At 42.7% G+C, this 142,224-nt stretch overlaps 5 protein-coding genes and 10 non-coding genes across 34 annotated transcripts in view; 4 read left to right on the top strand and 11 right to left on the bottom strand.

Annotated features, from left to right (window-relative positions):
* Positions 1-20,500, top strand: part of CEP295 (centrosomal protein 295) — a gene marked incomplete in the record, with an annotated part of 55,392 nt that extends 34,892 nt beyond the window's left edge. Inside the window, 15 exon segments of the mRNA XM_034758975.1 lie at positions 876-1,044; positions 1,191-1,343; positions 3,418-3,636; positions 6,719-6,828; positions 7,871-8,015; positions 9,194-9,436; positions 10,225-10,379; positions 10,672-10,837; positions 12,555-13,234; positions 13,849-14,022; positions 15,780-15,900; positions 16,576-16,779; positions 17,548-17,647; positions 19,213-19,312; positions 20,432-20,500. Coding sequence (XP_034614866.1) covers positions 876-1,044; positions 1,191-1,343; positions 3,418-3,636; positions 6,719-6,828; positions 7,871-8,015; positions 9,194-9,436; positions 10,225-10,379; positions 10,672-10,837; positions 12,555-13,234; positions 13,849-14,022; positions 15,780-15,900; positions 16,576-16,779; positions 17,548-17,647; positions 19,213-19,312; positions 20,432-20,470 — 2,778 coding nt within the window.
* LOC117871405 lies at positions 7,534-7,616 on the top strand. The gene has a single exon (XR_004644214.1). It is a non-coding gene; the product is annotated as a small nucleolar RNA U2-19 (small nucleolar RNA).
* Positions 20,501-24,104: 3,604 nt separating the features above from the next.
* TAF1D (TATA-box binding protein associated factor, RNA polymerase I subunit D) lies at positions 24,105-52,362 on the bottom strand. Of its 15 annotated transcripts, XM_034758963.1 has the most exons (16): positions 52,322-52,362; positions 50,365-50,646; positions 46,509-46,953; positions 45,941-46,116; positions 44,156-44,210; positions 43,417-43,776; positions 42,283-42,358; positions 41,969-42,034; positions 38,335-38,394; positions 37,844-37,924; positions 35,606-35,663; positions 34,363-34,449; positions 33,141-33,207; positions 31,847-31,988; positions 28,931-29,024; positions 24,105-24,331 (listed from the first exon to the last, which is right to left on the bottom strand). In XM_034758963.1, the coding sequence occupies exons 2-6, from the start codon at positions 50,625-50,627 to the stop codon at positions 43,615-43,617; spliced, it is 1,101 nt and encodes a 366-aa protein (XP_034614854.1). In that variant the 5' UTR covers positions 50,628-50,646; positions 52,322-52,362; the 3' UTR covers positions 24,105-24,331; positions 28,931-29,024; positions 31,847-31,988; positions 33,141-33,207; positions 34,363-34,449; positions 35,606-35,663; positions 37,844-37,924; positions 38,335-38,394; positions 41,969-42,034; positions 42,283-42,358; positions 43,417-43,614. The 15 variants fall into 15 exon arrangements, with proteins under 15 accessions (XP_034614854.1, XP_034614853.1, XP_034614851.1 ...); XM_034758962.1 differs by lacking the exon at positions 52,322-52,362 and having other exon boundaries at positions 34,363-34,556; positions 37,777-37,924; positions 50,365-50,627; XM_034758960.1 differs by lacking the exon at positions 52,322-52,362 and having other exon boundaries at positions 37,777-37,924; positions 50,365-50,627.
* LOC117871460 lies at positions 28,750-28,880 on the bottom strand. Its single transcript, XR_004644254.1, has one exon. It is a non-coding gene; the product is annotated as a small nucleolar RNA SNORA25 (small nucleolar RNA).
* Positions 29,460-29,580, bottom strand: LOC117871462. The gene has a single exon (XR_004644256.1). It is a non-coding gene; the product is annotated as a small nucleolar RNA SNORA32 (small nucleolar RNA).
* LOC117871458 lies at positions 32,087-32,227 on the bottom strand. Its single transcript, XR_004644252.1, has one exon. It is a non-coding gene; the product is annotated as a small nucleolar RNA SNORA8 (small nucleolar RNA).
* On the bottom strand, positions 33,277-33,408 carry LOC117871403. The gene has a single exon (XR_004644212.1). It is a non-coding gene; the product is annotated as a small nucleolar RNA SNORA18 (small nucleolar RNA).
* LOC117871454 lies at positions 34,914-34,986 on the bottom strand. The gene has a single exon (XR_004644250.1). It is a non-coding gene; the product is annotated as a small nucleolar RNA Z40 (small nucleolar RNA).
* Positions 36,867-37,002, bottom strand: LOC117871461. Its single transcript, XR_004644255.1, has one exon. It is a non-coding gene; the product is annotated as a small nucleolar RNA SNORA1 (small nucleolar RNA).
* LOC117871459 lies at positions 38,079-38,218 on the bottom strand. The gene has a single exon (XR_004644253.1). It is a non-coding gene; the product is annotated as a small nucleolar RNA SNORA8 (small nucleolar RNA).
* Positions 39,014-39,139, bottom strand: LOC117871406. Its single transcript, XR_004644215.1, has one exon. It is a non-coding gene; the product is annotated as a small nucleolar RNA SNORA40 (small nucleolar RNA).
* On the bottom strand, positions 42,155-42,227 carry LOC117871414. The gene has a single exon (XR_004644223.1). It is a non-coding gene; the product is annotated as a small nucleolar RNA SNORD5 (small nucleolar RNA).
* Positions 52,363-53,582: 1,220 nt separating the features above from the next.
* Positions 53,583-83,125, top strand: C1H11orf54 (chromosome 1 C11orf54 homolog). 5 transcript variants are annotated; one of them, XM_034758957.1, is made up of 10 exons: positions 53,583-53,720; positions 61,091-61,236; positions 65,177-65,275; positions 66,423-66,496; positions 67,356-67,457; positions 69,352-69,528; positions 70,257-70,406; positions 72,502-72,618; positions 80,920-81,040; positions 82,059-82,197. In XM_034758957.1, the coding sequence occupies exons 2-9, from the start codon at positions 61,179-61,181 to the stop codon at positions 80,998-81,000; spliced, it is 858 nt and encodes a 285-aa protein (XP_034614848.1). In that variant the 5' UTR covers positions 53,583-53,720; positions 61,091-61,178; the 3' UTR covers positions 81,001-81,040; positions 82,059-82,197. The 5 variants fall into 5 exon arrangements, with proteins under 5 accessions (XP_034614848.1, XP_034614847.1, XP_034614849.1 ...); XM_034758956.1 differs by having other exon boundaries at positions 80,845-81,040; XM_034758958.1 differs by lacking the exon at positions 80,920-81,040 and adding an exon at positions 74,308-74,386 and having other exon boundaries at positions 82,059-82,178.
* Positions 83,126-85,120: 1,995 nt separating this feature from the next.
* MED17 (mediator complex subunit 17) lies at positions 85,121-102,479 on the top strand. Of its 2 annotated transcripts, XM_034758952.1 has the most exons (12): positions 85,228-85,465; positions 86,434-86,600; positions 87,256-87,475; positions 89,603-89,739; positions 89,838-89,922; positions 92,523-92,675; positions 93,612-93,742; positions 96,319-96,503; positions 97,294-97,431; positions 99,300-99,417; positions 100,913-101,072; positions 102,054-102,479. In XM_034758952.1, exons 1-12 carry the CDS (start codon positions 85,228-85,230, stop codon positions 102,257-102,259), a joined length of 1,938 nt encoding a protein of 645 aa, XP_034614843.1. In that variant the 3' UTR covers positions 102,260-102,479. The 2 variants fall into 2 exon arrangements, with proteins under 2 accessions (XP_034614844.1, XP_034614843.1); XM_034758953.1 differs by lacking the exon at positions 100,913-101,072 and having other exon boundaries at positions 85,121-85,465.
* A 5,885-nt stretch (positions 102,480-108,364) lies between these two features.
* VSTM5 (V-set and transmembrane domain containing 5) lies at positions 108,365-139,944 on the bottom strand. The gene is made up of 4 exons (XM_034758951.1): positions 139,588-139,944; positions 111,477-111,806; positions 111,248-111,385; positions 108,365-109,622 (listed from the first exon to the last, which is right to left on the bottom strand). The coding sequence occupies exons 1-4, from the start codon at positions 139,910-139,912 to the stop codon at positions 109,579-109,581; spliced, it is 837 nt and encodes a 278-aa protein (XP_034614842.1). The 5' UTR covers positions 139,913-139,944; the 3' UTR covers positions 108,365-109,578.
* Positions 139,945-142,224: the final 2,280 nt, after the last annotated feature.

The raw sequence follows: 142,224 nt of genomic DNA, 5'->3' as shown, positions 1-142,224 counted from the left end.
GATTTATTTTGAATTTATTTGAATTTACAGAATCAAGTTCATGTACTAAAAATTCCCAGGCTGCCTATTTTTTCCAGTATAAAACTTGTCCATAAAGTCACCGAAGGGATCTCTTTAGTTACCATTCTAAGATTAGAATTGGATGAAAATTTTTCAGTAGATAGTAAATTTGCTGAAAACCACAGGTTCAGGGTAACTAAAACTATTCAAGGTAGGATTGAATTCAGCTAATAGTTGATCGGAATAAAGAGTGATTTTTTTTTTTTTTTTTAATGAGCTGTTTTAACATTTCATTTTGAAACAACCCATTTTATTTAAGCAAGAAACCAAAATAATTCAGTTTTGGTTCAAAATGAACTCTTTTTTTTTTTCCCTACAAAAACTCAGTTATTTGCTCAGCTCTATCCAATATAGTCCACAATATCTTCAAGTTAAGCAAGTCTCTTTATAGATGCTGGCTATACAGAAACTCTTTTTTGCCTTATTTTATTTGAAGTGGTCTAGAACAGTAGGCATCATAAAGAATGACTTCACGCTGCTTTGGCTCTCTGCCTTTCATTTGTGCAGTTTTCAGAGAAGTAAAATCCCTGTCATTGGTAACTGAGAAGTAAGTAGAAATATTATTTCAGGACTTGATCCTGCAAGAAACAAAGTATTTTGGCCCAATTCAGCAAAACACTTAAACACAAAAGTAATTTAATTTTTAACAAGTACTCACATGCTTAGATATTTTGCGGGGTTGAGCTCTTAGAACCTTTCTCTTTTCATCTTCTGGAAAGTGCTGATGTATAGTGTATTTGGCACACATGAAAAAATAGAGGTTTAGTAAAATGGGTGTGAAAATTATTTTAGCCACTATTACTTCCTCTTTTAAGGTCACATACAGAGAGATGACAGAAACACCAAAGTCTGACCACTTCAATCTGATGACTTACCTTTTCAAAGATGCAGAAAATAAATCTCAAGAAGTTAATTGTGGTGATGTGAACAAATATGATGAAAATAGATTGCTTTCACAAAGCATCAGTCAAGCTGAGCAAATCGGTGAGGTCATATGTCATATTATAATGCTGCTATTCACTTTTTCAATTATAACTGGTTTATTTTTTCCCTTCTCTCAAATTGGATCTTCAAGTGCTTATAGTATGTTACGAATATGTAAATTGCAGAACATTGTTTTTATATTACAGAGCAGTCTCAAAGAATTCTGGGAAGAGAACAGAGATGGCGAACTTCAAAACCGCCTCTGGCTAAAATCAAGTTAGGGCTAGATTTGGAACAACATGAATTAAGTGTAATACCAGAGCTAGACACGCCAAGGAGTGGCAAAGTTTCTTTTGCAGGTAAAAAAAACAAAAAAACTTACTAGATGTTCTGGTTTGCTTGAAATATAATTCCTGAAGTAAGAAATGAGCATTTTTTCTTTGACTTTGAGGTGGTTAAGGGTGAAGCAGTGGTCTCAGCTGTAACTGTATTGAGGTTCAGGTATTTATTTTGTATTTATATAGCAACAGAAAGCATACTGTATTATTTACAGTTAACCGGTGCCTTTCTTGGAGAAGTTACTATCTAAATACAGGCTTACAAGGGAAATGGCATGGAATTTAATTTCAGGGGCTTGGTTATCCTGTTGGTTATTTGCATGTCCCACCCAGTGCAATATGGTTGAATGAACAGGCCCTGTATTTTTATATTAAGAGATTCCTTTCAGAATGAAGGTTAGTGACTTTAAAAATAAAATGTGGAATATCTAAAATCTTTCAACTGTTCATTTTTTGAGATTTCATCTGAAACATGCAGCTTCAGTGTAAGTGTTCCCTTATGAATTGCCTTTGAGGTAGTTTTGCTGCATAGAAATTGTTAGGCGCTGTACAGCAGTGGTGGGTTGCTAGAACATACATAGAATATGCAACAGCAACAAAATTAAGGGATGGTGTCAAATTGCCACAGAACTTCTAATAAGCTTGTTGTAAGGTTCATTTAAGAAATACTGTAATATAGTAACAATTAAGGGGAACATGTCAACTTACATTTTCAGACTGTAGGGTGAATACCTTCTATAGTTATAAGTAACACCCTAGAGGACTAATACTGAAAACAGGTGGATGAGGCTTTTTTTTAGACAATTAACAAAATTGTCCAAATCACAAGACTTTAGTGACAGGGGACTTCAACTACTCATACATCTGTTGGGAAAATAATAAGTCAGGGCACAGATTATCCAACAAATTCTTGGAATGCACTAGAGACAACTACAGAAGGCGAAGAAAGCAACTAGGGAAGAGACTAGTCTTGATTTGATTCTGACAAACGGGGGAACTAGTTCAGAATTTGAAGGTGAAAGGCAGCTTGGGTGAAAATGGAATCATTAACTCCTCATTTCATGATCAAGGAATGATAGGAGGGAAAACATCAGAATAAAGAAAATGGATTTTAAGAAGGCAGACTTCAGCAAACTCAGAGAATTGGTAGATAAGATCCCATGGGAAGCATGTCTAAGGGAAGTTGGCAGTATTTTAAAGAAACATTATTAAAGGCACAAGAGTGAACTATCCCAGTGAATAGGAAAGATAGGGAAACTACTGTGATTTAACCAGTAGATCATCAATGACCTCAAATGCAAAAGAGTCATACAAAAAGTGGAAACTAGGTCACATTATGGAGGCTGAAGTTAAAATAACACAAGCATGTAGGAACAAAATTAAAAGCAAGAAGACCACCAAGGACAGGGTAGGCCCATTCCTCAATGAGGACGGAAAGACCAGGAAACGCAGCAACGTATATTTTTTGTTTTGGTTTTCATCGAGAAAGTTAGCAGCATTGTATAATTAACATAGTGAACATCAGTGTAAATGGGGTCAGATCTGAGGCTAAAATAGGAAGAGAACAAGTTAAGAATGACTTAGCCATAGTCTACACTACAGAGAGAGCTGTCTTGCATTGACCAAATGTCGACCTAACTCTGTATGTGTCAGTGCTAGAATTTCATCCTCACTGATGTAACTCACCTGCTTTATGCCACTCATGGAGATGAAGTTATTGAGTCCATGTCGATGTAGTTAGGTCGACGCAGTGTCAGTGTAGACACTGGATTGCTTGCATCAATCAACTGTTGCTAGCTTAGGTCTTTCAAAACTAGGAAAACCTGGTTCTAAAACTACACAAATGGGCAGAGGGACTCAATAAATTAGTTTTAATTTTTTTTAATTGACTAGAGTTCAAGTTCACAGTATCGCTTATATTAAACCTAGAAATTAAATGCATTTTAGCAAGTGCTAAACATTTTAATTGAAATCGAACACTTTACAACTTCAGTACTGTATTTCTATAGTACAAAATGTACATTTCAACACAGCATGTCTTTTTATGAAACATTACCTCTTACCTCTAATAAATAAATAATTCTTTCAAATTTAGATAAGACAGATTCCGTTAGTGGAGAAGCTTCTCTCATTTCATCTGTGGAAGAGCTAGTGTCTGGCATGTGCAACAGTGAATCGGTTCATGAAGAAAGAGACTTATCCATAGCCAACTGCAAAGAACAAGGTTCTAGTGAGAACCCAAGATGCACTAACCAACTAAGTAGTTCATGGCATGAAAGACTGATGGTGGATGCTAGTAGTTCACATGAGCCAGGTGGGAGAATCCATCTTTTTTTAAGGTATATGTAGTTACTTTAACATTGTAAAATATACAGCTCTTTAACTATGTCTGGCCTGATTTGTTAGAGGATGTACAGTGGGTCTGTGTGTGTGTGTGTGTGTGTGTGTGTGTGTGTGTGTGAAAGAGAGAGAAGCTTGACTCTAATTTAAATGTAATACTCAGTTTTATAGATCGTATTTTAGGGAGTTTTCCTTGTATTTATTGTATGGTGACTTTCTCAAGGAACCGAACAACTTACCATACGGGAGGTAATTGTGGTCTTTGATGCTTTCATCCCTGTGGTTCTGGATTTCAGGACTGAGTTTGGTACTCCTGCCAACCATATATTTTCCTTTGACTAACTCTGGTTTTAATAAGATATTGACTAAAGACACTTTAAAAAAAAAATCTGAATGTGTTTAGGTTAGGCAATTTATAGATAGCTGTGTTGTATAGTATTTTGGCTTAAAATAGTAACTAGATTTTATATAAAAACACCTTAAATTTTCCAGCCTAAAGCGCCATTCCATGTTCATCTGCTCAGCCCCCAATCCCAATCCCCCTGCTAGCATTGTTTCAGGTGTGATTTTTACTTTCACACTGTTATCCCAGTCAGAGCTGCTAACCGAACATTGTTCCTTTTCTGATCCATTTTCATTTTGCCTAGCTATCCACTTTAATCCAAAATACCTGCCGGTAAAGGCATTATTGCAGGTTGGATTGTCACGTTCGTGTCAGTTTAGGAACCTAGCTTGAAACATGCCCCTTGACTTCGCCTTGAAGGGTTTGCCTCCCTGCTTGTCCCAGTCAATCTTGGGATTCTTTTTCATGTTTCTCATGGAGCAGCTTCTTGATTAGGGCTTTGTCTTAGAAATGTTTATCCAAATCCTTATTACTGGTTTACAACAACAGTACTTCGTGAATAAATAAGATGTATTCTAGCTTTAATTTTGCAAAAATACTTACATTCATTGCCACAGTGTAATAGCCAGCATATTAAAGTATAAGAATCCCTTACAGGATGCTGGAGGCTGTGGGAGACAATTGGTTTTTGAGTGGGTTAAACCAAGAAAACTAGTGCTTTTGCAGTTTCTGTTGCCATCCTCCAAATACTATGTTCTTAATAATACTACTGTAACTAAGCAATGAGATCAGGATAAACTTCTCTTTGCTAACTCCACGGAGATCAGCAATTCATTTGGCCTAGGATATGAAATTGTGATGTATTCATCCCTATGGTAATATCACAAGAATAAACATACATTAGTGCTATACACTAATACAATACATTTTTTCAATTATAGCATAGTTTTTTAATAAGCTAAAGTTAGAAGGCTATATTGGATCACCTGGTCTAACTTCCTGTATATCAGAGGCTGTTAAATTTCACCCCATCACTCCTGCATTGAGCCCAACAATTTGTGTTTGACTACAGCAGTGGTTCTCAACCTGCGGCAAATGTGACATCCTCAGGGCCATAGAGATCGCATTAGATGCGGCCCACGTAACACATTGTGGGACAAATACGTGGCCCACGATGGTAAATAGATTGAGAACCACGGGACTACAGCATAACTTGTGTTTAGCTAAAGCATGTCTTCCAGGAAGGCATCCTGTCTTAATCTGAAGACCTCAAGAGATGGAGACTCCATCACTTTCCTTGGTAGTTTGTTCCAGTGGCTAATTGCCCTCACTGTTAAAATTGTTTTTGCCTGGTTTCTAGTTTGAATCTGTCTGGCTTCAGCTTTGGTCTTTATTATGCCTTTCTACACTAGATTGAAGAATTCTTCAGCCCCTGGTATTTTCTCCTTGTGAAAGACACATACACTAATCAAAACATGTCTCACTCTTCTTTTTGATAAACTAAACAGTTTGAGCTCTGTCTCTCTGTAAGGCATTTTGAATAATGTTTGTGGCTCTTTTCTGCACCCTGTTCAATTTTTCAACATCTTGTTTAAAGTATTGTGCACAGTCTTTTGGTATCAGTCTTGCCAATGCCATATACACAGGTAAAATCACCTCCCTACTCCTACTTTCCTGCTTGCATTAGTCCTTTTTGCCACAGCATCGCACTGGGAACTCATTTTGAATTACTTGTCCACTCTGATCCCTAAATCCTTTTCAGAGTCCCTGCTTTTCAGAATATAGTCCTTCATTCTATAGATCTGGCCTGCATTCCTTGTTCCTAGATGTAGAACTCTGCATTTCACTGTATTAAATCACATTTTGTTTAAATGGGCCCACGTTACCAAACGATCCAGATCACTGTGTATTACTGCCCTTTCCTCATTATTTATCACTCCATCAATCTTCGTGTTATCTGCACCAGTCTGTGTTTCTGTTTCAAAGATTGAGAGGTAAGATCTGAGAGTCTGTTCTCTAGTTTGCCTCTAAGAGGGAGCTCTTGGCCTTCTAGGTCCGTGGTTCTCAACCTTTCCAGACTACTGTAGCTCTTTCAGGAGGCTAATTTGGCTTGCATACTCCCAAGTTTCACCTCACTTAAAAACTGCTGGCTTACATAATCAGACCTAATACGAAAGTGTCACACCACACGATTACTGAAAAATTGCTTCCTTTCTCATTTTTACCATGTAATTATAAAATAAAATGAGATTTTAGTTTGTACTGACTTCGCTAATGCTTTTTATATAGCCTGTTGTGAAACTAGGCAAATATCTAGATGAGTTGATGGATCTCTGCGTACCCCTATGGGTACACATACCCTTGGTTGAGAACCACTGTTCTAGGTAAGTTTTCTTTCTCTAACTTTTGATTGCATACTTCTCCCACTGATTAAGTTCTTCAGATAATATTTTGCAAAAAAAAGAGTGTATCCTTGGCATTTGTAAATTGTAGAAAAGCCAACTAAGGAGAAGCATTCTGTATTTACCAGTGCAATTGCTGTTCTTGGAAGTAATATAGTGGAGCAGATAGTCTTTTACAGGTGATAAAGGTAAACATGAACAGAAGTCAACAAGTTGTATAGGAACTGAGGTAGCAGGATTAAGTATGGTTGCCATCTAGTGTTCAGAATTTGGCAACGGACTTTTATCTGTTTCCTGTTTTTGATTTACAGCCAACCCCAATGATTCTGTTGTCATGGGTCAAGATTTACTAATTTATGCTGCTGACATTGGAAGGAGAGTAATTACAGATTCTGGGCCATCATTTAGACCTGATAGTACGGTTAGTTATATTGAAAATTAATATATCATGTCTTTTAAAATAACCATACTACTTAAATTCAGCTGACTGTTTTAGTATTTCCTAAACCTTTTTTATTAACTTGAAATATGAATTTGAAGGTGACCTGCAAAGTGTTTTGTTGGGGGCGGGGAGAGTTATTTTTACCATAATTTTGTTGCTTTATGATGTGTAAAACACACATGCCATTCTGCTTCTTTTTTCAGTAGAAATTCAGTCTTGTTTACCCTTTATTTCTTGCAAGTTTTCATAGACTACTAGAGAAGTGGTGTGACTATTATGAGTTTCTGAGCAACTGGTGGATAAAAGGGTTTTAAGTCATTTAAACCTGTTTTGTTAACACTTTAAAAAAGATAGCAGCAAAATCTTTGAAATATTCAAATATTTTGTCCTTTTCAGTTCAGGACTAAGAAAGCACTTATTCCAGCTTTCCTGGTCTTCTAAGGATTTGCCCAGTAAAAACAGGGGAGAGAACTTTGTATCCCTGATATTTTTACAATTTAAAACAAAGCAAAATTTCTAAAAAATAAAATAAACCTTTTCAGGCCCCATTTATATGACATAAAGAAGCAAAAAAGGGCACAAACCCAGCAATCTTCCTTTGCATGTCACCTATAAAATAAGCATGGAGGCTTTCCTATACTGCACTTCTGTTCCTCTGAGATCTGCTCTTTTAGTATTGAAGTGGATCTGTGATGAGAAATAGCCAAATCTGAGCACCAGTAGATCACCTGGTTTACATGGTGTATGATCTATATACAGTTCTGGGAAGCAATATAATGATTCCTGAGAATGTGGTTGTGTGCAGTGTGGGGGGGTTGTGTGCGGGGGAGGGGTGTGTGTGTGTATGTATGCATGCATGTGAGGAAATTTTTGTACTGAGCAATGATGAACCTTTATTTTGTCTGACTCTTCAAATAATGAAGGTTTCTACACTTGAACTGAGCTCAAAATTAAGTATTTGTATTTTAAATAATTTGTCTTGTCCATACGCAATACTATAGTCATATTTTCTTGACCCTAGGTAGCACTTTCTAAAGGATGGACAACCAGTTTTGCTCCACAGGCTTGTGCACGAGAGACGGCCTGTGATTATTTGTCTTCAACAACAATTTCCACTGGCAGTTTTTTAACCAGTGAAAAGTTGGACCTAAGCCCTGCTAACACTGGTAAATATTTTTTTTCTTATAAACTGGATTTTATTTACAATATTATAAAGGAAAATGAATCTAATACTTTGACATTACTGAGTTCTTCTGAAAGAAGATTGATGTGAAACTTGACTTAAGCCTTGTTAATGTTGTCCTCTGAAATAGAGCATAAATAAAATGTAATGCATGTTCTATGGTTGTAGTTTTATTTGACTTTCAAGTAAGCTAAACATATTAGCATGTTAACTACAACTACCGTAGTTTTGGCAAATGGCAACTGATGTTACAAGTACTGTTGTGTGAAATACCTCAGGTTTTTAAGTTGGCAAAATTGAAAAAAGAAAATAAACTATAAATTGTTGGGATTTTTTTTCTGAATAGCCATGTCTGAAATGTTTAATTAGCACATACAGTAAGTCTTCGCTCTACTACAACTATCTATGAGTTTCAGTATTGACTGTTTGTCTCAACAGTGATCACAAACTTCAGATGTTTTTTCATAGTATACACTTTGTAGCAAGCCTTAGAGGTATGGTTTTATCAGGTCTGATACAGAATTTTAATTCCTCGTTTTATATGTTCTTAATTTTCTGGGAAAATCTCATTTGGGGAAGAAATTCCATGGTCTTCAGTTAATGTGAATGTGAACGATATACGTCAGATATTTTCCTCAATATTCTAGATATGACAAGTTAGGAAACATAAAACATGCACATGGGTGTGACCAAGTTAGCATTATGACTAACTTTTCTTTACTCTTTTTGAATACACTCTTCTGATTAAAGATTTCTCAAATATTTAATAACGCTTTTACCTGTCATGTTATGTAAATTTTTTTAAATGGCAAACTAGCACTGCCCTACATAATGAGTGTTTAAGGATACATTAAAAAAATTGAGAGGCGCTCAGATGCTGCGGACCATATATGTACCTGAGAGAGAGGGTAAAGATCTTCATCCTTTGAAGTTGCTAAGCTCCATCGAGCATTATTTAATTAGGTATTGTCAATGTAGATTTACAGAAATTGCTGTTAAGTTTTGCATGGGAGAGAATTGTGATAGAAGACGTTTTTAAAAAAATCTTCAGTTTACATTGTTTCAGGGTTTATGCTGTCAAACAAAAGTTCATTTTCAGACAAGTTCACTAAAGTGGCTTATTTGCAAAACTGGGTGTCAGACTTATGGTTTATCTTCCAGAGTTGTCTTCAAATAGTGCTGAGGATAGGATATTGAGAGAAACAGCAAGCAGCCCTTGGGACTCTTCTGCATCTCCAACACCTACCACTGCTCAGCAGAGGCAAGAGAATTCTTCTGAAGTTTCTGAATTTCATCTGCCTGCAGAAGAGAATTTTATCTCTAATAGAAGTCAAATTCAGCAGATCATAGACAAATATACGAAAGATTTGAACTGGTTACCTGAAAACACTATATCTTTCCATGGTAATAACCTGTTTAGAATATGGAAACAATACAAGAACTAGAAGTATACTGTGAAAAGGAGTTTAACAAGATCATGCATTTAATCTGTATTCAAATTTTAATTATATTTTGTTAATCACTAGATAACATACATGTTGATGTTCCCTGTTCTGCTGATATTCTGCACCCTGTGGCCAAATGCCAAAAAGATCAGAGGCCCAATTATATAGGCAGTTGCATACGTGCGACTCCCATTGGCTTCAGAGGAAGTTGTACCTGTGCAGCTGGTAGGATAATTGGGTGGTTTCAAGATATTTTTTACCCTTGATTTATCTGTCTGTAGTGGAAAACACACACATGCACAGCTAACAGTAAATGCTAAATAAATATTAGTATTTTAAACCAAATCTGTTAAAGAAAATGAGATGTAATTTATATAGCATTTATTTATATACCCTTGACATTTTTGTTAATACTCTGTGCCTTCAAATTAGAAGACTGTGCATGAAAGTATGGTCATGAATTACTTCTTAGTATTTAGCTTCAGCATTTTAATTTGTCACTGTCCTGGAATACTTGAAAACAATTTTAGTTTTTACTTTGAGTTGACTCAGCACAACCTGTTGGGGTATTGTATACACATGCATAACTTCAGAGATACAGTGATGTAGATAGCCTGTTTTAACACAAAATACTTGCAAAAACTATTTATAAACTTTTTAAGTCTTATGCATTACATTTATAGCACCTGAGCTGTAGATGCCAGGTTTGCATTTTTTAAAAATAAATTTTCCACTTTTTTTTTAAAGCTCCAGCAGTTGGACTCGATTTTTCTGATATGGAAAGAAATTTCCCTAACTTTCAACGTCAGCTTTTTCAGCCTTTGGAACCAAGTCCTGACTTTGATATCTCATCATCCCTTTCTCAACATAGGATTTCTGAAGACAGCAAAGATTTTAGCAAGGTATTACACAAAGTTTTGAAATAAGGGAACTCATGCAATTTATGTAAGGTTACAATGTTGTGTGATTAGAAACTTAATCTTTTGACCTTTACAGAAAATATAATGGCAAGTTTGTGTTTTTAATCTAGAACTGACCAGTAGTTCACTTCACAATAATTTGCCTTTTGTGATAGAAATGGATCTGAAAGAAAAGTTTAAAAATTACTGTTGCAGTTTTTCTCTTGTATTATATTTGAGAATATTTAACCATGATCAATAACTAAACTCTTTGCCATGATTCTTCTGCCACTAGAGTTTCGCTTTCTCAATCCAAAGTCAAGACACATCTGTATTTCCTGAAGCCACAACCTCTAGCTTGAAAGCGAGAAGTTACAATCTGCATTCTTTTCTTAATACAAAGAAGCTAAACAATACTACATCACAAGCAGAGGAGTCAATTAAGGAAAATGTTACTCTGGGTATGGATCTGTTTTTAATGTCTAAACGTGAAGATTTATAGTTGTTTGGTCCCCTGCAGTTGTGTTCTCTTGAAGTTAGTGAGACACTGCTAGCTGTTCGTTATATACTCTTCTCTGCAATGTCATAGCTTAGCTCTTACTTTGTGCCCCCACTGCTATTGAACAAGACTGTGTCCACAGACCTGGTTCCTTAGCTTTTCTGCTGTTGGGTGACATTCCCAGGAATTACACAGTCCAGTTCTTTGTCTTCCCAATTATTGGTATACATTTCCTTTGAGAGCATATGTAATTTTAATATTCGGGCCACTCTGTAATGTATAGATACTGCTTATTTATTGATGGTGCTTTCAGCCAAAAGGAAAAAATATGCTGTTCACTTTCTAAAGCTGTGGGCACCGATTCTGTCAAACTCCCCTTGCTGTCTCTGGGTATTGCAGAGATCCAAATGCAGAATGTATGATGCTCAATATCTAGACATAATAGTGATTTAAGGATAGAGTTTAAATCTGTAATTTTAGCTTAAATCATTAATTTTTCTTAATCCTTGTAAATTCCCTCTCTCCAAAACCAATTATTTCATGTACTGAAAATACAAGAAATAAAACTGTGACATGCATTACTATGGGCACTTTTAAGATAGATCAAATTTTAGGTCTGTCATCTGAAGTCTTTTTTTAAGCGATGAGTAATCTCAAAGTATGAGTTGTTCCTGTGGACTTCAATTCTTTTGCTACTGCTGTTCACCATGGGATGATGCCTTAGTCAAGTAAAACTACAGATGTTTTGCTTGTGTTAAGGTTTGCAGGATTTGGCTATAGGGAAATATTTTGAAAGTTGTCTGCATATCACAAAGTCTATATTTGTGTATGACATGTGCCTGCTTATCAATGATTTCTTATCATTACCATATTTAGAGACATGTATATTTGGAAGAATGCTTATCTGCTAACTTCCAAATATTGTCCGTTTAAAAAAAACCCTAGAATCAAAACCTCTTATTAGATAGATATAATCCCATTGCTGTAGTATCTGAGTGCCTCCTAAGTATAACTTGTTTTGTATGTGTAGATCTTAAGGGAAATCCAAGTGAGAATAACCACCTGCTGTAATTGGCCTTTATAAGAAAGAACAGGCTGTGTTCTGATTTTTTTCTACTATTAATGTATACAGCACCAGTAATGATTTTGCTTTTGCTTCCTTTAGAGACGCTGTCAGAGAGGCGTTTGAAATGCTAAGGCTTTCTACCTGAGAATGGTTTCCAAGGGCCAAATTCTCTGCTTGGTGCAGCTCTATTGACTTCAGTGTAGTTGTGCCTGCTTACACCAGCAGAGAATATGGTCCTAAACATTAAAGAAAAAAAGACAAGTTACTATGTCAAGAAATATAAAGCTATTAGAGATTGTGTTTAAAAGAAGCTAAAATTATTTTGTGTAAAATAACTATTTTTAAATGAAGATACTTTCCTGATTAATACTCTGTTTTTTATTAGTTGGATATTTTGATATCTAGGAAGAATTTCATTCTAATTCACCAAATTGACATAAAAAACACCATCATATCTTAATAAATGTGAATGTACTGGAATTAAATTACTGTATTTAAAACATTGTTGCCTATTTTACTATGCTTTTCTTAAATGGATAAATAATTACTTTCTTTTTGTAAACTCTATTGTATGTATTTAGACTTTTCTGACAGTCTGACTTTTTTCAAGCAGGTTCTGAAGAATCTTTTCACCCTCTTCAGTTGGAATCTACCCTGAATGAGCACAGCCAGAGTACTGCACAACCAATAGGTCTTCACATTGTATTTGAACAAAATTCTAAAATTAAAAAATCAGAGAATGAGAACTACGTTTCACCTGTTGGAGACCAATATGAGGGGCTGGCGAGAAATATAGAGAATACTAATCTCCAGTCTTCAGTGGAAAACCTGCGGAGTCCAACGCTGAGTTCATCAGAAGAACTGGGTTCATTTTATCAGCTAACTACAACACAGATTACAGAAAATGAGACTCTCCTGACTGAACATTCAGTAAAAGAAGTTGCGGAACTGAGAAAAGAGAACTTGTGCTTTGAAGAATTACCTGTTGTGACACCAAATAAGCACAGGGAGCTTACTGAAACCCCAGTTCTTAGCAATGAAGCAAATAGGATTGTGGAAGGTGACCATTCACAGTGCAGTACAAATATATTGGAGGAAGAACAAAGCATTCTAGAAGTACAGATGTCCTCTAGAATGCCTAGAGCAGTAGACTCAGAAATCTACATCAACCCTTCACAAGCAACTAGACAACAAAATGGTGGTTTGCCAGAAATACCCCAAAACCAAAATTCTAATTTAGTGCTCACAATAAGTTCAGGGTCACATTCCTTACAAAGCCGTGTGCCAGTCTGGGTGAGTGAAATAAAGGTTTCACAAGGTAATTGTTAGTGAGTTAAATGCCATTCAGATTTCAACCAATTGCTCCAAGCTATTTTAGACCTTTTGTAATTGGAAAATTTAGCAAAGTTCACTTTACAGTTTTAGTTGGAAAACTTGTGTAATTTAATCTGAAATTATGCTGATTCTCGTCATTTTAGGTCTAGATTTTAATTGAGAAAAGGCTAGCAGTTATGGTAAAGGAAGATGAGTTAAAATGCTTAATTTAGGAAAACAACAAAGCTGTGTTATAAATGCTGTTCCGTTAAGGATCAAACAAAAGCTACTATTGTTTGCCAAGAATTAGCTTTCAGGCTGTGACTAGAATTCTGGTTTAGAGGAGGGGTGGAAGGGAGGTTTTGTACAATGGCAAATTAAATATTTAGGTTGGACTGAGCTCCTTTGGAGGAGTTCTAAGTACATCAATAAATGTGGGAAGAGCACTTTGCCTGAGGTATTTCTTTCACTGCCTGGGGCACATTTTCTTTATCTGTATGTTGAACAATTCTTTCCTTTGTAACAGGCTAACAAATGTTGCTGTTGCTAGAAATATTGATTTTTACCTTGATGTTGTCTTCTCTGTTTTCTAGGAGACAGAGTCAGGGCATGGGATTATGGAAGAACCTGAACTGACTCTGATAAGCTCAAATGACATCAGTGTTGCAGAATCAGACTCGGAACACATTAGCCAAGAGAAAAAAAGAAAAAATAAGTTGGATAGCCTGGCATATGCTGGCCAGTCTGAACTTAAAAGTTGTTCTGAGGTAAATCTTGATGATCTCTCATCATTTTGAGCCTGGTACTACTGATTTTTTGCTTTAGTAAGAATAAGAAGATACTTGGTAATTTTAAAGCATGTAATACAATATTGTAGATCACTAGCATGTTTTGGGTTCTCCAGATTTGCAAATATTTGAGCCATTTGGTGGTAATGCCATGTCTGGTGGGTTGGGCGGATGCAGAGAACTGAAATCTATTCTGCTTCCTTCACTCTGTCCTTTGCCTTACCCCAGTAGCTTAGTTGAGATGGAGTACTCCAAAGTTCACACTGTCAGAAGAACAGACATGTCCTGCTGTAGTTAGTAAGGCAGAGCAATAACTCATTCCTGGAAGACTCAATGGGAAAGGCAAAAATCTTATTACCTTACTAGAGAAAGGGCATCCAGGTATTGGATAGAGGCACACTTCAGAGCCATCTGCAGTTCTCAGAATAGACAGAAGAGGGTGGGCTCATTGCATTACTGCACTAGTCTTTTATTATAGTATCCTTTTGTGTCTTTTTTGCTCAAATTAAACTAATATTGTCCCCAACCCCCTAGGGTACTGAATGACTAAGTCAGTGGGTGTGAGTATGCTATTTAAGTTCTGACTGCAGGCTTTCTTATTCTAATGTAGGAAACTTGCCCCAGGGTATTTTGTAGTAGACTTTTAATAAGATTTCTGGAACTGAAATTCAGACAGTGTTTAGGGGTCTCTCTCTGTCCAATCCTCCCTTTTCCTGCTCAGTGGATAAACTGTAGCTTTTCCTCAGCGTTGCATGACTCAAGCTAGAGTAGCAACTGTTCCATCCTCAGGGTATTTCAACAGCTCTGGAAAGGTCCATGAGGATGCTAATGATAAAACTTTAAAATCAGGTTGTGAATCATTATTTCCTCATCTGAGGACTGCCAGTTTTCCAGGCATTTCCTTGGTTGGATTCTCTTTGACCTAGATCATTCTGTCCCTATTCAGATGCTCATATGTTGTCCACAAACGGTCCCTGACCAGTTCCAAACGCTACAGATAATGCCAGTTAGGATTAAACCATTCTGACAGTGGATGATCACAGGGTAATTTATTCAAAGAAGATACATTTTCTCAAGACTGTGTGGATGACTGTAATATAGTTGATGCCAGCCAGTGTTATGAAGGAACATGCTAACATAGCTGTTATCTTGGGAAGATGATCACATACATTCAAATGAATAATAATTCAATTGCAAGAGGGCATAGAGACAGTGAAGAGCTCCAAGGGCATGAAGGTGGCTTTTAAGAAGCAATTAGACCGTGGAGGAAATTGATACTAGATAGTTGGAGGCTGTTGTAAACATTGGGGCAGCATTGGGGAATAACATTTATCTGAGAATAGGAGAAGGAGACAGAACCCTGTGAGAGTTGATGTGGGAGCTAGAGATGGAACAGGAAGAAAAGCAATCAGATGTAAGTGGGGGCAAAACTGGGTCCTGAAGCAAAAATGAGAAGTTTGAACTTGATGGGGGAAAAGGGGCTTTACGGGTAAGGATCTGATTTTTTTGTTTTGTTTTAAGAGAAATTTTTATAAAATGGCTTTTAGTGCCAACAGCTCTTGCTGCTGTGTGCTAACTACATTTTTCTTGCATCTGTGCTAATGAAGAAAGATCTCATTCTGTTGGCTCCTTAATTGTTTGTTCCTTGACAACAATGGAGATGGATTAATATTACTTCACTAAAATGTGTAGCCTGTTCTAAGTACATTATACCAATCGATTCTTCTGTCTTGCAGCAGGGGAGAGACTTTTTACCTTTAGACCCAGAAGCAGATTACTCTGTTTTCACGCTTCCTGACTACTCTGCAATAGCTCAGAGTCCTAATGAGGATCAGTCTCCGTTACATCAGTCTGCAGGTACTCGTGTGTAACTTCAGTATGCTCATTAGAACTGAAACAGAGAATCTCCAGGCTTGCCGGGCCAACAGCTGACTGGTGCAGCAAGCCTGGAAGGGGGTGGGGGGGAGAAGCGGAGTGGCGGCGCACTCGGGAGGCGGAGGTGAGCTGGGGCGTGGAGCGGTTCCTCTCCATACCCCGATGTAACGCGGTCTCACCTATAACACGGTGAGATTTTTTTGGCTCCCGAGGACCGCGTTATATTGGGGTAGAGGTGTATTAATTTGTAAGATCCTCAGACCAAAGTTCTGAGGATCAGCATGGAGGGGTGCCTAGTACACTTTGGAGCATTCTTAAAATAAGAAGTACTCCTCTGACAAGCTAGATCTGCTTAGTGGTTTGAGAATGTCTGTCTGTAATGTGGACCCTATTGCTTACAGTATGTTTTAAGGTATTAAGATTTAGTAACATATATAGCAAATACAAAATGCTATATACGTGCACTCTAGCTTTAAAATAACTGTAGGAAGCTGTTTAGTAAATTTCCTAATTCTCTTCAAATCAAACCCTGGTACAATCCATGAAAACAGTAAAGCTCAGTTTTAGGACCATTATTTAAATTCATAGGATAATCAGCTGTAGTAACCTATCAGTGATAAAATCAAAAGTACTGAGACCTTCCTTCTTTCTTCACAGTCATGTTGCTAGAGTTCACTTCCACACCAGGTAGTTTACAAGAATCATTTTTAAGGAGAAAGAAAAACTTTATTCAGAAGTCCTCTAAAAGAGTGGAGGAAATAAAAAACAGAGAGAGATGTTCTGAAAAGCCTCAAGCTAAGCTGTTTCAAAGAGACAAGACTGAAAGATTTAACATGCCAAAGAAGGAGTCTCCTACTTCTGGTAAATTTCATTTGGAAATAGGCATTAGGCATATGGGATTCTTCTAGTAGTTATTCTATAAAGCAGGATAGATACTGCTACTTTTGGATCTTTGCTCTTGCAGATCAGAATATTCTGTAACAGGGGTTCTCAAACTTTCACTGCCTGGATCGCATCTTAAGAAAGAGCGGTTCAGAGATACCTCACCCTCTTTCATAATCCTAGGATCACCTCTTCATCTGCTTAGTTATATAAAATCCCTGGAAAAACAGTAATTGCTTACATAAAAAAGCAGTATTGAGAATGTAACACATTTTGAGCTTCTTTTAATGGGAATTAAAAGCTGGAAATAAAGAGCATAACTAGCACCATTATAATGGGCTAGCTCTCTGGCCCACTATAGACAATAGTCTAAAAACTGAGATCGCCTTACAACTTGCTGGTGTTTCTCTGTATGAGATAAGATCGTTACTATTGTCCTTGGCTGAGATTTGGAGATTTACTCTGAAAAGAAAAAATTCTGCCCCATGGAGTCCATTCTACCAGCCAGTTTCTTTTCAGATGTGTTTTCTCCAAAATAGGAAACTTGATTGTTTTTTGTTTCAGACCTTACTGCCTTTTGAGGCCAGTGTTCAGCTGCTGTCTGTAAAAGGTGTAAACTTGTCCTGGTAAAGATTATATAGTGGATACTTCTCCAGTTCACTTTGTTGTCACTGATCTGTATGAGCCCATTTTTGGATTGGCCTCAGTTGCATTTCTTTTTTAAAAAATATTTTGTTTAAAACAAAGGTGCAGTTGTCAGTCAGTTGAAGAAAGTGGGGGAAGTGAAAGTGTGCTCTCCAGAGGACAAAAGGTCTGCAGATGTTCAAATGCAGCAGCGCACTTTAAGGTATTGTGTGAATATAGAATATGGGAGAAATTAGACTAATTAAACTACTTTTGTTTCCGAAATAATACCTGTTGCAGTAAAATAGAGCCTTAATTTTAGCAATAGTTTCTGATCTCCCATTTATTTCAGCCCCTTAGACTTAAATTAGATGAGTATTTGTGGAGACTAATATTTTGTGCTTTTTGTTGGAAGTGCAAGGTAGGAAACTGGGGTAGGAAAGCAATTTTTCTCCACGTCAGATTGGCAGAGACCATGTTTTTAATTTTTTTTTTGGGGGGGGGAGGGGGGTTGCCTTACTCTGCAGTGTGGGGCATGGGTCACCTGCTGGTTTGAACTAGAGTAAATGGTGGCTTCTCTGTAACTTGAAGTGTTTACATCAAAATTTGAGGACTTCAGGAACTCAGCCAGGGGATATGGGCCTATTATAGGAGTGGGTGGGTGAGGTTCTGTGGCCTGCAATGGTGCAGTAGGTCTGACTAGATGATCGTGCTTATCTCATCTGGCCTTAAAATCTGAGTCTGAATCCACCCAATTCAGGCTTAATCATTTTCACCTTTATTTATAAAACTTCAGACATAGATGATAGATAAGATGAAATAGAGGCCCAAGTTACTGAATTCTGGCCTATCAGGAAGTTCTCCTGTATTTTGTGGTGATCATCGCCACTTCTGATCCCTGGTCTGGTCCGTCAGACTTATTTCTCCAGTTTGGTTCTACTAACCTTCACTTGCATATGTAATGTGGACAAGTATAAGAATCCATTAATTTAATTTTTATCCAGTCAGTATTAAGCATTGTCTTATGTAACCCCTACAATACACATGTGCAAGCTTCAATTTACACAACTTTTGCTGCTTATAGTTTCATGTCATCTTGTCCTTATTTTTCCCCACTAAAAGGCACTTATACAGGGTTGTATATTTATTACACGGATTAACTTTTCCTTTTATCAAAAATCTAATGGAACACATTCTATGAACAAAACATCACCTTTGTCCAGCCGGCAGTAGCATTATTTAAGCAGATCTATGTAAGGGGGGAACTGGCAAAACACTCATGCCAGGCAAAGCTAGGCTGAGACCTTGGCCTAAGTCTTGCTGCATCTAAACTCATTCGCTATCCATAATTATAAATTATGCTATATAAAAAGTTTTTTCACTCTTTAGTGAAAAGACTTTTGACATAGAGTTCCAAGCAAACAGTTTTTTCCCTTTTGATGACCTCAGTTTGAGTTGTTATAGCTGAAATAATTACTCATACCAGTGTGTTTACTATTTAAATTGAACTTCACGATTTTAGATCAGTAAAATGTTGGGAAAATTGCCAATCACATTCTGTCAAATGTCAAGGTGATAATATATAGTAAAACAAATATAAACCTCAAAACTCTGGGTAATAAACTTACTGGATATAAATACTAAGGATTTTTGGCATACTAGAGAAATAAACCAAAGTGGCATTTTTAATCGTTTCCAGTTTATTAACCCTGTATACGTAATACAAACACTTTTTAATTTTAAGTTGAGCCCTCATTAATAAGTATACACATTTTTACTGTTTGGCAGACTTTATAATCAACTAGCCGAAGTGAAAATCAGAAAGGAAGAGAAATCAAGACAAGAAACCTATGCTAAAAACAGAGAAAAGGCTAGAGAGTTTCAAAAGGTAACTGCATGTGGTACAGTATCTTAAACCCCTTGGCCCAGCATTTCTCTATTTTAATGCCTGTTGTTCTGCGCAGTTCTAATTCCACTTACCTGTCGGTGCAGTCCCTTTTTAATGAGACTGCTACCTACTTATTAAAAACTGGAGCTCATCTGAAGCAAAGGGGGGTGAGCCATTCTTGCAGTAATGATGAAATTCTACCACCCTATCTCATGGTGACAAATTACAGCCGCGTGACGTGTTTATGGGCTTTCAGCTACTAACTTGTAAATTATTTGACATACTAAAATTTTGCATTTTTCAGTGAAGACCAGGTTGAAAAATAGCAATAGAGAGCTATGGTCTCTAAGGTGTATCATTAAATTATGAACACTGGCCTCGGGCAAAATCAGTACTTGGTCCTGCTAGTGAGGGCAGGGGGCTGGACTTGATGATCTCTCGGGATCCCTTCCATGTCTCATCAGAAACAAAACTATCTAAACTTTTCCCTACAAATTAAATCTGATTTAGCATCATTATCTGATCCTGATTTTTCCCTCATATAACTGTTGGAAAGAGTGCATAGATAAAAACATCCAAAATTAGGAGTCAGTGTTTGAAATTTTGATGCCTCTATAGTCCAAGTGTTCCTCTTCTAGTTACTAAGAGGTTACACTAGTTGTTTTTGAAATGGAACTGCTCACTTGATTTAAACCAAACCCTAAGATCAGGATTTAAACTTCTGGCTGCTGTTTGCACACTATTCCATTCATTGCAACACATTTAGGGTTAGCCTGAGAAAATCCCTTCAGAGGGATGTAGTTAGAACATCCACTGCATGACTTTCTGGAATAGGAAGAAATGTAATAGTTACTGTGCCTGTTCTGTTATTTACATAGGGTTGCCTTGTGCCAAATACACTGATGTATTTGAACATACTGAATACCATTTTTTTGGAATATATCATTGTTTGCATAATCCAAGCTGCTGTTGTGGCAAGTGTTCAAATAGTACATTGAAGCTTAGCTAATGCCCTTCCTATAGAGCATTTAGCTATTCAGAACACTGCCAGCCTGTTATTTAGGAACTTCAAATCTAAATCAATCTGCTGGATATTCAAACATCTATTTTTACTTACAGAAAACATTGGAAAAACTACGAGCCAAAAAGACACATTGAACACTACATCCTTTAAGAGACTTCTGCCAATAAGAAGTGCTTGACTCCTTTCTCAGTTCAATCCAAGGAATGTATGAGAAGGCCAAAGTCACATTAAGCAATATCATTATGTAACTGTGAAGTACTGAGCTTTGATCTAGGTCAAAAAATCATAATTTAAATAATGTAGCAACTTAATTTATTCCCAAGATTTGAATGATCACCACCACCAACGCTTGCCTAATTACAGATTTGGTCTGCCAGTTTATACTCCATTTCTGCTTGTATTATGATTCAGATTATTGTACAAAGGCTTTTTTACATTGAGGATGGTCTGCATTTAAAAGTGAAGGGTCAGCTGAATCTTTTTAATAAAGTTTTGTAATGAAACCTGGGCTTTATGTGCAAGTGTCAATGTATTGGAAAATCAAAAGTTAAGAGGTAAAATATTCAAATTTGCCTAATTCCTATTAATTTAAAATGATGCAAACATCCTTTCAATGATACTTGTTTGTTTGTTTGTTTTTGAAGGTGCAAATGGTGGTTAGGCCTATTACTATTACTTTCAAAGAGAATTAAACCCCTGCCATTTTTATCTTTGAAAATTTCATCCTAGGCTCTGTAGTGCCTGTTGATTTTTTTTTTTTTTTTTTGAAAATTTTACCCAGTGCATTTTACTGAAACTCTTGAGTTCCTCTAAGATACAGGTGGTAAACTACCCTGGAAAGGCTTTAGAGAGTCGTACTTAACAACATGAAGTCTTTGAATGATTAAACAAAAGTAGTGAGGTGATTTTACCCTCTGTATACTACATTGGTGAGATGGATATTGGAGTAGTGTATCTAGTTCTAGTGTCAACATTTACAAATGTTAAAAATAGAGAAGCTGAAGAACATGCCTCAGGGTCTGTCTGTGCTACACTAAGTAGCATTAGTAGAACTTGAATTAGCAGCTGCTGGGTTTAACCTAGAGTTACAAATGTGTAGATCCAGGGTCTCAAAGTCCTGGCCTGTGGGCCATCTGGGGCCATAGAACCTCCCCACTGCAGCCTATGGAGGAGAGACATGTAGACATGCTGCTGCCAATGTCTGCTGCAGGTGCTATGCCTGCAACTCCCATTGGCTGGAGGAGAGGGATAGCGATACCATTATTAGTTGCTGGGCAGAGTCTTTTTCCCACAATGAATATAAACAAATCAAAATACTGAACACGGTTATCTGATGCACACACTGCTGCAATCCTGAAGATTTCAACTGCTCCATCGCTGAGGCCAAACAACAAACTGACAGAACTGAAGCATTGCCAGGTGTTGAGCAAACACTAAAAACACTTTGGAGGGTGAAAAGTTGTATGACAATTTTATTAAGAAATTTGAAATAAAAAGTACAATATAAATGGTTTTTTTCTGAACACCATCTTCAGTGACACTATTGGCCTGCTGGGAGGATTTGAGTTTGAGACCCTGGCTGTAGATGCTCAAGCAAACTATCATCTTGAGCTATTGAAGTCAGGACAGTGCTTTTCAGGAAGATATGCTTCAGCCAAACAAGCTATTGGTTCAGTATAGGCATAAGTGGGCGAAAACCAATATCTTCTACTAGACAGGTTGGAGTAGATGACCCATTTGGATGTTCTTGGTTTTAAAGAGATACCTTTTCTTAAATGCATTAACATTTTGAAGGTAAGTAGTACTTGATATTAGGTGAAGTTTATGGGCAAGGGAATATCAGCTGTGCTTAAGTATATTAGAGCTGAATTTAGACACCACTTCAAATAGTTATGAACCAACATGAAAAACTTAAATTGTTTTTGAGCAGGGGAGAAAGATATTCATATGGGATTATAGCAGTGGTTCTCAAACTTGTAGTGGTGCCTGTTCCCATAGCAAGCCTCTGTATATGACCCCTTATAAAAACCACATTTTCATATATATATTTAACACCCTTATAGCTGCTGGAGGAAAAGCAGGGTTTGGGGTGGAGGCTAACAGCTCAGGACCCTGTCATGTAATAACCCCAACCCCCAGTTTGAGAACCCCTGGATTATATGATAGTTCCAGAAGGGTGACTTGGACAGGGCCAGCTCTAGGTTTTTTGCCACCCCAAGCAAAAAAAATTTTGGCTGCACCCTCCTCCTGCCCTAGCCCTGGGTCACTGGTAACTTGCTCCTAGGGTGGGTTATTCAGCAGGAATTTTGGATTTGCAGAGAATACAGACAGGATTGGTTCCCATATGGTTACAGAACTGCAGTAAAGTGGAACAATTTTCAGCTTGTATGATTGGAGGATAGCTGGATGCATGTAAGACTGTCCTCCATAAATGAGGAAAAGTTGAGGTGCCTTTATTATTTTTGTTCCACTCTTTCTATGGGGAATTTGCCAATGCAGTATCATGGTCTTCCTTTTAAACAAATAAGGCAATGGCTGTTGAAAATAGCACTTCCAGTCCTAAAAACCACTGGGAAGCATTTCTTGGTCAATTTTATCCTACTTTTTCCTATAGCTGTGGATCCATGTATTTGATTTGGGAGAAATGAAGTAACAGCTGCCCAAATTGAGCTTGAGCACTCCTGAATTTTGAGGTGTTCAAATCTGGCTGGTAGATGCTAGATTCCCTTTCTGAATATTGCTAAATCTGGAAAGGAAGTCAATTTCTGCTTCCATGGCTCAGAAGTGGAAATCTTCCTACATGCCTGGTACTGTATCTAAAGCTGCTGAGGTCCTGTAGAGCCTCCCTCCCCATTTTAAATTCTATGGGGAGCCACCTCCCTCCCTTGCTAGGCTTCAGATAGAGAGGGGGACTGTCCATTTGGTCCACCCAATTCTTTCTTTGGGGGCTTCAAGGTGAGGTCATATAAGTATCCTTAATCCAGTCTGGGGATGTCTTTTGAAGGGGATATCTGGGCCAAAGCTGCCTATTCCTTGGGCATACTTATTCCCCATCATAGTGCCACCCTGTTCTAGCAGTGAGCTCTCCACTCACAGCAAGCTGCAGCATGAGGTTTTAGCTACCATACTCCCTCCCTTTCCTGTTGATAGTGGCCAAGGGAATGCTGGGAAATTTAGTTCTTTCCCTGCTCCAGGGCTGGCTCTATAGGCAGGGAGCTAACTAAGGAACTACAGCTCCCAGGCTGGATCCCTGCTGCCCCAAGCAGCTGCTTGCTTTGCTGGTGCCTAGAGCTGCCCCTGGACTTGGAACACATGTCTTGATTGGAGAAAACCAGTGAGTAAAAGGGAAACATGATCATGCAGCCTCTATTTTCAAGCTACTAAACATCCCCTTTGACAAGTTGCAATGTGGGATTCAAAACAAGGTATAGAGTAAAAAACTAAACTTTTTATGGAGAATGTAGCTGGTCTAGTTCAAACTATAATCCACACTACTCTTCCCCCAGCTAAGCAAGTTAATGCTTGACAGAATTCCACCCTTGCCAGCCACTACCTACAGACTCAAATCAACTTTAGTTCTTTAATTCAATACTAGACCAATAGTAAAAGGTGGTAACAAATAAGTCACGTACTTGATCACTTTAGAGGAGTCATTTCAGTGCATATAGCAGATTATAAAAAAAACTAGACTTTGTACATAGTATGGATTTATTGAATGACTGTCAAAGTTCTCAAATAACTTCTAGAAGCCCTGGAAAATACCTTCTGTATACAATTGAGTCAATCATGAAGCCAATGTAGCAGTTCACCCTGAAGTTTCCTGTTGATTTGAAGTTGACTCATTCCATTAAATCCTCCACAACAGATTTTTAAAAATACATGTGACAAGTTTAGGCTAAAGGATTCAATAATCAAGTTTACTACAGAAGCATCCAGTGAAGCAATGCAAACTCAACACTTTAAATTGTCCACAGCTTAGGGGGTGTCTCACTGACCTAAAAAAAAAAAAAATTAAGCATATATTCAGGTAACATTGCTGAACTTCTGGTGATTAAAATCAGTGTACACAATTAGTCTTGTCCACTATTAATAGATATTTAACCATGCAAGAAAACATTATGGTAACATGGCCATACCACTTCCTAAAATAAGCATTATACTGTTTATATTAGTCTGGGAGCATGCATAATTCCATGAGCTAGTTAATGATAAAGAGATAAGGGAGGCATTTGATTCCCATGTCTTACAGAATCATAATTTAAATGCTGTCACCCTCTGCAGTGTTGCAGCAGAGACTCACTGCCCTTCCAGCACCAGTGGTTGGTGGAAATAGTCATAAGTCATCAGAAACCAGACAAGTTGGGTATCATTTGAAAGCCCTTTCTCCCACTAACAATGGTGTCAAACATGAAAAATGAAAAGACATTTTCTTGAATACATAAAATCCAATTTTTTTTTTTTTAAAAGTTTCACAGGAATGTGAAACATGCAGCCCTTACAAAGTTAAATCGTGGCCCCTGACTGACAATCTGAGCATTAACTGATATAGTATCTGTAACTTAAAAAACAGTACTGTTAAGTATTGCATTGGCAAAGAAACAGTCCAATGGTACTGAGTACCAGCTTTGTTTATGCCAACAGTGTTGTAATGAGGCACTGGTTAAGACATCAGCTTTCAACCAGAAATTACTGGAATACATCAGCAAATGGTAAGCACAACACATACATTGTTATGTACATTGCATAAGTAATTTTTATTAAGTCCTTGTGTTTAACAAGGGCCTCCCTAGTGGTATTCAAAAATTCAGTTACTAGTTGGTACTGTCACCCCACTGATACCTAAAAATGATCAAAACTGAAATAAAAACCAATACTTTGTGGCAGTTCACTGATGTAAGAAGTGCACCCATAAACTGAATTTAAGGTTGGAGAGGAAATTGATCAGGAAAAAGTTGGAGATTCTGGGTCAAGTGCCAGGTGTGTCCAAGGCTCACTGTATACTAGGTCCCATGGCATGTGTGTCAAGAACACCAGCTGCTTCTGTTATAAACCAGAACCCTGAATTAAAAAAAGAAAATGAGTCCTTGTGGCACCTTAGTCTTTAAGGTGCCACAAGGACTCCCCATTGTTTTTGCTGATGCAGACTAACAGCTACCACTCCAGAACCCTGAAGGCATCTATTAAGCAGTTTCAACATGTGAGATGCTCATAAAGGCATTAACTGATTGAATTGGCCCGGTCAACACCGGTTTTCCCACTTGTGAGGTAACTCCCTTCTCTTCATGTGTCATGCCTGCATCTGTAACTTTCACTCCATGCATCTGAAGTGATTTTTTTTACCCACGAAAGCTTATGCCCAAATAAATGTCAGTCTTTAAAGTGCAACTGGATTAGTTTGTGTATACAGACTAACAGCTACCCTGATACTCTTAGCAAGAACATTGCATGGGAATTTAAGTGGGTGCATTGACCCTAAAAGACACCCACATATGACATCAAGTACTCTTAATGTAGCATATAATGTGTTGAGTTAAAAGGTAAAAACAAAACAATCAAATTTACTACTGCAAACAAAAAGATACAGTGCTCTCAAAAGGAAGAAAGCACTGCTAGCACCAGGAATATCAAGACAGTTTGCAACTGCTAATTTTTCCCCTTTAAATCTCCCCCCCACCCACCCCAAAAAGAAAGCATTCTGTCCTGTAATAGGTGGGAATTTGAGATCCCCAACTGATGCCAAACCTGGAAAAAAACTGTGACCCTACTTTAAGTGGTGCATCGGTGGTTGCAGTGACAGCAGCACCAGCAAGTATGACAGTAAGCAAGTAAAGCACCAGGCTGCCATTTTATCACAAAGGTTCATGTATGAGTGCCTGAATGAAACGCAGGTTTTCAACATACAATTGTGCAGCGTATGCATAATCTACCAGTACAAGTGGGTGTTGGTGTAACAATTCTTTCCAACATGTTTTAACGCACATGCACTGTGCTGTAAACAAGGGCAGTATTTTGTCAAGGTCCAAATTTCTTGATCAAGGAATAGTCAAGGCCCACACTCCAGAGAAAATAAAAACCTATAGGGATAATAAGTAATAGGGCTGTCAAGCAACTAAAAAATTAATTGCACTGTTAAACAATAGAATACCATTTATTTAAATATTTTTGGATCTTTTCTACATTTTCAAATATATTGATTTCAATTACAATTACAGAATGCAAAGTGTATATATAGTGCTCACTATTTTTGATTACAAGTATTTGTACTGTAAAAAACAAATAGTATTTCAATTCATCTCATACAAGTACTGTAGTGCAATCTATCATGAAAGAAACAAATGTAGAATGATGTACAAAAATAACTGCATTCAAAAACAAAACAATGTAGAATTTTCAAGCCTACAAGTCCACTCAGTCCTACTTCTTGTTCAGCCAATCGCTCAGAGAAACAAGTTTGTTTACATCTGCTGGAGATAATGCTGCCTGCTTCTTATTTACAATGTCACCTGAAAGCAAGAACAGGCATTTGCATGACACGGTTGTAGCTGGCATCGCAAGATATTTACATACTAGATGCGCTAAAGATTCCTATATCCCTTCATGCTTCAGCCACCATTCCAAGGGACATGTATCCATGTTGATGGGTTCTGCTCGATAACAGTCCAAAGCAGTGCAGACTGACGCACGTTCATTTTCATTATCTGAGTCAGATGCCACCAGCAGAAGGTTCTTTTTTGATGGTTTGGGTTCTGTAGTTTCTGCCTTGGAGTGTTGCTCTTTTAAGACTTTTGCAAGTATGCTCCACACCTTGTCCCTCAGATTTTGGAAGGCACTTCAGATTTTTAAACCTTGGGTCCAGTGCTGTAGTTATCTTTAGAAATCTCACATTGGTACCTTCTTTGCGTTTTGTCAAATCTGCAGTGAAAGTGTTCTTAAAATGAGCAACATGTGCTGGGTCATCATCCGAGACTTCTATAACATGAAATATATGACAGAATGAGGGTAAAATAGAACAGGGGACATAACATTCTCCAAAGGAATTCAGTCAAATTTAATTAATGCTTTTTTTTAAAATGAGTGTCATCGGCCTGGAAGCATGTCCTCTGGAATGGTGGCCAAAGGGGCATACGAATGTTTTAGCATATCTGGCATGTAAATACCTTGCAATGCCAGCTGCAAAAATGCCATGAAAATGCCTGTTCTCACATTCTGGTGACACTGATTTCAATTAGAACACAAAATACAATATATTTGAAAATGTAGAAAAACATCCAAAATATATAAATAGAATACTAATTTAATTGCATGTTAATAAATTTCAAACTGATTAATCACTATTAATTTGAGTTAATCACATGAGTTAACTGCGATTAAATCAACAGCCCTAGTAAGTAAATAAAAATATTTTGGGGTCCATTCAAAAGCAGGCAGGCCAAATCCAAATATTGACTAGCTCTGATTTAGAAGTTGACCAAATCACAGGTAGTGATGTCTGAAGAATGAATAAGGGGATATTATGAGCCTGAGTGGCTGCTATTTAACAAGGTTAATTCTGATATTGCAGCTTTACATAGCTGACCTTTCCTTGCTATTATATTTGAGGACATGGTTCTGGAGTTTTCCCCTCTTGACCTCACCCCCTTATCTTCTCCCTTCTTGAAGAAAGGATGGCTCAATCTGCATCCTGGATACAGCTTCCTCAGCAAAAACAAAAAAAGTCACACTACAGCTCCTATGTTGGAGGTAGGGTTAGTCAAGTTACAAGATGGTATGCTCTATCCCTTCCCCAGCCTATGGACGCTACCTCCATAGTGCTACACATCTGAGGTTCCCACAATCAGTGACTAGTGGATTAAAAATGAACATTCCCTGGGTTTGGTTCAAACTTCACCCTCATCTGCAAGTCTGCTTTTGCTTCATTAAAAGTATATGGTTTTGTTACCTAGAGCTGGCTTTTGGTTGATCAGCCATTTATGAATGGATGGCTGTTGGAAGTGAAGTATGTGAAGGTAAGGTAATACAAGTAAACTTCCAAGGTTTTTTGGTTCCATACACCACCTTTTTTTGGGTCTAGCGTTGGTCCTCAACTAGCAAGAGGAAATCTCCCAAAGACAAAAGGGCTTAGAAATTGTTACAATTGTTATGTTTTAAATGCCAATACTTAGGGCCAGACTGACTGAAGTGACACAAAGTATGGGACTCTGCATCAAGCCGCTTTCCATCATACATTAAATATTCGTTTAAACCATTTCTTCCAGTTCTGAGGTCAGAAGCTTGGTTGAAGAACTTAAAAATGTAACCTAAATTCTGAAGCCAGTGTAAGTTTTCCCATGAATTGGCACAGTGACACTGGATCTGTAATTTGGAGAGTTTAATGACATCCCTTTCTCTTACACTTGAAGAGCCTAGCTGCACTATGTCTATCTCCTCAGAAATAGGCCACATAGCACACTAAGTGCTCATGGCATCCTGCAGAGGATTTCAATATTAGGTCATCGCGTTAAGAGCTGCTGGTTTCAGCCATGCAAACCCTCTTTGAAATGACCTTTAGTAAGTGGCTGCTGTTGCTTATCAGAATTGCTAACCGGCATCCTTACCTTTGCAATACAGCTAGAAAGGTCTTTTCCATATCCATGTTTGTTCCTGGTCTTCGTTTGGGATTTGCGGTCAGTGATTTGTTAGCAATGGACACTAAGGGGTTAAAGTGAGAGTCAGATTTGGTTAGTATCAAGCGATAAATTACCAAGGTGAGTTGCCTGAAGACAAGCCAGGAAAAGAACTCTATTCAGAGACAGTTTAGCTAATATCAGTTTTCTTTAGTTATGTTTAAATGTAGGAGTCCTGTGATAAATTGCTCTTCAGTGAACCATCTGAGGAGCTTCAAACGAAATCAAATCAGATCTTTATTAGAAATATTCCATACAGTCAGATTTTTGCCTATAATCCTGATAAAGAATGTACAAAGTGCTAATTCTTCCATAGTTACTATTCTTAATTTTTAGACAGCTTTAGCTGAAATCTGGCTATACTGAACAGAACAAACTTATGTAAAAAGGTTCTCAGTGAGGATTTAAGCAAAAACAGACATGGTGACATGAAAGAGTGCTCTCTTTGATCCCTTACATTACTTGTTTCCAACAGATTTAGTGCTACTAAAGTAGCAATGCCAAAATCTAATGGAGTTACTTTATGGTCATGTCCACAGCACACCAGAAATGGTATTTCCTAGTATCCTTGGTAATGACCATTGATTGGGGTTTTAAGTAATACTTGAACACTAAAAACTTTAGTGGAAAAGGCCAGAGTTGTTATATGATGCAGATGGCAACTTAAAGCTCTAAAAATTAAGCTGAGCCAAGCTGTGTATCAAAACAGTTGTCCTAAAGCATTACTAGTGCTTATACCTCATAGTAGACATCAGTTTTAGCTTCACACAGCCTGGAACTTCAGGTTACTTTTTACCTTCAAAACTGTTTGAGGCACTAAATCAACACCCACACAAGGTACATATGTAAGAATTATCCTGATTTCAGATATGGGTCACAATTCAAAATTAAGTGATTATTTTGCCCAAGTCAAAAGTGTTATCACAATTCAAAATGAGGTTGTCTTTGAGGTTTAGACCACACTTCAGCAGTGTTTCTACTTTATTCTAGTACTGTCTGCTGCAGTTTCAGCATATCAGATGTTCTCAAAATCTCAATTGTATTTTGAATTATTTCATACTGTAATTATATACTGTGACAGGTTCAGTCACAGAGACCCCCTTGGGACTGTCACCTGACATGCTGAGATTACCTCTGAGCCCCTTTTCCCTGCCAGCTTGGGGCTCCAGAAACTGGTCTTGAGCCAGATACGCTAACTTGCTGCAACACAGACCCAGGTTCTGAACCACACCTCCAGAGCTGCAGACTTAACTGAAAACCGCTCAGCAAGTACTCCTCTCCAGCACCCAGCTCCCAATGGGATCCAAACCCCAAATAAATCCAGTTTACTTGGTATAAAGCTTATACAGGGTAAACTCAAATTGTCTGCCCTCTATAACACTGAGAGAAATATGCACAGCTGTTTGCTCCCCCAGGTCTTACTTACTTTTTATACTTAAACACACTTTTAAGTGGTTCCAAGTAATAACAGAAAGAACTAAGTAAGTTACCAAGCAAAATAGAGCAAAACATGCAAGTCTAAGCCTAATACATTAAGAAACTGAATACAGGTAAATCTCACCCTTAGAGATGTTCCAATAAGCTTTTCCCAGTCTAGAATCCTTCCTAGTCTGGGCCCAATCCTTTCCCCAGTACAGTCTATTAGTTCCAGCTTAGGTGGTACCTCTGGGCCCCCACCCCTCCTTGTAAATGGAAAAGTACCAGATTTAAGATGGGTTCCAGTTCAGGTGACATGATCATATCGCTGTAAGACAGGGGTCTCAAACATGTGGCCCACAGGGTTGTTTTCTGCAGCCTGCGAACTCCTCGTGGGCCCCCCCAGCCCTCCCCACAGCCTTTACCTAGAGCGGCTCCAGCCCGACATGCACCAGGGGAAGGGCAGGCTCCCTGCCTGCCCTGCCCCCTGCCGCTCTGGGAAGCAGCCAGAATACAGGGGACAGGGGGGGGGGGGAGAAGATAGATAAAAAACAGGGCTCTGTGTTGCTGTTGCTTCAGGCAGCACCCCCAGCAGCTCCCATTGGCCGCAGTTCCTCATTGCACGCCAATGGGAGCTGCTGGGGGTGCTGCCTGAAGCAACAGCAACACAGACCCCTGTGCCCCTCCTCCCCCAGGTTCCAGCCACTTACCAGAGTGGTGCGGGGACAGGCAGGCAGGCGGCCGGCCCTGCCCCTGGTGTGTGTCGGGCCGGAGCCCATCCCCCCGAGATCCCCTGCAGCCCAACCCCCTGCTGTACCCCACACACCCCTGATCCCCACACCCCAACTCCCTGCCCTGAGCCCCCACCATACCCCTCACCCCTCCTGCCCTCCCTGGGGGCAGGAAGGAGGCAGAGTTGGGGTGGGGATTTCAGGGAAGGGGTTGGAATGGGGGCAGGGCCTCATGGAAGGGGTGGAGTGGGGGGCGGGACCAAGGGTGGCAGGGGGAGGTGTCAGTAATGCAGCCCTTGGCCAATGTACTAGTCCTCATGTGGCCCTCATGGTCATTTGAATTTGAGACTCCTGCTGTAAGACCCTCATTCTTCTGAAAGTACACAGGAAGGCCTGCAGATAAACAAACCAACCATTTACAACCAACTGTCCTGGTCAACGGGAGCCCTCAAGATTCTAATCCACCATTAATGGCCCACACTTTGCATAATTACAATAGGACCTCAGAGTTATGCTTCATATTTCTAGTTTTAGATCCAAGAATGATACATACATACAAATAGGATGAACACACTCAGTAGATTATAAGCCTTGTAATGATACTTTACAAGAGATCTTGCATAAAGCATATTCCAGTTACATTATATTTACACTCATAAGCATATTTCCATAAATCATTATGTAGTACAATGTCACATACCTTCCAAATTGAAAGATGAATAAATGTTTCAGCTGTTGTAAGTATATTACCTGTCAAACAAGTTGGTGTCATGATATGGTCTTCCAAACAATTCTTTCATCATAATGAAATCTGATCTGTCTAGTAGTGTAGTGAAGTCCCTCTAAAAAGAATAAAGGAGTGAGTGCAACTCAGATAGTCTTCTACAGCTGGTCAATGGCAGACATACTATATGGATAAACTTCAGTCTTTATGGATTGAAGATGTGTCAACAGAAATACCAGGTTTAACAAGCACACAGCAGCATGAAAACCAACGATGCCAAATGCTGAATTACTGTAGCACTGGTTTTTGAGCATCCCATCAGAAGAACACTGTTGGATGCAGATACCTTGCAGTGCACAGTTAAAAAAGTGTTTGTAACAGCTTCCACCATCCTGAAGTATCAGCCCATTTTAAAGTTACATTTCTGTAAGTGTTGAATTAGAAGTTAAATGATCTAACAGTAATAAACTCAGAGCAAAATTCCATTTTGCAAGCTGTGAAGTAACCAGAAGCGTAAGGGGAGTCCTTATTTAATGAAGCTAGTAAAACTCAGTTTCTAGAATTCTAATAGAGATTTGTACTCCAGTTAATGCATTTTTTAAAACGGAACATTTAGCTAGTTTTAGACAAGACACTAATCTTCAGTGATTCTGTGGCAAGATCCCTGGATTCTTCAACACTGCAGCACAGTGAATTGGAATTTCTGCAGCAATTTCATTTTTTATTTAATGAAAATACATCTGTTATTTGACACTGATTTTATGCTGCCTCCACCCTGTTTTCAATGTGTTGTACATTTTTGTTCTGAGTGCTTACAGCACTTCAGAAGATGGGAGTTTGGCAACTGGAGAAGGGACAGGTGACTTGGCCCAGCCATGGAGAGTTCAGTTTGGGATACACAAATTCTGCTAAAGTTTACTAAATCCATTAATGTTGCTTTACTTTCATTTGGATTTCAGCATTAGCAGCCCAGCAAAATGAGTGAGATTCACACCTTAAAGCTATTGTTTCAAAACTGTCTACTGACATATATCTGTTTATACACAGTCAGGTCTTGACAACCATGAAGGTTAGAAACAATCTGTTAAAAAGAAAATGTAGTTTCTCCAGCAAAGGCTGGGTGAAGGATTGATTTCACAATTTCTGAAGCTGCAGAAACAGAACGAGATCCTAGTTTTAGTTTGTCACCCTTCAGCTTAAACAATGTGATTCAACAAGTTAATTACAATGAGAAGTCAAAGCACAGTGCAAGTCACTCACTAAATCTTACCCAGCAATTTGCCCATTTCCTTTTGTGACAAGATTCAGTCCATGTTGAGTGTTAACTAAGCTAGTGCCTACAGGACAGAAAATATATTGCTCAGTGTCCATCCAGAAGGAGTTAAATAGTTACACACACAATTAAAATCTGTCTTGCAGTTTTATCCCACAGAGCTAACAAATAGTTCAATGGGTAAAGCGAAACCACAAGTTTGCTCTATGAGGTATTTCCAACGACATGAACCTACAGGAGAGGCTCCATCGGGATAGACCTCAGTTATGTGGTACTGTAATATGAAATACAGGGATGAGATCTTACAGCTTCTGTAATTACCAATATAGGACTTTGTCAGCATCAACTAGCCTAAACAATAACTTCAAACAGGAACACCTACTGAAGAGGTAAAGGCCTGCTTTTTCCATGATTTATAATGGATTTCTGATCTTGTCCTGCCATTTGATATGAAGTCTTCATCAGACGACAACTACGAGAATCAACAGGGTCAATCTGGTGTTCAGCTTTCCTCAATCCATTTCACTGCCAGAGCAGATATAACTGTGGTTGTATAAATCAGAAGCTTAGAAAATCTGATATCTCAGCATCCTCACAGGCTGCTGAAGGGCCCAAAAACTACAGCAGCACTAGCTTCTGCTATACACATGTCCACAGCTTTTGAGGATCCTTCAGTACAGTCTATGATGCTGCCCAAATATTTAACAGCTGCCATCTGCTCTATGTCCCATCCAGACAGGTTAATACTGAACCGGTTATAATCTAGAACTGGAGACTGCTTGATTGTAATGGCCAGTGATTTAGTTTTAGCCAGATTATTAATCTGGACAGGGAAACTGACTATACACAAACTACTATCAATTGCACAAAATGACTGAAAAAGGCAAAAAAATTTCCCTCCTATTTCTTCAGTTAGCCATCTCAGGTTTTATTTGTAAAAATAGCAATTAAGTTTTCAGGGGGAAGTGTAGTTCTGTATGTTAATATTTAGCTGGATATTTTTGTATATGTCCATTGGAGATGCCAGTGAAGTTAAAAAATCCTTCCACTTATGTGCAGAGATAACTGATAAAACTAGGTGTTCATTCTATATTTACAATTAAATTATTTACCAAGACTGAAATGCTTCTCAAATTGAATACATTTGATAGAAAAGTTCTTACTTAAAACCAAAAGCCACCAGACACTGAATTTTTAATAAAAAGGTAGAATTTCCTACCTCATGAACAGGCATCTCCTAATTTCTGGTTGACAAAGCTTCTTTGTAATCACTTCACTTGCCTTGCTTTTTAAACATGTGCTCCACCTGAAAGAGGTCAGTTTACAGCAACACAAAAACACCAACACAAGCAGCACCAATTTTTAACAATGGGGTTGTACCACCATACAATTCCTGAAGCACCTGTGTTCTTCCTGAAAAAAAATCACCCATGCAACTACTGGCCACAACCCTACTTCTGGAGAGCTAAACACTAGAACCCAGAAGGTAAAGTTTAAAAAAAAACCAAACAAACAAAAAACCACTTGCTGTATACACAGAGCAGTGGCAATAGACAAACATGGTAGTCCTGATTCTAACAGATTTTCCCTTTAGTCTGCAAACAGGAGTACTTGTGGCACCTTAGAGACTAACAAATTTATTAGAGCATAAGCTTTTGTGGACTACAGCCCACTTCTTCGGATGCATATCTGACACTAAGGTAAGCTTAAACCATTAAATGGCAAGTGTGTACCTGAACTAGAGCACGATAGACAAAAGCCACATAACCCAAGCGTTCAGAAAGGCTGTCATCATTCACTCTCTTCAGAGCAGTTGAACATTTTGCCAATCATCATAACATTTCCTCACAACATCCTCTATATTCTGGAGCAGAATAAATGTTTACTATTTATGAAACATCTCCACTTATTTCTTCTAGTATAAAAACAGATGCCAGTTAAATGAAAATAAAGCTCTAATTCTTCCTGTACCAAAAAAATCTGATGGCAAGTTTAATAGGACTGAGTTTTATATGGCTCTTCAAAACAGCAAACTAGAGGAATACAGGTCTGTAGATAATCCTCACTATGAAGCCTTTTGCTTTCCAACAAACAGCGCAGATTCTACTGGTTCTGCACACCTTGATATAATCCAATCCTACAGCATGCAAATCAATTTTGTGTTAATGAGGCATGCAACGCCCTTTAACCAGGAAGTTTATAGCACTTTTAGGATACCACAACAAAGTCCTGTGGCACCTTATAGGCTAACAGATGTATTGGAGCATAAGCTTTTGTGGGTGAATACCCACTTTGTCAGACGCATGCGTATTCACCCACGAAAGCTTATGCTCCAATATGTCTGTTAATCTACAAGGTGCCACAGGATTGTCGCTTTTTACAGATCCAGACTAACACGGCTACCCCTCGGATACTTAGGATACCACAAAATTCATTCAAGGAGTCACACCAGAATTTCTTACCAAGACACTAGAAGAAAATACGATTGGTGATCAAGTGTTCCACAGTTATTTGGACTGCCTGAAAACAAAGGGAGAGAATTCAGTTTGTTATACTCAATGTCAGTTAAGTGGCCTCTACAGTTTAAATTTACCTCTTCCCTGGAATTGTTATAGAAGTAGTTTTATTACTCAATTTGTATTGGGCAGGATGTGGGTCACAATTTTCCATTTTCATTACTTCCAAACTACAGTTCAAATGCTGACATTAAGTATTTAAAGAGACAACATGGGTGACCAACTTCTGTTGGAAAAGACAAGCTTTTCAGCTTATATGGAGCTCTCTTGTTCAGGTCTTGTGTAAACTCAAAAGCTGGTCTTTCACCAACAGCCAAGTTGGTCCCATAAAAGATTACCTCACCCACCCTGTCTTCCTAGTATCCTGGAACAAAACTGGCTACAGTAACCTGCAAAATACATTGTTATCGAGTCTTTTGAAGGTATGGGACCCCCCTGCTGTTTGCTATAGAACCAAACCTTGCTAACAAACCTTTAAATCCTCCAACAGGACTCCACAATAAAAGATAAATGGCCATAAGTATGAAAAGCCCAACTTCCAAGAAAGTGATATAAAGAGACAAGTGGTCTTGTAATCCCCATCTTCAATTTCTCTGACAAAAATACACGCTGCACCATATGTATCTAGATAGTAACCTGCACTAGGATGTAAACAACATTTAAAACCCAATAACCATGTAACAGATTAAAATTCTATTGGTTACCCAGTTAAATGTTTAATCAGGGAACTAAAGGTGCGGGGGACAGCAGCTGGGATCCTGGGTGGAGTTGAATAGTTATTGGTTAACTGGGTTTTACATCCCTAACCTGTACCTAACTGGATTTCTTATAGAAAGTATATGGTTAAACCACATCTAAATCACAGATCTTGTTTTGCTGCCCAGGGCAGGGGTTCTCAACCTTTCTTTGAGGCCCCCTCAACATGCTATAAAACCTCCAGGACGCACCACGACTCCACTCCCAGTTTCAACCAAATGGGGATTGAAGGGCTTCTGCTTCAGCTGTGGGGCCCTGCAGCCTGCTGAAACTGGGAGTCATGGCCCCCTGGTTGAGAACTGTTGGCCTAGCAGACAAAAACCCAAGTGTCAGAATAAACTGAAGCAGGTGATATTTTATGATAATCTCAATAGAGTGGACCACTTTTCAGAACCTATGTTTGAATTTACCCTTCTATCTGGACAAAAAGTTCAAAATCATTTTAAGACAAGTTTGTTACAGGTCTCATTGTCACCACTGTAATTCATTTTACAGTGATGGAAGCACAACCTGTTACTTCTGTAGCCACGTTGCTCAATTCAGACACACACCGTTAATTGTGCCTATTCTTGGTGTGTAACGAGGCAGTTTCACCCAACTATCAAATTCATCTTTTTAAAGAAGATAGTCAACTATATTACCAAAAAAACCAAACTATTCACCTAAATTAGTAGTCTGTACACTACTGGCTTTCTTCCCCTATTAGATTTAGCTTTAAAAGGCTCTGTCTGTACAAGAAAGATGTGTAACCTTGTCACCTCTGCAGAAAGTTCACCACCTTTGAATTTGTTTGAGCTGGTCATACTGTACACTAGGAGGCAACTAGTTCAAATGGGTCTACACAGATGATAAAGGAAGGTTTTTAATAAAAACTTTAAAAACCAACATTTTTTACCCAAGTAGACAGGGCCAAATTACTGCAGGCCAGAAGTAAAAAAGATTAAGATGAACTGCAAGTACCTTGACAAAAATTGAAGTAACGTAATGTGTTGAATGATCCAGATAGAGGAAAAAGGGACATTTTAAAAGCTTCAAAATTAGTTGTCAACCTCAGAGCCTGCAGCTTGCTCAAATTGGCTCAGGTCTGCGAGAAGTCATTTTAGGGCACGGGATACCAGGATCTTCAGTGGAACCAGCACCCAAGTTTGCAGAAATACATAGCATATGGAAAGATGTAGGAAAAGGTCATTAGATGACACTTAAGTGAAACTTGTGGGAGGGCTTCCAGCTCTTCTCATAGTGGCTTTATAGTAAAAAAGATAATGTCTCTTTTCAAAATAAGGGTTTACTTCTGCTTTAAACAAAAAAATGCAGCATCCAGTTTAAGGCTTGAGCAGGACCTTCAACTGACCTATCCCTACCTTGACACTAGTTATTTTTCTTAGTTTCCTTCACGATTACAAATATGTACATTTCTTCTGTACATACCATCTTGGTATGAAGATGATCTTCCTGACAGTGACTGCAGTCAGGTAGTGTGTCTCTACAGTCAGAATGCCATAGGAAATGCTTTAAAAAAAAAAAAAAGATATTCTGATGCAAAATTCATAGTAGAAAAATGTAAGTGATTTATAAAATACTGTATTGGCACTTCCACAATATTTCAATGGCAACATTATTTCACCAGCTTCTGAATAAGACCACCTACAATTTAATTAAACCTACATGTTCCAACAGATATACCAGGTTTAACAAGCATAACAGCATGAAAACCAACGATGCCAGATGCTGGATTACTGTGGCACTGTTTTTTGAACACCCCATCAGGAGAATACTGCTGGATGCAGATACCAAAACAGTGCAACAGTTCACTTGGTAACTACTTTCTCCAAAAAGCCATGCATTCAAAATTTTAATTTCCCTAAAGAAAATTAGTATACTCGAATGCAGTAATTTAATATGAATGCATCACAGCTTACCCTTTTCAACCAACTACGTATTTCCATCTTGATTTCAGTGTATTTTGGAAGTTCCAGAAACTAAAATGGAAAAAAACAAAAACAAAACTTTTCTAGAAGTTACCATTGTTCTGTTCAGCACAGCTTACATTAGTCAAGCATGAATTTGTTTATTTTTGAAATCAACACAAATATTCAATATTGGCTCACCTAATGTAAGAGTTTATATATTTTGCCATTATTTCTCTCTTACTGGTAGGTTAACAAATGCCAGTCACTTGTTTAAAACTGCATTTGAGGGGCGCCTAGAAATAGATTGGCTGGCCAACCTACTCAGAACTGATGTAGTATTCAGTTCCCCTTGAAATGGTAGATACTATGCCTTTTCTAGCAGGAAAAAAGTTCCCATGGTCCAGCTGCTAAAGGAAACAGACTGACATAAGAGAAAGGCCAACAGGCAAGACTATGGAATTATCAATTCAACAAATTGGCTGACTATAGACATTTATGGTATTTGAGCAACTACATGTCTCCTCAGAATTTACAGTAGGAGAGCCTAAAACAAAGTCAGTGTAACTGGGACTAAGCGCAAACACTGAATATTTATATTATCCATTTTAGAGACTGAACTTGATGCAAGCAGAGATTGGAGTTCTCCAGTGCTCATAGAAATTCTGTTCTACTGGAAGCACATTCAAAGATTGTCCCTTCTGAAAAGTAACACAGCTCATATATTGATGAGTTGTGGGTTGCAAGAGAAGGGTTTATTCTTAGCACTTACTCCAAGATTTTGTCCACTGCAAAATACAAAACCTGGAGATGTGCTGGGAAAACAAACTTTTTAAACACTGTCCATGGGACTTCTCACTTTAATTGAGAGTAGAATATTTATGCACTGTTCAAATGCAGCTGGTTCTAATAAGTAGTTGGTTATATATTTGGTAGTATTTACTTCAGCTACAAACCTACATTTCCAATTTAATAGCAAGAGACTACGGCCTGGTCCCCACTAAGCCCCCACTTCGGACTAAGGTACACAAATTCAGCTACATTAATAACGTAGCTGAATTCGAAGTACCTTAGTCCGAACTTACCGCGGGTCCAGACGCGGCACGAAGGCTCCCCTGTCGATGCTGCGTACTCCTCTCGGCGAGCTGGAGTACTGGCGTCGACAGCGAGCACTTCCGGGATCGATTTATCGCGTCTTAACCAGACGCAATAAATCGATCCCAGAACATAGATTGCCTGCCGCCGGACCCTCCGGTAAGTGAAGACGTACCCTACATTAGCACAGAGTTAGGGTTGCTTGGTGGCAGTCATCCCCATGCAGAACAGTGAGTTGAGCAAAAAGCTCAAAACTTCTGAAAAACCAAGAAATGCAGCTATAGTTGCCCATGCAATAATTCAACAACTGCGGGGTTGTCAGAATAGGTGTTTTAATGAGGCATATTGGGGCATTGCTGAAAGAGGGCAGCGTTAGGGATGCACGAAAACACCTTAACTGTGCATTTCCTGGTTTTCAGAAGTTTGATCAGTTTCAGAAGTTAATCAGCACAACGTTCTGCAGGGGACAACATACCACCACTCTGTGTTAACAGTTTTGGTATTTAATTTTAGATTTTTTTTAGACAGGAAAATGTGATTTGGGAGTAGTTTTGGAACAGGACATGCACTGTTAGGGGATGCAGAGGGTTGGGGTGCCATGCCTCCTCCACCTGTGCTCCCCCTCTCCATTTATCCCCCCTCACCTCACTGCTGCCCCAAACCCCTCTTCCTCCCCCTGCCTGTATAACCCTCCCAGGAAGCACTCACTTTTCTAGCCCCCTCCACCCACAAATATTTTGATTATAAAAATCAAACTGTCACCTCTGACTTACAAATTTGCCACAATTTGTAAACTTAAGACAAAAGAAGTTTTGAAGTGAGTGGCTGAAGTGGGGACTTGTGATGAACTTATCCTATTTACTGAAGGTAAGCTCACAGCAAAAGTATCAGGGGGCAGCAGTGTTAGTCTGTATCCACAAAAACAAGGAGTCTGGTGGCACCTTAAAGACTAAGGGATTTATTTGGGCATAAGCTTTATGCCCAAAGCAATCAAAAGGTTTATGGATTCTTCTAGTCTGCCCCTCTCAGTTTAACAGTACACAAACTGAAGGAATTCATATTCTTAAATACTGTTCTCAATTTGGGTTCCCCAAGATTTAGTGGGTGCAATATATTATCTTGGGTAAAACTCAGATTGAGAATATTTTGACCCACATCACATCTATAGTTTACTCTATCTATAGGCAAAAGCCCTCCTACATTTCTTTAAGGGGCTATTTTTTTCCTTAGGGTTTCTCTCCAGAACCCCTGGCTCAAATGCCTGCAAATTCAGGTCACTAACCCTACTCTGCATCCTCCTGAAGCACACCAGCTTTAAGAGAAATCCAACTAAGCATGTGAAATTTAGGTCATTAGAACAAATGTCATGACTAACTTCACAGTGGCACTGCCCCACTATTATATCTGCTTCCCATTTCCATAACATGGCATTATGTTACTCCTGAGGGAATTCTGCACCACTGTGCATGCAGAATTTGCACAAAAAAATGTTTTGCACAGAATTTTTCTTCTCCACAGAAATGGACTGCAAAGCTGCTGGCCACCACGAGGGGCTGTTGGACCCAGAGTACAGCTTGCAAGTGGAAGACACTGCTGGAGGGAGAGGGGGGAGCTAGAGGGTTCCTGGCAACTGCAGTTCTCAACATGCCCTGAAAGAAGGTGGTGGCATACAGGAATCTCCACAAATGTCTGGGAACTAGCATCAGTCTGTTTCTCACTCTGGGATGCCCAGCATGTGGACTCTGGGGCGATAGGGTGTGGGTATCTGGCCTCACTACTGTGCTGGGGGGGCAAGAAGAGAAACCAGAACTGGGTTGTCATAGGTGTTTCCTTAATACTCTACTCCTGGGGGAATGTAGGTCTACTGTTAACAGACAGTTGCTGATTGATATTTTGAAATAAATTACCAAAATAATTGAAACTGGCATGATTAGTGTTTTGACAAAAAAACTGCAGAATTTTACAATATTATGCACAGAATTTTTAATTTGGGGCAGAATTCCCCCAGGAGTATTGTGGACCAAATAAGCCTTCACAAGCACTTGAATACTGATATTACAGTCAGCAAGACACCTGCACAGGGGCAGAATTATATCCTACATGTAATTAGAAGTCAACACTGAATGTAGGGCATAAGCTAATATTAGTCTGAGGGAAAAGAACAGGAGGACAAAAAAGATTTTAGAAGATAGTAAGTTGACAAGAAATCTTAAGCTGAGAAAGCAAGGTATCAGGTTGAACAAGCACAGCAGCATGAGAACTAACTCCAGATGCCAAGTTAGTGTAGTATATTGCTTTCCGAGTGTAAGAGTAGCTGCATGTAACTGTCTGACCACTACTGTAATCAAGAGTTCCGAGTTCTAATCCCATCTCAGACTAATTTTAGCCAAGTCATTTCATCTGTTTCCAGTACTCAAACTCCTTCTACCAAATTAAGTATCAAGCGAGCAAGATTAGAATACATGCGCTTTGTATCTTTTCAAAGAGCCAGACAGTTTATTTCAATTTATTGAAAGAAAATCATGAAAAGGAATACAAAAAAGCAACTTACCTCTTGCAGTAGCAATAAACTAAAATGGTTCCTTTTTCTCTCTCTCTCCAAAAAAGGAGAATTGAACTAAAATGCAGAGATAGAAAAGAGCCAGATGAAGTCTCATGTTTTCAACATTAAAGATTAATATTTCTCTAACCAATACTAGATTTGTTATAAGTGGTTTTTCATGGAATATTTAATCAGTTCTGTTCAGAATTAGAATTTAGTTCATTTGTGAATCACCCAGCAGTTGAACAGAGAAATTCATCATGTGAACTGCAATGTGAAGTCAGGTGGATCAAGTACTATATATGGCACCTGCAATACCTTACCCAGCAACAACTCCATTCCCAGATCCAGCATGAATTTTTTCAAACTACGCTGAAGGGATGTTTGTCACGTTCATGCCTAAAAAAAAAGTTAAGCAGCTATCTCAGACCAGCATTAGAGATAGTTTGATACTACAGTCTAAAAAAAAAAAAAAAATCTGTCTTGCAGTTTTATTCTACATAGCTAATTCAGTAGATAAAAGCAAAGTCACAAATGGTTATTTTGAATACCACAAACCAGCAGGGAAGTTCCTACCACAACTGAAATGATTCAACATGAGATTATTTAAGAAGCACAGATATGAAGCCTACAAACTGTACCCATAGCTAAACTATACAAGCTTGTGTTCTATTATTGTCAATATCTCACCATGTCCTCATTTGGGATTTTATTTGTACAATCTCACTCCAGATTGGGGCCCCTGAATACCACTATAACAACTTAATAATTATGTCCTATATGCGCTTTAACTGCTAAAACCCTTATTCACACATTTTTGGTAGATTCACCAGTACTGAGGAAGTCTTATGTATTTATTTTTTTTAGATAAGACGTTTGGGGTCATTTAGCACTAGAATTTGAATGGATTGTGGGATGATAGATTGAGACTTCATAAAGAAGAAATGAAAGAAAAAAGGTATAATATTCTCTACTCAGCATTTCTACCACCATTAATATATGTGCTCCAATTACTGTCCATGCTTACAAGTAGCACAACTCATACGGTTATCAGTTGTGGGTTGCAAAAGAGTCATTTTATTATCAGCACAGAATTTTAAGTTTGTCCAAGTTAGACAAAAAACAAAAGAATGGAGTGCTTTTGAAAGTGACATGCTGTATGGAATATATGCATTAAGTTTCAATCTCACTTTTCAATTTATATTACTATTTTCTATGGAGGCAGAAGACTGTTCAGACATGATCTTTTTAAACTAAGGTTAGGGTGACAGAAGGCAATGTTAACCTCTGAACCAAGTTAGGTAAGTTAATTTGATATTTTACCTTCCTTTTCCACAAATAGTACTGAGCAAATTAAAACCTCAAAGCTTTATAAGAGCAGCTCCTTTACTACTCTATTTTTATTGCAACATTTACAATTTTATCTCTAGACACTGCCAAACAAATCATACACTCACCCAAAGGAAACTGAAGTTATACATTTACAACCTAGCCGATGCTAGATTAATCACTTGCAATAACTGAAAGTTTAAGTTGAATGCTGAACATAGTCACTTCAAACAAAAACTGTTTTGTTGCCAAGTGGAGCAGCATATGAAGATATATGCTCAGAGTCAGGGTTACAGCAATCAGCATTTATGGGATTCCATGATGTACTAGTTTTCTGATCTGTGTAGTATCTCCTGTACAGGCCCAGGCCCATCAGCAGCATGTTCTTCCTCCATTTCATCTTCCCTGATCAGTTTTGCATGCTTTGCTTTTGTCTTTGATTTTTTCTTGCTTGGAAGTTTGCTGCTTAATATGAAACAGCTGTTCTCCTAAGTCAACAGAAGATATAAACCTGATCAGAATAAGAGCCAATTATAAAAAGACAAGATTTGAAGTGGGATTTTGCCAATAATTTTGGGAGATGCAGAACAATATTTCCCAAGAACTACCCATGAGTAATTCTCAGAACTGTATTCCTCAATTTAGGATTGTTTGGGGTGGCAAACAAGTCAGAACCATGAATTTTCAATTTTTTTTTTTTTAATAAAAAGAAGCAGGGTCAGAGATGGCATAATAGTCCACAGATACAGTCTAATTCCAGGAACAAATATTTAATCCAAAAATATTTTAATTTTGCTTGATTGTTCTTTTGGTTAATTTGCTTCAAAATGCTACACTGGGGAGTGAAGTTAACTCAGGTTTACTCACAACTATTGTGGCACCAAGTTCTTCTTGATCAGGATCCAAGTTGTGGTCATCTCCACTGAAATAAAAATGGTAGAGTTTGGTTAGGTTTATGTAATAGCACAAAATACGAAGACTACAAGTGGTCTTTGCCTTTTACCCCCACAAAAAGTTGAGTTTCTCTTGGCTTCAATGCTACTACTTGCACCTACATGAGGAGGCCACTCCTGCAAAAGTCTGATCTCAAATGACATCTCCCAAGACAATCAGAAATTAGGTAGGACAAGCTTTCAATGATATTGCAAAGAGATAGAGAGAAGGCCTTCAGAGTAGATATGAGAGAGTGGACAGGGCAACCATGAAGAAAAGCCAACTGGCATACTGAGGAGATTAAGAGGACAGGTCTGTATTAGGGTAGAGCAGAGAAAGCTAAATAGCACTGCTGTTACAGTCAAACATGGGCCAAAAGAGGTAGGGGGATTAGGTTTGCCTGATATTACATCTGTGAGTGAACCACAGCTGAGCAACATGTGCAAGGGGTAGTTGTAACCTTTACCCAAGAATCTATAACATGCATAGTCTGATTGCTCTCTGGTTCTCCTTATTTTGAGCAGGGTAGTCAGTCTGCAAAAAGTTTTCCACTCTTCAGCTTTCCACTTCTCTAAAGTGAATTCTCTGAAAATTTAGTCAGAGCCACAACCATTACAGAGTTTATACTTGTACATATTGGAGACCAAGGCAAATCCTGCAGCCTTTATTCACAAAATTAGGTCTCCGTCAGTCAGTCACACCATCACTGTCATCAAGGGCAGAGGATTGGGTTCTTATTCTTATGAAGAAGTTTTTCCAATCTTCAGCTATTGTAAGTTACCTTGACACTTAAAGGAACATGCCAACTTGAAACACTCAGTTTGAGAAGAGTTAGGAATAGATTTGATTATTGATCCCCAAGCATCCTTGCTAATTGTTATGGTTTTACATCTTCCCCTCATGGCTGTGTGAAACACCCATGTAAATGGGGGGAAAATGACTGACCACATATGAGAACAGCAAAACTTTACATAATAGTTTAACTGACTATGCATTAGAAAGACTAAGTCTCTGATCTTTCAGCTATAGAAAGCTCAGCTATTATTTGCAATAAGTGTAGACAAATTTCAGACAAGAATGATTTTAAGTTGACTATTTCCCATTCCACTTTGTTCACTGAATCAAACATAAAATGCAAGGGGAAAAAAAAAAAAAAAAAAAAAAAAAAAGACAGTCCTCAGACTTGACAGGTTGCACTCCACGAACTCCCAATCCAATCCCTATGCCACAAGATACCAAGGCGTGCGTTTGTTTTTTTTAAACTGGGGTTGGATCTTATGGCCTCCCACACAAAGTGATACTGCATGAAATTAAGGTGTGAACAGTTTCTCAAAACAATTACTTTTAGTAATTCCCAATCCAGATTTAAACTCAATTAAATTTAAATTACCAGAGTTGAAAATTCATAGATCAAGTCTCATAGAAACATGCACACAGTGGATGATGGTCTCACACTGCAGTGAGACTTAGATGATCTGAGTTGAACGCGCAGCTCAGCCACAAGCTTTCTATGTGACCGTGAGAAACTAATTCACTGATTCCTCAGTTCCTGATCGGTATGGGGATTTACTCCCCTGCCTCAGGGATATTGCAAGGATAAGTTTCCCTAATGATTATGTAGTACACAGATAGCATTCATCATAACTTCAATGCCAGTTAAGGAAATAGATGGAAGGTGTTACAAATTTAAAAGAAAAATAATAATAAGTGTGAACTTACTCTGTCTCCTCGATAGGAGAAATGGGTCCTTCGTCATCTATGTATTTGTGTTTCCGCATCGCCATACATTCATTTTCTAAATCCTCACTAGCATTCAGGTTTTTTAAAGCCTTTTTGAGATGTTCTTCATATTTGAGCATCTTAATGTATTGGAAATATCCTTTTAAAGCTGCTTGCTAAGAAAAACAGATTTCTTGTTACGTTATCCAAGACCTTGAAAATCAATGCCATTATTAAGACAGACTACATCTGTTTATTTCTAACTTCTAATACCAAAGATAGACCCTTCAGCATATATTTAAAGTGTGCTATACAGCAAATCAGTTTCAAGGATTTAGTACTAACTGATAAATTATGCTGTCAAGTAATCTGCATACAATCTCATCTATAATGTTGTACTGAAAGTGTGAATTTAATTCACTGTACTCTGACCAAATTAGTCATTGGTTCTTAAGTGCAGAAGCACAATAGTTACCTTTTGGCAACTTGTTTGTTTGCAAAGACTGAAGTTTGTTCTGCCTCTAGAAACCACTCTAATAAAAAAAAAAAAAAAAAGACAAAACCTCACCTCATATTCAAAAATCATTTTCATGGGGATATGTTTCTTTCCATATTCTTTTTCCACAAAAGAAAACTGAAAACCTCTGTCTAGAAGTCTTTTTTTCTGCTCTTCTTGTGGAGCAGTTAGCCGCGGTCTCCCTCTAGGTTTTCCTGTGCTCTTGTACCTCTTTTTTCTCTCTTTTGGTTTCTCCTTACATCTTTGATGTGCTTGTCTCCTATACTTCCTCCTCAAGTGATAGTCAAAACTGGCTTTCAAATTGAGTGCGGATCTAGACAGCCCTGGGGATTTAGCCAACTTAAATGGAGACCCAGGGTCCAGAGAGGAGTCAGATGAAGTGTCTCTGTCTAATGTATTTGCTGGAGAGTTTGCCAAGTGCCTTGTTGAACTTCGAGCTGCCGGTGTAATGTTACACTCGTGTTGGATCAAGCTGCTAGTAGAATCAGAAAGGTCACTGATAACAAAAAAGAGTAAATGGTTAACTTTTTTGAAAGCACAGTTGATGTTTCTGATAAATTACACACTGACTACAAAGAACTCTCCTAGTATCAAACAAAATTATCTTCTCTAGTAGCTTTGGAGTGATTAGGTGTTTATGGTGATTACTATTAAAAAAATTTGACTAAGTATGGCCCTTAGATACCTAATGCACTAGATCAGTAAACATGCATCTTAATTTCAGGTGAAGCCACAAGGGAGTTAAGTAGAAGGCTGGCTACAAGCTACGCAAGATTCTTTATTAAAAAAATCACTTGTTCTAAATATTTGAAGTTTTACCTACTACCCTTTTGAGAATAGAAGCTGGGACTGGACAACAGGATAGACCTTTCAATTGTCATCCTGTTCTGTTCATTCCCTCTGAAGCATCTGGGAACAGCCACTGGGCTAGATGGACCATTGGTCTGGCCCACTATGGCCACTCATGTTCATATTCTTTGTATGAATACAGAGAATTTCAGAGATTTCAAAGCTTTATTCATACAGCTTTATAGGTATGAATTAAGCCTTCATGCCACTGAGGCAGGGAAATATATTACAGATGGAAAAACCTATTGAGGCATTGTAGAGTGGGTTCACAACTTGGCTATGGTCACATAGGAAATCTGACAGCCACAAAACACACTTACTTTCCATACCCATGCTTTAACCACAAGACTACTATCCTTCCTTGGAAAGTCTGTTTAGTACCAGTTTGACTTCATATGGATTGGAAATTGCATGGCAACTTGCTGTAACAGGTGTCAGCTTGAAATGAAAGCCAATCTAGCAAAGGTTCTCAAATGTTGTCATAGTGAGCCATCTTAAGCGGGGAGGGAAGAACCAACTGCACCTCCCTAGAGGTGCATAGGCAGGGAGCAGGCCCCCACCCCCTGACCAGCTTCAGGGACCCCACATCACCTCCTCCTTAGCATTGGCAAACAAGCTGTTCCCAGGGAGGAAGGCAGCATCAAGAGCTCCTGCAGAGCTCAAGAGCCCGCTTTTGTGACCTGCTTGAAATGAGTTGGTCCCAATCTAGTTCCAAGGCCCACAGCAAAGAGTATGTCCGATGGAGGAAATTTGGTTCTCTTATTTTTTGTATAGGATACCTATATACCACAATGGACGGAGATGTGAGGGGCTGGCAGGTGTTTTACACAAGCAAGAAAGTACTATGTGTGGGGAAGGTCACTTTGTGCATATGCATAGGGGCACTGTTGGGGTCAGGGTGCAACTGAATGCCAAGCTGGAGGAGGTGTGTGCCCCTTTCCCTTCCAGTGGGCAGCGCATGTTGGCGCGCCTCCCCACCATATACATGCTGCCGGAGTTCAGGCAATGGCCATGCAACTGGAGAGGGGCTGGTGTAATTCTGGCCCATAGCAAGGGACACAGTGTGCATGGCTGAGCAGGACAACTGCTCCAGGCTAATTTCTGCAGCCCCTCTGTGGGGGAGGGGCATTACAGCTGCCAGGAGTCTGTTCCACAAGTGGAGTGTGTGCTTTGGTCCAATCTAAAGGGAGCTGTGCAGGAATGAAAGGGGAAAGATGCTGCTGGGGGCGGCATGTACTATGGAAGCAGTGGGGAGGCAGCCCCTGCCTGCTCCATCAGCAAGTGCACAACCCTTTCCCCAGTAAGGTTTCAGCACTGCTGCACCAAGCCACTAGTGAATGTTAGAGTGTGCAAAAGGGGGAGATGCAGTTGGAGGGCTAGCTCCTCCCCAGGTGCACACTTACCTCCTTCAAGGTACACTGCAATTTGGTTTGAGAACCTCTTCACCGCATTCTAAGAGTTTATAAGGCAAGGCTTCTTGCCACAATCAAGCTTCTGCTTGTACCTTAAAAAGTCCATATAATGGCTCTCCTTAGCTTTTTGTTGGTTGCTACCACCCTGCAGAGAAAGGCTATGATACTAGGGCACCTTCATTTCTGTAACTGTTAAAATTGGTTTAACCGGATTACACACAATTTTGTTCAGTAGTAAAAGCCCACTGTAAAGTTACTTTGAAATAATCCTTTGAATAGTGGTTTGGAAGAAGCTGGTAGCCCAGGCTCCTGGGTTATGCTCCGTACTCGCAGCTTTGCCAGTGACTGACCTTGGGTAAGCCATCCTGTTCTTCACTTAACCCAGCTGGAGAACAGCCACACTTCTCTATCTCACAAGCTTATAACAGATTTCTTTGCTGAATGCTTACCCAGAACCTTGTGTAGTTAATCTGCACAATGACAAGTGCTACCAAATGCAAAGTTTTACTCTCACTTTTGCACTAGGATTGCCTACACAAGATACAGGGTGACAGAATCAGACCCACTGTTTATGGAAGACTCTGGATGAAAGGAACTACAGAGGAACTGACTACTGGAACTGAAAGTCACTTCCTTGTTACTCAAGTACAGGCACTGGATTGTTATTGGAAAGTTTAAAAGTAAGATTACAAGGTATTTGCAAGCCTTTAAAAAATTGTATACCAAATTGAAAAAAGCCAGATGGAATTTTAGTCCTAGAGCCTTAATAATGTTGCCTAATCAAAAAGGTAATTCAAAGGCTAATGATATTTAATAAATCATAAAAGCCAGCTTAAAATGTAGGCGAATGAAGACTTAATTCCTGGTACCCCCATCGCCATATGGTTTGTTTAAATAAAAAAATTTGGCCCCCAAAAAAGCAAAACTGGAAGGGAGTGAAGAAAAAGAATTGTGGCTGGTAGAGATATGAAGTCTTTCAAGCCAAAGTATATATGACATGGGTTAGGAGTTCTAGGGTATCCTAGATAACTATTTACATAGATATTTAGACTGTATGCTCTTTGGGGCAAGGTCTGCCTTCCTGTGTTTGGAAAATACTTGTCTAACATGTGGGGAGCTAACGAAGAAACCGCCCTCCCCACAAAAATCACTCAAACGAACAGTAGAACCTCACAGTTACCAACACCTTGGGAATAGAGGTTGTTCGTAACTCTGAAATGTTTTTAACTCCAAACAGTTGTTTTGAAGTTGTTCCTTCAAAAATTTACAACTGAACATTGACTTAATGCAGCTTTGAAACTTGACTATGTAGAAGAAAAATGCTGCCTTCTTTTTTTAGTAGTTTACATTTAACAGTATTTTACGGTCTGTTTTTTGTCTCCGCTGATAACAGATTGTGTAATTCTGGTTCCAAATGAGGTTTGTGGTCCAATGGTCAGTTTGTAACTGAGGTTTTACTGTACTGCATATGCACCAACCCAAGTACATCATCCTAAATAGAAGTCAGTAGTATGAATTGTTTGTTTTCAACCAAGATCTCATACAACTGGATCCAGTATCTTAAGAGATTTAGGGCATTCAGTCGGTTTTACCAGATATGTAGCTTTTTTGGGGGGTGGGGGAGAGGAAGGGAAGAGAGAACTCACATCTCTGAACCGCTGTCATCCAGCAGAGCATTGGTTGGAACAGTGGTGGTCAAGTAGGTGAAATATTTGGAAGATCTACCACTGATGTAGGATTCCTGTGAAGATTTTTCACATACAGAATCTTTCTGTGCAGAGCCTAAACATGAACTCCTTGCAGCTACATGTTCATGCACATTAGACTGTTCTTGCAGCGTATATATTAGATCTTGGGAATCTTCAAAGTGGTCAAAAGCTGAAGTCTTGGCTTCATCAGTATCAGTCATTCTGATCTTTCAATTTGTTCTAAAATAAAAAATATTCAATAAAAGATCAATCACCAGGGTTGGTTTTTTTTGGTTACAATTAGGTTACCTTAAGTCAGCAGTTCTCAACCCATGGCCCAATTAGCACAAGGCAGGCCCATGTGCCAGGCCCCTCCAGGTTCCCAGCTGGCCTCATGCAGACAAGACAGAGTGAGCAGCCAGCCAACCCAGCACTGCAGGGGTCCAGGCTGCCCTGCCCAGTCAGTCCCCACAGCTCAGGTAATACACTGCAGGCCACATATGCAGCCCACAATGTGTAATCAGTTGAGAACCACTGCCTTAACTATTTTGAGAGACTGAGGAAAAACAGGCCCATCCAAAAGGCTTGATCAGTATCTTTTCTTCTATTAATGTCAAACTACTTTGTATTAGAGTTCAGAATAACCATCAACTTTCAGCTGTGTAGGGTATGGCACTCATTTTCTTCACCCACAGCCAAATAACATGCATAGTGTATGCAGTGACAAGTAGTCTGAAAAACATTAGCATGAAGATAAGAAGGTGGACATAACCCATCCTTTAGGATTCTGCAAAATTACTACAAATACCTCAGTTTTAAGACTTTGTCCAACAAATATTTTTTATTAAAAATCTTCAGGGTGTAGTATAAAACATCCTTCCTGCCCCAATATTGAGCATTCAGGCTTTTTGGAGCAGTAAATAAAAGTCTTTGCAGATAATCACCTATTATATTGCCCAGTGATATTTCAAAAACAGTTGTAATGTTTAAAAAAGTGTGCACTTTTAACAATATTTAGTTGTGTCCAAAAGAGTGCTTTGCAAACATCCAATCAGTCTCACAACACTGATGTAGGAAAGTATTCTTGTCTTATGGATGAAAAAAACTGAGGCAGAGATGAGACATACCCAAAATAATGGACAAGGTGTATTGAAAGCAGGGATTAAAATTCAAGAGTTGGGTTTTCCAAAGCACCTGATGGCATATGGGGTACACACATCCCATTGATTTGTTCACTCTTTCCCTCCACCAGGCATACTGGAAAACCCCATCCCCACTAGAGCAAACTCCTACAGTTTAACCCAATAAGCTAGATAAGTAGTCGTGAACGTTGGCACACGTACAGATCTCAGGCTAACATCAGCAGTTGACACTAGCAAAGTGTGCCAGCCTTCAGCATCTGGTGTTAACTGCTAACTATTGAAATAAAGAATGTTAGGAGTGCAGGGTTGTGATGTCAAAGGGGGAGCCAAACATGAGTTTGCAATCCCTGCAGATAAAGGGGAAAGGTGATGTAGGATCTGCTTTGGCTAGTTTAAGACATTTAAGGAATTGTATTAAGTCTTAAGACTTTTCCCTGCCAAGATACAATAGTAGATAGGTGATCTGTACAAGAAAAGTAAACATCATATCAGTTAAGGTCAAAAGGTGCTTTTTCTTCTGTGAAGGTTCTTTTAACTTTCACTTGTGATAGCTCAGATAATTTGTAACATACTAAAGTTTAATACTGGCAGTGTTTGCTACTACATGAACAAGTTGGGAAGGGAGATAGTACAGTTTAGGGGTCACAAGGTAACAAATAATGGGTAGTCACAGCACACCAGCTGCTTAACTATGATGCTTTCAAACTTATGTGTATACAAATATGCAGAAACAAGACTTTCATGCAGTTCCACAACACCACTTTTCTCCCTACCCTAGCTTGGCAAGGCCTGATCCTGCTGCAGCAGCACCACCACCTCTCCTGACGGAGAATAATAATTAGGGTTAAAAATTGAACATTTTAAAGGAGTTTTCCTAGGGTACCAGATGTCCTAATTTTACAGGGACAGTCCTGATTTTGGGATCTTTTTCTTATATAGGCTCCTATTACCCCCAACCCTGTCCCAATTTTTCACACTTGCTGTCTGGTCACCCTAAATTTTCCCCAAAACCCTGGTGTTGCTGTAACAAGGTTTGTGTTTCCTCCCACAAATTGATTAAAAAAAGTTTCAGAGTAGCAGCCGTGTTAGTCTGTATCCTCAAAAAGAACAGGAGTACTTGTGGCACCTTAGAGACTAACAAATTTATTAGAGCATAAGCTTTTGTGGGCTACAAGTGGGTTGTAGCCCACGAAAGCTTATGCTCTAATAAATTTGTTAGTCTCTAAGGTGCCACAAGTACTCCTGTTCTTTTTGATTAAAAAAAGACACTCCTAAAAACCTGCTGCTGTCTATTTCTATCCTTCTCCCCACTTCTACAGCACAGTGCAGCCAGCCAGGCTCTCACCGTACACACAGTACTAATTACACCCACATGCTGTCCGAAGCATTTTACACCTGAGTCAGTCAAGCAGGTACAGCCGGATGAAGGACTTGCCCCACGTTACAGCGAGCCCAAGGCAGAGCAGGGAACGGAGGAACCCGACACCCGCCCCTGCCCCATGCTCTGGTCACTCGGCAGGGCCGGGCCGTTCTCTAGGTTGCACTAGCTCCAAGGCACCTCGCCGGGGGAGGGGAAGCCTCTCTCAAGGGGTGAGCCGTACCATTAGCAAGGGAGCGGGCCGTACCATTAGCCCATGATGCTGCCGAGCCAATGGGGGGCGCCGGCCCTGGGGCAGGGAAGGACAAGGCCATAGAGACCGGCCAGGCCCCCCAGCCCTTAGAGGGGAGCGGGGCTGCATTGAGACCCCCATCACTTGCCGCAGCTAATCGCAACAAAGCCCCGGATCCTCCCCAGCCTCCCCCTGAGGGTCCCCGCCCAGCCCAGGGGCCCAGCGCCGCGGATGGCACCGGATAGCGCAAGCGGCCCCCACACGACTCACCCTCTCTCCTCGCCACGCTCTCTGGGAGGCCAAGACAAGGGCTACTCAACGGCTGTGTGGCTTCTTAAATAGCGCACTTGCTCTCGCGATAGCTGGCTGGCCTGATGGGAAGAAGGGAGTAGAGGGGGGGGCTGTCCGCGAGCGCCATCTTGGGAGAGGCACTGAGGGTCCCTGCCCCTCTCTCCCTAGCGTTGTAAGGGTGGTGGCAGCAGCAGAGGCACGGGAGACTGGTGCGCTTGCGCAGACGGAGCCCAGCTGCGGGCCAGCAAAGCCCCTCCCCAGCGGTACTCTAGTAAGTAGAATAGCGGCTGCTGAACACACAGCTGATCACCCTACGCGCTGGCTACGGTGGCACAGGTACCCCGTGCTGGGCGATTCCTTACACCCGCTGGGCCAAGGGTGCTGTGTGTGTCCGAAAGCCGTGGATTTAGGGGAAAGGGCAAGGCTAGTGTAGGGAAGTGACATCGTTAGTGGTTGTACTACAGGAAAAGCCTTGCTAATGCGCCGCTCCTCTTCCTACATCCTGCTTCACAACCTTGTCCCTATAACGGGAGCTCCCCTCTTGGCAAAGGTTTGAAAGAGCGTGTGTGAGGCTGTGATTGTTACTAAGGGTTTGTTATTTCTGGGAAGTAGGCGTGCCACAGTAGGCCTATTAGCAGAGGATGTAATGGAACCAGGAGACCACAGATGTTAATATAAAGTGAACAGAGTAAGTACACCTCTACCCCGGTTTCACCTATAACGCGGTAAGATTTTTTGGCTCCCAAGGACAGCATTATATCGGGTGTACATCATATGAGTCATTAACCTTATTGTCTGGGCATGTTTATTCACCTATCCACTCACTTTCAGAACTGAGTAATTCTCATTTGAAAGGTTTCAGAGTAGCAGCCGTGTTAGTCTGTAGCTGCAAAAAGAACAGGAGTACTTGTGGCACCTTAGAGACTAACAAATTTATTAGAGCATAAGCTTTCGTGGACTACAGCCCACTTCTTCAGCTGCATACAGAGTGGAATAAATATTGAGGAGATATATATACACACATACAGAGAGCATAAACAGGTGGGAGTTGTCTTACCAATTCTGAGAGACCAATTAGGTCCTGGTGGATGTCGGCCATGAACTTGCTGGAGTACTCGGGGTACAGCTCCAGCACCTCCACCAGGCCGCGCAGGGTGATGTACTGCAGGTCGCAGTAGGTCAGCGCCTTGACATCCGTGTTGGTTTTGATCACCTGGTCCTTGCCGGGCAGGTCGGCCCCAATCAGGTCCCTTACTTAATTGGTCTCTCAGAATTGGTAAGACAACTCCCACCTGTTTATGCTCTCTGTATGTGTGTATATATATCTCCTCAATATTTATTCCACTCTGTATGCATCCGAAGAAGTGGGCTGTAGTCCACGAAAGCTTATGCTGGAAATAAATTTGTTAGTCTCTAAGGTGCCACAAGTACTCCTGTTCTCATTTAAAACTTTGCTTTTGTGTTTTGAAAGGGACCTCACAAAACTGGGTGACTGGGCAACAAAATGGCAGATGAAACTCAATGTTGATAAATCCAAAGTAATGCATATTGGAAAACATAATCCCAACTATGCATATAAAATGATGGGATCTAAATTAGCTGTTACCACACAAGAAAGAGATCTTGGAGTCATTGTGGACATCCACTCAATGTGCAATGGCAGTCAAAAAAGCTAACAGAATGTTGGGAAATAATTAGGAAAGGGATAAATAATTTGGCCAAAAATATCATATTGCCTCTAAAATACACCCTCATCTTGTATACTGCATGCAGATTTGGTTCCTCTATCTAAAAAAAAAAAAAAAAAGATATATTGGAAATGGTACAGAAAAGGGTAACTAATATGATTAGGGTATGGAACAGCTTCCATATGAAAAGACATTAATAAGACTCGGACTTTTCAGCTTGGAAAAGAGACTATCAAGGGGGATATGAAAATCATGATTGGGGTGGAGAAAGTAAATAAGGAAGTGTTATTTACTCCTTATCATAACACAATAATTAGGGGTCACCAAATTAAATTAATAGGCAGCAGGTTTAAAACAAACTAAAGGAAGTATTTTTTCACATAGCGCAGAGTCAACCTGTGGAACTCTTTGCCAGGGGATGTTGTAAAGGCCAAGACTATAACAGGGTTCAAAAAAGAACTAGATAAGTTCATGGAGGATAGGTCTATCAATGGTTATTTGCCAGGATGGGCAGAGTTGCAAAACCATGCTCTGAAGTATCCCTAACCTCTGTTTGCCAGAAGCTGGGAATGGGCAACAGGGGGTGGATCAGTTGATGATTACCTGTTCTGTTCATTCCCTTTGAAGCACCTGGGATTGGCCACATTCAGAAGACAGGATACTGGGCTAGATGGACCATTGCTCTGACCCAGGATGGCCGTTCTGATGTTTTGTAGAGAAGGGGCTGTTGCTTTCCTGGCTCTGATACGTTTATTAATTACTTTTTAAAATGCCCTTTAAGTTATTGCTTACTTTTAATTGTTTCCTATTTGCCATAACTACTCTAGATTTGTCTTTTAGGCCCTAGTCCACAAATTAATCCACATGGGTAGACCATAACCCCCTTACACCGAGCCCTATTGGAGTCAATTAAGTAAAATCACCAGCCCATAACAATTCCCCCAAAAACTCTAGTCAAGACCATTCCAATTCTACTGCTGCTCCATGGTGGAAGTTACTGCATAGGGCATGTCTCATTTGTGCACCAAAATATTCCAGTGAGGGAGGAAAGAAAGGAAGAGCCCATCAAAGACACAAACTTGTACTTTGAATTGGAATGCAGTACTGTGTTTTATTGGTACTAAAAATTGACCGAAATGGTAAGTATATGTATATTTTATGGAAAAATTCACTCATTAGTATTCTTTGTGGATTACTGTTAATCCTGTACAAGACGTGGAAAAAAATTACATTTACTAGCCAGAGGACTAAACCTGCTAGTCAGATATAGTTGTGAAGGTTTTCATAGAATATCAGGGTTGGAAGGGACTTCAGGAGATCATCTAGTCCAACCCACTGCTGAAAGGAGGACCAATCCCCAATTAAATCATCCAACAGATTTTTGCTGCATATCACTGAATTGCCCCCTTAAGGATTGAACTCACACCCCTAGGTTTAGTAGGCCAATGCTCAAACCACTGAGCTATCCCTCCTCCCTCAGGAGAAGCTGTCCTCCTTTGTAACCCTGTATTGCTGGGGTGTCTCTCTCTCTCTCTCTCTCTCTGATTGGTGAAAAGGCATCCGAACTAGGGTTTTACACTAATGTAATTATATTGGTTTCTAAAGTGATATAGTTAATAGGAACAAAAACTATGTAGACAAGCCCTAGGTAGTTGCCCCTGCACCTTTTAAAGCAACCTGTGACTTGCTCTGATGAAGTAAGAGCTTCAAATTTATCTCTTCCCGAGGCTTCTTTTCCCACAGGGGTGATTCTCCACTACTCTCCCCATCCCCAGCCTCTGTTTTATCCTCCTCACTATTCCATAACAACAGATCCTGCCTTTGCTCATGATGATACATTTGGATCGTGTACCTGGTACAGTTCACCCCTCTCCCTGCCACCTGCCCCTTCTGAGGCATGAGAGACTCCAGTGCACATCCACCTAGAGTGCGCCAGGTTGCAGCCTCTTTTCCGGCTCCTCCAGAACCTTCTCCTTAGGTTCTGCCTGCACTTTTCCCCGCACCTGCTAATTTATGCACCCCTCATCCATGGTCCCCTGAAGTCAGGAGACCTCCTCATCAACCTCCTTCTGGCACTAGCCCAGGTGGCCATTCATCATATCAGTAGGAAGATGTTGGAAGCGAGGCACTCTGCGATTGTGAGGCCTATTTCCGCTCCTCCCTTCGATCGCGCATTCGGACAGTTTCTCTGGGCTGCGTATGCTAGCTCCTAGACACCTTCGAGGAGCAGTGGGTGCTCTCCAGGGTTCTCTGCTCAGTGTCTCCTTCTGGATTCCTGATTTTGGCCCTATAACCTCACTCCTGTCCCTGTTTTTCATTTGTTGTCCCCTGAACTTGCTTGAGCTCCGGGTTAAGTAGCTCATCCCCTTAGGCTCGGGTGGGGCCTTCAGATGTGGGCAGGCTTGTGCCCGGCCACGCCTGGAACTCAGTAGATGCTCATACATTTGGAAAAGCAGCAATAGCATAAAATTGACATGATTCTTGCTCCTTTCTCTGCTAGCCTTACAGTTCTGAATGGCAGTAGTGGTACTGCCTAGTGCATAATTAGCTGCATTCTATTACTGCATGGCAAAGTTGTCTGTCCACAGGCATAGCTGTGAGGGGATAGGAAGCATCGCACACCTTCAGCTGTAGATTTGGCAGCACATCAATGACTGTGCTGAGATACGGAGAAACACTGCAATCAGGCAGGTGGGTAAATTTAAACAGGACTGTACATTTCAGAGTTTTGTATTTTGCTTTGGAGAATCACTACCCTGAAGTGGATCTTTTTTGTGTCCCCGTCTCTCTGCATAGCAGATCTGTGTTAACACACAGATTGTCTCTAACATACGGAAACTTATCAATCAATGGAACAAAAACAAAGTTTCTGTTCTGTCAGGGATCTTATGAAGGCAGGATGGAAACTGCATAATTGAGAACATTTGTACAGATAAAATTCCTGCCTGACCCTTTAACTTCCTGTCTCCTTATCCTCATGTCCTCCTTTGACTGAGAGCTTCAGATCAGCTCATTCTACATCACAAAATTCCTTATCTAGCCATTACCTGGCCTCCTTCAGTACTACTGGAGAATAGTAGTATTGAATGGAGGGTCCTCCTGGCCCCTCTTCCTTTCCCTACTTCCTCGTTTCCCAGTCCATCAACCTATTCTCTTCTCTAAGTCCTCTTCTCCCTCTTCTCCATTGTGTCAACCACTGACTCTCTCCACTCCACACTTTCCACCATCCTGGACTTGTTTGACCATCTCCCCCCTTGCAAAGTTCATCCATTCAAGCAACCTCAAACCCTGACTCACCCCCCAGCATCTGTTTCTTCTTTTCCTGCTCTCCACCAGCTGATCATCTTCACAGAAGTCCTGCTGTGACCATGCAGACTTCCTCCACTACAAAATGTACTGTCTCCTTCTACAGCTCTGCCATCTCCCTAGCCACCCAGTAGTACTTCTGCATCCTCACTGAATCCTACATTTCTGAGATCTGACCTAGTCTCTCAATCCACACTGCTAAAGCTCTTGTCCAGGCCTTGTCACTTTGTGTCTTGACTATTGCCACATCCTCCTTTCTGTTCTTGATAAATGCAACTTGCCCCCTTTTAAATCCATTCAAAATGTTGCTACTAAAAGTCATCTTCTTGGTTAATTGCTCTGACTAAATAGCCCCTCACACTTTTTCATTCCACCACTGGATTCCCCTCCACACCTCAAATACAAGCTAGATATTTTTTTTACCTTTTGAGTGCCTTCCTGGCTTTGTATTACTCTGCCTATCAACTCTAATAATTACACCTCAACCCTGATATAACGCGGTCCTCAGAAGCCAAAAAATCTCACCGCATTATAGGTCAGACTGCGTTATATTGGGTTCAGTCCGGTACGCCGTGCTGGACTGGACAGGCTTCCCCAGCAGTGATTTAAAGGACCCGCTGCTCCAGCCGCTGTGGGGACTCCCAGGCCCCTTAAATCACCCGGCAGCAGGGCTCGGGCGGGGATTTAATAAAATTTGTTTTGTTTGTTAATTGGTAAAAGGGGTAACAAACTGAACAAAGCAGATTACTAAGCAAATTAAATCAAACATGCAAACTAAACTAGTTTCACTAAAGAAATTGGTTACAAATAGTATTTCTCACTCTAGATATTGTTGCAGACAGTTTGCAAAGTTTCTGTGGTTCAGAGTTCCAGTTATATTCCTTTTCAGACTAGACCCCAGTCTCAGTCTGGACTCCCCCTTTGCCTTCCCTTCAGGTGGCTTTTGCAGTCTTCCTTGTTGGGCAGACAGCCATGGAGAGGAGGAGTCCCGTTTGCCTTCCTCCTTACCCTTAAATAGGATTTACATAAGGCGGGAATCCTTTGTTTCCCAAATTTGATCCACCTTTCCTAACAGTGGAAAGTTACAAGAAATCCCAGGTAATGTTTTAGTATCAGGTGACAAGAACACCTGACTAAATAAGGAGTAATGGTCTCAAGTTGCAGTGGGGGAGGTTTAGATTGGATATTAGGAAATACTTTTTCACTAGTAGGGTGATGAAGCACTGGAATGGGTTACTTAGGGAGGTGGTGGAATCGCCTTCCTTGGAGGTTTTTAAGATCAGGCTTGACAAAGCCCTGGCTGGGATGATTTAGTTGGGGATTGGTCCTGCTTTGAGCAGAGGGTTGAACTAGATGACCTCCTGAGGTCCCCTCCAGCCCTGATATTCTATGATTCTATGACTTTTTGGTATCAGAGTCCATGAGTCAGTGGCAGTATGGAGTGTCCACAGGAAGGACAATCTTTTCACAGTCCATTGTCCTCACTGATGGGCCGTCTGCCCCGTCTGGCTTATCCATTGTTGTACCTGAAGTGTTAGCAGTGGGTGTCACCCAAAGTAGCATAACTGAAATACAGATACACAGTCTATATTCCTAACTTCAGATACAGACATGATACAAGCATACAGATTAATCATATTCAGTAAATCATAACCTTTCCAGTGATATCTCACATGAGGCATCTTGAATAAAAGTATATCTTAGTTATGTCATTCATATCATAAGCATATTTTAATAAAGAATATGGAATGACGTGTCATATAATGCCCCTGTACTCACTTGGAAAAACTTCGTCTTCCCTGTTGGTGGGTAGGCAAGTAGACTTTTTCCAAGCCCCACTGAATGGATATCTGGGACTTGTTTCCTTTTTGTGGGCAATAAGGCAGATGTGACTAAAGAGTTAATGATTGGTGTTATTGACTTATGCGCTGGATCTAACCAGCTCTTCCTGGTGGCCTGCTCCAATCACCTGATTGTGTGTTGTAATAGAACTGACTAAACTGTAGCTACTTTGAACTTGTGAACTGTGAGCAATAAACTTTTTTGAAAACTTAGTTTCAGGTAGTTGCTAACAAAACAATTGTTACATACGAGGTTACTGTAGGAGAGGTACATCCATCTCTGCTGCTGTTCTCCGTCAACAGAAATACTGCAACCCCTCTTCTCTTTTGTAGGGGAAAATCTTGGTTTCATGCCTGCCCAGAGGTCAAACTGGGCCTCCTAGTGAACCAGTACTGTACTTCTTTGGTGCAGGTGGAAGACTGCCTTTTTGAGTTCATGACTCTCAGCTTTCATAGAAAAACAAATTAAAGCACCACCTGGGCAAACACCTGCATGTGTGCAGAGCCCTTTGAAGTCAGGGGCTTGATTGCACAGACCGAGTTGGAGGCTTGGGGCTAAGTCCTTATGGATACAGTGCTCTGAATCCTCTCTAGAATTGCATGCTATGCATGTTGTCATTCCAAAACATATGAGGAAATTAGCATTATAAGCACATACATCACAATTTGTCACATGAAGCAAAAAGTCCAATCTACTATAATTTGTATTCTTAAATGAAATTGAAAAAAAACCCCTTACATATCAAAAAGTAGAATGCAGCTGTGCAAGCCCTTTTTAATCAGTAAACCATCCTGTTTGTTCACAGATCAGTAAGTCTCAGTGTCTGGTGTACTCTGATCTCTTCAGCAGAGAATTTATAAATCAGTTGTCCAGTTTGCTGAAAGAAATAGAAAATGGCCAAAGTTGAAAAGCTTGCTCTTCATGTCCCAAGTCTAGAGGAACTTTCTGGGGGTAAGTAATGCAATTTATAGTGTTATGGAAGTTGTTGCAATAAGAAATGACAAAAAACTAAATTTTGTATTCAACTCTTTGCCCCTGTGTCCTAAATAGAGCTGGGTAGAGGCTTGCTTTGACCTGATAAAGTTTTGCCCATCTGAATTATTCTAAAACAGCAAACTGTGTCTGTGCATCCATCCCATTTATAACCTTCAGCCCAATGATTGGACACTTGTTTGGGAAATGGGAGACCCCATAATTGAATCCCTTCTCTGGAGCAGAGACTTGAACTTGGATCCCTCCGCCTGGGGAAGTATCCTAGCCACTAGGCTACAGATTGTTTTGGAGTGGGTTGCTCATAATCTCTCCTGTTGAAGCTGTTCCACTTTATAAAAATACTTAATATCCTACATGAGAGGCAAGTACCATAACCACTGGGCTAAAGGTTATAAGATGAATGGATAGCCACCACAATGAACATTTTTGGACATGTACCCAATGGTTCTCAGTTGCTTTTCTTCCAACTGAGACCCAAAATCTATCTGTAGTTTCTTGCTAGTCCCACTCGCATCCCACATTACTTTGCAGCTTCAAAAGATTGCAAGATTGGGATATTGGCAAGAACCCCTGGTTGAGTGGGAGTGATACTTTTACCCACTACGTGTTCTGATTGGAGCAGTGCCGGGATCACAGCCTCTTGAACCAGTGCTGCCCACAGAGCTGAATGCTTGGCAGGGAGGGGTGAGGAGTTGCAATAGGATTGGGTTGGGGGTGAGATGGGGTGGAGCACTTGGAGAGCAACCATGTTAGGATCAGGAGGCTGAATTTGTCCCTACATCAGCAGCAGGAGAAGTAGAGTGGAAAGCAGAGTTTCCCCTTCCTGGCTGGGCCATCAGACCCAAAGTTTTGTCTTGCTTTTTATTTTCTTTCTCTCTCATCAACCTTTGGGGAATGACTCAGTGGAGATCCTTTCAGAGCCTCCTTACTGACCCACTCACCTAGCAGGAGCTAAAACCTCACATAATGCTGCTAAGTAAATTTTGCTGACTCATTATGGCAAATGGCTTTAACTCCACCTGGCTAAAAGACAGGTGGGTATGTGTGATGCTGCATTCCATATGTTTGTGGTAATATACTTATGAGTGTAAATATGATGTAACTGGAATATGCTTTATGCAAAAGGTCTCTTGTAAGGTATAATTACAAAGCTTATAATCTACTGAGTATATTCATCCTATTTGTATGAATGTATCATTCTTGTATCTGAAGCTAGAAATTTGAAGTGTTACTCTGAACTCCTATTGTAACTATGCAAAGTTTGGGCCCTTAATGATAGTTTGGAATCTTGATGGCTCCCATCAACTAGGACAATTGGTTGTAAATGGCTCTGTTTACTTGCAAGCCTTCCTGTGAGTCAGGCCAGGAAGAATAAAGGCTTGGGGTCTCATAGGATATGGGACCATGTCACCTGGTACTGGAATCCATCTTAAACCTGGTGCTTTTCCATTTAGAAGGAGGGGTGGGGACCCAGAGAGACAAAAGATTTCCGCCTTGTGCCAAAGCTATATAACGGGGTGGACCAGAACAAAGGAGGCTGCAGTCATGAGAAATCCCCTAGCTACCACCTGAGCTGCAACAAGGACTGTACTGGGGAAAGGATTAGGTCCAGACTAAGAAGGAGTCTAGTCTGTGAAAGAAGCTTATTGGAAATCTCTAAGGGTGAGATTTACCTGTATTCAGTTTCTTAAATGTATTAGGCTTAGACTTGCGTGTTTTGTTTTATTTTGCTTGGTAACTTACTTTGTTCTGTCTGTTATTACTTGGAACCACTTAAATCCTACTTTTTATATTTAATAAAATCACTTTTTGCTTATTAATTAATCCAGAGTAAGTAATTAATATTAGGGGAGCAAACAGCTGTGCATATCTCTCTATCAGTGTTATAGAGGGCGGACAATTTATGAGTTTATCCTGTATAAGCTTTATACAGAGTAAAACGGGTTCCTTTGGGGTTTGGATCCCATTGGGAGCTGGGTGTCTGGGTGCTGCAGACAGGAGCATTTCTTAAGCTGTTTTCAGTTAAGTCTGCAGCTTTGGGACGCGTGGTTCAGACCCTGGGTCTGTGTTGGAGCAGACTGGCGTGTCTGGCTCAACAAGGCAGGATTCTGGAGGCCCAAACTGGCAGAGAAAATGGGCTCAGAGGTAGTCTTAGTACATCAGGTGACAGTCCCAAGGGGGTCTCTGTGACCGAACCCATCACAGTATGAATCTCTGAACAGGGGGACAAGGGGCAGAGATAGAGACATCCTTCAGAAAGCCCTAGAAACAGGAGAAAGCATAGGCTGAATTTTATCTTCTGTTCTGTTGTTGGGTCTATCAATAAAGCCAAATCCAGGAATGGGTTACGTTTGAACTTGAATGAACCCCCTCTGAGTGACGTAAGTTACAATGACATAGCACTGTTCACAGTGGGAGAGCTTTTCCTGCCGACATAGCTTGTGCCGCTCACAGAGGTGGTTTTATTATGCTGACGGAAGAACTTTCTCCCATCAGCATAGAGCAGGGGTGGGCAAAATTTTGGCCTGAGGGCCACATCGGGGTTGCAAAACTGTATGGAGGGCCAGGTATGGAAGGCTGTGCCTGGCCCCTGCCCTCATCTGCCCCCTCCCACTTCCTGCCCCCTGACTGCCCCCCTCTGAATCCCCGACCCATCCAACCCCCCTTGCTCCTTATCTCCTGACTGCCCCCTCCTGGGGCCCCTGTCCCCCCTGGGATCCCACCTCCATCCAACCCCCCCTGCTCCCTGACTGCCCCAACCCCTATCCACACCCCTGCCCCCTGACAGCCCTCCAGGACTCCCCGCCTATCAAACCCCCCGTTCCTCGTCCCCCTGACTGCCCCCCACCCCAGAACCTCTGCCCCATCCAACTGCCACCTGTCCCCTGACTGCCCCCCAGGACTCCCTGCCCCTTAATCCAACCCCCCTGCTCCCCGCCCCCTTACCATGCTGGAGCCAGCCATACCGCCGTGTTCCCCGGCAGGAGTGGCAGGCCAGAGCGCTGGCGGCACAGCGAGCTGAGGCTATGTGGAAGGGGGGACAGCAGGGGAGGGGCTGAGGGCTAGCCTCCTCGTCTGGGAGCTCAAGGGCCAGGCAGGACAGTCCCGTGGGCCGGATGTGGCCTGCGAGGCGTAGTTTGCCCACCTCTGGCATAGAGCGTCTTCACCAGATGCTCTGCAGCAGTGCTATACATATAGATATGCCCTAAGCCAGATTCATACCTACTTTTACTCCAGTGGAACAATCCATTGTTTATTCCTATGTGGGATTTGTTTTTGAGTGACTTTGTTTTACTTTGGCATGTAGTGGACCTAATGTTGATACAAAACAAAATGAAATGTTATATCAAGGGTTGTTCAGCAATATTTCTTCCCTCTGTTCTGTATAGGAGGGGTATCTTGTTCAGACATCTGACAAGAAAAGTTCCTTCTCTTTTTTCCCCCTGTAGTCACCAATTTGAATCCAGCTCAAGTCACAGTGAGGGAAAATTGTTATCCTATGATATCTGTTGGGTGTATGGCACTTTTGAAAATCGGGCATGTGCCTAAATGTGGATTTATTTAGGAGTGTAGTTTTAGGCCTCTTTCTGAAAATCGTTTGTGTGTGTGTGTGTATTGTAAAAAGAAAAAATAAAACCTTCTGTCCTTCAGCAATATGACAGGATAGCAGAGAAGGATTTATTCCTCTCTGAGGCCCCGATTCAGTGAGGTAATTAACATATGCATAACTGAGCTTGTGACTAGCCTTATTTAAGTTAATGGAATTGCTCATGTGCTTAAAGTGACACGTGTGCTTACGTATCTTGCTGAAGTGACACCTTAAAATATGTGTTTTATGTGGTGTGTTACTTGCCAAACTTGGTAATTTCTCACTAATAATTTTTTTACTCTATTCTAGTCCTGCAGAATGGGCTTAAAGAGAACTTTGCTGATGTCCTGGTCTCTGTAGTAGAATGCCCTGATCTGACTCGTGATCCCTTCGACTTTCCTGTTAAAGGTAACATACTGTTCTAACCATAAGCTATGATTCTGCCAATATTTCATAGCTGATTCTTCATCATTAGAAACTCTTGAAGATGATGGCAGAGGAAGAGTGGTCTTGTGGATAAGCTACAAGGCTGGGAGGTAGGAGAGCTGTGTGTTATTCTTGGCTCTGCCACTGGCTTGATGTGACCTGACTAGGACAAATCACTCAAGTGCTCTGCATCACTGTTCCTCATCCATAAAATGAATTTAACAAACAGGTTTAATTCTCTATTGTATGTTAAGGGTTTTGACATCCTCAGATTGAAGGGGCTATGTAGATACCAAGTACTGTCTTGCTATTCAACTTCATTCTAATAATGAGCTCAGTCTCTGTTTATTTAAACTCCCACCATTGCCCCTACACAAGATAGGTGAAAGCATTTATATCTGTACCTTCTGCTGTCTTTGCATGATGACACTACGAACTATGCCTCATTAGAGCACCGGTGTTCCTCAGTTGTTGCCTAGTAGATTTTCTGTGTGCTTGTAGAGCAGTACTACTTTTGAAACAGGCTAGCTAGCTTTCAGAAGTGAACCAATACCTTATGCATGTTTTTCTTCCAATTCAGGCCTACTTTACATGGATTTGTAGAACCCCTAACTTATCTTAGTACTCTGAAAAAAAATGGTGATTTAAAACAGAGGTTCTTAACCAGGGGTCCAGGGCCCCCTGGGGGGCTGCGAGCAGGTTTCAGGGAGTCCTCCAAAATAAACCAAAGAGCAAGGCCAGCATTAGACTCACAGGGGCCCAGGCAGAAAACAGAAGCCCAAGCCCTACCATGTGAGGCTGACGCCCAAGCAACTTCGCTTCACAGGGACCCCTGTGGCTTGGGCAAGTAGTTGCCCCGCTTGCTACCCCTAACACCAGCCCTGGCTTTTAATCTCCTGGATATGCAGAAAAACAGTTGCTGTGGCACAGGTGGGCCACGGAGTTTTTAAAGCATGGGAAGGAGGGGCTCAGAAAGAAAAAGGGTAAGAACCACTGATTTAAAAGACTTTCTGAAAACTTAAAGGAAGCTTTTGAGGAACAAATTCTCAGTCTTATTATACTTCAAGTGCACAGAGAGAATTTTAGACAGATTCTCTTGACAAGCTAACTTCCTTTATTCTTGTTCCAGGAATCTGTGGGAAGCCTAGAATAGCAGATGTGGGAGGTCAACCTCACCTTTTGCCTCTTGTACAAAAAGATAAAGTGAGTTAATTTATAGTCATGGCTTTTTAGTGCACTTGCCAAAGAAAGAAGCATATGTAATCATATTTTAAAATACTATCCTGGCGAACACTGACTAATGAATGCTGCAGGATTCCACTTGTAAAAAGAGGCTTGCATTGTGAAAGCATTATGGGCCAAGCATCCTGGCCTGTGCTGAGCATAAGAACATGTCAGAAATCCCACAGCTGAAGCTGCATGCAAAAGTTGTCCCTCTTCTGGTACCTACTAAATACTGTGTGGCTGTTTCTTCAAAACCTGTCTGAGAGAAGCCACAAAGGGATGTTGGAGGGAATTACTTTAGAGTCCATGGCATGGTCTGTATGTTTATGTATTGTATGCTACCTGTTCCTCGCATCTAGCCATGGCCCTCCATTCTGATTATTACTATTGTTTGTAAAAACAGACTGTGTATGGGGCCGGTATAGGCCAAGGTAGAGTCCACATTAATACTTGCTAATGCATTCTCTTTTGGTAGAGCATGGGACCTACCAGAATCTGATTCTATGTGACATCACTTAGGGATATTTTCATTTTTTGCTTTAAACAATGTCACTTGCACAGAGATCAGTAATTTGGCCCTTAGATAGGATGGGGCCAAGCTTGTGCAAGAAGACACTGCAGTCCAGCAAATAAGTGGATATGTGCCCAAGTCATTATGTTTGAACTTGAGCAGATGCCAGTGCTGTTCGGATTTGAGGATTGTGCTCAAACCAATCTGTACAAATAAATAATAATGATATTTGGATAAAATCATCAAGAAATTGCAGTGGAATGTAACTGAGATGAGAATTACAAGGCAGGAAAGTCAAAGGTACATAAATGTCTGTCTCTTGTGCAGGTTTATGACCTGAACACCGTTGCAAAGCAAATAGAGTTGCCTGGAGCTTTCATTCTTGGAGCTGGAGCTGTGTCCTCTAGGATTCTTGGAGTAAATGCTGAGGTCAGTAAACATGTATAAATATGCAGAAGTTCTCAAAAAATGATTTCATTGATAGAGCAAATATTTCTACACTGATAACTTGTATGTACCACCATAAGTTTGTATGACACTTTACAAAGATAATAAAGACAAGATCTCTGATAGGAGTTACTTATTACTTAGGTAATAAACCACATTTTGTGTTTATAAATTCTACAAGGAAGCATATGGTTACTATGGGGCTAACAGGAAGCAGCATCTAATTGTTGCTATACTGAAATTTGCAATTAGATGGCCACATTTTTAATACCAGAGAAGAGGAAAAATATGTCAAAAATGGACTCCAAAGAACTGCATGGTAAATTGCTTTAAATACCCAGTGTTAGCAGGGGCGGCTCCAGGCACCAGCGCAGCAAGCGCCTGCCTGGGGCGGCAAGCCGTGGGGTGCCGTCTGCCGGTCGCCCTGAGGGCGGCAGTCAGGCTGCCTTCGGCGGCATGCCTGTGGGAGGTCCCCCGGTCCCGAGAGGCGCCCCTGCTCTTACACACCCCAAATACTCTGTCCAGCACCTCCCAAATACCATCTTCCAGTACACACACACCCTCCAGCACCTGTTGTCCAGTCATTTGGGCTCCTATCTTCTCTCACTCCAGTGAGGATCTTCAGCCTCTCCAACCCATCATGGTAGTCATGCGCCGCCCCAGCCAAGTCTCTTTGTCCCCTGACTCCAGCCAGACCCTCCACCACCACCACCATTCCGATTGGCGGTAATTCGGCGGCGGGTCCCTCAGTCCCTCTCGGAGCGAAGGACCTGCCACCGAAGAGTGCGATCGGAATGGTGCGATCGCGCTGCTGCGGCTTTTTTTTTAGGGGACAAAGAGACTTGGCTGGGGGTGGCGCGGCTGAAAACCTGGAGCCGGCCCTGAGTGTTAGTCCTCATTTTAAATATCACAAGAGGAAAAAATAGTGTTATTCAAGATGCTATTGTTTTAAGACTTAAGCTTTAAGGTCAGGTAAGGATCAGAAGTTAAAACATGATTTAGTTGGTCTGTCCTACATGGTGAAATAGATAAAGAAAGCAGTTTTGATTTGAGGTGAAGGGAAAACTCCAGTGTAATATGAAAAATGTTCTAACTGCTACATCTAATTACAAAGAAGAGTACATGACTAAACATATTCCTAAGTGAGTGAAATACAGTCAAAGAAGAAAACTAAATCAATTGAAAGCTGGCATCTTAACAGCCTGATGCACAATAGGAGTGAGAGAATTTTGCTCTTGGTAGTAAATATGATAACTCAGAGACTTTCAAAGTCGCTGCACGGTTTTATTATTTAAATAAAATAGGAAAATATTTTTATTTTAAAAGTAAGTAGTCAAATTAACCATTTAAATTATTATAGGCCTTTCAAGAGCACTCAAAGCTGGTCTAGCTTTGCTTCTATTGAAGTCTATGGAAGTTTTTCTATTGAATGCAGTGAGAGCACAGTTAAGCTAAAGGTATGAATGCTTTTGAAAATGCCACCTGAAAACTCTTTCATTTCAATACTTTGTAACGGAAGTTGAATGCTCAGTCCTGGTCATCATCACTAAGCTAGGCCTCCTGCAGAGATATATTAAATTGGTTGCCTCATTGAGTAACTGTCCCATTTAGTGTTCTGTTATTTATACAGGGACTTGAATCCAAATCCCTAGATAAGAGAAAATTCCTTAATACATGTGTTTTACACTTAGTCAATTTTAAATTAAGAGTTTTCCTTTAAAATAGTTATGTGTTTTGCTAATCTATATGGACCTAATCCTGAGAGGTGAAAATTCTATTGTAGTTCTCAGGATTGAGCCCTAACCTGGGATGCTATCTACCTGGTAATAAAATTAACTGACTAGAATTAAGCAATGTTACATGCTCTTCTTTTCAGTTTATCCCAGTTGCTCAAGCTGAGAGTGAAGAAAAGCCTGCTGTAAATGCGAGTTACACTGCTCAGATTAATCCTGCAGATGGAGGGTGCCTTCTGGAGAAGTACAGCAACAAATATAGTGACTGTGAATTTGGATTGCTGGCCAACCTATATGCCAGTCAGGGCCAACCTGGCAAGGTGCGTATTTGGATAAAATGTCACTTCTTCAGTAGGTGATAGCTAAAGTTAAACTTCTTTCTTTCAGGCCTGACTTTTCTTTCAGGGAATGCTGATGTTAATATTAATTCCAAAAATCACATAAGAGAAATAATGTCCTTCACAAGAAAATGAAGTTGATGTGAGGGAGTGGATTCCCCAGGGGATTGGTACTGGGATATGGAACTTTTCACCCTTAAATCACCCATTGTAATCCAGCCCAGGTTGGTAGTGACTGAAAGTTATTGTCATCTGATGCTTGATTGGCCTGTGTAAACTGAGGTTTCTAGTCTTAGTTCAGTTCCTGGTGGATGAGTGTCTCCCTCAACACAACTGGCACTAGGTGGTCTCAGCAGAGAAGCAAGAACTGAATGGTGCATGAAAATTGAACAACATTTTTATCCCTAGAGTGTTCTTTCATGACAGGTTTGAGGCCTGTTGGGTGGGAGAAGGAAGCTTACACCTCTGCTTCCTGTGCTGTGCCTGTTGTGTGACTAAATAAAGAACTTCAGAGAAGCAAATTCTTACATGCAAAAAACAAAACCTGTTGAATATTTTAAGGATACAAAGGAAGCAGCACCTGTGAGAGAACTTACTTTAACAAAGATGATAGGATACGTAGCAGCATTGAAATACATGATGTAAATAGCAAATATTCACAAAACATTACAGCATGTGATAGGCATGATAAGTGTATGTCCACTCTCCAGGTTATTGAAGTGAAAGCCAATGGAAGAACTGGACAGCATAACTTTGTGACCTGTATGAGACAAATTATAGAAAAATGCTATGGAGATAAACCAGTTGGGATAGGAGGTACATTTGTTATTCAAAAAGGGAAAGCAAAGATTCATATTATGGTAAGTTGCTCTTGATTCAGGCTCTTTATCTTTCTAAAAGATAATGATGCAGGACAGTTCAGGATATAAAGACTTAAGTGCACTTAATTTTTTTTTTTTTTGTTTTTTTTTTTTTTATGCAATAATGTGCACTTTCTGAAAAGTGATAAACAGAAAGTACAAAAATGCCAAAATTGTATATCCCTTGACCCTAATACTCCCATCTTTTGTTGAGGCAAAGAAGCTGTAAAAACAAAAGGGGATGTATAAGGACTTGGTGAAACACATAGACAGTAGAATAGTGTGAAAAATAACTAAAAAATTAAAAAATCAATTAAACAACAATCAGAGATATGGTTTAACTTCGAGATTTATAATTTTTTAATAAATTTTATAAAATATTACAAGTATTTAATATATTTATGCAATAGCTATACAGTTCTTACTGATTGTATTTGCTTGCATGCTTACCAGAATTCGCTTTCCATTTTACAAGCAGAACTTTCTGAAATGTTCTTTTACAAACTTTTACAAGTCTTCAGTGATTCTTGTCTCTGACAAACCTATCAAATGTCAAAGATGAAATTCCTGTCTTCTTGTCATGCTGCTTTCATCTACCTAAAATTCAAAGGGTAATTTTAAAAAATCTATTACTCTGAAGATCCCCCCACCCCCAGAAGTGGGTCTAAACATGATACCAGTGGTGCTCCCCTTTGGAGAAAAGCACCATTCCTGAGTCCTCAGAGTCTATAACACTCCTGAAACAGATGTCTTGAATGTGTATGCCTTAGGCTGTATTCACACTGGGAACAGTATTCACAACACTTACTATCAAGGTTCTATTTAGGGCTGTCGATTAATCGCGATTAACTCAAAAAAATTAATCACGATTAATCTCACTGTTAAACAATAGAATACCAATTGAAATGTATTAAATATTTTTGGATGTTTGTATTTTGTGTTGCAATAGAAATCAATATATTTGAAAATGTAAAGTGTACAGTGCTCACTTTATATTTTGATTACAAATATTTGCACTGTAAAAATGATAAACAAAAGAAACTATTTTTCAGTTCACCTCATACAAGGACTAAAGTGCAATCTCTTTATTGTGAAAGTGTAACTTACAAATGTTCAGTCACAAATTTAATTAATGCATTATTTAAGGGGCATATAAATGTTTAGATAGCTGGCATGTAAATACCTTGCAATGCCGGCTACAACAGTGCCATGCAAACGCCTGTTCTCACTTTCAGGTGACATTGTAAACAAGAAGTAGGCAGCATTATCTCCTGCAAATTGTAACCAGACTTGTTTGTCTGAGCGATTGGCTGAACAAGAATTTGGACTGAGTGGACTTGTAGGTTCTGAAGTTTTACATTGTTTTTGTTTTCGAATGCAGTTATTTTTTGGTACATAATTCTACATTTGTAAGTTCAACTTTTATGATAAAGAGATTGCACTATAGTACTTGTATGAGGTGAATTGAAAAATACTATTTCTTTTGTTTTTTACAGTGCAAATATTTTTAATAAAAAATAAATTTAAAGTGAGCACTGTACACTTTGTATTGTGTTGTAATTGAAATCAATATATTTGAAAATGTAGAAAACATCCAGATATTTAAATAAATGGTATTCTGTTATTGTTTAACAGCGCGATTAATCATGATTAATTTTTTAATCACTTGACAGCCCTAGTTCTATTATGATTTCCCTGACTAAAGTGGATAGGGATAATAAAATCATGGTCTAGATTGCTATTCCTGTTACAATTGTAATCACAGTTTGGCTAATGTTGTTCTCAGAAAAAAATCTGTCCGCATCAAACACAGCTGAAACTGACATAGTTCTGATCCCAACATGATAGAACAAATGTAACATGTGGATACAGGTTACCTGATTCTAAGAATTCCCCATTTGGTACCCAAGGCAGTGGAGGCAGCCATTGGGTAAAAGCTTAAGGTTCTGAATAGAGAAACAATCGTGGATACTGCTTTTGCTGGTTAAGAAGAAATAGGGAGCAGAAAAGAATTTAGGGGTAGTGAAGAAAAGTAGCTTAGAGAGAGAAGTTTTGGTCCTAGTATCTTCATTCAACTGATAATGCTTTTTTATAGCCCCCAGAATTTTCTGCCTGTCCTTTAAACACTGATGAGGAATTGAATAATTGGCTCCGTTTTTTTGAAATGAAGGCTCCGTTGATTTGTCAGCCAGTACTAATTTCAAGAGATCCAGTAAGTCTCTATTTTGTGTTTGTCTATGAGTAACTTGACGTGTAACGATTCTGTTTTGGATTTGTTTTTGTTTTTTTGTTTTGTTTTGTTTTTTCTGTTCAAGAATGGGAATTGTTTATGGATTATATTAAAGTCTTTGAGGTGTTGGAATGGGTGGCTCAGGGGACTGGTAATAGAATATAACTAAGCCTTTCACTTTTCACTGGTTTGAATTAAACCCAGGTCAATAGTGACTGAATGCTGATGCATGTTCAGTAACAACAGTGAAGTGTTTGTTCCCAGTCCAGTTCCTAGTGTGTAGGTGTCTGCATCCCAAAACAACCAGCACAACTGCATTAATTTGGACATCTAGTTAGCAGTCTGAGAAGACAGACTAAGGAATGAATGGGGATGGAGACTGAATTATCCGTACTTTCATGTGGTCCATTCAGAAATGGGTTGGGACACTTTAGCAGTGCTGTGTGGGGAAGCTGGTATTAGCACTGCACTGTATTTGTAGTATGGGCAAATCAAAGCCTGACAGCCTTGGGTATCAAAATATGGACTGAGCACATTTCACAAGCACTAAATTCAATAGCAAAAAATATTAAAGGTATGAGAAAATCCATAAGCATGACTAGTATCCCTATCATTAGAAATATTGTTACATTTACATTAAAGTATATACATTAACCAAGAGTCTTGGGAGGAAAACTAATTACCAGCTTTATTTTGTATATCTTTTTAAAAAATTTATAACAATTTAAAAAATACTTATGCCAAGTAGTGGGCACAGTAGTGGGACATGGTGTTGGTTTGCACATGCTCAAGTGCCTTACTCCATTGGGTCTCTATTTAGCAGTGTCATAACTATAAAGGGAAGGGCAACAGCCCTCCTGTGTACAATACTATAAAATTCCTCCTGGCCAGAGACACAAAAATCCTTTTACCTGTAAAGGGTTAAGAAGTTCAGGTAACCTGGCTGACACCTGACCCAAAGGACCAATAAGGGGACAAGATACTTTCAAATCTTGGTGGGGGGAGGCTTTTGTTTGTGCTCTTTGTTTTGGGGGTTGTTCGCTCTTGGGACTAAGAGGGACCAGACCTCAATCCATGCTCTCCAAATCTTTCTGAACAAGTCTCTCATATTTCAAACTTGTAAGTAACAGCCAGGCAAGGCGTATTAGTTTTATCTTTGTTTTGTCAACTTGTAAATGTTCCTTTTGCTAGAGGGTTTACCTCTGTTTGCTGTAACTTTGAACCTAAGGCTAGAGGGGGTTCCTCTGCACTCTTTGGATCTGATTACTCTGTAAAGTTATTTTCCATCCTGATTTTACAGAGATGATTTTTACCTTTCTTTCTTTAATTAAAAGCCTTCTTTTTAAGAACCTGATTGATTTTTCCTTGTTTTAAGATCCAAGGGTTTGGATCGGTGTTCACCAGGAAATTGGTGGAGAAGTCTCTCAAGGCTTCCCAGGGAAGGGTTATAGTACTTGCGAAGGAGATATTCTCGGGGGGAGGTAGACAGAGTTTCCCAAATAACTCATAAATAATTTGCGTGTTGGCGGCAAACCCAGATCGAAACTGGTAGTTAAGCTTAGAGGTTCTCATGCAGGTCCCCACATCTGTACCCTAGAGTTCAGAGTGGGGAAGGAACCTTGACAGGCAGTCTTTGGGCCCAGTGCTCAATTGCCTATCGTTTCCCAAAAGCTAGTGATGAGTACTATAGGAATGGACATATATCAACAGCTGTTAATGGAATATTCTTCTGAATGAAAGCATCTGACATGTAAGTGCAGTTTTTTATATAATGATCTTCGAGTGCTTGCTCATATCAATTCCAATTAGGTGTGCGCGCGCTGCGTGCACGATCGTCGGAGAAATTTTCTACCCTAGCAACACCCGGTGAGTCGGCTGTGGAGCCCTCTGGAGTGGCGCCTTCATGGCGCTGGATATATACTCCAGCCGACCCAGCGCCCCCTCAGTTCCTTCTTACCGCCCCTGACGGTCGTTGGAACTGTGGAGCGCGGCATAGCTGTTCTCCACTCTCCCTAGCTTATCCTGTCAATTCTTGTAGATAGTTGTAGTTATAGTTGTTGTATAGTCTTTAGATAGTTATTCCTGTTTATTGTTAAATAGTTGTAAATAGTTAGCGGGGGTTAAGGGGGCTTCTTCTCCCCCCTTTCTCCCCGGCGCATAGCCGGGCTCATGCCCAAGGCTCCTGGCTTTAAACCGTGCGCGTCCTGTGCTAAGCCTATGCCAACGGGAGATCCGCACGACTCGTGTCTGAAGTGTCTAGGAGAGTCCCACCAGACAGATAAGTGCAAGATCTGTAAGGCTTTCCGACCGAGGACCAAAAAGGAGCAGGACTTTAGGCTTAGGCAGCTCCTCATGGAGGCGGCACTTAGCCCAGATCCTCCCTCGGCACGCCAAGTTCCGGCACCGAGCGTCTCGGTGCGCAGCGCCCCTGCGTCACCGACTGGTACTACACCGCGAGCAGATGCGGATAAGGCCTCACGGCACCGGCCTCCTTCGGCACCGCGGCCACCACAAGGGCCCTGGCGCCGTTCCCTGTCTCCGGGGCATAAGAAATCCCGCAAGACTCAGGGGATTGCTGTCCTGCAGACGCCGGCTCCCCCGGTACCAGTGGTAGAGCCACGTCCGACTTTAGAGCGCCAGAAGTCGCAGATATCGGCTACACCATTGACTCCGGCACCGGGGCCGTTGAGTCTGGTGCGAACTGGCTCACCACCTCTATCAGTGGTGGAGCCCTGTCTCCCGTCGACTCCGGAGACCTTTGCGACGGTAAAAGACCTTATCGCGCTCACGGAGCCGGCGCAATCTCAACCCACGGCACCGCCCGCTCCTCGCACAGTGCAATCCGGGGCAAGCCTGCCCTGGTACGCCCGCTGTCTCCGAGCGTGGACTCGCGGCACCGCTCCAGGTCTCGGAGCAGGTCCCGACACCGCCCGCAGTCCCGGCGCCGACTTTCACCCCGGCACCGGTCGTACTCGCGGCCTAGGTCCTCTTCACGGCACCGATCTACGTCTCGGCACCATCAGGATCATCGGTACCGATCAGAATAACGACGTAGTTCTTGGCACCGGTACGAGCGCCGCTCCAGTTCGAGGGGCCGCTCCCGGTACCACATTTACAGGCGGTCATCCTCGTCTCGGTCCAGATCCGGGTCTCGGCACCGACAGGTCCAGCGGTACCGATCCCGATCATGGTACCGCTCACTGGCACCGCGCAGGGACCGATCGCCTACGGACCGGAATCGATCGGCACCGTGTCACACCGAACCCATTCAGCCGCGTTCGGCACCGCCTTGGCCTTCGAGATCAGCGTCTCGCTCCTCCGATGGGGCTTCGCAATCAGCATACCCTCCTCAGGGTCAGACTGCCGCTGACTTGGGTCACTGGCAGGAGGCGACAGAGGACCCTGCGCAGGACCCTACGCATTGGTCTTTCTGGACCCCGTGGGCGTATCACCAGGCGCAAGGGGCTCCACCATCAGCCTCTCGCTCGGCACGCTCTGAACCCAGAGTCCCGGAGGCCATCATCTCCCGCCCCCCCTGCAGGGGGCATGGAGGCTCCCGTGCCTACACCACCTCAGGCCATGGACCCCGGGCAGGGGATTCTCCGCTTCAGGGACCCTTAGAACAGGACCCCCCCTTTAGACCCCTTGCCCCCGGAGGCATCCTCCTCATCTTCCCAGGATGAGGCGGTGGTGGGCACAACACCCTCGGGCCCGCCCCCAATAGATCTTCGTGCCCACCAGGACCTATTACGTAGGGTGGTGCGTAATATTGACCTCCAGGCGGAGGAGATAGTAGAGGTGCAGGACCTGGTGGTGAGCATCCTGTCGGCTGATGCCCCATCCCGGGTGGCATTACCACTGATTCGGACGATTCAGGCTAATGCCACTACCAGATGGCAAACCCCTGCCTCCATTCCACCCACAGCCAGAGGGGTAGAGAGGAAGTACTTCATCCGCTCCAAGGACTATGAGTACTTATATACTCATCCTCCACCGTGCTCATTGGTTATGTCTTCGGTGAACGCAAGAGAGTGTCATGGCCAGCAGGCGGCAGCGCCCAAATCGAAGGACGCTAAGCGCTTCAATTTGTTCGGGAGTAAGGTGTACTCGGCGGGGGGTCTGCAGCTCAGAGCCGCAAACCAACAGGCGCTCTTGAGCCGCTACAGTTACAACTCATGGAACTCCATGGGTAAATTCAAAGAGTTGGTTCCCCAGGACTCAAGGGAGGAGTTCGGGGCCTTAGTGGAGGAGGGTAAGAAGGTGGCTAGGACCTCCTTACAAGCCTCCTTGGACATAGCGGACTCGGCCGCCAGGACGCTAGCATCGGGCATCGCCATGCGACGCGTCTCCTGGCTCCAGGTTTCGGGCTTGCTGCCAGAACTGCAGCAGACCCTGCAGGATTTACCTTTCGAGGGCCAGGGGTTGTTCTCAGAGAAGACGGACTCTCGATTACAGAGCCTCAAGGACTCGAGAACCATCATGCGCTCCCTGGGGATGCATGTCCCAGGGCCCCCGCGCAGACCCTTTAGGCCCCAGCCTCAAAGGTTCTACCCTCCCCCGCCTCGTCCGAGACAGGAGTTCGCCAGAAGGCGGGGACGAGGTGGTAGGCGAAGGTCGACCGCCCCTCAACCCGGTCAGAACCAGGGCCCGCCTAGGCCACCTTCAGGTCCTAGACAAAACTTTTGAAGGTGCCCTCGAGGACGGCGCCCCAGCCACTACCCAGGATCCATCTCCTTCCTTTCGGGATCGCCTCTCCTGTTTCCACCGTGCTTGGTCCCTCATAACATCAGACTGTTGGGTCCTTCGCACGGTGGAGAGGGGATACGCTCAACAGTTTTCTTCGTTCCCCCACTCCCGCTCCCCATCCCTCTTCAGGGACAGGGCCGGCTCCAGCATTTCTGCCACCCGAAGCAAAAAAAAAAAAAAAAAAAAAGCCGCAATCAGCAGCGGCAGTTCAGCGGCAGGTCCTTCACTCCTGCTGGGAGTGAGGGACCTGCCGCCCCTGAATTGCCGCAGGTGCCGCCCCTCTCCCTTGGCCGCCCCAAGCATCTGCTTGTTAAGCTGGTGCCTGGAGCCGGCCCTGTTCAGGGACCCTTCTCACGAGCATCTCCTTATACAGGAGGTTTTTGGCCTCCTCTCTATGGGAGCCATAGAGGAGGTGCCACCAGAGTTAAGGGGCAGGGGGTTTTATTCTCGCTATTTCCTGATCCCCAAGTCAAAAGGGATCTGCGACCCATTTTAGACTTACGCGGACTCAACAAATTCATAGTAAAGTTGAAGTTCCACATGGTCTCCTTGGGGAACATCATCCCTTCCCTGGATCCTGGAGACTGGTTCGCCGCCCTTGACATGAAGGACGCATATTTTCACATAGCAATCTACCCCCCACACAGGCGCTTCCTTCGATTTGTAGTAAACAAGGTCGTCCTTCCCTTCGGCTTGTCCGCTGCTCCAAGAATGTTCACAAAATGTATGGCTGTCGTTGCAGCATACCTTTGTCGGCCAAGGATACAGGTGTTCCCGTATCTAGACGATTGGCTGGTGCGCGGCCGCACCAGGGAGCAAGTTCAAGCCTACATCCAGATAATACTACAAACATTCCACGAGTTAGGAATCCTACTCAACAAAGAGAAGTCCACTCTGGAGCCAACCCAGAGAATAGAGTTTATAGGGGCAGTCCTAGACTCCAGACTCGCCCGAGCTCTTCTACCAGACAATCGATTTCACACCATCACAAGCATCATTCGAGGGCTCCAGGCCTTCCCGATTACCACAATAAGGACGTGCCTCGGCCTGTTGGGTCACATGGCCTCTTGTACTTATGTAACCAGGCATGCCAGACTTCGGCTTCGCCCACTTCAGGCCTGGGTATCATCGGTGTACCGTCCTTATCGGGACAACCTGAACATGGTGGTCACGGTTCCAAACTCGGTCTTGACCTCTCTCACCTGGTGGTTGGATCACAAGGCAGTTTGCGCAGGAGTGCCGTTTCACGCCCCCCAACCCTCCCTGCACCTGATCATCGACGCTTCATCTCTAGGTTGGGGCGCTCACCTCAGGGAGCACCATACCCAGGGCCTGTGGACTGCATCCCAACTAGCTCTGCACATCAGTGTTCGAGAGCTGATGGCGGTGCGCCTAGCCTGTCAGGCATTTCTCGGTCTCCTACATGGCCGTTGCGTGTCAGTCCTCACCGACAACACCACGGCCATGTTCTACATCAACAAGCAAGGAGGAGCCCGATCGTCTCTCCTATGCCTAGAGGCTATCCACCTGTGGGAGTTCTGCATTGTCCACTTGATACATCTCACGGCATTGTTCCTCCCTGGAGTCCAGAACACGCTAGCGGACCGTCTCAGCAGGTCCTTCCAGACATCATCTATTCCATCTTCCAAAGGTGGGGATTTCCCCAGGTCGACCTGTTCGCATCTCGAGCCAACAGGAAGTGCCACGCGTTCTGCTCCCTACGAGGGCGATCTCCGGGCTCCCTGTCGGACGCTTTCCTTCTAACATGGAAGGACCAGCTGTTCTACGCTTTTCCTCCATTCCCACTGGTCCACAGGGTACTGCTCAAGCTACGCAGAGACCAGGCACGTGTGATTCTAGTTGCTCCAGCTTGGCCAAGACAGCACTGGTACACCACGCTTCTGGAGCTATCGGTTCAAACACTGATCACGCTTCCCCTGTGCCCAGATCTGATCTCTCAGGACCATGGCCGACTCTGTCACCCCAACCTGCAGTCGCTCCACTTCACGGCGTGGATGCTCCATGGCTGAATCGGACAGAGCTGCAATGCTCGCATCCCGTGCAACAGATTCTGCTGGGAAGTAGAAAGCCCTCTACACGGACCACCTACTTAGCCAAATGGAAGCGTTTCTCCTGTTGGTGCGAGCCACGCCCCCCCTTGCAGGCGTTATCCCCCTTGTGCTCGAATATCTCCTATCCCTGAAACAGCAGGGCTTGGCGATATCTTCAATCAGGGTTCACCTGGCCGCTATATCGGCGTTCCACCCAGGAGGACCCGCTTCCTCGGTCTTCTCTAACCCAATGGTCGTCAGATTCCTTAAGGGCTTAGAGCAACTGTACCCACAGCAACGCCAACCCGTTCCGGTGTGGGATCTTAACCTGGTTCTCTCCAAGCTCACAGGGCCCCCGTTGGAGCCATTGGCTACCTGCTCACTCATGTACCTATCTTGGAAGACAGTCTTCCTTGTAGCCATCACTTCAGCACGGCGTGTTTCTGAAATCAGGGCCCTTACGTCTGAGCCTCCATATACAGTTTTCCATAAAGACAAGGTGCAGCTTCGCCCCCACCCTGCCTTTCTTCCCAAGGTAGTTTCACCTTTTCATGTGAACCAGGATATATTTCTCCCGGTCTTCCATCCTAAGCCGCACACTACCCGTCAAGACCAGCATATGCACTCCTTAGATGTACGCAGAGCCCTGGCTTTCTATATTGAGCGTACAAAGCCGTTTAGGAAGTCGACACAACTCTTCATTGCAGTGGCTGACTGGATGAAAGGCTTACTGGTCTCCTCACAACGTCTCTCCTCTTGGATTACGTCCTGCATTCGTGCCTGCTACGACCTGGACGGTGTCCCGACACCACGCCTCACCGCCCACTCCACGAGGGCCCAAGCCTTCTCGACTGCCTTCCTGGCTCATGTCCCGATCCAGGATATTTGTAGAGCGGCGGTTTGGTCATCGGTACACACCTTCGCCGCTCACTATGCGCTAGTACAGCAGTCCAGAGACGACGCTGCATTCGGATCAGCGGTTTTACACACAGCGATGTCTCTCTCTGACCCCACCACCTAGGTAAGGCTTGGTAGTCACCTAATTGGAATCGATATGAGCAAGCACTCGAAGAAGGAAAAACGGTTACTCACCTTTGTAACTGTTGTTCTTCGAGATGTGTTGCTCATATCCATTCCAAACCCGCCCCCCTTCCCCTCTGTCGGAGTAGCCGGCAAGAAGGAACTGAGGGGGCGCTGGGTCGGCTGGGGTATATATCCAGCGCCATGAAGGCACCACTCCAGGGGGCTCCACAGCCGACCCACCGGGTGTTGCTAGGGTAGAAAATTTCTCCGACGATTGTGCACGCAGTGCGCGCACACCTAATTGTAATGGATATGAGCAACACATCTCGAAGAATAACAGTTACAAAGGTGAGTAACCGTTTTTTACTTATTATTTGTATTAAATTAGCGCCCAGAGAAATCAAGAACCAGGGCCTGTTGTGCTAAGCACTATTTGTTTGTGCAAAGACTGTCTCTGTTCCAGAGCTCACAATTTGAAAGTGACAAGATGCAAAAGAAAGGAAAAACAGACAAAAGGATGGAGTGTGTATTGCACAGTGCCTAGCAAAGTGGGGTCCTGGTGATGGGGGCTCCTGGGTACTATGGTAATACAAATAATTAATAATAAAATGGATACAATTTGCTTAATAGTCTCAGTTTGCCCCCAAATTAGCTGTTAGGCCTAATCACACTAATATTTTTGCAATATAATAACATATTATATCTCTAAAAGGCAAATAGCATTGTGCCAATGGGAACCTCTTCATTTAGGCAGCTGGTGTGCAGAATCCAACACTTATCAGATAGTTCATTATCATCTTATTGTTACCTGTGCTTCCTCCTGTCAGTACCTACCTGTTATCTCTCAAAATTGGGCCAGACACTATCTTTTTGTTTTTGTACAGTGTGTGGCACAATGGGGCCCTAATCTCTGATTGTGGGCCCATAGACGACCCTACCTCAACACAAATACTAGAGCCTGACTTAGAACAACTTGATTGCATGGAAGAACTGTTGTGTGTTGTAGTGCAGAAAACCTTTTTGTTTGAGGCCCCTCCAACATGCTATGAAAACCTTCATGGCCCACCTGTGCCACAATAACTGTTTTTCTGCATGTCCAGTAGATTAAAAGCCAGGGCTAGCGTTAAGGGGTAGCAAGCAGAGCAATTGTCTGTGGCCCCACACCACAGGGGGCCCTGCAAAGCTGAGTTGCTTTGGCTTTAGCCCCACGTGGCTCAGGCTTCAGCTTTCTACCTTGAGCCCCAGGGAGTCTAATTCTGGCCCTGCTCTCTGGTTTATTTTAGCAGACCCTGAAACCTACTTGCAGCCCCCCAGGGGCCCCAGACCCCTGGTTGAGAACCGCTGGGTAGAGGACTGGGAGTCAGGACTTCTAGATTCTATTCCTAGTTCTATCACTGTCTCAGTGTGACCTCAGGAAGCGACTCTCTGCCTCAGTTTACCAATCTATAAAATAGAGAGAGTACTAGGTTACTTGAAAGTCTTTTAAATAATTAAATGTTTATAAAACACTTTGAGATCCATGGAAGAAAAGTGCAATATTAACTGCAAAATACTGAAGCATTACTTAAATACTCACGTAACATAAACTTGTCTCTTTTCCAGGGGTTTGATCTGCGAGTGGAGCACACCCATTGTTTCAGTCACCATGGTGAAGGAGGACACTACCATGAGGACACGACACCAGATAGTGTGCAGTATCTGGGATATTTTTTACCTGCAGAACTTCTCTTTCGTATTGATAGACCCAAAGAGTCTCATATAGTTGGGAGAGATTAAATCCACGGATGCACACTTAATTTTAAGTGTACGGATAGCAATTAATTTTTAAAAATGAAATATTGGATTTGATCATTCTTTTAATTGACATCGAGCACACATATGAAAAGCTGGCATTTTATTGCAGTCTTAGCCTTTTTTAAAGAATGGGACACGTTCAGAGTTTAGATAGTTATTTGAATTCAAACAAACAATTTCAATCACAATTTAATTTTTATCCAAACATCAAAGCCAAATAGTTTGTATTAATGATTTATTTTGTTCCATTTTGATTACGTTAGGCAGGCATTACTAGGTGATTGTCTCTGGCTATAGAAAGCCATCATTGAATTAATGAGAGCTCCACATTCTAAATGGAAGAGGAAAAGAGATGCGAATCAAGAACCATGTGGTAACTATACTACAATTCAGACTCTGATATTGACATAGCTGTGTGCCATTCTAGCCATATGTGCCCTAGTGGGTTATATGTGAGTAATGGGATTGGCCACTTATTTTAATCCGTGATTAGAAGAGACTTGTCTGAAATAAGAGGAAGGCACTTGTAGTTCCACTCATATGACTTTTAGCTCATCAGGACTACAGGGTGGTGCAATCCTACATCTACAGGAGTCAATGGCAATACCGCCATTGATTTCACTGAGAGCATAGAGGACCTACAGGTATGGAAATGCAAACTTGTCAAAGAGGCAGGGGTGAAAGTAACTTGCAGGACTTATCCGTACTGCCAGAGTCCTGAGGGAGGCGGGGCCTCTCAAGATTTAAAGGCCCTGGGGCACCGACTGTGGCTGGGAGCCCCAGGGCCTCTAAATCAACCAGGGACTCCCAGCTGCAGAGGTGGCTGGGAGCTCCCGGGGCTCAGGGGAAAATTAAAGGATTCGGGGCTCCCCACAGCGGCGGGAGCTCTGGGCCTTTTGAATCCCCACCCGAGCCCGGCTGCCAGGCTGGGGCTGCGATTTAAAGGGCTTGGGGCTCTCGCCGCTGCGGGTCGCCCCGAGTCCCTTAAATCCTGGCAGCCCAGCCGCCAGAGCTGCGGGCGGGATTCAAAGGGCTCTGGGCTCCCCGCTGCGGCGGGGAGCTCTGAGCCCTTTAAATCCTGGCCCCAGCCTGGCCGCCAGAACTACGGTGGGGATTTAAAGGGCTCGGGCTCCCGGCAACCACGGGAGCTCCAAGCCCTTTAAATCCCGGCCCCAGCCTGGCTGCTGGAGCTGCAGAGGGGATTTAAAGGGCTTGAGGCGCGGGAAGCCCCGAGCCCTTTAAATCCCCGCCGCGGAAGCCGGTGCGGTCCGGCACAGCGTACTGGCTCTTGCCGGTACGCCAGACCGGACCGGCTTACTTTCACCTCTGCAAAGAGGGACATTGTTACTGGTGCTTATGAGCTAGCTAACTACTTAACAAGCATAGAACCATTTCCAGGGTTTTAAATGTTCATGTCACTATCATGCCATGGGTGCTTGATTATTTTCTCATACCAGTGTAAATGAGGAGTAACTTTTATTGAAGTGAGTGGAGTTACAGTGGGCTGACTGAAGGATCAGGCCTGTTTGTTTCTAGTTTTGAATAAGGCTGAATTACAGGAGCACTTTGTCAGCATTTTTTTTTCTTTACACTCTGATATTTGTGTCATTTGTTTTTCAAATAAAGTTTTACTTAATTGATTTGAAACCATCTTACTTGCTGTCAAGTGGGATATTTCTAGGCTGTGAATAAATCCTGATTAGGAGTTAAAGACTTAAATTTTCTGAGTCTTGTTATATTTTTCTTTGTGTGTTTTTTTTAGCAAAAACACACTAAACATGTAGATGTGAAGTGTATTTAATATTTTTTAATAGATACCTGCTATGCGCTGAAAGTAAGACATATGTATAAATCACTAACTTAAAGCCACAAACTCACCAGCCTGCCACATATATGAACAGCAATGCATATACCTAGTACAACACACACATGATGTGTTAATTGAACTAAAGAAAATACAGAACATGTGTTCTGGGCCTTGGGATAGCATAGGTACTTGAAAAGAGAGTTGGTGAAGCTGTCAAGCACCCGTTGTGGACAATTTTTTAGCAAACCTGCACTAGTATCTGATGCAAACTGCTTTGTGTAGCATTAACTTATCTGTATCTTGTAACCCCCTTACTTCTGGGAAGGAGTGATAACTAAGTCTGGCCACTGACCTGGCTATGCTGCTCCCAGCATGGGTGTTTATAAAATTTAAGGGCTTTTACTCAAAAGTGTTCTGGGCTCTCTGTGCCCGTGGCAGGAGCTGCCTACAGATGTGTGCTGAGCTGAAAATGCCAAGCCACACTACCAGTCTCAGCACAACTCCTGCTGGCTTCCCCTACCCCAGCAGTGCAGGTGGCAGCAACTCAGTGTGTTGAAACTAGATCTTTCCACTTCATACAGAAAAAGGGTGTCGGGGGGGGGGGGGGGGGGGGGGCCCGCGGGGGCTTTTTGGAAAGGGGGGGGGGGGGGGGGGCTGAGCCACCCACCTTGGGCAGCACCCCCCTCCCCCAGGCTAGCTGGGCTCTGTGGCAGTGGCTGCAGGATGGTGCTGCCGAGGGGCGCTCCAGCTGCCTGAGGCAAGTTCCTCCCCACGCAGGGCCTGACAACCTGGCTCTGGAGCGCCGCCTGCCGGTGGCCTGGGGCGGGGCAGCTGGTGGGTTAACTAGGCAGCGCCTCTAGACAGGCCCAGAACGAAGCCCAGGCCCAGGCAGCCGGGTCTAGCCCCTCCCCCTCGACCTAGGCCCCGCCTCCCTCTGGTCTCCACTTCCCCGCCCGGCTCCGCAATTCCGAACTTCCCCGAGGCCCCTCCGGAAAGAGCCGAAGCCCGCAGCAACCGCTGTGCAGTGGCCACGCCCCTTTGTGGTATGTCCCGGGCCGCTGCCCGTAGTGGTTGTGCGCATGCTCGGCGGGGCCTGTCAGTCTCGGCTCGGGGGGCTGCGTACTCTCCCCCGGCTTCCCCGCGGCCAGCGGCGCCCCAGCCGCCGGGAAGATGTCGGGGGCGCCGGCGGTGCGGATCAGCATCGAGTCGGCGAGCGAGAAGCAGGTGCAGGAGGTGGGGCTGGACGGTAGCGAGACCTACCTGCAGCCGCTCTCCATGTCCCAGAACCTGGCGCGCCTGGCGCAGCGCATCGACTTCAGCCAGGGCTCCGGCTCCGAGGAGGACGAGCCGCCGCCTGGGGCGCAGCCCCGCGACTGGGCCGCGCCCGGGGACGCCGAGGACGAGGAGGGTGAGCGAGGGGGAGGGGAGGAACAAGGACTCCCCCGGCTGGGCGCCCCCACCCGGCGTTCCCCGCCGCAGGGCTCCCCGCCACCCCCGCTGGGACCCAGCGCCAGTGCCCCCCCTGGATCCCCAGGGACAGCCATCCACACTGGGCAACGTACTAGTCCAGCCCACCCGCCCCGGTGCGTTATGTGATTTGTGGCCAGCCCCTGATGGGCCTGCCGTGTTGGCCCTGATCCGAGAGCTGTGCTGCACGGGTGGCCCCCGGCGCGTATGTGCCCTGCTGACGGCGCTGGGATCCTTGCAGACCCACCTGTGTGGCATAGCGGGTAGGATCTGTGCAACGAAGTGGTGGTTCAGCTGTCATGAAAATGGCACTCCGGGACTAAACTAGCCTTCGGCAGTGTCCAGAGCTGTCGTGGTACATTCCCTGTCTGAACCTGGGTATCCTGACCACTAGTGTTTGAAGCCAAGCTGTAAGAGGGTGGTGGGTTCTACATTGAGTGTAGTATGAGAGATCTTCCTCCCTCAATAACTGAGCAAACTATCATGGTAACTCTTTCCTGGGAGAGACATACTGGTCAAAACCTGAGTTTGGGTGTCCTCTCATTGCATAGCTTATATTAATGTAACCTCATCTGTGCATTTGAGGCCTAAAGCAGTTCACATCTTCAACAAGCTCCCACTTACATGACTTGACCAGTGTACCAGAGACTCCAAAATAAAAAGCATGTGCTGCTTCGTTTTGAGCTGAAGAGCTATAGCTCTCTAGCTGGGGCTATAAGACTCTTATTCTCTGGATTAGGAAAAGAGGAGGACATTTAACATAACCTACATAAATAAAAAATATATTTTAAAATGCAAATTTTTCAGATTATTTGCAGACTGTTTATGCTCTGTCTTCAGTTTAAGGACCAATCTGGTATAGAGACTGTATTTGCTACTGGAGTATAAACCTTTGTTTTTGTGCTTTAGGGCTGGTAAAATTTCAACCATCCCTTTGGCCTTGGGATTCAGTGAGAAACAATTTAAGAGGAGCCTTGACTGAGATGTGTGTCCTCTATGATGTTCTCAGCATTGTCAAGGATAAAAAATTCATGACTCTGGATCCAGTTGTGCAGGATCCGCTTCCCCCAAAGCAGGTATAAACCATCTTATTGCTTAAAACATCTTGATAACTTAATACTGAAGATCTCATACAACTGGGACTTTTTACATAACCACAAAACAGGTATAGCCTAGTGCAAGCCTCCCCATGCGGTTCTACCACAGTGCTTCATCTTTCAACTGGAGGAACCACTTCTGGGGGGGGAGAGGGTAGCTCAGTCTCAATGACGTATCTGCTGAGGCTGTCAACAAGTGTGCCAGTTATAGTAGTGTGATACCTGCATATGAAACTAAGGGCTTGTCTACACTTACATTTTATAGCAGTCTAACTTGCTGGCTCGGGGGGGTGAAAAAATCACACACACACACACACACACCCCCCGAGCGCAGCAAGTTAGAGTGCTTTAAAGTGGACAGGCTCCGAGTGCTGGGAGCAGCGCTCGGAGCTATTCCCTTCGTGGAGGTGGATTACCGCACGTGAACACACTCACACTTCAAAGCACTCCCACGGCAGCGCTTTGAAGTTTCTAGTGTAGACGTAGCCTAATTTCAAAATAAATTATTAAATAGCACAGCGGATGATAATTATTAGTCACTACCAGTTTCCAATAATTAGAACTGTGAGGATTTGTTTAAAAATTAAAAATATTTACAACAGTTCAAAATTGAAATTTATTTTCATGTTTCCAGAATCCTCAGACTTTACAGTTAATTTCAAAGAAGAAGTCACTAGCTGGAGCAGCCCAAATCCTGTTGAAAGGAGCAGAAAGATTATCCAAATCAGTTGCAGAAAACCAGGAAAATAAGCGACAACGAGATTTCAACTCTGAGCTCTTGAGATTGAGACAGCACTGGAAGCTGAGGAAAGTGGGAGACAAAATCCTTGGGGACCTGAGCTACAGAAGCGCCGGTATGGCAGGTCACCTGTTATCAAGAATGAATCTTAAATCTTTTATTTCTCTAAACAATTTTTGATAATTATTTGTAAACACCAAAGTTGGAAAGGAATGATTAAAGTGGTAAAATACTATAACTAAGAGTTCTGTGAAGGAACTAAGAAAAAAGAGAGCTTAAATTTAATACCAGGAGAAACATCCTGATATTGAGCTCTCAAAGATGGTGATAAAGCTGCAGCACTTTTGGTACATTAAAAGTACAGTAACTCCTTGCTTAAAGTCGTTCCGGTTAAGGTGTTTTGTTGTTACGTTGCTGCTCAGTTAGGGACCATGCTCGTTTAAAGTTGTGCAATGCTCCCTTATAACGTTGTTTGGCAGCCACCTGTTTTGTCCACTGCTTGCAGAAAGAGCAGCCCTTTGCAGCTAGCTGGTGGGGGCTTGGAACCAAGGTGGACCGGCAGCCCCCCTATCAGGTCTCCGCTCCCCTAAGTTCCCTGTGCGGCAGCCGCCTAGCAGGCTATCAATTGCTGGTAGTTCATCTGTCCCTCCCCCCACTGCCATGTGCTGCTCCTGCCCTCTGCCTTGGAGCTGCTCCCGGGAGCCTGGGGGGGTGGGGGAACACAACAGGGCTCAGGATGAAGGGAGCTTGCAGGTGGAAACTGCTGTCTCAACTTCCAGATCTAAAACGGCAGTGTACTCATTGTGGGCCAGTGTTCTCAAAGGGGCAATGTGACACACACACACACACACACTGTGTGTGTCTGTCTGCCATGCTGTCTCCCCTCCCTCCATTCGTGCTGCCTTGTAGAGTGTGAGGCTACATTAACAACGTGTTAACCTTTGAGGGCTCAGCTGAGTGCTAGTTCATCATTTAGCAGTAAGGCATTTCCTGGGAAATATCCCACCCTCTGTCTGACTCCACCACCTCAACCAAGCTTCACAATCATCATTGCCGTGTACAGTATTAAATTGTTTGTTTAAAACTTATACTGTGTATACATATATATAATATAGTCTTTTGTCTGATGAAAAAAATTTCCCTGGAACCTAACCCCCCCATTTACATTAATTCTTATGGGGAAATTGGATTCGCTTAACGTCGTTTTGCTTAACGTTGTGGTTATGTTCCTGAAAAATGCGACTTTAAGTGAGGAGTTACTGTAGACTGTTTGGAGCACTAGAAAAGGTACTTTTAAGGAACAATCCTGCATTGGGTTGGGTTAGATGAATAGTACTTTTTCTTCATCTCTGATTTCTATTACCTAGATTTGATTTAATAATTGTAAAAATTATTAAAAAGCTATTCCGTCACTTTTATTCTTTTCTGAATTGATATACAATCCCCATATTCCAAAGTACAGACTTTACAATACTAAAATGTAGTTTATGAAATATTAAATGAGAGATTATAAATGTTATTGAATAGAACATACTAGGTACTATAATCTGGGAAAGAGTTATAGTATGATACACAAAATGTGGTTGGTTGTATGGTTGTTCATACAAGGTTAATAATGTCCTAATGTCTTGATTCAGCAAGTAATTAAACAAGTGATGAACTCCACACACGCATAGTCCCTTTTGAAATCAATAAGTATACATGTGCTTAAAGGTAAGCCTTGTGTAAGTGTTCGTGGAGAATGTGGCATCACCATTACAAAATGAGAGAACCACTTTAATGTACAGATTTTTAGATGGTACAATAATCTGTTAAAAAAATAAATCCAAAGAGTTTTAAGCATTATGTGAAATATAATCATTTTGAGCTGAGAGTAAAATATTCAGATGCAGTGTCCCTTACTGGTAAAATCACAGGTACCATGACATTTAAGCCAACAACTCCCCTCTCATTCTCTTACCTCTCCCAATGCCCAGAAAAAAAGAAAGGAAACCATATAGCCCAGATCATATTGTTCTACTGTATTTCTTAGTTTTAACATGTAGAGTCTCTTCAATTGACAATTATGGAGTGAAGAGAAGACATTTTACTGAATTAAACTTTTTTCCCTCAAGAAACAATGTTAGTCAAATGTAAGCAATATCTCTCATGATGCAAAGATGAGAAGACTTCTAATCCATAAAAACTTGGTCTTGTGAAAGTTTTGAGATGTTTTCATGATATTTTCTGTTTCCCTTTTTAGGATCCCTCTTCCCTCATCATGGGACATTTGAAGTGATAAAGAACACAGATATTGATCTGGATAAGAAGATACCAGAGGATTACTGTCCTTTGGATGTTCAGATTCCAAGTGATTTAGAGGGATCAGCCTATATAAAGGTTTGCCAAAAACATATGTTGTATAGTTTCTGTACTACTCATGTAGTTGTAATACAGAACACAAGACAATTAACATTCTTTTTCTTTTTCTTGTATAGGTTTCTATTCAAAAGCAAGCTCCAGACATAGGTGACCTTGGCACAGTTAACCTGTTTAAAAGACCTCTGCCAAAATCGAAACCAGGTACATTCTTTAAGCTCCAGTCTTAAGGATTGAGTTTGCATTTGACACTAAATTGGTGAATCTCTCATTATGGAGAAATACTTGAGTAGTACCTGAAAATAAGAACAAAAGGGAAATAATTTTCTCATTCTTGGTTTAACTGAAATCTTCACCTAAATGCAAAATGAGACTTTGCAAACGTGACACCCCCTTCAAAATGTACATGTGGATATGATGCTGTTGAAGGTGTTACAATTCCTTCAATGACTCTAATGCACATGCTTGGCTTTTGTTTAGGAGGAGAGTCAACCATCTAACTTGAGGTTAATTGAAAATCACTTACATAATACACCTCTACCTCGATAAAACCCGACCCGATATAACACGAATTCGGATATAACGCGGTAAAGCAGTGCTCCGGGGGGGCGGGGCCGCACACTCTGGTGGATCAAAGCAAGTTCAATATAACGCCGTTTCACCTATTACACGGTAAGATTTTTTGGCTCCCGAGGACAGTGTTATATCGAGGTAGAGGTGTATGGGTTCCGTTTAAAGCTTTTTCTCAAATTATTTTACTTATATATATTTTAAATATTCCAAGTATACAATAGGATGAACTAAGGTATAATCGTGCTTTTGACGGGGACGAGCAGCAGGGAGAAAGAAGCACATCAAGTGCCTGCTGTAGTTCATGGAGCTGAATAGCAAAACTTTGCCTGAAAATGTAACTCACTTTATTTTTCTGTTTCAAGCCAAAATTTAGATTGAGACATCATGTCAGCTCAGACCATTTTAAAAAACTGTTTCAGAAACTGTTAAGAGCAAGTTCGTAAGCTTTAGTTATATAAAACAGGACAGCCCGTATTTTACAAATTAATTGGGGATTGAGGGGCTCATAAAATTGAACATCTCAGAATTACAGTAGGTGCGGTGCATTGATTTCTTCTTGTCCTTTAACCCATTGCAAAGCAATTTCCAGTGCACTAAAGGCTTGGAATGTGAAGGCATATTGACCTGTTCTTCATCAACATCACTTTTGTTACGTGATTTCACACACACTCACACCCCGGTTATGAAGAATGATCTTTATAACTGGTCATTCGTAAGATTGGTGCTCATAAAATTGAGGTCTACTGTAAATTTAGTGTTTAGAAGATATTTATAAATTGGCAACACAAAATCTATCCTGTCAATCTCTTGTATTGCTATTAATTAAACGCAGGAAAAAACACAGTAGGATTAAAGAGAACGACATGAAATAGTCAATGAAAGGAGCATATTATGCCAGCTCTTTAAGGTATGCGTTAGCTGCCTGTGCTGGCTGCTTATGCCAGTGCATCGGGGGAGGTAGTTTCTTGACAGCTATTCTTGCATATTTCTGAGATCTAAATGTTTCAGGGCAGGGCATTTTAAGTGGGGAGTGCTCAGTGCTGGAACTAACTTTCCCATTTGCCTGACAGACCGGTGGTTTATGTGAATTGATGGTATGCCCTCATTTGGAATACTATAGTCAGTTCTGGCCACTCCATTTCAAAAAAGATTTAGTATGATTAGAAGAGATTTAAAGGTGAGCAATAAAAAGTACTAGAGGCAGGGAGAGCATGAAAACATTGGGAGTTAAGTCTAGCGAGGAGACCGTTATAAGGGGAATACCAGTATAAAGCAGGTGAATTGGATGCTCCTATTTACCTTTGCTCATAATACAAGCCCAAGAGGACATCCAGTCTGAATGAAAGGTGATACATTAAAAACTCATAAGAGGAAATGTGTTTTCCAACACTTATGGAATCTGTGGAATTTCTTTGCCGTAAGATATCAGTGAAGCTAAAAGCTCAGCAGAATTTAAAAAAAAATTAGATGTTTTTGTGAACAACGACCTCCACAATTTCAAACTAAGACATGAGATTTCATGCTTCAGAAGCCAGTCACTAAGTTTTGGGCTTAGAAAGAAATTTGGTGCTGGCCACTCATAGACAGAATGCTGTACTAGATAAACCACTGGTCTGATCTCATTTGGTAATCTTTGTGTTCAGGGTATAAGACCCATCTATTTATTCAGGCCAATGTTTTTAAAAATAGGAGCCTAAATTTTGGCTTCTAAATCCATACTGTAGCACCTGCCTGATTTTAAAAAATGTGTGTGTTTACGTGCCTGGGTTAATTTTGCAAGTCTAAACATACTGTTTTGAAAGTGCTTACTTGGTTTGCAATCTCTTTGAGGCACAGACTGTCGTCTTAACTGTTTGTACAGTGCCCAGCACAGTGTAGCAGGGCCATCTAGGTGCTAGTGCAGTACAAATAGTTGTTAATATGCACATGTAAGCTTGGTTAAAATTCACTAGTATTTTGTTAAAAGAACAGGAGTACTTGTGGCACCTTAGAGACTAACAAATTTATTAGAGCATAAGCTTTCGTGGACTTTTTATTTTGTTGTGTTCACTCACGTAATTGAGATAATATTATAACAAGGTTCAGCTCAGGTGGGAACAGTAGGCTAGATTTTTTCCAGTCACACTGATCACCTGGTGCTTTAGTCATTCTCTAACAGCTGACATCTGAATTAGTAAAATGGGTTGCTTCTTGTTGTTTCTTTGAAAATTTGGATGGCTCATGTTTTTCAGGTGCTCCACATTGGCAGACAAAACTGGAGGCTGCACAAAATGTTCTCTTATGTAAAGAAATATTTGCTCAGCTGTCTCGAGAAGCTGTTCAAATTAAATCACAAATTCCTCACATTGTTGTGAAGAACCAGATCATCTCCCAGCCTTTTCCAGGTAGGAAACCTTGCGAGACTCTTGTCATGGAACATGGAATCCACAGAATTGTCTATTTTAATCCAGACTTAAACTTTGATGTGTATGAAGTTTAGGCAAGGTTAGTTGACCTCCTTGTTTCTGTACTTAGACCAAATGAAGAATTGGATTAAAAGTAAGACTTCCCTGGAAACACATTATGCATAGGATCTTTTCTGACTAAAGAGTGCTTTTTAAAATGACTCTCATGGTGCACTTGTATTATGTCAGTAGTATTGGTAGCAACAACAAAAGTTGTGGTAGTCCAGTGCACCACCTTGGGGGATTGGAATTTGAGGCTGTATATCAGTCCTCCTCTCCAGAGGTAGGTTTATGGGAGACTACAAGACTTCTGATTGACTTGTGTTAATGGTACCTGAATAGAGCTAAGTCTAATACCCTTCAGTCAGGCTGGTCCAACAATATGGGGACTCTGAAAGCATCCTCTATGCTCAAGTTGCCTTGGGATTCCCCCACCCCTGGTGAGGGTGATTGTGACTCCATCTTTTGAAGAGTTTTTTGGATTGCTTCAAAAAATATAATGGTTGGTGAACTGGGTGATATGAGAATTATTTCTTCCCCAGTATGCTGCAGGGTCTCACTCTTAGGAGACTTTCCTCTTCTTCACTTGATAAGGAATTATAAATAAAAAAAATCTATTAAGTCACTAGTTGATCCCTGGGCACTTTATTAATTATATCTTGATTTTACAAATTGGCAAAATGATCATGTTTTCTTTTCTGATTTTCACAGTGTGACCTGATTGTTTGTTTGAATATCTCTGAAACAGCATTGATTGCAGAGCTAATGATTCTGAAAGGGGCTAAGGGAAAGAGAAGAATAAATTATCCTGTCTTGTTTCTACTTATCAGCATGAAAAAGTTGACAATGTTTTTGCTTTTCATGTGCTTTATACAGGTTTGCAGTTATCTATTTCTTTGTGTCACTCTTCTAATGATAAGAAATCCCAAAAAGCTGCTTCTGAAAAACAAAGTCCGGAAGATCACCTCTATGTTCTGGAACACAATTTGCATCAGCTGATCAGAGAGGTAACGCATTTTTAGTTGAACACTGAACTTCTCTTATTTCCCATTCATAGTGTCTGAGCACATCATATTATTATAATACTGCCAGAGGCCAGTCCTTTTCTAGCCACCTGTATAAGGCAGCTTCTGTTGTATGTCTGAGAAATGCCACCATTGTGTAGATATGCAAAGCTGATACCAGGAGTTCCACTTGGACCTTCGTGGGATATTGTTTCCTGGATGTAGCCTCTAAGTTGGATGCTCATTTCAGGAGAATGGTCCATGTAGGCAATGCTTAAAGTAGAAAGAACAGTTACTTACCATAACTGTGGTTCTTCTGAGATCATTCTCCCCACTCCTCTTTTTCACTCTGTCTTACTATAAATTCTTGATTTATTAGAAGGAGCTGCATTGTGGTTGAGGCTGTGCTCCCTTATATCTCTTTGAGGGCAAGGGAAGCACAAGGACATGCACAGCCTTAAAAAACAGTAGAAAGTTCTACTCTAGAAAGTTCTGAGATAATATGCCCAGGATGTGTGCATCTCCTCCAGTGAATACTGAAGCAAAATAGGCATTACACACCTCAGCCTTCTTGATGTCCTCTGTTGTTTGCTCTTTTTCCCCTCGGGGTAGAAGACCTACACTTTCCTTCATCTTTTCTCTTGCTCCTACTGTATTTAAAGAACCTCTTTTGCCTTTTATGTCCCTTGTTAGACGTAACTCATTTTGTTCCTTAGCCTGATTTTGTCCCTACATGTTTGTGCTATTCTTTTGTGTTCCTCCTTATCAATTTGTCCATGTTTTCTCTTCATTGTAGGATTCCTTTTTGATTTTTCTGGTCATTAAAGAGCTCTTGATGGAGCCATATTGGCTTCCTACTATTCTTGATATCTTTCCTTCACATTGGAATAGTTTTCAGTTGTGCCTTTAATGTTGTCTCTTTGAGAAACTGCCAGCTCTCCTGAACTCCTTTCATCCCTTAGATTTTCTTCCCATTTTCATTCCTACCAGTTCTCTGAGTTTATTCATCTATTTTTTCAATGTCCATTGTCCTTATTCGGCTGCTCTTACTCTTTGCTTTCCTTAGACTTATGAAATCGATCATCTCGTGATGACTTCCACCTTCAGATTTGCAACCAACTCCTCTGTGTTGGTCTGAATCAAATCTAACATGGCTGTCCTCCAGTTGCTTCCTGTACTTTCTGAAACAAAAAGTTGTACCCAGGACATTCCAAGAACTTATGGGAAATTTTGTGTGTTGTCATACTACTTTTGTAACGGACATTTGGGCACTTAGGCCCCCGCATTACTACCAGGTCTTGTGTTTTGTTTTTTTCTGTTGTTTGTTCTAGAAATGCCTCATCCACTTCCTCTTCCTGATTTTGTTAGTCTATAGCAAACTTCTATCAGGATTAAGGCTACATTTTAGTCATGGGTATTTTTAGTAAAAGTCATGAACTACTCACTGGCAGTAAACCAAAATTCACAGCCCGTTACCTGTCCATGACTTCTACTATTTACCTCTAACTAAAACTTGGGCCGCGGGTGGTGTGGAGCAGGGGGAGGCATCCTGGGACCTCCGCAGGTGATGGGGAGGTGCGGGGCGGCAGCGCCTAGCCTAGGACCCCCGCTGGTGGTGGGAGGGGAAGATTGGCGGGGCCGGCAGGCTCCCTACCCAGCTCTGCGCAGCTCCCCAAAAGCAGCTGACATGTCCCTGCAGCTCCTAGGGAGAGGGAAGGCCAGTGGGGCTCTGCACACTGCCCCCACCACTAGCGCCGGTGCTGCAGCTCCCATTGGCCAGGAACCACAGCCAATGGAAGCTGTGGGGGTGGTACCTGCAGGCAGGGGCAGCACACAGAGCCCCCTGGCCCCTCCACCTAGGAGCTGCAGGGACATGCCGGCCACTTCCGGGAAACCCCCCTCGAGGTAAGAGCCGTCCCGCATCCCAGCCCTGAGCCCTCTCCCCCACCCAAACTACTGCTGCTGAGCAGCGAGAGGGGGGCCCACAGGCCATGGTGGCCCGAGACTGCCCCAGCAGTGACTGGTGCAGCTGGCTGCAGCCGCTGCAAAGTCGCAGCGGTCACGGAATGTCATGGAATCTGTGACTTCCATGACAGACACGCCGCCTTAATCATGATGTCACTCTCCTATATTCCTCCCCTTTTATCTTTACCCAGAGACTTTCAACTGGTCTGCCTCTCACTTCCTTGTGGACCTCAGAACTAGTGTATATATTCTTGATGCATAATGCAACACCTCCTCTCTTTTAGTTTTCCTTTCCCGGTTGTGCGAAAGATCCACATAAACCGGGAAGCAGACTATACAGGGAAATATGAAATTGATTGTACATAAAGTGCAGTCAAATGCACAAAGTAAAACTGGAAAAATGATGCATATTTTTCTTAGTTTTTATTACTGTGGTTATAGGTGTTAAAATAGCATGCAGCACTTTTTTCAGAAGTGTGACTTTTTAAAATTGTCCTCATGAAACATGAGGCAGTGTATTATAATTGATTAGCTGTATGTATTAGAAGAGCACACGCTTGAGTTTTGTTATCTTCTCCTTCAGTCACCCTCCTAACAGCTCTTGTTTGTTGCAGTTCCACAAGCAAACTTTGAGCTCTACAATGATGCCACATCCAGCTAGTGCACCATTTGGCCATAAGAGAATGAGAATGGCAGGACCTCAGGCTTTTGATAAAAATGACATCAGCTCCTTACAACCAAATGAAGGGCTTCTGGAAAAGATCATTAAACAGGCAAAACACATCTTTCTGAGACGCAGGTGTGCACACAAGCTATTTTTGGTAAAGCCATAGTAAAAACTAACACTGTGTTCCACACAGGCTGTGAATTAATTGTTGAAAATGTTCCCAAAACTTATTACTGTTGTTATGCCAGAATGCTTTTCTAAGAGTTTTATTGGGGCCTAATAGTTAAGATTAAAAATCCTATTTCCAAGTATGTGAGTATAGTGACACCCATGGAATGCAAACACAGAAAGTTCAATACTACTTGTAAGATACCCCTCTACAGGATACTTATAATATAATGATAGTTGTGTCTGCTTTAACAAAAGCACTACCTCAGTCCTTTTCAGTACTTTCCTCTGTACGTTGTGTAAAAACACACATGTTGTTCAGCATAGAGATCAGCTGTTTAAGACTATCTTTGGGGGTGTATGTAAAGTATAAAGTTTAAGCAGATACACTTCCTTTGCAATTCAGGCACCAAAACTGTTTTGGTCTCCTTGCGTGTGCCCAAACTGCTCACCTTATAACGCAAATAAACATAGCTTTAGGTGTCATAAAACTTAGTTTGTGAAATAAGTTTATTTTACAAACTAAGTGTACTTTACAGTACCAGCTAGATCAAACTGATGTCTGCTCACTACCCTGTCTTTATTTGGAGAAAAGATGGTGGCACACACTATCTAGATATCTAGACCATGATTTTATTATCCCTATCCGCTTTAGACATGGACATCATAATAGACCTAGGGATATCAAGCGATTAAAAAAAAAATTAAAAGATTACCGGGATGTGGTTTTTCTGTTTTTGTTTTTTTTTTTTAGAACTGCTCGAACGATTGACAGCCTAGCTAGTCGTATTGAGGATCCACAGATTCAGGCCCATTGGTCAAACATAAATGATGTTTATGAATCCAGTGTCAAAGTTCTAATAACTTCCCAAGGATATGAGCAAATATGCAAGTAAGTATGAAAACTAAAATATTCTCTACTTAGATAGAGTTGTCTCTTTTAGCTGTGGTGATCGAGTGCATATAATATTGTTGCTCCTATGAGATCAAAGCCAACTTCAGGCAGACCAACGTGAGCCCAGTATTTGTGTATTTGCTTTATATGTTCAGGTATGGAATACTAATGTGGTTGCAGAGAATGAGAGAAAATTAAACTTTTTCCATAGATTGAGATAAGCTTGACTTAAAAGTAACACTCTGCCAAAACAGCTGTCAGAAGAGAAACCCTAAAGTTAAAAAGCTATCTGCCTTCTGTAGCAAAAATGTTACATTAATGTAGGAATTTAGTACATGGATATTACCTTTTTCTTCAAATGACTATGACAGTATTCCTTTAGAGGAAGAATCAAATGTTGGGCCTGGTTACTAAAAGTGTCTTTTTAAAATGCTTTCCTCTACTTCCACACTAGTGGGCTGGAGAAACTGCTAGATCTCTGAACCAGCAGTTGCAACCTTGTTAAAATCTGTGGGCTTGTCTATATGGAAACTGGAACTAAAATAATCACTTGTAATTCACGCCTTTAGTTATATCAGTGCAAATAGACTTTCATATTTCAGAATTAAATGTCCACACACAGATTTGCAGTTAAATACTTAAAGGCATGAATTACAACTGGTTTAGTTACTTTGGTTCCAGTTGCCATGCTAGTAAGTCTTCAGTTCTGTGCGGTATTGGGTGACCCTGAATTTATTGAGAACACAGAGGAGTCCCATGTGGCTTGTCTGGGTCTTCACCCTCTGCTGGCTCTGTTCTTTTAAGTTGACAGGGAATTGCAGTTGATGAGATTCTGTGCTCTTGGAGCACTTCAGCGAACAGGAATCTTACCAGCTAGCTTGGGATTGATATTGACAAGAATAGAGCTCACTGGGAGAGAGAGGGAGGATGCATGTTATGTCACCTGCATCTCTGATGATAAACCACATCCACTGTTCTAAGTTAACCAAAATATTTTAAAAACAGAATTTACCAAGCAACCTTGAAAGGTTTGTTAGGGCTCCCCTGCCCGCCCTTGTTTCTCATCACACAGACAGAAAGCAGAAGGCCGGAGTCCAAAGTGCAGGCAATGCGATGTTTATTGGGGTTACCAAACAAGCATAATCCCAGCTCTTTACACCAGTAGAGCTTTCCTTTTTTCCCCACCACCACCTTCTTAACAGGCTTAATTATACTTGTCGTGCTCGCCCCTGGTACCGCCCCTTACGTTTATGGTCATGTTCCATTTTCGAGAGTCTTGAGTCTCTGGGTTTCGGTACCACCTCTTTTGTACCCCATGGGAGGGGTAGGGAGTAAGGTTGTGTACTGGCCAAGGCTACCTTTTCTTTGGTTTTTAGTGTTTCTTATACAGCCCCTCCCGACTGGGAGACAAGGCAGTCATATATTAAACTCCCGCCACACAACACTTTAGCTCTGTTTCTTATCTTTTCTCATTATACAAAAAAACCCCATCTGGTTGTAGGCAGAAGCAACACACAGTGTCTTTGTTTCTTATTCACATAGGTTAGTAAGGATATAAGAATATCAAAAGTCACAGGCAAACAAAACCCAAAATTCTACCTCCGGCTAATAAACAGGCCTCAATACTATATTACCATCTCTAACAAGGTTCATGCTTTGTTATTCATTCAGATAGAAACTGTTTTCCCTAATCAAGAATATGAGGGTGCCTAGATGGTAGCTTCCTATTGGATTGTTCTTTAGCACGTGTAAGATGCTTTTAAAAGTTCCTTTTTTAATAGGAACTTTTATTAATGTAGTTGTGAACTGCCAACTTCTAGATGATTTTTCAATAAATATTCTGATTGTATCTCTTTGTTTAAAAGGTCCATTCAGCTACAGCTGAACATTGGAATTGAACAGATCAGGGTAGTGCACAGAGATGGAAGAGTTATTACATTGTCCCATCAAGAGCAAGAATTACAGGATTTCCTTCTGTCTCAGGTAAACTCATGTTCAATTCCTGGGATTTTTTTACTTGCATGTGTTTGTCTTGTGTCTGCGATTGGGATGAACAGTAATAAGTAGCATGAGTGTATTTGAAACAAAAGTATTGTTTATTGTCAGAAAGATAGAAACTAGGTAGAAATTCCACATGTGCAGACAAGAATGTCAGTAATTTTGCAGGTTTAGTAATGATTGACCACATTCTTCATAAAGAAATGTTTGTGTATCGACTGTGAGAACTGTATCACGTTTTAGCCAGGTGGATGTGAGTTCAGAAGTACTAACAGAAGTTCATTTGAAATACATTTAAATGCATTGTTTGTGCTGTTCACCATGTGAGCCTTCAGAACACAGTGCTGATCTAGCAAGCATGCTGCTTTTCTTAATCATAAGATTCTACTTAGTTGTGGGAGCCATGTCAGACACTAAGGTGTTTTTATGTAAAACAAACTTGTTCTAGCCAAACCTCATCAGGAGTAGAGTTCTTAATAGCCAACATGCCCTTAATTAACATCACCTTTCAACATTGTGTCAGGGTTTCCAACTTTGCATGTGACACTACTAAATCAGCTGACATTTGAATGAACTGTGGCTTCTTAACTGTTTACAATGAGTCTTGTTGTTTTTGTTCAAATGTGACCGTCTGTCCAATACACATTGTGTAGTAAAGATGCAGGCATTGTATTAATTTATAAACTGTAAAAAGGCAAATTATCTGTAATGTGGAACTCTGTCAAAGAAAACAAGTTGGAACAGATTCTGTTGAGGGCAGTATCATTTTCCTCTAATAAAGTGGTTTTCAAACTGGTTCACAGAGACCTGGCTGGTTACATGGCATTGGCTCCTCCCTGTGTCCAACAAATAAATAATATTAAAAGCAAGCTAAAATGCTTTTTCTTATAAACAATTGCTGTAGTTTCCACTAGAATGTTACACAGGTGTAAAGTGTGTTTGGTAACCCCAACTCTACTCTTCCCAAATTTGCCATGTAGGAATGAGTCATTACCACTTTTCTGCATAATATCCTGTAAATGCTTTACAAAAAGGGTTAGGGCTCTCTCAGTTGGATGTGGGAGTAGAGGAAAGACACTTCTGAAACCTTAACCATATTCAAGATTTTTGAGTAGCTTTAGAGACTTGTGTTAGTTTAAAAACCAGAACTTGTAAAAGAACCTCACAAAAACTGTAAGTTTGAAAGAGTTATAGATCTATTGAACTGTGTAGCTTGTGTATACTGAATACCTCTATTTTCTCCATCCCCAAATGAGCTAGTAACAGGCATGTATGAAGGCAAATTTCTACTTGCTATTATATGTATTGAGGTATTTCTATAAAATGATCAATTCTTCTGAAACGGGGTGGTGCATTTTAGGTGGAAATCACTTTTTTTAAAATGACTAATACAGGCCAGGAAAAAAAGAATAGGAACCAAGTACAACAAAAACAGTAAGAGACAAAGATAAAAAGAACCTAATCCTCAGTCTTCTTTCAGATGTCCCAACATCAAGTACATGCAGTTCAGCAGCTGGCTAAAGTTATGGGCTGGCACGTGTTAAGTTTCAGTAATCATGTGGGTCTGGGACCAGTAGAGAGTATCGGCAATGCATCAGCAATAACTGTGGCATCGCCAAGTGGAGACTATGCTATTTCAGGTAGAATTTTGTATGATTATAATAGAAATGTATGAGAACTATAGACTTTCTAGCAGTTTGATTATAGAATCAATCCTGAGAGTTTATGGCATCATTATATAACAAAGTAATTTATAAACAAACTTTTTATTTTATGTGTAGAATTGACATCTATGCAAAGTACTGATTCAATCAAGTCTGCTACTCATTGCTGTTTAGTACGTGGGGTAATCGGCTTAAAGCATTTTTAAAAATACTGTTTTCAGATTTGTTCTGTAATAAATGCAGGAGAAATAGATAGTTGCATGTTTAAGATATGTTTCATTGTTTCCATTACACATAGTATAAGTCTGCTAGAATTCATCATTCCTGGTCTTGTGCTCTGATCACTAGTCCTTATGCTTCTATATGCACTGTAATGCTGCACTGAAAAACTTTGCCCCCTCACTAAATCAGTTTGCCTGTATTATCTCAGAGAAACTAGACTCCCACAGTACTTTAAAAAAGAATTGCAAAGATCTCTCTGATAGTAGATGTAACAAAAATGTTGGGAGACTTCATAATTGTCTCTTTGAAAGATTACAGCAGATGAGTACACTGGAAAAGAATTCATCTATCAAATCTTCTTGAGAAGGCACATAAATACATTCCTAAGATTCAGACTTTGGATAAAGCTCAGTGGGAATTGGTAGAAAAATGTTAGTATTCCTGTGCTCATTTAACTCTCCTGAATACAGTTGACTGCTGGTTTGTTCTGACCAGGAAAATGTAGTGCAAAAGAGCAATGAAAACATGCAGGGAAAATGGGGAAACCTTGAGAACAAGTCAGAAGACTTCATTAGAAGTAACAGTGTTTTAATTTTTTTTTTTGTTTAGTTACAATATGGAAATGTACTTAAAGGGGAAATGTATGGCTAGTGTACTACGTATAGGGATATTTAATATGATGAATTAAAAAAAACTTTAAAGGCTTTATACTTATGTATTTTCTGTTCATTGCAGTACGTAATGGTCCTGAAAGTGGCAGCAAAGTTATGGTTCAGTTTCCACGGTGTCAGTGCAAAGACCTCCCCAAAAGTGATGTGCTACAAGACAGTAAATGGAACCATCTTCGTGGGCCATTCAAGGAAGTTCAGTGGAATAAAATGGAAGGGCGTAACTTTGTATATAAATTGGAGCTCCTCATGGCTGCCCTAACTCCATGCTAATTGCCTGACATCTTACTAAGGAGGACGCTGGATTGCCACTCATTTGTAGTGGTATTAATGATCACAACAAAGGGAAACATATCCTGGGAGACAATACACGAAAATAGAAAACAGTGCAAAAGTGTTCAGTTTTGCAGATCTCTATAGAAATGTATCCATTGTGATTATATCAGAACTATGTTACTTGCTATGTGAAATAAATAGCTTTTTTTTTTTTTAATTTTTTTTAAATATTCCTTTCAATTAAAGTTTAAAAATACTCATTTTTCTAGCTTGGAGTGTTCATATGATACCAGGGGTGCAGTTCTCAAGGTTGCTATTTATTGCAGATGCCTAAAATTGCCTTTGCATTTGACTACCGAAAGTTACTGAGAGAACACCTGCCTAATTCGCGTGATCAAATTTCTAGATACTTGAGCTAATAAACTACAAACATAATACAGCTTTCTGGTAATATTTTAGAGTGGTTCAGATCCAATTGGTTATCCCAGTTTTCCTTTATAAAATGAAGCTCAATAGCCTGTTCATTCCTGTATGGAAAAACCTCTGTTCATTGTGACTTTGCAGTTTTCCTCAGAAGACTGCCTATAAGCTCTTCTGAGAGGTGGTGACTTTTGGTCTTGAGAGAGAGTATGTTATGCTACCACTGAGCATTTGGGGGAGCAGTCCTAATATTCATAGCATGTTCAGGGGCTTGCTCGTCTGACTGCTAGTAGGTTTTTTTGGATGGAAATAGACAACGAAGGGGACAGCAGAGCCCATAATGAATTATTAAAGCCTCATAAAATTCATAATTCGTGTCATCCTTATGGAGTGAATCTCTGATGTGTGCCCTTAAATTGGAGTGTCTCTGTGGGACCCTACTTTGGTGTGGCCTCTGGACATTCTTTCCCCTATTGTTTTAAGAGAAAAGTTTGTTCACCCTGAAGATATGGGTAAGCATATGTGGGAATGTATCTGGGAGCACTCCTTAATGCCTGTTTGTTGACAAATTTTCTACCACCAGTAATCATAGATGGAGGTCACTGACCTGGAATGGACCTACCTGGGCATGATTCAGATTTTGGCTTTCTCCAGAAGTGTTTTTGTGTAGCACCCAAAAGAGGGTAAAAAGTAGGGTCTTTCTGTGTTCGCATCTGAAGGTAGATGCAAGAAGTCCCCTCTCCTAACTGAATTTGTTTGTATGGACTCCGTGTGTGCAAATCCCAGACTAGGTTGAAGATGGGAACTGTTGTGATGAACAACTCTTGTAGTAAGTGTGCTTGCAAGCTAACACTGTTCTTGTCTACTTTGGCATTGCAGTTACTTTGGGTGACATCAGTGTTCATTCACACAATAACTTTTTTGGGTGACTCAGGTACCACTAAAACCACACAGGAAAGAATGGGGGACCATTTCTGGTTGATATTGACACCTCCCTTTAGTTAATCTTTAGGTCACGGTGCAAAGCTTATCTCTCTTGCCTGAAGTTGAATTCCTAGTGGTTTGTTTTGGCATCTATAAGTTGTTCTAGAATTATGTGCATACTGTACACTGAGGTGAGTTAGTACATCTTATAAATCACAGATAAAATGTGTGGATTGATTGGACCATCTTTCTTCTATGGTAAGAGTGACTATTTCAGCTATCTTCTAGTGATAGAGACTAGCTATAGCAACTATATATTAGTCAATACATTCTGCAAATTTGTTTTTCAATGTGTGTTTCTAAGGCAGGTATTTTAATTACAATATTAATCACAAATATGGAACATGGTTTTTTTTTCAACACATCGAAGCACTAGTTTGTATCATAACTGATTTATGAAGGTGAAAACTTTCCCTTTTAGCCTCTTATCAAAGGGATATTTCAAGGGAGGAAATGAAAAAATATCAATTGAAAATAGTTTACAGGTGATTGAAACCTTACTCGAGGATACACATGACTGTTCCATAACATAATACTAAAGGTACTTTTTCCCCCTCTTACAAGGGCTTTACAAACACGGCATTGTCAGATTCCAGCTAGAGAAGGAGAGACTGTGTCTGCTGAACAAACTTACAAACTTCTGAGACCTTTTGCTTCAGAGGCATGATTTAGAATGAGGTTGGTCCGAGTCCTGTGCTCATATTACTACCCCATGCTTCTCTCATTCAATATAAGAAAATGTGAGATTGTGAACTAGGCTGAAAATCACAGGACTTCCTTTGGAATTTAAATTTACCTTAGGGATACCGCTGCACCCAGAAATAATGAACAAGCATTCCCTGATGTCAGATATGAGGTCACAGTGAGGCTACTTTCTTTAAAAAACTAATTTTGCAGGTTGCTACTTTTGTCACTTTTTGAAAAGGAAAGTAAATGCAAGAGACACGTTTTTGTAGGCACTGCACAAAGGACTTGTACTTAAGAAATTGGCCAAGATATTTAGATTTGCATGTGTAATGAGGTGTCCACCCCACATGAGGCCTGAAAGGATTTAGGTGGGCCAATTAACTGTCCAGGCTGCACTTGGAGGAGGAGCCAGGGTGCAGGGATTAATTAGATGAGGCTCAGATGGATGGGAACAGGAGCTGAGAGCAGAAAGGGTCTGACTGCAGACTACTTCCCTGCAGCCCCCTGGGTGAAGGGAGGTGGGTTTGGGACTATGGTGTGTAGTCTACAGTTACTCCCTAGGAGGAGGGAGTTTATGCTGGCAATTTATGTAGAGCGGTGTGGGGTAGTCAGAAAGGCACAGGGGAAAAGCAGCAAGGTTTAGGATAGTGCAGTCCTTGGCTGCTGATCAGAGGGTCCCTGTGCTGGAACCTGGTGTAGAGGGCAGGCCCGGGTTACCCTACCAGCCACTGGGGAAGTGGCCGAGACCAGTAGTGGAGAGCAGAAAGCCTGGGATAGTTTGCCCCAAGCAGGGCCGGCTCTGGCTTTTTTGCCTCCCCAGGCAAAAAAGCCTGCTGCCCCCCGCCAGGGAGCGCGGCAGGGGAGGGTATCAAGCCCGGCCGGGGCCCCGCTCTCCCCGTCCCCCTCCAGGTGCCGCCCCAAGCACATGCTTGGTAGGCTGGTGCCTGGAGCCGGCCCTGGCCCCAAGAGACTCTGATACCCCAGAAGGGGAGGACCATAGAGACCTAGCCGGAGGTCCAAGTCACCAAGAGGAAGCTGCAGCTCCTGGAGCAATAGCGGCTGCAGGGTGAGAGAGGACGATGGGTGGAGAGACCACCAGAGGAGTGCACAGCACCCGCAGAAGGCGATAATTCCCAGAGCAGCCAGGAGGAGGTGCCCTAGCATTGAGTGAGCCCCGTGACAGGGTGTCAAAAGTTAGGTTCCTAAACCCATGGTTAGACACCTTAATAGGAGCCTGTCTCAAAAGTGCTGAGTTTCCACAGATGTCAATGGGAGTTCCTAGGAGCCTTATTTTCACAAGTGCTAAGTACCCAATTTCACACACCTAAATTTGAAAATTTTGGCAGTGCCTCCTTCATTTCTAAACACTACAGTGATAGGCAATTCAGCCATTAAGGTTAAGATTTTCAAAGCAGTCAAATAGAAGTGGATGTTTTAATGGAAGGTTTCTTAATTCCCCCAGATAGGTTGAAATATTCCAAGCAGAAATCTTGCCGTTAGTGTGCAGTGGTAGCTACGTTAGTATATATCACACCTTTCAATTACTGAACCCCCCAACTATTTAACCATAAAACTATAAATATCTTAATTATCCCACCATTAGCATGTGAGATGTAATTCCAGGGTTGTTTAGCTTTGCCCAACCTTACTGGCAATGATGGTACATGTGAAAAAAATCTTTTATTTCATAAATGGGTCTCTCCATAAAGGGAGACCGACAGGTTAAATTTGGATTCTTGTAAAATATACAGTAAAAATGCTATTTTTATAAACTACTGCAACTACTCTTTAAATATTCCTGTGCTGTTTGGAACCCACCCACTATAGTATTCAGCTAGTGCATTAGAATCTGGAAGTGGATGACAGCACCTATAAGCGAAATTGAATAGTCGAGGGGAGAGACACCAAATCAATATTTCATTAACCAAACTGAAAAAAATGCAAAATTGTGAAAAGTTTTCATGCTGTTATAATGCATTTTAAATTTTCAAATTGTCCCTTTTTTAACACTTCCTCTTAGCGTTTTTAGTATTGTAACTCAAAGGTATAGATGCAAATAGCCTTTCTTAGTGCATTACTTTACATATAAGCATTTGCTGAATATTCCCTGTAATTGTTAAGAGGGCAAATATCAGTCGATGAGATGACATTTTGGTATTTCCTGTATGATAGTACCAGTTTCTTATTTTATGTTTTGTTTGCTGATGTCCAACCTAAGTCCAACTATATGCACTTGGATTGCCTTAGTGATCGACTTCACATTTAAGGCTTAAATCTTTAAGGATAAAGCCACAAAAACAACCAAAATGTTCACACAACAAAAACTGTAGGCTGTTCTGTGTCTTGTAACGTTATCAATATCATGCTGTATGTATACATAGTCACTGTAAAGCACTTTGTGAGGAAGGATGCTATACAAACAGACCAAAACCCAATTCCTTTCTGTGCCATATGTTGTTGTTTTTTTTCTCATAGTCAAAGATTTTCCCAATGTATTGTGTACTTTCTGCAAGAATAAATTTCAGGTCCACTTTTCTTTTTTCAAGGGATAAAGCTCTAGGCATTACATCTCTGAAGTAATAATGCTTGTCTACATCCTTGCAGCCTACTGTAGCAGATATGAGGGACAAAAGGAATCCGTATGATGCCCCCAGGATATGATACGTACTCAGTGGGTGCCAGTGAGGAAATTAATGCAATATAGCCTGCCAGACACAGGTAGTTAAATCTTTTATAAAGCTTACCTATGTTTTTCTTTTATGGCTCCGATACTTTCTTGTTGGCCAAAATTTGTAGTCCATTTTATAGTTATTCCTCTACTTAGCTTTAAGCGAAGGGGCAGTAGGAATGTCCACAACACAAAAATGTAGAGCAATTTTATCATTCAAGTACATTTTGTATTTTATTGATTCTGTGATTTTCACCAATAAATTATGCAAATATATTTGTGAAATGGGTTCTAAAAGTAACAAATACTGAAGGCTTCAGTAGTGATTGTCTTGCTTTACCGATATTAAAGTGTCACAGTGCTGCTCTCAGGAAGATTTGGAATCACATTATCCATTAATGAAACACAGTGCAGCACAATAGCAAGTGGTGGATACTAAGTCCAGTTGGAACTTCAGGGAGCAGGCAAAATGTAATAACCTGAATTGGAATCTGACTAGAATAGTAAGACTTCCTCCTGTACCCCCTTTCCCCCCATCCCCAGTCTTACAGAAAATGGCATGGGATTTTTCATGAATGCACTTAGGTAAACTTAAAGTTCATGCTTCATCTGAAAGTTGGCATCTCAAGTAGCATAATCTTCCTCCCCGCTCCATACTGGCATGTTGATTCAACACTAATGGGGAAAATTCCCACTTCCTGAATCCTCAACAATACTTCCTATAGCACTTGGGTGTTGCTTGAAGGTCTGCCTACATCCAGACCCGTCCTTACGCTGTATGGTGGTAGGACTGCATAATGTTACAACATGTTGTTGTTTTTCCCCCTCTTCCCCCCCCCACCCCAAGTTGCTTAGCAGGTTACATTTTGAATGCATTCTTTCATGTGTTTCAGGTGCCATCTCTGCAGACCACAGCAACTCCCCTGAAACTTATGACATTCTTTTGTGGTGTTTTATTAAGATGATAAAATCTAACATGAAAGGAAGTTTTGTCTAGTGGTTAGGACACTAGTCCAGCATTTGAAAGACCTGGCTTCAAGTCCCTATTCTATGACAACCCTCCAATGTGACCTTGGGCAAGTTACTTAAGGCCAGCTTTGTAAAGGTATTTAGGTGCTTTAAGAAGTGGATATGTGCCTACTGGGATTTTCAAAAGTTCCTAGCTTCCATTGATTTCAATCTGTAAAATGGCAATAATAGCACTTCCCAACCTCACAGGAATGTTGTGTGGATAAATACATTAAAGAGCATGAGGCACTTAGATACTATGATAATAAGGACCATATAAGTATTTAAGATTATAGATATCAGTTCAGATACAGACTGATCCAGTGTGTCTCATTTTCAAGGTTTATTTCATAATATAGTATTCCTCTCTTTTTACAAAAACAAGATAATTTATAGCTTAATGCTTTCAAACTTACTTAAGTAAACAGACTTTAGTGCTTTCTGTTTCAAAAAGCCAATATTACTCCACCCAGAAGACCTATATAATAACCTTAAGTGCAGCACACAGTTACAGACCAGTATTCGTTAGTTCATTTAATATTTGCTTACAAAAAATAAAAGCAAAGGAGGCTTTGCTGTCATTTAAAACTTAAATTCTGAAAAAACAACACCACCTTGGTAAGCAGCTCTCCCATACAAGATAGACTCAATCCTTCCCTGGCCTGAGTTTGTGGAATCCATGGTGCTCTGTACCTCTCTGGATTAAATTCCATGTTACTTTTTGACCCCACCAGAACTTTTCTGACTGTTCTAATCATAGTCTATGGATGGTGTCACCTTCTGTACATTTGCATTGTTCATTGTTTAAGAACTTTCCATAAGAATGTTAAGTGTGCATTAATATCATGAAACAATGTAAACAATCATAAAGACACTGAGTGATGGAATTTCAACCCTGGGGTCTTTGGCTCAAATTCACTTTTGTCTCATGATGAATTATAATAGTCTTCAGAGGCTTCAGCAAATTCTTTTTGCCTGAAGATAGCAGCATAATATGCAGTATACAGTATACTGTCCTTCATTTATTTTAAAATTAATAATTTAATACATTAATGCACAATTGCAGCATGTTGAAGAATGCTGAGGTCTAGTCTGCTGCCTATTTGTGATGGGAAACTTGCACTAGCTGGGATACTCATTAGCAAAACAAATGTCCATTAAGACCCTAACCAAGTCCTCTTTATATTTCCCGGTTTTATGTAGCCAAACTAGCATGGTTGGTTTGTTTTTTTGAGAGAGATACAGGCTAAAGATCTTATGATATAGCCCATAAACAGTCCCCATGCTCAACAAAGTAAGCATTCTGTTCACTTTGACCTTGTCCGGTGTAAATGGTAGAACTGAAATCTTCACACTTGCAAGAGGCTCCATACATGCAGCTCTGATTCCATCTCCAATTGACGTCTTATTTGCAAGTCAGGAAGTTTCTATATCAGTCATGTTAAAAAAAGATTGTATAAAAACTTTACCTTTTGTGGGTTTCCCCCCCTTTCCTTTACCATTATTTTTTCTTGAGGTAGAAATGTTATTTGTTATGAAATGTTCTTGGCTAACACTCAATGGTTTGCAGTTCTATCTCTTCAGCTGTTCTTGCTGCAAATAGAAAGATACATTTATTGATCTGAAAATCAATTAGAAGACCAAACATTCCAAAATTAACAATTTACCTAATGTTAATATCTGAACCTTTTGTCATTAGTATAAACTTGCTCAGATATGATTACTCTGGGATTGTAAATGATTTTTTCAATTTAGTAAAGGTATTTAAAAATATTTTAGTTAACCACATACAGTGCCCCTCACCATGTTTAAAAACGTAAGGGATAGCTCAGTGGTTTGAGCATAGACCTGCTAAAATCCCAGGGTTGTGAGTTCAATCCTTGAGGGAGCCATTTAGGGAATGGGGTAAAAAGCTGTCTGGGGATTGGTCCTGCTTTGAGCAGGGGGTTGGGCTAGATGACCTCCTGAGGTCCCTTCCAACCCTGAGATTCTATGACTCTATGATACTGATTTCTTCAAAGAGCAGAAGACCACTAAGATACCATAACCTGTTGTGACTGACTACACACTGTCATTCCCAAGTTTGACCAGACAGATAAGGGTGGCACTTTACTCTGAAGTTTACAAAGCTCTGGCTCTAGCAGAACGTCAGCACTGGCTGGTTTTAGAGGCAGGGACCTTCTCTGAACAAACTCCTTAAATCAGGACTCACAGCAAAAATAGCATTAGGTTGCAAATGCCTTGATGGAAGATGGGGGAAACGGGTGAAATCTCAGAACTGAGCTCTATTTAGACCATTCCCCTGGGTGAGGTACTGAAGCTGATGGATCATTGGTTGGATCTGATACAACAAATTGTTTGTTGTTGAGTCAAATATCCTGTTTTCTGGATCTGTACCCACGGGAATATCTTGTACAAAATGGCCCCCTCCTAAGAGGCTGAGTAAATGTTCATCTTAGGTAAACCATGGAAATGTATATTCAGTGCACACAATGAAAGTGTTTTTAGCTGCAACAAAATCACAGAAATATGTCATGTATGTATGAAAACCTTTTGGGGTCTTACAAGCATAGAGGTAAGAGATGAAAAAGACCTACTGGACCAAATTTATCCCTTCTATAACTCACTGACTTCAGCAGAGTTAAAAAAAAAAAAAAAAGATGATTTGGACCACACTGCCTCAGAACTTAAACTATCTTTACTTGTCTGGTAAAAGGTCTATTTTTCCTGCTTGGTCACAATTAAAAAGTTCAAACTGTGCCCAGATAGGCAAAAACATCGACTTTTTACCAACAGGAAAAAACCACTGGAAGGTCTACACTGAGAAGGTAGATGGCCTGAAACTAGTGAAGGGTTAGGTAGGATCTGGATAGACAAGGAATTATATTCTCTGTAGCATAATCCAGTATCATCTTGGTTTGTTACTTAGCCAGTACAAAAGTTGCCTGAAGAGTTGCAATTCGAGAGTTGTTCCATACAGTATATTTCCTAGTGTTTTTTTTTTTAAGTCTAATTATAAGTAGGACTTTTAACAACAGCGAACATTCTTCATTGGCCTACATTAGAGGCTTGATCTTGATGATCAGTAACTCTCATTGAAGTCAGTGGGGAGGTATCGATGCTCAGCATCTCCCAGGACCAAATCACAAGTGAACAAATGCTCATAATTTAGGCATGGAAACCTCATTACATCATGATGTCCACGCACAGAAAATTACCTTTGAGCTTGTCTCTCTTATTCTGGAATAGATGCACAGATTTATTACAGAACCACATGCAGCAGACTAAAACTGCAGACACAGCAGTGAGAAATGCAAAGAAGACAGCTACAAAATGTAAATCTTCATAGATAATCTCTAAGGGGGGAAAAACATAACATGATGAAGTTGGTCATGAGCACATATGCATTTCAATGGTAGAATAAAAGAACTACTGATTAGTTCATACCATAGACACTTAATACAATGGTGCCGTAGATGTTGGTTCCCAACTCTTCTGTTACGGTGACAACATAATAGCCAGCATCTCTCACGCCTACATTCAGAAGCTGTATAGAGCCGTTTTCATAAGTGTTCACTCGGTCCTTGTAACTTTTGGATATGTTAGTATAACTCCCTGGTTTCCACTCCACAATTTTGTTGGTGCCCCAACTCGACACATGCTTCCACTCAATGGAGACTATGCCTTTGCAAGAATATTCAACAGAGAGGAGAATATTTTGTGCCACGGTGGCATTTATGTTGGGTTGCGGGACTAGTAAAGATATTCCTCGTTGGGCTGAAAAACAAAGGAGGGTTGGGCAGTGAGTGCTGATGCAGTACTAAGCAAGCATGACTTATAGTGAGGGCAGTTCATACATTGTATTAGAGTGATCAGCATGACTGGCTAATGGTCAGGAACAGATCGGATTTCAGGCTAATGCCAGGCTTAAACAATACTGTAGCATTCCTCCTTTAAGGTACAGGGAACAGAGGTACAGATTTTCCTAAGTGACTAGTGATTTTATGTGCCTCAGTCTTTGAGTGCCCGACTGGAGACACCTTGGTGGAGCCTAAGGGTGGATGCTCAGCATTCTCTGAAAACTGGGCCCCTTTAAGGTGGCTCAAGTTAGGAAGCCAAAATCACTATTTACTTTTAGAAATCTTGGCTTTATATATATATATATATATATATATATATATATATTAAAATCATGGATTGTATTTAAATGTATGAACGGAGAAACTGTTATTTTTGCTTCCTGATTTGTTTTCAGTTTATCTATCTTAGGTACATACGTGGTCCCATCACGGTAGTATCTGACTACCTCACAATCTTTTCATGTATTTATCCTCACAACACCCCTTTGAGGTAGGGAAGTGTAATTATTCCATTTTATAAATAGGGAACTGAAAGACTAAGCGACTAACCCAACGTCACAAAGGAAGTCTGTGGTAAAGGAAGAAACTGAACATGATTGTCCCAAGCCTAGCACTCTAACCCTGAACCACCCTTCCTCTCCATAAACACAGAATCAGGAGTTTTCAGGCTTTTCATATACAATCTTAATACAGAGATTGTTTCAGTTATCACCTCTCCTTCCATCTGTGATTACAATGGCATTTCCTCTTTCAATCATGATCAGATCACATCCCAGTGGCAACTAGAGCAAATGCAGACATGTGAATGTAATATTAGGTTCATGTATTTTAAACTTCTTTTAATACAGTTTAGCAGCTGGAAATGAGGAAGATGAGGCATCACTATGTGTCCAGACAGCTTTTTTTTTTTTTTTTTTTTTTTTTTTTTTTTTGGCAACATCAGTAAGTTCTTTGCTAATCACAGTTTGGGAACCATGAATTTATAGACTTTTCCATGTGCAATAGCTAGATGGCTCTGCTTCTCCTGAGGACTAAGAGAAAACAATTACGCAAGCAAAAAGCTTCAATTTTCCCTTGGATTAGCTTGTACTTCCCATGGAGGGATGGGTGCTGTTGTGGGGAGATTAGGGTGACCAGATAGCAAATGTGAAAAATTGGGACGGGGTTGGGGGGTAATAGGAGCCCATATTAAAAAAAACCCTCAAATATCGGGACTGTCCCTATATAACCGGGACATCTGGTCACCGTAGGGGAGATGCAACTTTCTCTTAAAAATCAGATGCTCACCCAACTGATTCATTTTAAAAGCAGCCATTTCAGGTGAATTTCAATGTGTCCTCTTCTCTATCCCAATTGCCAGAGACTGGGGTGACTCCAGGCACCAACGCAGCAAGCCGTGCTGGTCGCCGTGAGGGCGGCAGTCAGGCAGCCTTCGGCGGCATGCCTGCGGGAGGTCCACCAGTCCCACGGCTTCGGCGGCAATTCGGCGGCGGGTACGTTGAAGGTGCGGGACCGGCAGATCACCTGCAGAAATGCCACTGAATCCGCGTGACCAGCAGACCACCTGCAGGTGTGCCACCGAAGGCTGCCTGACTGCCATGCTTGGGGCGGCAAAAAACATAGAGCCCCTGGCCAGAGAAAAACAATCAGCAAACAGGTTCTGTCCCTCCCTTTCCAGCTCGAATTTCCTTCTTCTGGAGTTTGGCAAAGAGATATTCATGCTCATGTGCTATACTGCTACAATTTTAAAACAATTTACAAGAGATTTAGCAGACCAATTTGAGTATAGAAAAAGCAATGGCCACCTGCCATTGGAACTGCAGTTAGAATCCATCCTCAGCAACAGTTAGGAAAAATTCTTCTATCAAAGAAAACCACGTGTGGATTTCCCTACTGTTTACAGATTCCACCATGCAATAGTGAATTAGGGGTTTGGAGAGCGTCTCATATGAGGAGAGATTAAAGAGGCTAGGACTTTTCAGCTTGGGAAAGAGGAGACTAAGGGGGGATATGATAGAGGTGAATCCCATTTCAGTGAAATGGGAACAGTGAATCCCATTTCAGATCATCGTCCATTTATCACTTGAATATGGGTGTTGTGGCTTTGGCTATGGGATCTGGATATGTGGATTTGGGGATGTGGGGGAGGAAGGAAGCTGAGAGATCAGGGGCAAGAGAGGAGAGAAATAATCCAAAAAGCAGACATTCAGTTGAAGTGAGAAACCTGAAGACTTTACCATGCCAGTCAATGATAACTTCAGCATGTACCATTGCAGTACACAGGCCAGCAGCATGTGGGCCCAGGCAGCTTCGGGACACCAGCAGCAGCTGTGTTTTCTCTGCCTTTGTTACCGTTAGGAGTGAGATATCAGCTAAAAGCGCAACTGTCTGTGTCTAACGGTGCCATTATTCACTGCCATTGCCCTATACTTATAGTTTCAAGCAACCGAGCAATTCCCTCCTCATTTCTCTCACCCCTGGTGGGTCATACTCACCAAGTCTGGTGCTGTGAGTGGTGCCAGTAAGCAAGGGGAGTTCTGAATCTTAAGTTTCACTTTCTGCTATGACGATACTGACAATCGTACCTCTGTATGTTTCATGCGCTACTACTGCCATTGCAGCCTTGAGAGGTTCCCCCTTCACACGCATAGAACACCAGAACCAGATAAGGAGGAAAAAGATGATGATTCAGGATGATATGTTCAGTGAGATCCTGCAAGTCAGTGCTGCCTCAGATCATGAGCAAAGGCCGGAGGGTGAACATTTCAGATAGCCTGGAGAAGGAAAGCACAGATAGGAGAAAGGCCCAGGATTCCCAGTAAGAAAAGGAGAGGGAGATGCACCAGGACATAATGGGACTTCTCTGGCAGCAAACACAAATGCTGCAGGTTCTTGTGGATCCGCAGGTTCAACAATCATGGACTTGCCACCCTTTGCAGTCCATGGAGAACTCCATTACAGCACCTCCTTATTCCCTCAACATTCCACATGGCATCAGGTGCCCTATCCCTACCGCTCCACTGCTTGGATCATTAAGGACAAACACAGCTTCACATACACTGACCTATGAAAGCCACGGTTGTGGTATGTGTAGGTAAAGTGGACGTTGTTAAGTTCTGTTCCAATTAGTATATTAAGTTTTTAATGTATTTGCTTTTAAATTGCACAGATGTTTTTTTTGTGCTGGCTGTGCTACTGAATAAAATTCTAGTGTTTGGAAAATAATTCATCTTTATTAGTTCACAGCATATGTCGCAGAGTGCCTAGCAGTTCTGAAAGCACGCATTTATTTCAACTCATAGGATCAGTGACAAACACAGGTTAATAATCATAAAAGTACAGGAATCACCACACAATTCCTAACAGGCCCCAAAACAGAAGGGTCAGGTAGAGCACACTACACCATACCACATTACTCTGGCTCACTGCTAAAGTGCTCTTTCAAAGTCTTCCTGAGCCATATAGCTCCACGCTGAACTCTTCTAATAGCCCTTGTGTCTAGCTGTTTAAACACAGCAGACAGCCAAGCTACCTCTTCCCTCCACCCCAGTGGCAACTTTTCCCGCTTTGCTTCACAGATATTATGCAGGACACAGCAGGCAGCTATGGCCATTGGGATATTTTTTTCACTGACATCCAATTTTGTGAGTAAACATCACCAGCATCCCTTCAATCTACCAAAAGTGTATTCAACTGTCATTCCACACCTGCTGAGTCAGTAGTTGAGATATTCTCTGGTGCTGTTGAAGTGGTTATAGTATGACTTCATGAGCCCAGGGAGCAAGAGGTAGGCTGGATCCCCCAGGATGACTATTCAACCTCTTCTAGTATGAATAAATTAAAAGAAAAGTCAATGGTTGTGTCCTGTTAAGTAGGGGACATCATCGCTGTAATGCGAAATAAATTTATATACTTACCCAAGGTTCCTTTCCCTGCATCGGTCTCGCGTGTGCTTGACTGCCAGGACTAACTGGACTGTGGTAGAGTGTCAAACAGGTCCTGGCTTGTAGCATGTGCCCCATCCGCCTCCTCTTCCTCCCAGGGCTGGATTAACCTTTTGTGGGCCTGGCGCCAAACATATTTGTGGGCCCGCATGGGGGCAATGGAGCATGGTGCGGGGAGGTTAGTTCCCAGAGCAAGAGGCCAGCCAGGGGCAATGGGGCATGGCATGGCCAGACACACACTGGTCCGCCCGGCTCTGTGCTGTCAGTATGCCACTTCCCCTTGGGGGCAGGCCCATGCCGTGCCACACAGGCCCCCCACCCAACACCCCCCTGACTCCCTATGCCCAGTGCCCCCCGGGACCTGCTATGCCCAGTACCCCCCTACAAATCCTCCCACCATAAATGCCCAGTGCCCTGCACACCACCACCCCTGCCCAGCGCCCCCCTATAGCCCCACCACAACTGCCCAGCACCCCACCCAGAACCCCCCACTCCCTAGTGCCCCAACACACACACATCCTGAGAATCCCTCCAGTCCCTTGGGAGCAGTGAGATCAGCCAGGCCTCCTCCACTCCCTCCTTATCCTTGCTGTTCAGCCCAGGAGCCTGTGGCTCGGTCTCCTTGGAGGTATCCGTGGTGGTCTGTGGGGTGGTAGTGGGGTCTCCCCCATGTATGGCATGCAGCTCTTTGTAAAAGCAGCAGGTTTGTGGCTTGGCACTAGATTGACTGTTGGCCTCCCTGGCCTTCTGGTACGGCTGATGCAGTTAATCATAGAATATCAGGGTTGGAAGGGACCTCAGGAGGTCATCTAGTCCAACCCCCTGCTCAAAGCAGGACCAATCCCCAACTAAATCATCCCAGCCAGGGCTTTGTCAAGCCTGACCTTAAAAATCTCCAAGGAAGGAGATTCCACCACCTCCCTAGGTAATGCATTCCAGTGTTTCACCACCCTCCTAGTGAAAAAGGTTTTCCTAATATCCAATCTAAACCTCCCCCACTAAAACTTGAGACCATTACTCCTTGTTCTGCTACCACTGAGAACAGTCTAGATCCATCCTCTTTGGAACCCCCTTTCAGGTAGTTGAAAGCAGCTATCAAATTCACCCTCATTCTTCTCTTCTGTAGACTAAACAATCCCAGTTTCCTCAGCCTCTCCTCATAAGTCATGTGCTCCAGCCCCCTAATCATTTTTGTTAGCTGCCGCTGGACTTTTTCCAATTTTTCCACATCCTTCTTGTAGTATGGGGCCCAAAACTGGACACAGTACTCCAGATGAGGCCTCATCAATGTTGAATAGAGGGGAATGATCACGTCCCTCGATCGCTGGCAATGCCCCTACTTATACAGCCCAAAATGTCGTTAGCCTTCTTGGCAACAAGGGCACACTGTTGACTCATATCCAGCTTCTCATCCACTGTGACCCCTAGGTCCTTTTCTGCAGAACTGCTGCCTAGCCATTCAGTCCCTAGTGTGTAGCAGTGCCTGGGATTCTTCCGTCCTAAGTGCAGGATTCTGCATTTGTCCTTGTTGAGCCTCATCAGATTTCTTTTGGCCCAATCCTCTAATTTATCTAGGTCCCTCTGTATCCTATTCCTACCCTCCAGTGTATCTACCACTCCTCCCAGTTTAGTGTCATCTGCAAATTTGCTGAGGGTGCAGTCCATGCCATCTTCCAGATCATTGATAAAGATATTGAACAAAACTGGCCCCAGGACCAACCTTTGGGGCACTCCGCTTGATACTGGCTGCCAACTAGACATGGAGCCATTGATCACTACCCACTGAGCTTGACAATCTAGCCAGCTTTCTATCCACCTTATGGTCCATTCATCCAGCCCATACTTCTTTAACTTGCTGGCAAGAATACTGTGGGAGACCGTATCAAAAGCTTTGCTAAAGTCAAGGAATAACACATCCACTGCTTTCCCCTCATTCACAGAGCCAGTTATCTCATCATGGATTTGTTTAAATTGCAAGTGAAGAATAACTGAAGGTTTTTGATAGTTCCTTTGCTTTCGTGCAGCACTAGTGCTGGTCCCTGTTGTACCCCTTCTCCTGCATCTACCACGCAATCTGCTCATAGATGCCCATGTTTCTACAGCTTGTCCATAACTGTGCTTGCAAAGCCTCTTCTCCCCACAGACCCAGAAGATCCAGTATCTCCTATCTATTCCAAGCTAGAGCACATCTGGAGAGTGTAGTCGGCATGGTCAACTGGGCAGTTGCACACAACAAAGGAGAGCTGCTAGATGTGCTCGCCAAGCTGGACAATCAGGAAAACGCATTTCAAAAACTTGCAGGGATTTAAAGGGGAGGGGGGCCTTCCAGTCTCCATGACCCCTGGGCAATGGAGTTCACAATTGTGACCAGAGTGGTCAGTGTCAGGCATTATAGGACAGCTGCTGGAGGACTGTTGGGGTCAATATAAGTAACGCAGTGTCTACATTCGCACTGCATCAACCTCAGTACATCACTCACGGCTGAACACCACTCAGGGAGGTTGTGTTACTGCATCACTGTAATGGGGTACTTACACTGGTAGAAGACAATTTAAGTGTAGACACATGAACAACTAGGTCAATGCAGGGCAGCATACACTGACCTAACTTTGTAGTGTAGACCAAGCCTGAATGACAGTCTCCTGCCTTTTCTGGATCAGAGGTGGGGAGTCAACTTGATTATCTACTGTGTTGGCTCCTTGACATCTTTAACAGTTCTCACTTATAACTGGAAGAACTAGGTGTGGCTATAAACCTATGTAACTAACGCTATAATGTAAAAGGCTGTTTATTTTGGTAGGCATGGGTGAATATCTGCCAGTGGGTAGGGTTTTCACGTACACTCTTCTGGCAAACACCTTCAGTGTTTAGCTCATACCTTACACATACATGGGTTTCTGCTTACACATTTTATCTACCATGTGCCTCTTGGTTGTCTCATTCTGAAACAGCTTACTAGCTATTTCTTTAGAGAACAGAGCATAGACTAGCACAGTGGCTGAGATTAGAATCCTTATGAGCCACACAAGGTCCCATCCAAGTCAATAGCAAAACTCCCTCTGACTAATGCTATGGACACCTGGCATATTCAAAAACTAGTGTATCAATTTTGCATCCGAAGAAGTGGGTTGTAGCCCACGAAAGCTTATGCTCTAATAAATTTGTTAGTCTCTAAGGTGCCACAAGTACTCCTGTTCTTTTTGCGGATACAGACTAACACTGCTGCTACTCTGAAAAATGTATCAATTTTGTAACTGTTATATGTATTATTATGGGCAGGCTAGTGACTATATCCCTGGCTCAGTGGAGGAGTCATAGGGTTTCCTGAAGAAATTAAAGTCACTGGGGAAGTAATTAATCAAATTCATAATGCAGATAACAAGTCTGGGGAAGTGTCACCCTGGGGGCGATAGTATAGACTGGTCTAGATAGTATAGAGACATCTGCCAAACAAGACCTCCTTGATGTGGGGCAGGGGGTTGCTCGCTCAGTGTTGCTAACTCTGACCGTTTTTTCATGAATGATGGGATTTTGGCTTGGGCTGACACCACTCTGGCCTTGAGGCCAGAGTCTCCAGCCCTACAGAGAATTTATTTGTTTGAGCCCTGCCTGAGGGGAAATCCCCTCTGATTGGCTGTCTGCCTCACTTTCCCACCTCCTAGGGCTAGACCTGCCGTAGGAAGAGCTCTTTCTCTCTCTCTATAGTAACCTGAAGTCATTCTCACAGAAAGGGAGGGGAGGAGGGAACAGAAAGAGCCCAACAGCTCAGCTGGCTCCCTCCTTCCCTCCTGTGAACAACAGGAGCAGGACAGCACCTCTGCTCCCTGCCTCTGCCTCCCTGCAGCATCCAGCCCAGGAAGGGACATGGGGGGTGATGAGCCCCTGGAGCTGCCCCACAACCTGGAAGGGGGAGAGGGACCCTGCTGCAGCATCCCCCGGGTCTGGGAGAGGTGGGTGAAGAACCGCAGGAGGAGCAGAGGTGGGGCTGTGACGGGAGGTAGCGGGGTGGGGGGGCAGGACTGGTTTGGAGATTGGGGGAAGAATTCATTGCTGGGGGGATGGGCCGATGTGGGGCTGAGAGCTCTGAAACAGAGGCTAAAATCACCACACGTGTTACTTTGGGAGAGTTGGTGACACATACTGGGGATGGGCAGGGGGAGTTCAAATGTCAAGACAGACCAAAAAATCCACCTCTATCTATCTAATTATTGTTGGACCTATCTTATGACTCGGGGGGGGGGGGGATCTGAGTAATGACTTTTGAACATTTGGGTTCAGTGATACTGCTCACCCTTGATTCAACAATGGACCTGAGACTGTGACCAAGAAAGGCAGACCCTGAAGTACTTAATCCTACCATACCAGAGTCCCTATATGGATGATGGATGTCTGCCTGGTAAGTCTGCAAATATTCAATTCATTAAGAACATAAGAGCGGCCATACTGGGTCAGACCAAAGGTTCATCTATCCCAGTATCCTGTCTTCCGGCAGTGCCAATGCCAGGTGCTTCAGAGGGAATGAACAGAACAAGTAATCATCAAGTGATCCATCCCCCGTTGCCCATTCCCAGCTCCTGGCAAACAGAGGCTAGGGACACCATCCCTGCCCCTCCTGGCTAATAGCCATTGATGGATCTGTCCTCCATGAACTTATCTAGTTCTTTTTTGAACTCTGTTATAGTCTATAGTCTTCATTGCTTTTAAAGGTATGTTTTTTCTATAATGCTTTTGTTCTGAATAACTTTGCTTTAGGAAAACTGGCTGGTCACTGGTTAACCCTGTTATTGCCTCTGAGAGAACAGGACTGCAGGTGCTGAACTAAAGTCAGACCTGCAAAGATAATCATAGTAAATTACAAGATTCTGTAGCCTATGTCCCAGTCTGGAGGAAGCAGAGTGCAGGATCCTGCTCTGAGAAAGGTGATGGCTAAAGGCCTAAGATCTAAGTGGGATGTCCTTAGGACATCCATTGGGAGTCGCGATCGGCTGAACCTGTGGACGAGGCAGGTAAACAAACTGGCCTGGCCCACCAGGGTGCTTGGCCTGGCCCGCCAGGGTGCTTGGCCTGGCAAGCCGCGTGCCAAAGTTTGCTGATCCCTGGCTAAACATAGCTTTTAAAATCTCAGTCTCTATCTAGGGCACTTATGCACTTACCTTCCTTTACAGCTAAACTGAATTACCTCAAATCAGGCACCTCAAATTACTAGTTACTTTTCAAAATCTTGGCCCACATTTTTAAAACATGCCAATAATCAGGCCTGGATTAACCAATGTGCATTCGGTGCCCATGCACAGGTCCCTCATCAGGGGGGTCACTGACCACAGGAAACTCCCCCCCAAACCTGAGTGGTGCTGCGACCCCATATGCTAGGTTGCAACACCACTCACTCAGGTTTGTCCCTGCTGCCTCTCATGACGGAGAGGTGGCCGGGCCAAACCTGAATGAGTGACATTGTGACCAGGGGCTGGACCCCTTCACTTCTGCCATAGCCACCAAACTATCAGAAGGCTTGCCATGCCCCACCAGAAAGTCAGATGCTGCCCTTAAGGGGGAGAACCCCCTCAGCTGAGAACCTCTGTTCTAGGGAGCAGAAGGGGGCAGGCGGGCAGCACACAGAAGTTTTGCCTAGAGAGGCAATTGTCTTGTATATCACATGGTCTGTCTAGTTTAAGGAAGAGGAAGGCAATTTGCATAGTGCATAGGTCCCAAAATTCTTTAATCAGGGCCTGCCAGTAATACTTATAAGAAAGAAGAAATGTTTGCAATTATAGTCCTACCGCAATATGTTTTACTTTCACAAGAAAAGTGAAAGAACTCAACATGATGAATATTAACTCTATTTAATGTTGGATTTGTTTGGAATTCTTGCAGAAGCAAAACCTATTTCCACAGGAATATCATGCCAATATACAGCACTTGCTAGGCGGTATTGCAAATGTGTCTCTTGCCGCAAGTTGTAATAAAACTGAATGCGTCAATAGAGGAATACAGATCAAGGAGTAAGATAGAGGGGGTTGGCTGTTATATATTCCCTAGCAAAGGTGAGCTTTGATCCAGGCGTGTGTGTGTTGTGCCTTCAGCTATTTAATATGTGTAGTGTTGTCATACAGAAACTATATCCTGCAGAGCCAGGGCTCGGAAACTTTTTCACACAGCGGAACGTTTCCTAGGCTAGAGCCCCTCTTATGGATGCCACCCTTTGCAGCCCTCGAGGCAGCTATCTAGGGTACTTACATGGGCCCCATCACTGAGGAATCTGAGCTCTTCATGATCTTTAATGCATTTATCCTCACAGCGCCTCTGTGTGGGAGAGCAGTGCTAATAACCACATTGTACAGATGGGGAACTAAGGCTTGGTCTACACTACCCCCCCCAATTCGAACTAAGGTACGCAACTTCAGCTACGTGAATAACGTAGCTGAAGTCGAAGTACCTTAGTTCGAACTTACCTTGGTCCACACGCGGCAGGCAGGCTCCCCCGTCGACTCCGCGGTACTCCTCTCGCCGAGCTGGAGTACCGCAGTCGACGGCAAGCACTTCCGGGTTCGACTTATCGCGTCCAGACTAGACGCGATAAGTCGAACCCAGAACTTCGATTTCCAGCCGTCGAACTAGCTGGTAAGTGTAGCCAAGGCCTGAGAAACTAAGTGACTCAGATAGGAAGCCAGTGGTAGAGCAGGGAGTTGTATTGAGGTCTCCCATGTCTCAGACTGGTGCCATACCCATTGGGCCATCCTTCCTCTCTCATAGCTAGACTCTGTGTAACTTGTTTATATGAAAAGTAATATTAGGCCACTATTAAGGAAACAAGCTGAAAATCAGCTCACTTTAACATGACGGTTGAGATTAAAAAAATCTTATGGAAATCCTAAAATAGACTTGGACTGGGTTACAGCAAGCAGCAGATGTCCCTTCCAAAGACTGATAGATGCTTCACTCTTGTGCCGAACAGCTTTGCGTCTCTCCGAAAAGCTTTCCACAGACCACTGAAAAGTACTGTCCTGAAGTTGTTCCTTGTAAACAATAACATGGGGAAATTACTGCACATTAAAAATCGTTTCATTAGAACATCGGCGTCAGTGTTCTCAGTGCAATGGCAATTCAAGAGGATGCTGTCGGAATGTAGTTCCGACTCTGTTAGTACTGTCAGACTATGATAACTTACAAAGAGATTCTGTGACTAAATCTGAGAGGGAAAGAGTTTTCCCATCCTGTCAGATTAAAAAAAAAAAAATCCTATTCTGCAATGGGGAGAGAGTGACAGCAATCACACCTCCACCGCTCCCAAATAGCCTAGGTTTGCGGCACTCACTTGCAATGTAGAAGACCACATTCAAGTCCCTGCTTTGCCTGAGACTTATTTTTCCTCTTCATTGATCCTATTTGTTATTGTATAATTTTTAAGCATTGCATATCTGTCCTGAGCATTGGATGGACATCTTTTTATTACTAAAGTCTGAATAAAGTATATAAAGAATATTCTTTGGCTGAAACTACAAAGTCCAAACAGTGTCTATCACCTGTCTGCATTTATAAAGCACCTGTCCTTAGATACAAAGAGATGTGCACAAGAGTAACTAAACACAGGAGATTCCAAAAACAAGCTTTTTAAACAGACACAATGACCGACTCACCCCAAACAAGAACTCTGTTTCTTCATCTCTCAAAACACACAGCTCCATCAACTGAGCTTAATAGCAGTCACCCATTTATCATAGTGGCAAGTCCCTTATCCTTTCTGTCATGTCTCTTGCTCTTTACCAATAAACATAATATGAAGTAACCCCATGGGCACAGAGAGGTCCAAATAACTGTGTTTTCTAAATATATCAAATATGCAAGGCCTAGCTATATATACGCACTGCTGTTCTGTCTGGGTTGTGGTGGCTTCTGAAACACAGAATACAATGAGGGCCACTAGAGTGCTCACAAAATATGTAAAGGGGTACTAACCCAATTCCTATCAATGACACTCTCTGCGGTCAACATTAGCCTTTCCCCACCCCACCCAAAGTCAGTACCTCACACTGTGACATGTTACAATATACTTGCTGGACTCTTGAAACTAAAAATGTGGAGGTCACACGTGAAATTTCCAAAGCCCTGTCCCAGTTACAAATATCAGAATACTATTTTTATGTGTCTTTCAGACATGCCAATTCTACCAAATGGTATAACTAGCATGATCAGGTACACCGTGAATATTACTATAATTTTATAAAAACTGAAACCATTTACTTCATGCCATGGAACAAACAACAATACAAATAAATATACATCTTCCATATTTGTCAGGAAGGACTTTACTCTAAAATCTTGCATTTAACAGAAAAATTATTTACCATTGCTGGGGTAACCTGCTGTGTAAGTTAATTGCATGGGCCAAAAAAGCAAGTACTGCAGTGGGTTTAAGTGCACAGTCACTTAGCAATTGACCCACACTGTTTTCAGGACTACAGAAGCACTGCTATCAAATTGGTTATAAATCACTGTTATAAAGTATAATCAATAATGTGAGACAATAGCAATATATAAACTACAAAAAGGCAGTCGGTTATTTGTCAGAGTTGTAATTCACACGTAATAAATACTACGCATTTTCATAGAGGTTTAGGGCCCGATTTTCAAGGACAACGGTCAATTCAAAAGCACACCTAACTTGCACGCACAGTTACCAGGATTGCGTGATCAAATCAGGGAGCTGTACACACACACACCTTGTCCAGTTATGAGTGTAATAAGCCTGTTGAATGTACAAATACTAACTTGCATGGGTAAGCACAACAATTGTGCATGCACTTTTTTTTGCAAGCAGATTTGGATGAAACAGCTGAAATATGAAAATCAGAATTTCAGTAGGAAAATAATTAACAAAAATTGAACTGGTGAAGGATGGATATAAGGTGGATAGAAAGCTGGCTAGATCGTTGGGCTCAACGGGTAGTGATCAATGGCTACATGTCTAATTGGCAGCTGGTATTGTTAGCCAAATGGGCTCGTTTTCCCCTGGAGCTACCCAATTACTCCAAGGAGGCACGGGAGTCTAAAAGACGGCTTCAAGTTCTTTATTGATCAGTCAGCTGAGCGGGTGCTCTCCTCGACTAATGCCAGAGAGAGAGACACACCTTACAAGCGCAGAGCAGGCCTTTTTATACCCAGTAACAAACAACTTAGCATGCATACATTCTGCTAACCTATGGAATCCTTAAATTCCTTTCTAGGGGTAAATAGGATACATCTGTGGACTTCCTTGATTGATTATTCTTCTGGGGGTCTTCAGAATACATATGTCTGACTTTCTTGACTGATTGTCTTGTTATACATATATGCGGAAAGCAGCTGGCTATGTGCATGTGGGGAGCAGCTGGGATAATAGGCGAGTAGTTGACCTTTGCTCTAACAAGATTCCCCCACCTTAAAAACATTTTGAGAGCTTTATGGCCCCCAATCCTCAGCCTTCACCGGCTGGTACAGTGCCATCATTTGTTGGTATACAATCTGATTAGTTACTCGCCGGATCAGTACAACTAAACAGGGAGCAAAGCAAGGTAGGACTAATAGGGTTATAATAAAGAGTACAAAGAGGAGGAGACCTTTTCGAAGCCACCCTAGTTGCGGTAACCAAGAAGTAAACCAGTCCGTATTCCACCCTCCCCAGATTTGAACCAGGACATGGGCTAACTTTCTCATTTCTTTTGTTAGCTGTTTCACTGCTTTTCCATTATCATCGATTTGCAAACAGCAATTAGACTCATTTAATTTTGCACAAACTCCTCCTTCCTCTGCCAGTAAATAATCAAGGACTATATGGTGCTGATAGATTGCATTCCTCATTTGGGTTGATTGATCGGCCAAAAGGTCGAGAGCCACGGCTGTTTGGTTAGTTAGTACTTCCAAAACAGCCTGTAACCTAATTATTCGATTTAGATTATAAATAGGCTCCCTGGCTCCGGATATTAACTCATTCGGGTTCCAGGTGGCCGGTCCATAATGTTGTATGATTCTTTCAGGGGGCCACTCCTGAGCTCCCCATGTTTGGGAGCTTCCGGCGGCCAAGGTGGAGTCCACGAACCACCTTTCCCTAACTAAATCATCATACACCTTAATCCCCAATTTATTTCCTTGCATCTGGGGTAATAGAAAGAACAAGGGTCTAATATAGCCGATGTAACATACTCCTGACCAATTTGGAGGCAATCTTCGGTAGGCATGGGACCCACAGATCCAATAATGGCCTTTCAAGGCCCAGGTTCCGTTAGCAAAGGGACCATCCCAAACCCCATAGTCCTTTGGTTGTTCGAAATATAAATAATTACCCGTCCCTAAAGGTCCCCCCACAACGGTTGTTTTACCATTAGGATCGCAGTAATTACATTTCCATGCCCCAGTCCCCACCTTCCAGGCACAATCGCAGCCCCATTCTGGTTGATTGGAGCTAGACCAGAATTGCCTGAAATAGGTCCGGGTTCCGTTATGGTGTTGCCATGCCCATCGATAGCCCTGTACCACGTGGTCCTTACTAGTGGTATTGTCTCGTTGGCAACTTAAAAGTAAGACATCGAAGAACCTATCTTGTCTTACTGCCTCGCAGCCTTTGCCTGTATGTTGCTGATAGGAGCATTTTACCCAGCTATTATCGGTAAGCCTCACATGGGTATGGTTCCATTGCCCTTGGTATTTAGAACAGTCATATGGGCGACAGTTGGGGTCATAGCAATCAAAACCCGGGGATAGCGTCCAATCGCACTTGCTTTCCCCCACATACACTCCCTCCCGCCTTGTCCGATTAAGGCACAGAATACCTATTCCAGAGGAATAGAGTCGCCAGGGACTACCATCCTCAGCCCAAACTCCTGTCCCATTGTGGACTATACTTAAATTACTGAACCACCACTTGGGCTGTACCGGCTGGGCTACCCAAGGCCATTCATCCAGTTCTCCTGGGCCTCCACACACCCAACAATTACTGAGATTAAAGGAGTTTGCTATTGTCTCCCCTAGCTGCAAAAACCTATTTTCCCAACTATAATAGTTATGGAAATACATAAACAGAAATATTAACGATGATTTCATTATCTTTTCCTAAATAGTCCCTTTAGTCCGTCCAGCGGCTGATACTCCCAGGTGGAGTCTTCACCTGTGCAACCCTGGGTGTCCGGAGCCGGGGCGGGCAGAGGGCTGGTGTCCTCTTCCGCTGTTTCAATCTCCAAGTTAGGGTTCAGAAACCGCTTTACCCGCGTATGGTGCGTCCATTTGTCACTTCCAAGAATTTTAACTGCAGCTTGGCTGGGGAGCGAGACAGTGTGCGGGCCGTCCCACCGTGGTGTGAGGGGGTCGTGCTTCCACTTCTTGACAAGGACCTGATCACCGATCTGGAACGGGTGCACGGGTTGATCCAAGGGAAGGGCCTGGAAAGGCACCGCATATCGATGCAGCTGTAACAAGACAGATTGCAGCCCAGAAACCTGTTTCCATAAAGAGTCCTCCCCCATTTCCCAGTTTACATCTTCCCGGAACCCTGGGATAAGGATTCGGGGAGGGAACCCGAAGACTAGTTCAAAGGGTGAGAGCTTAAGACCCTTACGCGGGACCCTTCGAATGCGGGTAAGGGTGAGCGGTAGCGCATCAAGCCACTTTAAACTAAATTCTGTGCACAGTTTAGTGAGGGTGTCCTTGAGAGTTCGATTCATTCTTTCCACCTGACTCGAGCTCTGCGGCCTCCAAGGTGTATGCAGCTTCCATTGTATACCGAGTGCTGGGACACCTGTTGGACCACTTGTGAGGTAAAGTGGCTTCCCTGATCAGACTCAATCATTTCGGGGAGGTGGAATCGGGGAAGTATTTCATGCAACAGGGCCTTAGTAACAGCTCGGGCCTGACAATGCCGGGTGGGGTAACACTCTACCCATCCAGTAAGCTGATCCACAAATATGAGTAAGTATTTATAACCCCTGCAAAGGGGCATTTCTGCAAAGTCAACTTGCCACCTCTGGAAAGGGTGTGTGGCCCATGGCCGGCCTCCCATTGGGGCGGGAGGGCCACATCCCTTTTGGTTGGTTTGTTGACAAACAGGGCAATTACTAACAATTCTCTGGGCTTCCATGTGCATGCCCAGCCTCTTAAGAGATTGGGTGGTTAAATTGACCATTGCCTCCGACTCCATATGTCCTTCTTTATGTATGTGCTGAAGAATTTCCTGAAGCACTGGTCGGGGGACAAAAATCGGTAATTTCCACCATCCAGAGGGAGTCTGCCGGGCCCCTGCAGCCTGCGCGTGGCATACTTCCTCAGCTGTGTATTGGGGAAGGGAAGTTTTAGCTTCTGAATCTTGAACCAAGAGGAGCCATGAGGCCCCTTCTCGTGCGGCCTCCTTTGCGGCCTGATCAGCCAATTGATTGTATTTACGCTGTTCGGCCTCCGGGGCCCTTCCATGGGCACGCACATGTATTACGGCAACCCGGAAGGGAAGCATCAAGGCCTCAAGAAGGGTTTTGATGAGGCTTCCATGTGCAGTCCTCTGGCCTGAAGCTGTGATAAATCCCCTTTCTTTCCACAGGGTCCCGTGTGCATGTACCATCATGTAGGCATAGCGACTATCAGTATACAGATTAATAGTTTTCCCGGTCCCCAACTGGAGAGCCTCAGTAAGAGCCACCAGCTCCGCCGCTTGGGCGGACAATTTAGGACTAAGTTTAAACTTGCGTATTCCTTTGCCTTAATTACTACTGCGGCTCCGGTAAACCGCTTGCCATCTATCACATAGCTGGACCCATCAACGTACCCTTCAATTTCAGGGTTGGGCCAAGGCAAATCCGAGAGGTTGGGGCGGGGTTTGGTTTCCTGTTGCAAGACTTCAATACAGTCATGAGTGGGGCTAGTTTCATGGGAAACTCGAGGATCGGGCAATAGGTCCCTCAACCCAGCTACCCTAACTGTCCTAAAGGTTAAGTTAGGGGCTAGCAAGAGCCCTACTTCATATCTGGTATGTCGGCTGGGATTTAGATGCTTTTCCCCAGCACCTGTACCCAGTATTTGAGGCACCCCGTGGGGGACCATAACCTCAGTGTCCCCCACCAGGGTCAACTTTTCAGACTCCTGGACAAGGAGAGCGGTTGCTGCCACGGCCCGTAAACAAGCAGGCCACCCCTTGGCGACAGGGTCCAATACTTTGGAATAATATCCAGTGGGTCGCCAGGTTGGTCCCGACCTTTGGCACAGAACTCCAGCAGCCACCCCTCCCCTCTCATGAACGTATAGGGTAAATGGTCTCCGCGGGTCTGGGAAGGCTAAAGCGGGAAGCTGAACCAAGGCTCCTTTTAGCTCTCGAAATGCTTTTTCCATCTCTCTGGTCCATGTCCAGTGGAGCAGCCCTTCCTTAGTTAAGGACTCATATAATGGTTTGGCTCTTCCCTCGTAATCAGGGATCCAGAGCCAACAAAAGCCAGTCAATCCCAGAAAAGCCCTTAATTCTCGGGGGTTCCAGGGTTGAGGGCTATCAAGTATAACCTGGATTCTTTCTTTACCCAGACTACGACTTCCTTGGCAAAGATGATATCCAAGAAAAGTGACCTGCTGCTTAACCAGTTGAGCTTTTTCCTTTGAAACTTTATACCCCTGTGCCCCAAGGTAATTAAGGAGCTCTATAGTTTGCTCTTTACAGGCTGCCTCTGTCTCGGTACTTAAGAGCAAATCATCGCAATACTGGACTATGTTGCATGAAGGGTGTCTAGCCAGGAATGGGGCGAGGTCCCTTCTTAACTGGCTGCCAAAAATCTCGGATGCACAGGTAAGTCCTTGTGGGACAACGGCCCAAAGGTATTGAGCTTTGTAGTGGGTGTCTGGGTCTTCCCACTCAAAGGCAAACAGTCTCTGAGACTCCAGATCAAGGGGAATGGAAAAGAAGGCATCTTTTAAATCTATAACAGAGAACCAACTGTGATTTTGGGGAACTTGACCCAGAATAGTATGGGGATTCGGGACGACTGGATAGGGGGCTTCTATTAACTTATTAATTTGTCTTAGGTCTTGGACCAACTGGTACTGCCCATTAGGCTTAGGTACCCTCATTATCGGAGTATTGTATGGGGACGTGCCTTCCCTGAGCCACCCACACTGCAGAAACTTTTGAATCAGAGGCTTTAACCCGATTCTAGTGGTCAGCTTAAGAGGGTATTGTCGAATTCGGACCGGGCTGCTTCCTTCCTTAAGGGAAATATGCACTGGTGAAGTGTTCCGGGCCCGAACGACGCCTCCCTCCTCTGCCCAGACCTCAAGGTTAACCCCTGACAGCTGGCTCCTTTCATTCCTCCCCTGGCATTCCGGGGAGAGATTTCTAGCATCTACGAGGGCCATCTGGTAGTTGGAGGTTTGCTGTTTAGGAAGTCTAACTTCCATAGTCCCATTGTCAAACAAGATTTCCGCCTGCAGTTTGGTAAGGATATCTCGTCCGAGCAGTGCGATGGGGCAAGAGGGGCTGCAAACAAACTGGTGGGAAATTTGACGGTCCCCTATTTTTACTAGGAGAGGCAGAGTTTTTCCCAAAGCTGTAGTTTGTCCCTCAATCCCTTGGACTATGGCACGTCCCCGAGCTCTACCTCAGGGAGCCTTATTTAAAGGGAGCAAACTAAGGGTGGTCCCAGTATCAATAAGGGCTTCAATTGGACGGCCCTCCACTTTAATTTTTACCGTGGGATCCCAGCTGGCAGCTTGTGCCGCCAGAAGGGGCCGCTGGGTCCCCCGGCCCCCCTATGGGGAAGATCCCTCCCCTGAAAATCCTGTCCTATTGTAGAGGATGGGAAGGGACGGGGTTTTATCTTTATGTTCCTTTCCCATCACCTGTCGCCGGGGGCATTCATTCTTCCAGTGTCCCTCTTCCCTACAAATAGCGCACTGATTTCGACCCAGGTGGGGGCCCCTCCCCTTCCCCGGTGGCCCTGGCCGCCCCTTAACTTTGTCCCCCCTTTCTTCATATCCTTCTCTTAGGGCCACGGCTAAAACGCGGGCCCCTTTCCTTCGCTCCTCATCGTCCCTTCGATCATAAACCTTCATGGCAATTTCTAAAAGTTCCTTTATATTCTTGCCCGACGCCCACTCCAACTTCTGCAACTTCTTTCTAATGTCCTCATAGGACTGTCCAATGAAAAGGGGAATTAGTACCCCTTTCCCGTTGATGTCCTCAGGATCGAGGTCTGTGTATCTTTTACAGGTATTACAAAGCCGCTCATAAAAAGCGGCTGTGTTTTCATTCTTTTCCTGTCTTATATTATATAATTTGGCCCAATTTGGGGTTTTTCTAATGCAGCGTTTCATTCCCTGTACTATAGCCGTGGCGTATTGGCCGTGACGGGCCCGGCCTGCCGTATCATCGTGTGGCCAGTTGGGAGGGCTTTCAGGCAGCCGCGCAGCCACCGTGGCCGAGTTTCCCTCTGTCTCAGCTACCCACTCGCAGGCCCTTGAGAGGACTAAGCACCTCTCTTCCGCGGTTAATAGAGTGTTAAGAGCGACCCTCATGTCACCCCAGGTAGGGTTGTGGGCAGTAATTAAGGTTTCAAATACTGCTGTTAGCGGGGCAGGATCTTCCGAGAACGGTGGATTTTGTTGTTTCCAATTATATAGATCACTAGTAGTAAAGGAGACATATATCATAGTGAGCTCACCACCGGGGGCTTCAGTCTCCCGCAGTGGATACAAATAGTTCCGTTGCAGGGGCCCTTGGTGTACCAGGTCACCTTCGCTCGTCGATTGAGTAAGGGTAATCTTAGTGTCCCCAGGGCGATATTCAGATGACACGTTCCACCGCTCCTCAGAACTCTGATCTGTCATGGGGCCAGTCTTGCTTCTGGTGCGATCAGACACCGAGGAGCTCAGAGAGGTTGGGGGAGACTCCCGTTTGGAGGAGCCCTGGTGGCTTGGCCCACCCCTTTCAGTGGAGGCATTATCCTTCGAAGAGGGGGTGGGGATTTCAATTGAGGACATCAGAGCTGGGAGGTCAGGATACAAAGGGAGAGGGGGCATAGGATCGGGGGCAGAAGGAATCACGGTCGGCGGGCAGGACTTCTTAACAGGGGGGCAGGGTCTCCTAACAGGGGCACGGGCCATTAAGGTCTTAATAGTTTTTGATCTACATTTCTGCAACCATGGGGGAGGATTGGCCATGAGGTCCTGCCAGATATCTATATAGGGATATTGATCCCAATGTCCATCCCAGGTCACAATACTATGTACAGCTTGTACGATTTCTGGTTTGAGCGTCCCTCCCTCGGGCCATTCCACCCCGAATGTCGTCCATTCAAGAGTACAGAATTTTACAAGATTGTCTTTACATAATACAATTCCGTAATCAGCCTGGCGTCTAAACGCCTTCCAGTTATCCAGCATACATCCCAGGGGTGTCCCGGAGAAGGTGCTTTGTCCAGACCCCATTATGATTTACCCAGAGTCTTTCGAGACAGAGGTATCAAGAGGGGTTAGGGGTAGGGATCTAGTTCTAACTCAGATATCCGCTGGGTCACGAGGTTTGGCTGACCCCCCTTGCAATCAAGATATCCTGGTCACCAGGTTTCCCCTCGCAGGAGTCTTGGGGCGGCTGAAGTCAGCTTAAGCCTCAGACCTGTCAGCGGCACTCATTCATCTTTCACACAGATCCCTTAATCAGTTACAATCTCGGTTTCCAACACACCATTAAGAGGAGAAACAAGATTACCCCTCCCAGAAACAAGAGTAATCCCTGAGGTTGCTCCAAGTCCCAGTAGTTGTTAAGAACGGCCCATGGACTTGTGGAATTAGTGATGTTACTCATTGCCCGTTATTTGCTTGCCCTTTAACCAGAAACACAACAACAAGACATTTATAAAGCTACAATGATGCTAATATACCTTCCCGTACACAGGCTGCCTAGGGGATTTCCATCGTCCAACCCACATCTCGGGGGCGTTATTCCTCAAACCCAGGAGGTAAACGCACTTACCGGCCGAAGTGGCCGCGTCCGGCAGTCGGATTTTCCCCTTCTTCTGAAGCCGTCTTGCTTCTGTGTCCTTCAGAGTTCTCTTCAGAGAGGAGGCAGCCGCCCCAGCCGATTGTGACGATCCGGAGCCCGAGCAAACCAACAGCTCGAGGTGGCCACTCTCCGGGATCGCCCTCGGCCGCCGTTCCGCGCCCTCTACAGGGAGAGAAGTCCCATCTGGGGTGCCATTGTTAGCCAAATGGGCTCGTTTCCCCCTGGAGCTACCCAATTACTCCAAGGAGGCACGGGAGTCTAAACGACGGCTTCAAGTTCTTTATTGATCAGTCAGCTGAGCGGGTGCTCTCCTCGACTAATGCCAGAGAGAGAGAGACACACCTTACAAGCGCAAAGCAGGCCTTTTTATACCCAGTAACAAACAACTTAGCGTGCATACATTCTGCTAACCTATGGAATCCTTAAATTCCTTTCTAGGGGTAAATAGGATACATCTGTTGGACTTCCTTGATTGATTATTCTTCTGGGGGTCTTCAGAATACATTTGTCTGACTTCCTTGACTGATTGTCTTGTTATACATATGTAACCCTTCTGCCCATCTAAGTTGGCAGCAACAAGGGCCGGGTTCTGTATCTAGGGGTTCTGCTTCAATAACGCAATGCAAAACCGGCTCGAGCCCTCACCCAGTGACCTGGGACAATTACATACCACCCCCTGGGTGCCTCTAAGAGGCACTACTTCCCCTCTCGCAAGCACGGAGTCTAAGTGTAACAAAAAATGTTTAATAACATGAGGTAAACGACATCAGCATTAAATTGGAAAAACACCACAAACAGGATTCATAACACAAACCATGAGCAAAAAAACCCCACCCCAGCAAGCTGGGCTGTGTCCTTTCCCTTGGGTTCTTGAAACCAGCAACCCAAGGATCACCAAAGTCCCAAAAGTCCAACAACCCCCCAAAGTCTCTGTCCCTGGTCAGTGCAGCCCCAGAGTTCGGGGGGGGGGCACACAGGGCGTTAAGGGGCACCTTACGTGATCCGAGGCCGACGGGGTTCCACCGCAGCCTTCACCACGAGCCACTCCACTCCACCAGCTGTCCCGTGAGCTGCTCCCACCGTCCCACGAACTGCTCTGGCAGTTGCTCCACTCTGCTCACCGACCTGTGAACCGCTCAGCTCTGCTCCACTTCAGCCATCCCTTGGGCCGCTCCCACAAGGCTCCGCTCTGCTCTGCTCCTCCAGCCACTCCACTCCGCTCACCGACCTGTGAGTCGCTCAGCTCCACTCCAACCATCCCGCAAGGCTCCACTCTGCTAGCTGCTCTGCCAGCCGCTTAGCATTATAGCTTCAGGCTCCCCCACTAGTTAACACAGCCTCAGTGATCTCAGCTCTTTTGTGATTTCAGCTCATAGTAGGGGAGCCCCAGTGCTAGTGCACCATTGGCCCAGAGTGAATTCAGTTCAGCAGTCTGTAACTAGACTCCTAATGGAATCAAAGTCAGCTCTGATATTCAACAGTGGAGAGAGGGGGATAGTGCAATTGGTGTTTCAACCCCTCAGAGAGGGGGCCCATACCATCAGGTACAAATACCTGTCCCCATCCTCTCTCTATTCACTGGGTTTTGTAACCCATGCCCCTTGTCAAGCAAGTGCTACTTAGGTAATGGTGAAGGACTCACTCAGTCCTTCTGTCATACAACAGGTTCACTGCCCTTGATTCACAGAATCAGGGTAACAAAACTTTATTCTTCCTGCCCCAATAACAAAGAAACTGGGGATCCTACACCAGCCAAAATAACCACTTTGAGTTGCTGTTGTTTCATGCCAGGCGAGTGGATGTGCCTATGCAAACAAGATCAGCCCCTGGAGTTCTTTTCCACACTCGCCATAATTCACCACCAGATGTCATATATGCGGAAAGCAGCTGGCTACATGCATGTGGGGAGCAGATGGGATAATAGGCGAGTAGTTGACCTTTGCTCTAACAGTATCAAGCGGAGTGCCCCAAGGGTCGGTCCTGGGCTGGTTTTGTTCAATGTCTTCATTAATGATCTAGAGGATGGCGTGGATTGCACCCTCAGCAAGTTTGCAGATGACACTAAACTGGGAGGAGTGGTAGATACGCTGGAGGGTAGGGATAAGATACAGAGGGACCTAGACAAATTAGAGGATTGGGCCAAAAGAAATCTGATGAGGTTCAACAAGGACAAGTGCAGAGTCCTGCACTTAGGACGGAAGAATCCCAGGCACTGCTACAGACTAGGGACTGAATGGCTAGGCAGCAGTTCTGCAGAAAAGGACCTAGGGGTTACAGCGGACGAGAAGCTGAATATGAGTCGATAGTGTGCCCTTTTTCCAAGAAGGCTAATGGCATTTTGGGCTGTATAAATAGGGGCATTGCCATCAGATTGAGGGATGTGATCATTCCCCTCTATTCAACATTGGTGAGGCCTCATCTGGAGTACTGTGTCCAGTTTTGGGCCCCACATTACAAGAAGGATGTGGAAAAATTGGAAAGAGTCCAGCAGAGGGCAACAAAAATGATTAGGGGAGCACATGACTTATGAGGACAGGCTGAGGGAACTAGGATTGTTTAGTCTGCAGAAGAGAAGAATGAGGGGGGATTTGATAGCTGCTTTCAACTACCTGAAAGGGGGTTCCAAAGAGGATGGATCTAGACTGTTCTCAGTGGTAGCAGATGACAGAACAAGGAGTAATGGTCTCAAGTTGCAGAGGCAGAGGTTTAGGTTGGATATTAGGAAAACCTTTTTCACTAGGAGGGTGGTGAAACACTGGAATGGGTTGCCTAGGGAGGTGGTGGAATCTCCTTCCTTAGAGGTTTTTAAGGTCAGGCTTGACAAAGCCTTGGCTGGGATGATTTAGTTGGGGATTGGTCCTGCTTTGAGCAGGGGGTTGGACTAGATGACCTCCTGAGGTCCCTTCTCATCCCATGATAAATAAATGGAGATATCCTATCTCCTAGAACTGGAAGGAACTTTGAAAGGTCATCAAGTCCAGCCCCCTGCCTTCACTAGCAGGACCAAGTACTGATTTTGCCCCAGATCCCTAAGTGGCCCCCTCAAGGATTGAACTCACAACCCTGGATTTAGCAGGCCAATGCTCAAACCACTGAGCTACCCCTCCCCCCAATGATGCTTGAGCTGGAGAATGAAATCCTCAGTTATTGACCCAAAACACCTGGAAGAGTAAAGGGTAAGTTTCACTACTGAAGGGTTGTTTCATGTTGTTACTAGAACATCTTGTCTGGGGGAGCTGTTGGTGAGCATGTCTCCTTTAAAGCCTTTTCATGGCCCTTCTTGCTGTACTCAATTGAAAAAAATATAAATTTGCAAATATATGTACCCTTGAAAACACAGAAAGCCTGACTCTCAGGTACACTAGGGCCTCTCTATGCCACTATGGCAGCATAAAGGTACCTTCCAGTGAGTGTAAATGACCTCCACAGAAAAGAGCATTTAGGACTGTGTTTGGAGCTTTGTGGAGAGTTCACAAATTTGATTTCAGCAAAGGCAAACACAAAAAGAATAAAATTCTCAATGGAAAAATTGTACTTTCAAAATTCAATTTCCTTCCAACCTAAGAAAATAAATGGGATAAATTACCAGCAACTTCCACTCTCAGTTATAGCTGTGACGCCTATCAGCCTTCAGTACAGCAGCACAGCATCTAACCGGCAGAATCGTTATTACTGGTGGTGTTGTGCAAGATGGAAAAAACAGTTTAATTCTCAGATCACAGCTTTGTAAGATCAGCCCTAAGGATAAAACCCCATCTTTGTATTTGTTTACTGAACACATTTGATCTGGAATCATCAAGAAATGATAAACATGGAATCCCTCAATGCCAGTGTTACAATGTAATTTTTCAGGGTAAAGCCACATTTGCTGTGGCTGCACAGGGCTCTCCTCAGATAGGCCCTCCTCATAGGTCCTATGAACATGGGTCAATTTCACTTTTTACTCCTGAAAGAGTAAATAGGAGCCATGAAAATTAGGTTAAAAGGTCAGTTTTCTGTTCTGGTGACAATTCAAAATTGTTTTAAAAGATTTATTCCCCACATCAGGTGTTTATTGTTTTTTGGTCTATGTGTTGGTGTGGTGCCTGGCAAATGTAGTCCTTTTACCTTGCTCTTTAAAGCAGGGGTCTCAAGCTCAAATGACCACGAGGGCCACATGAGGACTAGTACATTGGCCGAGGGCCGCATTACTGTCACCTCCCCACGCCACCCTTTGCCCCGCCCCCACTCCACCCCTTTCATGAGGCTCTGCCCCCATTCCAACCCCTTCCCTGAAATCCCCACCCCAACTCTGCCCCCTTCCTGCCCCCAGGGAGGGCAGGAGGGTTGTGGGATGTGGTGGGGGCTCAGGGCAGGGAGTTGGGGTGTGGGGTGCAGGAGGGGTGTGGGGTATAGCAGGGGGTTGGGCTGCAGGAGGGGTGCGGGGTGCACAGGGGGTTGGGCTGCAGGGGGAGGTTCGGGGGGCGGGCTCCGGCCCGACACGCACTGGGGGCAGGGCAGGCCACCTGCCTGCCTGTCCCCACACCGCTCCAGGAAGTGGCCGGAACCTGGGGGACGAGGGGCACAGGGGTCTGTGTGTTGCTGTTGCTTCAGGCACCACTCCCAGCAGCTCTCATTGGCTGGGAAAGGGGAACTGCAGCCAACGGGAGCTGCTGAGGGCACTGCCTGAAGCAAGAGCAACACACAGAGCTCTGTGCCCCTCCTTCCCCACGTTCCGGCCGCTTCCTGGAGTGGCAGGGGGCAGGGCAGGCAGGGAGCCTGCCCTTCCCCCACTGCGCGTCGGGCTGGAGCCCTCTAGGTAAACGCTCGGGGGGGGGGGGCCACGAGGAGCTCGCGGACCACAGAAAATAACCCCGGGGGCTGTATGCGGCCCCTGGGCCACGTGTTTGAGACCACTGCTTTAAAGTGACTTGCTTTGATAAATGCATGGTATTGTTCTGAACATGGTAATTGCATGGTAAATGTATTCCTTTCACAGAATGCATTTTCTGGCATAATTTTCTGCCAGAAAATAATTGCAAACATTTTAAAATCTTTGTCTAACATACATAGTCAAGTCTGGCAATCTGAAAAGTAAACATATAAATATATTTTAGCATGCAATCAATTTAGATCTCTTGAACTTGCCCAATCCAAACAGACTGCCTTGAAAGCAAATATCACACCCTAATCCATTTTCTTGTGAATGACTGCAAGATGACTCTGTGTGTACATGTGCTGAGCTGCAAAGAATAACTAAAAATCCGTTCAACACAGAAATATGAATAGACTGAACTGACAGGAAGACACCATTGCTCGTACAATGAGATCTCCATCTCCTGCAGACTATAAATGCTGGACTACAAGTTATTCACCCTGCAGAGATTCAAAATTGAAACTAATGCAGCATATACTGGACCTTAACGTGGCTACATAAACTGAGTTTACATCATGCTGATAGCATATGTGTTTGGAGAAAAGCTGGCAGCTATGAAATTATTCGTGAAGAGGAGAAAGCTTTGAAATAAAATGTTATTGACCGTTAGTAACATTATCAAAGGGCTAATGGCTACATCACTCCCCTTCTGTATCCTACTGTAGCTGAAGATATGGAATTTAATCTTTACAAAGATGTAAACTGAAGGACTGTTAAGTGAAGTGATTTGCACAGAGTTGCACAGCAAGTCATTATCAGAGGCAGACACTCCTGACTCCAATTTTAATACCTCTCTGCTTGTCCTAGCTGCTTCTATTAACCCTCTCCTTGGAAGTAACACAGGAAACATCAGGTCAAATAGATTCCTGGTTTAATTCCACTGACTGTACTACACCGGGAGGAGCTTGGCTCACTGTCTTTAATGTACTCGGGATGTTTTGTGTTTCTGAGTTAAGTCTCATTTATCTTTTTGCTGACTGCACTGTCATATTTCTCAATTTTGCTCTGTCCCGTCATGCTAAGTACGGTTTGTTTGCACTAAATGTTCTTGTTTCCTCTCTTTTGTTTAAATATAAAGGAGAAAAATATGATTAGTAGAAGCCTCCTCTTTCTCAGCCAGGGATGGGAATTACACCTGGTTTCCAGTTTTGCTGGGTCACTACTAAATCCATGTGCTCTCATCCTGTCTAGGAGCTGAAGCTCACCCAATGCTGAATGCTCATCTGCTTTCTTACTTCTGCAGAAGGAGTAGGGAACAGACACTGGGGCTAGATGTCTCCAACTATTAACATTGTCAGGGTAAAGACCAGCAAAGTAGATCTGATTCCCCACAACACACAAACTCCAGTAGTGTGAATGAAAAGTACTGCCAGAACTGTCTTGGCTACTTTTCCAAGGCCAAACACTGTGTAGACTTACACCCCATGCTGTCCCTCCCCCATTGTGGGGTTCCAGAGCCTGGCCTCCAGCCTGAGCTCAAATGTCTACACTGCAATTAAACAGCCCCTTAGCCTGAGCGCCACAAGCCCGAGTCAGCTGAGTTCAGTTTGGCATCAGGAGCTGGAAGTGCATATGCCGCAATATAAACATTCCCCTGCTCTCAAAGACTTAGGAACTACATTGTTCATACACAGCTCAAAGGGCTGAGAGAGAGAGAGAGAGAGAGAGAGCAGAAACAAAGATTGGAAGAGAGACGGGAAGAAAGGAGACGGGGGAAAGGGGAAAAGAAGGAGAGAAAGGGACAAGTAAAAGGAGGTGGAGAAAAGAAGGTAGGGTGAGGAAGAGAGAGACAAAGTTGGGGAGAGCACAAAGCAAACAGATTAAAATCATCAAGGACACTTACTCTGTAGAGCCCACCCAGCAGCCAGGCAGAGAGTCACGATCCCCAGTATGATGCCTTGTCTCCTGCAGCCCTGTAGAGGTCTCATTAGAGAGGAGAGCAAACCCAGGGGGTTGCATTTAACAGGGTATCTGGGCCAGCATGACCGGCTCCGAGGGCTGTCTCCCTCAGAGCTATCAGGCCTCTCTCCTTCTCCTGAGTTGCTGCCACTGATCCTAGGGCAGACCCAGTTCAGCTGGTTGCAGGCTCTGACTAAACCAGTTCTCACACTCTTTGTCTCTGCTGGAGCCTGAGATTCTTTTGCCTGCCACGCACAAAGCACACACATAAGTGATAGGCTTCTCCCATTGCTCACACCCTGTGATCCTCTGGTATTGATTTAAGATGCAATTGGCTGAGGGCGGCAATGAAAAGAGGAACTACTATACAGAGCTATGCTGTAATACAGCCAGGAAATAAGCATCTAATTGGCAGTTCTGCAGAGGAACCAGCAATGTTGCTCCGTTACTATGCACTATTCCACCTCACCACTTTAGAACTGGGCCACATTCATCCCTGGTGGAACTCTGCTGACTTCAGTGGAGTTAGATCAGGGAAAAGTTTGTGCCAGTTTCTTTGTCTGGGAGGAAATACATCACGGTGGCAGGGAAACAGACTATATGGGGTGTAATGTCCTGCCATAGACCTCTAACTCTGTCCTCCACCCCATCTAGGCCCAAGGTTCAGACACCCTTTGGTGCGATTCCCCTTAGAGAACCTCAGAAGACAAATTCCAAGTGAGCCTGCTGTCCCTTTTATTTCTAGGCACACTGGATTGTTTTACTGTAATATCCAGGAACTCACAGGGTGATGTAAATAACATGATGAGCAAGCCTGTACAACAGCGTCTCTGTGTTCCTCCACACATGCATGATCAAAGAGTGCAGCAGAACCACCCAACCTCCAGCGCACCTTCCCCCACAGAGATGAGTGACTGCTTTTCATTCCACCACTCATGAGTCGTTGTTTCCCCTCCCTCCAGAAATTAATAAGAAAGCGCTTCATGAGTTACTTAGATCGTAAGCTTCTGGGGGCAGGGACTGTCCTTTTGTCCTATGTACAGCACCTAGCACAATGGGATTCTAGTCTATGACTAGGCCTCCTATGCGCTATGGTAATACAAACAGTAACAACAATCAGAATGAGTTTTTCCATACTAAATTAAGCTTGATACATATTTGGGACCTGATCCTGAAAACTCTCAATCACTGAAGGCCCCAGTCTCGCACCATTTTTCACTTTGGCTATTTCTGGGGTAAGGGACTTCTCAGTGGGTGGCAGAATAATCCATCCTTTCTCTCACAAGTCATGCCATTGACTCCGACGGGATGACCTGCATGAGTGAAGAGTTTGCAGAACTGGGCCAAAAGTAGGATTCTTTTGTTCTCTTGCTTGTATTTTCTTTTCCTCGTGGCATTTAAAACTCAAAAAAGGCACCAGATTGGCTTTGCCAATCCTAGAGATTGAAGTCCTCTTCATGGAGTGATCAACGGCTCCATGTCTAGTTGGCAGCCGGTTTCAAGTGGAGTGCCCCAGGGGTCGGTCCTGAGGCCGGTTTTGTTCAATATCTTCATTAATGATCTGGAGGATGGCGTGGACTGCACCCTCAGCAAGTTTGCAGATGACACTAAACTGGGAGGAGTGGTAGATACGCTGGAGGGTTGGGACAGAATGCAGGGGGACCTACACAAATTAGAGGATTGGGCCAAAAGAAACCTGATGAGGTTCAACAAGGACAAGTGCACTTAGTCCTGCACTTAGGACGGAAGAATCCCATGCACTGTTACAGACTAGGGACCGAATGGCTAGGAAGCAGTTCTACAAAAGAGGACCTAGGGGTTACAGTGGACGAGAAGCTGGATATGAGTCAACAGTGTGCCCTCGTTGCCAAGAAGGCTAACGGCATTTTGGGCTGTATAAGTAGGGCCATTGCCAGCAGATCGAGGGACATGATCGTTCCCCTCTATTCGACATTGGTGAGGCCTCATCTGGAGTACTGTGTCCAGTTTTGGGCCCCACACTACAAGAAGGATGTGGAAAAATTGGAAAGAGTCCAGCGGAGGGCAACAAAACTGATTAGGGGGCTGGAGCACATGACTTATGAGGAGAGGCTGAGGGAACTGGGATTGTTTAGTCTGCAGGAGAGAAGAATGAGAGGGGATTTGATATCTGCTTTCAACTACCTGAAAGGGGGTTCCAAAGAGGATGGATCTAGACTGTTCTCAGTGGTAGCAGATGACAGAACAAGGAGTAATGGTCTCAAGTTGCAGAGGCAGAGGTTTAGGTTGGATATTAGGAAAACCTTTTTCACTAGGAGGGTGGTGAAACACTGGAATGGGTTACCTAGGGAGGTGGTGGAATCTCCTTCCTTAGAGGTTTTTAAGGTCAGGCTTGACAAAGCCCTGGCTGGGATGATTTAGTTGGGAATTGGTCCTGCTTTGAGCAGGGGGTTGGACTAGATGACTTCCTGAGGTCCCTTCCAACCCTGATATTCTATGATTCTATGATCACAGAACAGGTGCAGCATAGACAACAGCAGTGCAAGTTTCCCTACACACATCCAGCAGCAGACTTTAGCCCTAACTGGAGGGAGCACCTTCA

This window comes from Trachemys scripta, chromosome 1 (assembly GCF_013100865.1).
Source record: "Trachemys scripta elegans isolate TJP31775 chromosome 1, CAS_Tse_1.0, whole genome shotgun sequence".
Lineage (NCBI taxonomy): Eukaryota > Metazoa > Chordata > Testudines > Emydidae > Trachemys > Trachemys scripta.
Note: the sequence above shows the minus strand (reverse complement) of the source record. Positions and strands in the feature narration are given on the sequence as shown.

Coding starts and splice junctions, on each gene's coding strand:
- TAF1D (XM_034758963.1), bottom strand. CDS start 50,627: ATGACTGATACTGATGAAGCCAAGACTTCAGCTTTTGACCACTTTGAA. Junction 46,117..46,508: donor AAATGATTTTTGAATATGAG/GTGAGGTTTTGT, acceptor TGTTTTTCTTAG/CAAGCAGCTTTAAAAGGATA. Junction 43,777..44,155: donor AACTTGGTGCCACAATAGTT/GTGAGTAAACCT, acceptor CTGTTGACTTAG/GAGAACAGCTGTTTCATATT.
- C1H11orf54 (XM_034758954.1), top strand. CDS start 61,179: ATGGCCAAAGTTGAAAAGCTTGCTCTTCATGTCCCAAGTCTAGAGGAA. Junction 66,497..67,355: donor CTCTTGTACAAAAAGATAAA/GTGAGTTAATTT, acceptor TCTCTTGTGCAG/GTTTATGACCTGAACACCGT. Junction 72,619..82,058: donor TACTAATTTCAAGAGATCCA/GTAAGTCTCTAT, acceptor TCTCTTTTCCAG/GGGTTTGATCTGCGAGTGGA.
- MED17 (XM_034758952.1), top strand. CDS start 85,228: ATGTCGGGGGCGCCGGCGGTGCGGATCAGCATCGAGTCGGCGAGCGAG. Junction 93,743..96,318: donor TGCATCAGCTGATCAGAGAG/GTAACGCATTTT, acceptor TGTTTGTTGCAG/TTCCACAAGCAAACTTTGAG. Junction 96,504..97,293: donor CACATCTTTCTGAGACGCAG/GTGTGCACACAA, acceptor TTTTTTTTTTAG/AACTGCTCGAACGATTGACA.
- VSTM5 (XM_034758951.1), bottom strand. CDS start 139,912: ATGTGTGTGCTTTGTGCGTGGCAGGCAAAAGAATCTCAGGCTCCAGCA. Junction 111,807..139,587: donor TGCTGGGTGGGCTCTACAGA/GTAAGTGTCCTT, acceptor TTTGTTTTTCAG/CCCAACGAGGAATATCTTTA. Junction 111,386..111,476: donor CATTGTATTAAGTGTCTATG/GTATGAACTAAT, acceptor TTCCCCCCTTAG/AGATTATCTATGAAGATTTA.